The sequence below is a fragment of the Hemiscyllium ocellatum genome, chromosome 6, assembly GCF_020745735.1.
Source record: "Hemiscyllium ocellatum isolate sHemOce1 chromosome 6, sHemOce1.pat.X.cur, whole genome shotgun sequence".
NCBI classification, from domain to species: Eukaryota; Metazoa; Chordata; class Chondrichthyes; order Orectolobiformes; family Hemiscylliidae; genus Hemiscyllium; species Hemiscyllium ocellatum.
This window is the reverse complement of record NC_083406.1, coordinates 70,049,896-70,194,074: the sequence shown is the minus strand read 5'-3', so window position 1 is coordinate 70,194,074 and position 144,179 is coordinate 70,049,896. Positions and strand designations below refer to the sequence as shown.

At 41.3% G+C, this 144,179-nt stretch overlaps 1 protein-coding gene across 1 annotated transcript; it reads right to left on the bottom strand.

The window, feature by feature from the left end:
- Positions 1–78,667: 78,667 nt before the first annotated feature.
- Positions 78,668–143,171, bottom strand: LOC132816437 (transmembrane protein 182-like). The gene is made up of 6 exons (XM_060826018.1): positions 142,832–143,171; positions 126,011–126,181; positions 108,518–108,614; positions 93,552–93,647; positions 85,760–85,897; positions 78,668–81,154 (listed from the first exon to the last, which is right to left on the bottom strand). The coding sequence occupies exons 1-6, from the start codon at positions 142,970–142,972 to the stop codon at positions 80,934–80,936; spliced, it is 864 nt and encodes a 287-aa protein (XP_060682001.1). The 5' UTR covers positions 142,973–143,171; the 3' UTR covers positions 78,668–80,933.
- Between the last annotated feature and the right edge of the window lie 1,008 nt (positions 143,172–144,179).

Below are 144,179 nucleotides of genomic sequence, written 5' to 3'. Positions count from 1 at the left end.
GCCATTCACCATCCTGACCTGGAAATATATCGGCACTCCTTCACTGTCACTGGGTCAGAATCGTGGCATTCCCTCCCTAAGGATATTGTGGGTCAACCCACAGCAAGTGGATTACAGCTGTTCAAGAAGGCGGCTCACCACCCCCCACCCCCCCCCCACCCCACCCCGCCTTCTCACGGGCAACTAGGGATGGGCATTAAATGCTGGCCAGCCAGCAGCACCCATATCCGATGAATGAATTTTAAAAAAAGCTCTTTTAGTTCAATGACACCTTGAACTTTGAGCAATCTCACCATTGAGAATATTCCAATACTTTTTTTTATCTCTAATGCAATAGAAAAGCTAATGTTGTCCTGATGAACAATTTAATAACCCCTTTGATACGTCTACAAATTGCAGATTGACTGATGCTTCTCATGTCTCTTGTGGCAACTTAGTAAGACTCCTGAAGTATATAAGTTCAAAATTGTGCTAACTTGGTAATGCAGCCCCTGAGGAGCACTTAAGAGAAGGTAATATTGTATCTAGAAAATGTTTAAATGAAGTGCAATCAGGTTGAATTCCTTATGCGTTATTTGTGCATCTTAAACATTCCATTCCAGGAGACAGCATTACTTTTCACTGCCTCTTCACTGTAACACACCCTGTGAGGAAAGAATTAACTGCTGCTCAAGGTCATGTAGCTCTATGCGAATAGCTTTATGGGTGCAGGTAGATAGAGTATTGTCAGCTTTGACACACTTCTTGAATTTTTGTGCTTTGGCAAAACCTTCAGGCAGAATCTTCCCAGTCCCTGAGTGACATAGACCATGATGAATACATTGGTAAAATCAAACAAGACAGGACTTTCTGGTCATTGAGATTAAAGTGTCTGATTTCCAACCAAGTGGTTGCCTATGAGGTGAGTAAGCAGCAAAAGGTCTGTTTGGAAGGATGAGCACCTCATTACCACGTCACCTCACTTCAGACATGTACAATTTCCAGTTCGCCCAGCCGCAGTACAGAATCTGGATGCTGAGTGTTCCTGACTTGAAGGTAGGGCAGTTACCTGGTGACTTCAGTTCCTTGCTTCTTCTACCAGGTCTCCACATTGGACACCAGTCACTAACATTTCAGGGCACATTCTATAGCCAGTGCCTGCGTGCTAATACCTGCCCATGAATAGTGGCATCCAGCAGTTTTCAGCCTCACCGTACCATGACAGCACATTTCTGATCCACTTACAATCTACTGCTATAGTTCAATGCTGCACTTTGGACTGTACTGGCACCTTTCATTGCAATGCAGCTGCTAAGACTTGTTATATGCAGGGACAAGCACGCATCTTCCAGATTGGAGCAGGAAACATCTCAGGCCTCTATGTTCATCTTTTAGCCCTCACTCACCCACGTTGTGCCTATTTCGATGTTTGCAGCCTTTCTGGCTTGTCTTTTTTCACACTTGGCCTGCTCAGGCAGTGCTAACACATTCACAGTACTTCTGCCTGGGCTTGCCTTTTAGCACAGATACAAAGCTAGGCAAATTTTCATGGTTGCCAAAAGTGATCAGTCAAGGGGGTGGACATGTTGCTGTATTGCACTATCCACAGTTACAACGTTGAAAAGACTTTTGGATAAATACGTGAATAGGAGAAGTTTGGAGGAATATGGGCCAGGAGCAAGCAGGTGACTGTGCTGCCCATTGTATGGTTCAATGATTTACCTGAGCTAACAGTGAAGGTCACTGTCTTGTTACATTGTTAAGTGTTCTTCTGGACAGTCGAGATTGCACTGGCCCAAGTCATTCTCAAACCAGGTTGGCAGGGTCTGGTGTTGTGGTCTCCTCTGGAAACTCTAGAGAATGAGGATGGCCTTCCTCTGCACCAGCTCATCTACCAGGATATCCAGATCCTTGTCCACAATGTGATGTGCCAGTTTCCCCTTGCTGCCCTGCAGCTCCCGAGGCAAACTGCCAAGACTTGACTGGGTACACAATTGCCTTTAAAGCACGATGCCGGTGCCAAGTGTCTGGGGATATCCTGCAATGGGAAGTACATCTTCTTACGGCAAGTGGGAAAACCAAGCTAGCATGGACAAGAGGTGCATCATTTGGGCATGGTACCTAATTAATGAGGTCAGCCTGGTGTGATTGTGTAAGAAAATGTGCTATTTTCATATCCATGAAGCTCAACACAGATGACACTTTACTGTTTTCAGGTAAGATTCAGCCCTTCGGGTTCACTGCATCAAGTATTTAAATGGGTGATTTGGACACTCTGAAGCATTTCATAGGAGGCTCAAAATTGCATTAACAATATAAAAACAAAACATTTAGTTAGAGCCATAGAGTCTACAGCACAGAAAAAGGCTCTTTGGCCCATCAAATCCATTCTGATCAAAGTCAACTACCTAACTACTCCATTCCTGTTTACCAACACTTGGCCCATAGCCTTAGCATCACAAATGCACATCTAAATACTTCTCAAACATTATGAGGATACCTCTATCACCCTTATGGGCAGTGAGTTCCAGATTCCTAACCATCCTCTGAGTGAAAAAGGATTCTCCTCTCATCCCCTCCAAACCCTTTGACCCCTATCCTAAATCTAAACCCCTGGTCATTGGTTTCTCCAGCAAAGGAAAAGGTTTCTTTCTATCTACCACATTAATGCACCTCATTATTTTATACATCTCAATCATGACGTCCATTAGTCTTCTCTGCTCAGAGGATAACAACCCCAGTCTATCCAATCTCTTTTCACAGCTGAAACCCTGCAGCCCAGGCAACATCCTGGTAAATCTGTTCTGCACTCTCTCCAGTGCAATCAAATCCCTACCGATTCCAGTGGATTCCAGAAATGCACGCGATAGACTCACTGCTGCTTCCGCAAACTTCTGGCAACTTATTCTGAATTATACCTGACTTCAGGAGAAAAGTTCTATAAATGACTCATAGGCCCAGAAGTCAATTTTCTAAATCTCCATGACATCTAGGTAGCATTGTTGATCTACGAGTGGTTGTCTTATTTGGCAACCTTTTCATACCATCATCTGAGGAACATTCAATCATCCCTCATTGGAGTTGTTTCAATGACACTTTAGACACTGGGTTCCTTTCATTATTATCATTTTAGTGACAGAGTTTTTGGTCTGATGCACAATATGATTGACTGAACCTGCAGGGTAGTTTTCCATTTATATGCATTCCTACAAATAATGTAGACCTTAAGTGAGTCAATTATCATCAAGTACCACTTATTCATGGTTCTCTGGAGGAGGTCTTTTGATATCCCGAGGTTAATTGACAATAAAGGGGATATTCTTCTTAGACAAAACTGGAAAATTGGCAATCATAATTATCCATCCTAATACAATAGATGTAAGATGTGAGATGAATGCAACAGATCAGATGAGAAATGTTGATTTTAATCTAAATACATGTAATTAATTATTAGCATCCAGAACTAAATTAACCTTGGTTCAAAATAAGTGAAGGATCTTCCCATTTTTGTATTTGAATAAGTAACTTATTAATTCATTGTTACATTATCAGGTTAAGATGTGATTTGTGAGAGTATACTTTTGTTAGAAGAAGAAAAAAAGGTGAATCAGGATGGACCTGTAATAATGATCCTTCAACTTGGCCATTTCAGTGAGTTAGATAACTACAATAAATGGTGAGTCACCAAGTACAGAGTTAGTAGACATTGAGTGCAAGCAGAGAGTAATGGAGGTAGGGATTAAAGCATTAAGCATATATAGTGCGTGCCCCTCAGAAATACCATGTGGACACAGGCCCCTATGTGCCTAATTGGCCAAGGAGACTGAAGTGCTCTGGTTTATCTGGAGGACTTAAGAACCCTGGTATGTGGTGGCCTGAAACACTGCAGTCTGTCATCAAACATCCTCAGTGACCTCCCTTGTAAGCCTGAACTTCCTTCTGCATTGTTCCTCTATCATGCTGAGGAAATTAACTGTTGTCACAAACCTCTGCCTTGGAATAGTTGCACATCACCCACACTATCTACACTCAAAGGTTGCCATTGGCTTCTCTGTTGTACTTCTCTGCTGCACCCACCTGTGGCTACTATAATATAATCTTCAACAAATGCATTATTTATACTTATTTCTTGCTAATTGGAGGGAAATATTACCTTATATTTCTTTAAACTACTGTCCCAATAACAATGAAGTAAAAAAAAGTAAGTTGCAGTATATAACAGATTTTTTTTTAAATTAGGTTTGGCGGATCATGCAAAGTAATCAAAGTGGGACTGATCATAAACCCCATGCAGAAATGTCACAAATGCTTTATCTATTACAAATCACTAGTTTAGATATACATGGTGTATCTAAATCACCTTAATTAGTTTAATTTTTTGGGGAGCCATAGAATCCACTGGAATCGGTAGGGATTTGATTGCACTGGAGAGAGTGCAGAACTGATTTACCAGGATGTTGCCTGGGCTGCAGGGTTTCAGCTGTGAAAAGAGATTGGATAGACTGGGGTTGTTATCCTTCTTTTAAGGGGAGCATGTACTGTTCTGGCGATGTAGTATTATGTTTTTCTGAGCCATGTAATATAACCATACTTTTATTTGCAGGACCACATTGAATCTGAATTATGGAAAGTGAGTTTGCACAATCGAAAAGAGTCCAACAATCTCTCTTATTAAATTAATTATTCAAATTCTTCCCCTATGACTCAGGTCCAAACGCTATTGAATTCTTCCACCGTCAGCTTCTCAGTCTTTGATTTTCTGTGTAACCGGGAATAACGTTTCTGAAACATGTCTCAGTGTCAATGTCAGGGAACTTCATGAAGGGTTACCCTCCATGAGTCCTTGTGATTTTTCTCACATGATTTTGCACCATCTTCCACAGGGTTGCGTCTGTGCAACCTTGTGTTCAACAGTGTTGAAATACTTACCAGTGTCAAGGCCTTCCAATGGCACTATGTTTAAACCCCAGCTATACACAACATCAAACACTGCTAGCCTGGTGTGAAATGGCTGCCTGAGGCAGGGTAGTGTGCACAACCTGAAGGAATGTTCAGCAAAGCTATAAGAAGGTTAATAAATGTCTACAGGAGTAAGTGCCATTTTCTCTCTGCTACCTCACACACCCTCTACCTCACCCATTGATGCATCTTCCACCTAGACTCATAGTCTACCACTCCCAATCTGCATTCAGCATCTTACTTCACCGACTCATACTCACCCAATCCCCCCAAATCTCTAACACTTCCTGCCTCCTGCAATTCCTTTCAACTCACCTAGGCCACTGCACCACCTTTCCTGATTGACAATGGACCAATCTGCTGACTGACAAAAGTCTCCCTTGACTGTTCATTGTTGCCAAAGATGTCTAGAGTCATAGAGATGTACAGCATGGAAACAGATCCTTCAGTCCAACCCATCCATGCCGACCAGATATCTCAACCCAATCTAGTCCCACCTGCCAGCACCCGGCCGATCTCCCTCCAAACCCTTCCTATTATATACCCATCCAAATGCCTCCTAAATGTTGCAATTGTACCAGCCTCCACCACATCCTCTGGCAGCTCATTCCATACACGTATCATTCCTCTGCGTGAAAAAGTTGCCCCTTAGGTCTCTTTTATATCTTTCCCCTCTCACCCTAAACCTTTGCCCTCTAGTTCTGGACTCCCCAACCCCAAGGAAAGACTTTGTCTGTTTATCCTATCCATGTGTTGGCTATTTGTCTATTCAAAGCAAGGCAAGCTCTGAGAATCCAGTTAGCAGTAGAGTAAGTGGATGCCAGAAAACAAATGAAGTGTCTCGAGATGCACCCTGTTCCATAGCACAAGATAGGCACCTGCCCCAGTGCACTAAACAGCCTTATAGCAACATTGTTTTGAAAGATGCCAACAAGCTTCAAAGTGTTGAATTATATTATACGTTAGTCCCAAACCTGCCATGAAGATGGTTGGTGCTTTGCCAGTGCCAATCTCGATGAATGGAGGGTACAGGTCATCTTTCACATGGTGCATGGCCCTGAGGTCTTGGGAACTGCTGGGCCAAGAGAAGATGCTGGTGAGATGTAGCTTATAGGTACCCATTCAGACTTCCTTGTTCAGAAATGTGGCTATCTAGTTTCCGACAGCTTTCTGAGAAATGAGCAAACTGCATTGGAACAAAGTAAGATTGGGTAACAATGAGATGTTAATACATCCAAGTAAGCCTCTCACTGCACACTAGCAAGAATCTCATTTTTCTGTTATATTCTTTTTTCTCAACAGCCACATCATTAGATGTCTGGATAAATTCAGTCCGCTGTTTACCATCAATAGTGCCAATAAGTCGTTGATAGGTAATATCTTGTTTTAATGTGCACAAACATGTTTTTGCTGTCACTTGTGGAATTTAACCAATCAGTGTCGATTACTCAAATTACATAAACCCAACTTGTATGGTTTCAGCTACAAACTCAATATGAAATAACTCTACAGAAGATGGAATCCCATCACCAAGTTACCCTTAATTACTCGTGGTGAATCCTTGACATTGATCCAGCATTCTCAGAGCCAGTTCTCTGAGTAAACAGAACCTCTGACATTCCTGTTTACATCTGTCAGCCAGAGGTCCCTGACAGAACCAGATTAACAGCCCTAGTCAGGGAACTCATATTCTAAGTGGTCCACTTGGCTGACCATATCACTACATCCCTCCCCCTCTGAGTCCAAGGATAGAGACCAGATATTATTTTTGTTGCTCCTCCTGAGTTGTTTTAGCACTTGGTCAGGTTCTTTTACCTCTGCCTCTGATATGGCTAGCATGTAACTCAGAATAGTTAGTCTCTTGTGCCTGGAGAGTCTCAGAAGGAATTCATGTGCCACTTTGGGCGGCAATAGTGTTGAAGCAGTGACACCTACCATCCTGAGGTATTTTCAACACTTGATAGAGAGGGCAAACCCACAGTGTCTGGAATAGTCAGTAAAGCCGTCAAGGAGCCGGGCAAATTTTGTTCCAGTCCTGTTTATGTATTTACAGCTTTCATAATGTCCATGTGCTTGTACAAGATATCATACCAACCTGAACGTTATACATCACTGGGCATAACCTCGCGTTGACCATGATCCATACCCACGCAGGTCCATTCCTGTGGTTCCTACACCAAACTCCCCTGAAGTAAACTTAATTGAGGCTTGTGTCTGGCATTGGCACTCTTGATCCCAATTCACCCTCTCCCACCCCCAAGTCCAGGATGACCAGATTTAACCCAGTTCAGAGTCTTCATCCCAACAACAACCCCACTGGAGCTAGCCCTGTGGTTGTGTAAGGGGTGGTCCTATAATCAATCAGAACCAGGACAGTTTAGTATTTGGTGATGGTGTAGGCTGTTCCTCAAAGATTGGACTGCTCTGTCTGCCAGACCATGGGATGATGGATGGAATGGAGTTGTCCTTAAATGTTGAATACCATTCAACTTTAGCAAATTCTCCAATTCCCTGCTGGGAAATGATGGCCCATTATCTTCTGAGAATCTGTGGATTGCAAAAGCTTGTAGATTTTCTACCATCACCCATGTGTTTGACGAATGAACTCTATACAGGTCAAATCACTTTGAATGGGTGTCCACAATGATCAGAACATTGAGCCCATGAAAGGAGCCACATCGTCGACATGTAACTGAGTCCAGCGTTTACCCAGGCCATTCCCATGAATGTAGGAGAGCTGCAATGGCAATTTTTGTCATTGTTGGCACTCTGGGCACTACTGCAGCTATGTCAGCATCCAATCCTAGCTAGCAGATGCCATTTCTCACCATCATCTTTATTTTGGAAATCCTTGGAAGACTCTGGCAAACTCCAGCCAGTATCTGGCCATGACCTTTGCACAGGACAATCACTCTTGCTTCCTGTAATAAAATGCCATCCTCTGTTGTGATCTGGTCTCTGGGGTCCAAAAAGGTTTCAGTTCTGGTTGTGACAGCCCTTTGGTTTCCCCCTCTTTAGTAAGAAAGGAGGAGAACATGTCTCAATCTACATCAATGAAATTGAGGTCAAGAGGGTGGAGAGCGTCAGGTTCCTTGGAGTGACAATAATTGACAAACTACCCTGGTCTTCCCACGTAGTTGTGAAGGTCAAGACACACAACAACACCTCATCTTCTTCAGGTAGTTCAGGAAATTAGGCATGTCCAGAAGGACCCTCACCAACATCTACTGTTGCACCTTTGAAATCATACTGTCCAGGTGTATAATGGCCTGGTATGGCTACTGCTGTGCCCAGGGCTGTAAGAAACTACAGAGAGTGGGATGCACAACCCAGGCCATCATGGAGGCCAACCTCCATCCATGGACTGTATTTACATAGCTCACTTCTGTTTAATCATCAAAGACCCCTACCAGCCTGGTAATGATCTCCTACATCCTCTTCCATCAGGCAGAAGATACAGAAGCTGGAAGACATGCACCAGCAGGTTTAGGGACAGCTTCTTCCTGGCCATTATTAAACTATTGAATGGACTCTTTAGCCTCAAATAGTGTTGGTCTTGCTAATGTTGATCTTGCTAATGTTGATCTCTCTTGTACACCCTGTGCAATATTACCTATATGCCTCAGTCTAAATCTTTTGTTCAGTACATCCTTGCTTACTTGGATCTGCCCGTATTGCTTGTACACAAAGCTTTCGTTGTACTTCGCTACATGACACAACAAATCAATCAATCAGTCAATCACCACCAGCTATTTCAGTTTTGCCAGGACAGGATCTTTCTGAGTCTGAAGTCTGATATTGTCAGCTGTGACTGGAAGTGTGTCCAGAAAAGTTCCTGTGGCAGTATCTGCCAATGGGAGATGATTCAATGCATCTGCATTTGTTACTTCACCTCTTGGACTGTGTTCCTACTTGTAACTTTATGCACGTAGTATTAGACCCAATCTTGAATTCAGCCTGAAGCTATGAGCAGCACTGCCTTGCCTTCCTTAAGTAGATCTCGCAGGGGTTTGTGGTCTGTTATTACGACAGATGTACATGCATAAAGGTATTGGTAGAACTCCCTGACTCCAACAATGACCGCCGAGCCTTCCTTCTGTATTTGGGCATATCCTGAATCTTGGCACATTAGCCAAAGTCCTGGACGCAAGTGCTTTTGGGTATTTCTTAAAAATTGAGTTGCAGGTCAACAAGAAAATGAAGAAGGCGAGTGTATGCTTGCCTTTATTGGTCAGTGCATTGAGTATAGGAGTTGACAGGTCGTGTTGTGGCTGCACAGGACATTGGTTAGGCTGCTTTTAGAATATTTCATTCAATTCTGGTCTCCCTGCTGTAGGAAGGATGTTGTGAAACTTGAAAAGGTTCAGAAAAGATGTATAAGGATGTTGTCAAGGTTGGAGGATTTGAGCTATAGGGAGAGGTTGAATAGGCTGGGGTATTTTCCCTGGAGCATTGGGGGCTGAGAGTTGACCTTATAGAAGTTTAGAAAATCATGAGGGGCATAAATAGGATAAATGGACAGTTTTTTCCCTGGGGTAGAGGAGTCCAAAACTAGATAGCATAAGTTTAAGGTGAGAAGAGAAAGATTTGAAAGGGGCCGAAGGGACAAGAGGGCAAAGCCTCAAAATAAATGGGAGCAGATTTAGGACTGAACTCAGCATGAACTTCTTCACTCAGACAGGTGTGAATCTGTGGAATTCCCTGCCAAGTGAAGTAGCTGAGGTGTCCTTATTGCGTGTTTATAAAGCTCAGATACATTTTTGAACAGTAAAGGAATTAAGGGTTATGGTGAGAGGGCAGGTAAGTGGAGTTGAGTTCATGAAAAGATCAGCTATGATTTTATTGAATGGCGGAGCCGGCTCAAAGGGCCAGATGGCCTACTCCTGCTCCTCGTTCTTATGTTCTTATGTATGAACATTCCATAATAATTCATCAACCCAAGGAAAGACCTAAATTCCGGTACCAAGGTGGGAGCCAGGGCACATTTGATCGCCCTCACTTTATCTTCCAATGGGTGTAACCCAGTCACTTGGGGTGCCTGGACCACACATTCTTCCCTTCTAATGCTTACACCCATCTTGGAGAAATCACGAAGGATTATATCCAAGTTCTCTGAGTGCTTCTTATTGATCTTCCCTGTTATTCGCACGTCATCAAGTTAAATGGTGATCTGGGATAAACCTTGTAAAATGTTCTCCATTGTCTGCTGGAAGACAGCACAGGCTGATGATACCTCACATGGCAGTTTCATATATGGGTATTATGGGTATTAATTGTAGCATGCTTTCAGGAATCCTCATCTAACTGCAATTGCAGTACACATGGATCATATCAAGCTTTGTGAATGACAGCCCCCCCAACCCCCCCCCAACCCCCCCCAACCCTTCCCCCTCCCCCGCCAGCTTTGCATGTAAATCCTCTATGCAAGGGATTGAGTATTTATTCAGCGACAAAATGTGGTTCACCATTCATTTACAATCCCCACAAAGATAAACCAAAGTTGGACTTCACAATCGGTATGCCCAGTGCTGCCCGTTCAATAAAATGGACTGTTTTATTAATTCTTTCACTTCCAGCCTCCTGATTTCTGCCTCTACTTTTGCCCATAATGCAAATGGCATTTGGGGAGGGCCTTGTTAGGTTCATGAAACTACATTCTGATCAACATATAAGTTGGCTCCTTGGCTCCTTTGATAATCCCTAGGCCTCCCAGAGAAAACCTCCAGGTTTTTAATTAGAACATCATTCAGGCAGCCATTTTCTAAGCAAAAAGTGTGCAGCTAAACTAGGTGAATCTTTCTCATCCAATTTTATTCTCTCAAGCTTGGGCCTGAGCCTTTTACTACAATCAGCTAATTCGAATAAAAGACCAGAATCTAAGTTGTAAAGGTTCCCTGGTATAGGTTCCCTGGTATAGGTTCTCAGGTTAGCCAAGATCTTGCTCAAACTTAAAGGTTGGAGTCCAGAGTGAATTTTGGTAAAGAGTTATTCTGCATTTACTGATACAGTCTCACTAGCATCAATCTCCATTAGAACTGGGTGACCTTTCAACCAGATGCTAGTTTTGATTGGTTCCATTTTGGATGTTGTTGAGGAAGTTAACCGTTACAAAGCAGATGTAGGTGGACTTTCCAGAGTGAGCACTCTGCTGAATACCAACCTGTGATTCTCTTACTCAGTTTGGGCCAGTGAGACTCTTTTGCTGTCTCGAGTCTGCAAAGCGGCAGCAAGTGCAATTGCTTGCCGGCCCAGGATCCTGAAGAAAATGTTAATCATTTGACCGAGACTTGGCTTTGTTTGAGGATTTGCTGCGAGCTGACTGAGAGTCCCTCTGTTCAGGATATATCCTGAGTGAGGCCATACGATTGGATTTACCCAAGCTCAGTCAGACTGGTGAGAGTGCCCACATTCATTGGAATACCCTGTAATGCATATGCTGCGTGTTTTGCCTTTCCCAATGACAAAGCCAGTTGTAGTGCCTGTTTAAAAACAAGCTGGGCTTCAGCTGTAGGCCCTTTGCATGGTTACTTCATTAATCCCACATACCAAACAGTTTCTTAGCATCTCATTCAGGGTTATACCAAAGTCACATGCCTCTGACAATCACCTTAACCTCCTTAAAAACCCTGATTTGGATTCCCCTGGTTCTTGAATTGCTGAATATAACCATTCGTGTCTCAGAAATAGATGTGCCTTGAGGGCCAGAATATTCCTTAGCTAAATCTGTCAAATCCTGAAAGATTTTAGCACCTAGTGCCTCAGGTCAAGTTAGGCTCCTAATACCAAAAATGTTACCCCTCTCCAAGCTGTCTGGACAATTGCTCGTTGCTTTTCATCTGCCTCAATGTCATTTGCCGGGAATAAAAAATGCATTCTTTTCATACTCTGTGTCCAGCCTTTGATACTGAGATCACATGAGTCAAGCTTACCAAATAATGGCACGATGCAAGAAATGCTTACCCCAACTCAAAAACAACTGTTAGGAGCAAATTTTGTCAGGAGTATGCTTTTCGCTTGTCACCACTGAACTAACTATCCCAAGGCTCATATCCCTCTCTTTGCACATGGAGAATCTCTGACTCTGATCTAGCTCCCTCACAGCTAGCTCTCAGAGTAAATAGGATGTCTGACTGTCCTGTGCTCATCTGTCAGCCAGGATTCCCTGAGTGGACCAGATTAACAACCCCATTCAGGGAACTCATATTCTATGAAATTCACATTGGCTGACCTCATTACAAACTATATCCTGCATTAAGAGGGTTGATCCCATCTGTCACATAAACTGTATTGTCTGAAGGTGGCCAGTTGACTGGAATGTTTTGTTTTCTTTTCACATTGCCTCAGTACCAGGAGCAGTACTTATCTTGCAGATGGCTATTCCACCACACTTGCTCATTACCAGTGAAAGTGCATGACTTGAGCTGATGCATTTCAACAGGGTGGCTTGATTAACTTAGTCCTGAGGTTCCATTTTTTATACAAATGCCCTATCAGGTAGTCCTACATGAACTACTTCACAATTTACAGTATACTCTATATCAAAATACAACCAAAACACAATCACTGGATTTAGTTGGTGATGTAGTTAGTGTAAATGAAAACAAGAAAGGATAATTGGATATATAACAAATCCAATATCTATTTTTACCTTTCTCTTGATGAGGAGCTTTGTGAGAGAGACAGTTTATTCATTCCAAATAACAGCAATCTCTGCAATCACGAAACCCAATTAGCTGGCAGTGTACTTAGCTATCTAAACTATTTCCTTACTGCTCTATATCTGTACTTTCAGAGGATCTCTAATTAGCTTTTATCTAAAGAGGCTAGTCAAGGGAAAAAAAGAGGGCTTAAGTGATTGTACCACCACTCAGCATTCAGCAAAATAATCATAAGCAATTTTAATCAGATTAATTCTGTCACAGATATCACTGAAAATTACCTCCCACTTCCCTCTCTTATGATAAGGACCAATCTTCATTCCGAGAGTACCAGCACCAGAAGGAGACCAATATAGAGTTGATAATTATGAACTATCAGTTTTTTTTTAATGTTTTCAGTAGATTTCCCAGATACATCGTGCAGTACGAGGTTGCATTGTTGCTATGGAACACAGCAATAGGTACAATTTAATAAATGCTGGACATAATTGGTTTTGTCTGGCCATATTCTGGAGCAGCCAAGTACAATGGAAAAGTACAACCAGCTATAACAGTGATGTATAAAAGTGTGAAAGCTGTGATAGAGGACTGTAATGACAGCACTTTGACTCCTTCAACATTGTATTTGTTTAGGAAGGTCCCAGAAATTGTATTTCACAGGCCACATTCGCTATCAACACACAATTATCTGGCTTAATCATGTGGAACGGTGGCAAATTCACCTGGGGCTTAGGAACTAATGACATTCTCGTATGAGCTGCTTTAGTGAAATGGCCTAGCACCTGAAGCAGGAACAGCAAGATTGCTGAAGAAATTTGGTTTTCTTTCTTTCTGCTATTTCACTGCATAGAAACTCAACTCAAATCAACAAACACTCTTGATTGAACAGTGAGATAGTTGTGTTACTTTGTGTGGTTACATTGCACAGGTCACATGTTAAAACTCTCTTCCTTCTGTCAAAACTTCTTTCTTCCCAATAAATATTGAAATCTGTCAATAAATATATAAAGGATAATTGCAATGATATTAGAATTTTCAATGTGGGTCAAAAGATATTGATCTGAGTGAAAATGTCGAATGAATTGATGATAATACAAGACCAAACAATGTAAAAAATGTATGAGATAGTCAGCAAAATGAATACACATGTAACCTGAATATAGCGAAAATGATTTCTGATAACAAATATTCTAAAATCTGAATCTACTTCACATCTGGCTAAATGGAACTTTGCTCAAGCTATATTGAATGGCTGCCCCACCTTTACATCATTGAACCAAAAAAGCAATAATATTTCAAATATAATTCCAATCATCTGCCTGAAAATGTCAAATGCTATGACTGGCTCAGTTAATTACACAGTAATTCCATCATTGCAAGAGGAAAGTAGTTCCGGGACTATTTTTTATTTGTGACTATATGTCTGAATATGTAATACTTTCAGGACAGACTTGAAATAAGTTTCTGAAGCATTGGAACCAATCTGATAATTACTACTAGGGATGAAATAAGCACTTGCCTCAATGTATTAGTTTCCAAAGGTAGAGTGAGCTTCAAATTCCTGGCTGAAGAAGAACAAAAGAAACCTATTTCAAATCACTGTTCAGGGACCTTGCTGGAATGTGTAATTTGGCTCAACTATGATGCCGCCAAGAGTTGAATAGCACGGTGACACTCACTATCTCAATTCACAGATGAAGAATGACTTCTTGGTGAGACATACCCAGTGTTTGTGAAATAATTTGCCCACAGGAGCTGATAACTTCAGGAAGAAAGAAAATTGGCAAAATAAAAGAAGAATATAACAATTTCAAGTTGAGCTGAGAGTTTACTGTAATTGAATGACCTTGGTGCTCCCCCTACTTGATCACACTGTCACTCAATAATGCTCAATTGGTTAACCCTTGATACAACCCCACGTCCAGTAGACACTGTAATTTTATAGCAAAAGAAAGGATTTAAAAAGCTTCCCCTTAGCAGAAGATCATAAAAAAACTTAAGTACTCTGTCTATCATCCTGTCAATGCGTCATATGTTGCTGCCACGTTAAATAAAATTGAGATATATTCATCTGTCCTCGGCTATCAATAGAAAACTCTGGTGTAAGGTGTTGAGTAATATATTTAGCATGTTAACTCAACTGTGGATTTTATTTGCAAGGTTACCTCTAATTGTGCAAATCAGCAATTGTTAAAAATCATTAAACACACCGAAAAGTTACTATTGTGAGTTAGGTGAATATGTATACTTCGAATGTTTTCACAATTTCCTCTGAATGCAAGTCAGGTTTGTGACTGAGGAGTTAGTAAGATACAGCAGGGTAATTTAAACAAAGCACGGAAACCCATTCATTTTAGGTTATATGTGAATTCCTAGTGCCATGTTTTGTAAATAGCACCCAGAATAATTTCAGAACTGGATTTATTACTTACCTGATTGTATCTATTGTGGTGGGTATGATAGAACCTAATGTAGTTGATGCGATATCTTACAGGCTATTTTCGTTAAAGAACTGATCTGCTTGAATTCATGAAAGTGAAAACAAAGACAAAGTTTGTTAATTTACCAGTTTGTGAGTTTCAGTTTTTGTAAGACTGTTAAATATTTTATTCAATATTATATATTTAACAACTGCGTAACCTTAACTAATGAGTGAAATTTTAATTTATGAAAGTATAAAATATATGGCACAAAAAATACTTTAAGGGCCTCAATCCAAAAGTTTTGATTTCTGTTTTCAAATGCCTCCATGGTTTTGTCACGACTGTTCCGTAATCTTCCCCAGACATATAACATTCAAGATCTCAGTGCTGTTCCATTCCTGGCCTCTTGACCACCCCCAGGTTTTATTGCTCCATTGTTGATGGCCATGTCTTCAGCTGCCAAACTCTGAAGCTCTGCAACTCACTCCAGACAAAACACATGCAGCTTCTTTGCTTCTTCCTGTCTTGGAGACGTAACTTCAAACTTACTCTTTGGACAAATTTTTCAGTCAGCCATACCAATACCTCCTTATGTGACTTGGGGATTGGATTTTACCAAGTTCAAGGTGACAGATTAGGAAATTGCAGAAGGAGGAGGGAGCTGCAGTGGGGTGACTTCCCAATGTAGTCTCCTGCCAGAAGCAACTTGGTGCGTAAGTAAGTCAACTTTTCAAGGCTGAAAGAAAAACAATTAACATTGTTAAGGTTATGATTAGGATTGATTTTACTGCCTTGCCTGTATTTTTCTGGCTGCTGCATTCATGAATGGGGACTGAGGCTCCATCCTCAGAAATATTAGATCATAAGTAGTGAATCTAACACTCCTATGGCCACATGAAATTCATTCCTGATGAAGGGCTTTTGCCCAAAATGTCAATTCTCCTGCTCCTCAGATGTTGCCTGAGTGTTCTCCAGCACCACATTCTTGACTGGAAATAGGGGCAGAAATAGATCAGTCAGTCCCTCATGACTGATCTTCTTTGCATTTTCAAATACCACATTCCCATCTACCCCTAATAACCCTTGACTCCCTGCCTAATGGGAACCTATCTGCCCCTGTCTTATAGATATTCAATGACCTTCACCTCTATTGCCTTCTGAGGCACAGATTTTCAATATTGAAACAATTCACCTTCTGCCTGAATTAAAACCCAGCACTGCATATGCTGGAGCTTTGAAACAAAAGCAGAAATTGTTGGCAGAACTCAGCAGGTCTGGCAACGTCTGTGGTGGTGGTGGGGGGTGGGTGGGTGGGGGGTTGGGGGGTTGGGGGGGGGGGGGGGTTGAGCAGAATTAATGTATCAAGTTGAATGACTTCATCAGAACTGACAGGAGCCAGGAAAAGATGATATTCATGCTGAAGATGAGGGGTTGGGGAGAGGAGAGATAAGTGAATAGACAGAGACAGACCCCAGAGAGAAAGAGATACAAGAAAGGGGTAGACAAATGAGGTGTTACTGATAGTAGGCCATGGCAGAAGAGAAGCTGAATAAATCATAATGAGAGCTAAGAATAGGAAACAATGGGTAGGTTGCGCTAAAAGAACTCCACATGATGACAGTATCAGAGTGTGGGGGTGGGTAAAGATCATGGAAGGATGGAATCAGGCTCTAAAGTTACAGACCCTGATATTGCAATCTAGAAGCTGCAGGGTTCCCAAGTGGAAAATGAGCTGCCATTCTTCGGGTTAGCACTGAGGCTTGCTGGAAGACTAGAGCAGGCTTCCAACAGACATGCTGGCCAGGGAACATGCTGGTGTGTCTAAATGGCTAAGGCTGAAGTGACCAGAAGAAAGTGAGACGAGTTAAAGGAGAAGTTGCTCAGGGTGAGGACGAGCTCAGCCGGGCGAAGAAGGCTGGTGGTGGATGGGGACGGTTCTGGCCTTTTTTTCCAGGAATCGTGTAAATCTCGTTAACCTCCTTTTACATTCCCCCAATGCATTTCCATCCTTCCTTAAAAAGGGGATCAAATTAAGTACAGCTTTTAAGATGCAATTACACCATGCATTGCATGACAGAGGTACAACTTCCTCATTTATATTCGTTTCCTCTCATAATGAGGGCTAATGTCCCATTAACCATTTTGCTTACACGTTGTAACTGCACACTAACCTTATGTGACTCATCTATCTCATCCATTCTGTTCGATGCTGCTAACTACCTGCCTCTGGCTCCTTTTTTGGCCAGTTCAGTGAAGTTGCTCTTAAGCCTACTTGTCGAGTTTGAGTGAATGCTTTTTTTAAGCATTTCTCGAAGTCTGTCTCAAAGCTAATCCTTGACCGACCTCAGGCACTCACTCCCTTGATGCAGTTTGTCAAGGGAGCTGTCAGTAATTTCATTTTTTTTTCTTTTTTTCTTTTTTGGGCAATGCTGCGTGATTCTCCTGGTTATATATATTTTTTCTTTTTTTTTGCTTTCTTCTTTTTTTTAACCCCCACACTACCGCCTAACTGCAGTAGTGCTTATTTTTTTCCCCAGCACCCATGGTGTGTGTGTGTGCAGATGTGAGACACAGTGAGAGACATAAAGTGCATGAATCTTTATTCAATTTCCACCACCAGGAAGTCAGTAATTTCATTACACTGGCAGCGTTAATGGGATTGGAGAATGGTCAATGGGTGGGAGGGGAAAGCACATCTTTTTAAAAAAACTCACTGGTCTGGTTCCCATGACTGATCCCTGTGGATAAAATACTAGCAGAGAAAGACTCCTGAGCCTGGGGTTCTTCTGCTCCATCAGCCTCTTTTTCTCCTTTCTCTTTTTTTCTCGGGCGTGGCGATGGCATTGGCAGCGAGGTGAGTCCAGGGCACAGACTTGGGGCAGAGGCATCGGACTCGGGTCTGGGTGCCTGGCAATGTTTGCCACTACGATGTGAGCCTAGCGCCGACATATGGCAGCCACAACAAGAGCCGGTTTGGGTTCCCGCGACACCTGCATCTGGCGCAGATTCGCGGAGGCAACAGCGGTGACAGGTTTGGGCCCAGTACAAAACCTGACAGCATCAACCAGGTCGGTCCAGAGCAGACTGTTGGCAGGGGTGGCTGAGTGGGGTTTGGGCCGGTGCGGCACTCAGCAATATCGGTGGCAACTACATCGGTAAGGCCCAGCGAAAATTCATGGTGGAGGCAGCATTAGTGGAGGCAGGATGACACCACAGTCTGGCAACTCTTGTTCCGATAGTGTGGCGAGGGGACTTATAGCTGGCTACTCCAGACCCATGACTGAGCACTGAAGGAGGATTGTAAAGCTGAACTTTACTTCTTTATTTTTCTGCCTCTATGACTCTATGTTTCAGCTTATATTTCAGTATTTTAAGATGGTGCCATGAGTGGTGAAATTATACAACACTTTTCACTATATTTTGTAGCAAAAAGCATGTGAAAATAAATAAATGAAATCAGTGAGTTTAGACTCCATTGGTCTGACATTAGTATTCCAACACCTACCGTAAAATTCCATACTTGGCATTATTTGAAAACAATCTTATGAAGCACTTTGGAGTATTTTACTCCATTAAATGCTCTACTAATGCAAGTTGTTTTTGTTGATTGATGATTGTGTTTGCGGGCAAGAAGATCTATATTCTGGCTTGTTGATTTCCCCTTTGGAAGTTTTGAAATGAGCTGCTTCACCCCAAATTTGAAAAAAAGATACATAACTAATTCCACCCCGACATTGTAAACAGTTGCACATCATGACAATACCATGAATCATTAATGAAGAAAATCACTGTATTGCAGTTGAACCAAGAGGAAGCATGATTGTTTGAAATTTTTGGGTCGCATCCATATTTTGTAGATAGCATTGGTGTTGGCAAAGGCAAAGTCAATGCTCGTGGTGTCAGCAAAACAAAGTTATATAGGTGTACCTAATGTCTCTAATTCCCAAATAAACATTTAAAACATACCTTTAAGCTGTGTTTTTTTTATTTTGCCGTTTATATTACCACATGAAAATAAAATTGTTTTCCTTTGTGTTATGACAGTTAAGTTTTCTTCTCTGAAGAATAATGTTATTGCTTAAGGCAATTCTTATATAATTCTGACCATCTTCCTGTATTGTGAGCTCTGAGAAAAGAAAGCAAAAACAATAGTTTACTTGATAATTGTCTCATGTATTTCCATGGAGTCAACATGGTTACATAAGTACTCTCGGTAACCTTAATGGAAAACTTGCTTATAGATATACATTTAGTTCAGAATTCAGGTATATAGAGCAGTCATTTATATAGGTGACATAACAGTGCTTGTTGTGTCTGTCCTTCATGAGACATATATGATGGAACCTTTTTTTGGCCAATTGCATCTTGTTATTTTGAAGTAGTCTTGCTGGGAGACCCAGTGAAATTTCTTGTCAAGTCTTGCTGTGCAGGTGATCATGGGAGGTGGGTAGAATAGCAGAATGTAAGGTATTAGACAGAAAATGGTGGCACACATGTTTTCAGAATAGAGAAGACTATTTTCCTATTTCCGACAATGGTGGGTACTCCTCCAGATGGGGTTAGACTGTTTTAACTGAATGACAGCTTCACATTAGGCAGACATGTTCTGGTGTAATTCTTTCTAAAACTGATTATAGGAAAGAAGACATCCAGTTTCTGCCCCATCCCATCCACCAGGACCACCTACTCCCTGCAAATTTTACTGTCTGCCATATCCAACGCAAATCTCAGGAGCAGTACAGGACAGCTCAGGGCAGCCAGTGCTTATCATGGTGCACAAGGACTTTTAAAGATGACATGGGTGCAGTGGATGCCAGTGAATTCCAGGATATCCACTCAGTGACGAGTTGTTCTGGGAAAGGCACAGCTTACAATGGGGCCAGAGTGGGGACTGAGGTTTCTCATAGGGGTGAGTTTGATAAGATACAGTGAGAAATTCTGTCAGTCCCCTCAGTGAAAATCCATCTAAAATGCTCAACGCATTTCAGGCATAACCAAGAAAATGTAAGAAGCTGCCCTTAATTTCCACAGCTTTACCGATTCCAAATGGGTACAGTATTCAAACAAGAAAAACAAGATTAAGCAGGTTTAGACCAAACAATAATTAAACTGACATCATAAAGACATATATGAACTGAAGTAACTGAGAATTTTTGCAGTTATGCTATTCAATATTAACATTAAAAATGATTAATAATTCAAATGCTTCAACTGTACAGAATTGCCAATCTCATGTGGTTTATGATGTGATCTAAATCATTTCATTGAGCTGGGGTCCTATAGTAACTTCTTCCCAAGTTCTAGTCCATTCATGTTTCTCTGCTATTTTATTCTACCAGATTTATTCTGAGATATTTTGACAGCTTTACTGAAATCGAGTATATAATAACGTTCAGGCTATAGGATTGAGTGGAAGGTGACTGTGTTTATCTAAAAGGACACAATTGATAAATGACAATGACAGTTAAAAATGACCAGTTTGCTCCACTGCACAATTTGAAGCCATAACATAAAAATTACAAAATTTCATTCATTTCTGACTCATGTCTATATTGGTTTTTATGTTTTTGTGGTTATAACGGTGGCTGCACTTCAACAGCACTGCATCACCAGAAAGCACTTTGAGGCATTTGTAGTGACAAGAAATGATGTCTAAATGCAAATCTGTCCATCTAACTCGCAAGGTGTAGCTAATGTCAAATATTATAAGTACCAGAATCTGAAATGTAAACAACAAGTGCTGGAAGTTTTGCAACAATAATCTGGTTGCTGTTTTGCAGATACTACCTGACCTGCTAAGTATTTATATTTGTTGTTATTATTTCACAAGGAGAAATGCTCTGAATAGTTTACAGTGGTACATGTTTAATTGTTGAAGACAATATTTGTTTTGAATATTTAACTTTGTTTATTCACAGCCCGAAGAGAAAAGCATCAAGTAAGCCAAGAACAATTTGATGGAATAATGTGAACCATTCAAAGTGGAAACTTGTGCGTTCATAACAATTACCAAAATCTGAAAGTGATATTTTGGACTCATGTCTGTTCACTAAAATTAGCAATCCATATTGTGGAGTTCTACTGAATTTTTCATTAAACTGTCAAATGTGGACATTGTCTTGTGTATTGTGCAAAAATTACTAATGTACCTGTATCAAATACCTACCTCCACCATTTTAACTAAGGTATTAATCAATCTTTTAAAAATCTAATGCTTTCTTGACAGCATCAACATCCTTGCCATTATATAATGGCAGAGTAGGAGCCAGTTTTGTATTGTATTTCAATGAATATTTGAACATTGTTATGACCAAGATAAGATAAATGAAGAGTTGACTCATCCAGGTAAGTGGACAGTATTCCATCACACCCCTGACTTGTGCCTTGTCGATAGTGGACAGGCTTTGGGAATGAGGAGATGGGTTACTATCTGCAAGGGTTTTAACCTCTGATGTGCTCTTATAGCCATTATGTTTATATGACTAGTGCAGTTCATTTTCTGTCAGAGGTAAACCAAAGATGTTGATAGTGGGGGATCCAGAAATGGTAATGGAATTGAATATCAAGGGGTTAGATTCTATCTTGTTGGAGGTGGCCATTGCCTGGAATTGTGTGGCACGCATGTTATTTGCCATGTGTCAACCTAAGCTTGGATATTGTCCAAGTCTTGCTGTATTTGAATCCGGAGTGATTCAGGAAATGGAAAGCTGTGAATGGTGCTGAATATTGTGCAATCATGAGCAAACATCTCCAGTTCCAAACATATGAAAGAGGATAAATCATTGTTGAAGCAGCTGAAGATGTTTGGGCCTAGGTCACTACAGTGAGGACCTCCTGCAGAAATGCCCTGGAGCTGAGATAACTTATCTCCAACTACCACAACATCCATCTTCACACATGGTGTGCCTCCGACCAGAGGAGTGTTTTTGCCCTGATTCCTATTGACTCCAGTCTTGGTAGACTCTCTTGGCACCACATTGTGTTCAGCAGCTTGGTTGAAGGGAAACTGTTCCAGAATGGAGTCCATTGAACTTGGCTGGGGGACTCCAGAAACATTTGTACCTGGTCAACTAATGTATTCGAAGGATCTTCTTACTAGAGACAAGTGGACCCCCTCCAATTCAACATCCAAATGTCAGAAGAAGGCAGGCCTGCGGTGGGGGGGGGGGTGGGGGTGGGGGTGATAAATAAGGGGGAGAAAGTTGGTGGAGGGACAATGCTGTGAGTTGGCTTTGGAGGGACCTTTGTGTGTGGGTTTTCCTCTAGCTACCTCCAAGAACTGCCCCGTTATACTTCTGCTGAAGAGGCAACTGGGTGTGCATCAGGTTCCCTGTCTCCATGCTTTCAGTCCCGAGGGCCAATGACTGGGTGATAGAATGCAGATGTAATTGTCTCTCAATCACACCCTGAGGGTGTGGGCTCTCCATGGCAGCTGCCAACCTGTCCATGGAGAAAGACAGACAATCATGTGCTTGAATCAAAAAGTGTGATGCTGGAAAAGCACAGCCAGTCAGGCAGCAACCAAGGAGCAGGAAGGTCGACATTTTGAGTGTAAGTGTTTCTCCTAAGGAAGGGCTTATGCTCGAAACATCGACTGTCCTGCTCCTCTGATGCTGCCTGACTGGCTGTGCTTTTCCAGCGCCACACTTTTTGACTCTGTCTCTCGCATCTGCAGTCCTCACTTTCTCCTAATCGAATGTTTGAGGTAACTGGCTCACCACAGTGCAGCTGTATTCCTGCAGCCTCTGGGTCAGTGAGGGCCCACATTGTTCTGACGCTCCTGTACCTTTGATTGCTGACACCACAGGGTCCTCTCCAGCTTATGGCTGAGCAGATGACTGGTCCCTGGCAGTCCTCCAAGTGCCCACAGTCTGGGACATCTCTTCCTCAACCAGTTGCAGAACTGTTGCTGTGGGGCATTCGCAATCTTTCTAAGTATGACCTTCCCACTGAGGGGTCAGTATCTGGGCTGGACTGCTAGGAGCAGACTTGCTGTTGTTTTCTCTGAGAGTTCAACAATCTCGTTCTCAGGGGTTGAGGGGATACTTGAGCTGGAGCAGTCTGTTTCTCTGCTGTAGTTACAGACATCCCACAAGGGACTGAAGGTATCATAGCTGGTGGTTAGGAGCAGAATGCAATGGAAGACGCTGACAGTGGGGTTAGTGTGAGTGTTGAGTGGTACTTACTTAGTGTATGTCCCGGTATCCATGCAGCTACTGTTCCACTGTTCTCCTGCCAGGATCACAACTCTTTTCACTGTAGTGGGAGAGGAGCTTGAGGTTGGGCTTCCCTCCATTTACCCAGTCCTTTTCTGCCCTATTGCCAGCTTTCTTCAGCTGGAAAGAGAGAAAGGATTGAATTGAGTGAGAGGAAAGTCAGTGGCACAGCCGTTAGTGTTTGTGAAGTTGGGGAATAAGTTTGTGAGGTGTCTCGAATGAGTGAGTAGAAAGCACAGAGACCATGGGGGTTAGTGGTGTGGGTAACTGGGGGAAACAACACCAACTGAGAGAAGATGTTGCAAATAATCATGAGAGTGGCAGCTCATGAGCCTTTAGTGGAAGGTAGGCGCAGCTTTAGTGGAAGGTGGGCACAGATTCACCTTATCATATGTTGTACTTCAAATTACTTAAGTACTGAGTCCCAAAATAAATATCTTTGGAATGAAGTCTAGTCAATTTGAATCAATTACATCCCAACTTTCCAACTCCAGGGAATACACACCATACTTGTGTAACTATTCTTCATAAGTTAACCCTTTAAGCTCTGGTATGTAGACCACTGGTCATCACTTGAATGAAGTTGTGAATTGCACACTATGAAGTCCCTTTCTGCAATCTGAAACAATCTGCAGTGAAGAAATTCAGAGCTGTGGTAACTTTGAGAACCCACTTGCCTGGCAGCTTTCCTGGCTCAGTAGGTGCTTTTGTAGGAATGCAATGTCATTCACAAGTTCCATGGCAAACAGCAGCCTCCTCCAGCACTGTATCACAAAAAGGCCCAAAAAGGATGACTCTTGGTTGACTTTGGTTTCCTTGTGCATTACCCAATCACACACATACACAAGCCCGGACTTGATGTCTTCTGAAAGGCCCATCTCCTGCTGCATCTTCTTTCACTCTTAATGCATCCAAAAGCAATAGGCAATGCATTCTCCCCTTGTAAGTAGAGGAAGCTGATTCCTAGGTCCACTTTCCATTCCTGTAGTTGCTGATGCTGCACAATCGGATTTTCAGTTCAGTCGTTGAGACGGAAGCAGGCCATTATCCCACTAATAGTCTCCCTGAAACCAGGAAGCAATGTTCTAATGTCATGGCTGTGTTAACATTTTTGATTAGATTCCCTACAGTGTGGAAACAGCCCCTTCGGTCCAGCAAGTCCACACCGACCCCTAACAAACAACTCACCCAGACTCATTTCCCTCTGACTAATACACCTAACACTATGGGCAATTTAGCATGGCCAATTCACCTGACCTCCACATCTTTGGATTGTGGGAAGAAACCGGAGCACCCAGAGGAAACCCATGTAGACATAGGGAGAATGTGCAAACTCCACACAGACAGTCATCTGAGGCAGGAATCAAACCCATGTTCCTGGTGCTGTGAGGTAACAGTGCTAACCACTGAGCCACCATGCCACCTTACAATAAGTCTTATCAGGCCATTGGGCTGCTCTCAGATTAAACAGAGATGAAGGGTGCAGAAAAGATTTACAAGGATGTTGCTGGGGTTTCAGGAAAGCTGAATAGACTGTGGCTGTTTTCTCTGGAGCATCGGAGGCTGATGGGTGATCTTATGAAGGTTTATAAAATCATGAGGGAAATAGATAGGCTGAATAGCCAAGGTCTTTCCCCTGATGTGGGGGAGTCCAAAACTGGAGGGCATAAGTTTAAGGTAAGAGGTGAAAAACGTAAGAGAGACTGAAGGGGTAACTTTTCCACACATCGGATGGTGTATGTGTGGAATGAGCTGCCAGAGGAGGTGGTGGAAGCTGGTCCAACTACAACATTTAAAAAGCATCTGGACGGGTATATGAATAGGAAGAGGGATATTTCAGCTTCAGAGTTTTAGAAGATTTATTAAAATGTTTATTCTACAAATAACAATTGATATATATCTATAACTGCTATGATGTATTTTTTCACTTTTATGCCAAGTAATTTCTAATTACAATCTTTGGCATTTGCAAACCAAAGTAAAAAGATACTTATATGTGACAAACATGAAGTACTTGCAGCTTGTAATATATCTGAGCACCAGTAAAAGAAAGCTTTTAGCTTTTTGGTAATGTCTCTCATGTAAACTGCTGCTGGAATTTACAATCATAATCCCCTGTGCTTGAACATTTATCTTTATTAGCAATTGGATGAAAGAATCATTTATACAACAAAAAGACAGACACTGACTTTCAAGAAATGTCCACCTCACTCATCAAATACAGTGTGATGATTGTTTCCTGAAAACAGAAAATCTAAGAACTTTTTACATCATCATATACGTAATTATCAGATGGTAGTCCTTGGTACAATATTTCTAATGTAATTACCACCCAAAAATAGAGTGAATTGCACTTTGTAGATAAAAAAAACATTGAGTTTTTGTTAACAGCCCAAGAGAATATTTTTCCAGTAGTCACTATTCCTTGAAGCCAGCTAGTAGATTCTTCCTGAAAAAGATGAGAAAGATGGGAAGAAAAAAGCTAATGTGAATTTCATTCTGTGTACAGCAGGCCAGCAGTGAGTGACAATGTTAATCACATAAAATATAACATATCCAATAATCCCAATGGCAGTGTTTCATTTGCTGTGGGGACAGTGTTAATGACATATTTAACAACTTCTTCTTGGTGTCCTCACTCTACATTAACCTGCTGTAAGGCGCACTGAGAAAGAAGAGAACGTGCAATCAGAACATTATTATGCTGACAGGTTGGGCTAACTGGGTTGTGAAAATAGGACAGGGAGGGCTGGCAATTGTATCTGATCAATAACTAGGAAAGGAGTGACAGATGCTTAACTGAACATTTGATGAAAAAAGCATGATGTTAATCAGTGTGGATGTGAGACTCAAGGTGTCAAAAAAAATGTTACTCCAATGCCTTTGCAGATCCACAGAGGCCTGCAACAAGATCATTTGGCCCATTAGGTCTGTACTTGCAACTTGCTTGAACAATTCAGAATTTATCCCATCATCCCTGTTCCTTCTCCTCACCCTCTTTCATCTTTTAATGATTTAACTGAAAAGCTTTCAAAGCTGAAAAGGTTTCTGCCTCCCTTATTTGCTATATTAATGTATTCCATGTTCCAATGTCCCTCTGTGTGAATAAGTTCAGCTAAACTCTTTCTTTATTCTGCAAGTGATAATCTCAAATTCATGCCCATCGATGGCAGCTCCTACCCAACCCAAGGAAATAACTTTTTCTATCCACATGTCTGAAAGTTTTCATAATTTCATAGAGCTTAATTGAAACTCCTCCAACTTTCCTTCTCAATTAAGATAATCACATCTAAATATCTTGCTTCTCATAATAAGTGTACATTCCCATATCTGACAGCACCCTTGTTAATCCATAATGTTAGTGCACTAACTTTATAACCATTATCCTTCATAATTTCAGCATGATCTCTTCACTCTTGTACTTCATTTTGAAGACCAAATAAATTAGCTTTTTCTTGTGGTTTATCTAAGTGCATTCTTATTTTCAGGGAATAATGTATTTAACACTCCAGAATTATCAGTATCTTCCAACTGAATATGCACTCCCATTCATTTTCCCTCCTCCCCAAGTATTTACAGCTATCTAAATTGTAACTGACTCTGTCCGCCAATTCTGCTAAACTGTCTGTCTTCATGATCGTAGTCATGATTTGGAGATGCCAGTGTTGGACTTGGGTGTACCAAGTTAAAAATCACACAACACCAGGTTATAGTCCAACAGATTTAATTGGAAGCACACTAGCTTTCGGAGCAACGCTCCTTCATCAGGTGATTGTCAGGAGATGACAATTAAACCTGTTAGATTATAACCTGGTGTTGTGTGATTCTTAACTCTGTCTTCATGATGACTTTTAAAGTTCTGAGGCTTCCTAAGTTTATATTATCAACAAATGTGAGATTATGTTCTGTGCTTTTAAATTCAAATTCCCTACACTGACTGCAGAATTTAAAACTGAATTCTGTGTCCAATCATTACCATCACCAAACCAAAGACTATCCAGCTTCTTCTTACTTTGTTTTCAATCAACCACTTGTTCATCCATATTGCTACATTTCCTTTTATAATATGGCTAAATGTTTGTATCAATCCTCTTGTGAGATTCTTTTCTGAATCCTCACTGAAATCCCTTTCGACTTCATGTATTACATTATGTCTACCTTTTTAATCAGTCATCTCTTTACAAAACATAACTAATTTTATCTCTTACAAATTAGGACTGACAGTACTTGATGAACTCATTTAGCAATTTTATTATAGATAAATTTTTGTTCAGAGTGTGCCCATATCTGATATTAGAATAACTGGTTAAAGGTTACTCAAAGGCAACCATTAACAGCTTCCTGGTCCTTCCATCTGACAGCACCTATTAGACTAGCAGTGGCCAAACTGATCTGGAGCCCAGGGCAATAGTGACAATTCAAGTGCATCTACATGATGTTTCTATTTCTTGTGTCCACAGCACATGCAACTTCTCTTTTAAAGCACAGTTCAAGTGACATATAGGCGATACCACAGCGGTGGCACAGTGGTTAGCACTGCTGCCTCACAGCGCCAGGGACCTGGGTTCAATTCCCGCCTCAGGCGACTGACTGTGTGGAGTTTGCACATTCTCCCCGTGTCTGCGTGGGTTTCCTCCGGGTGCTCCGGTTTCCTCCCACAGTCCAAAGATGTGCGGGTCAGGTGAATTGGCCATGCTAAATTCCCCGTAGTGTTAAGTAAGGGGTATGGGTGGGTTGCGCTTCGGTGGGTCGGTGTGGACTTGTTGGGCCGAAGGGCCTGTTTCCACACTGTAAGTCTAATCTAATCTAAACCACAGTAATGTACAACTGATTCAATCACAATTATTGTTCCCCACTCAAAAGCAAACAACTATTGTATTTAAATCCCAAGAATCTTAAATAGCCACATCAGGAAGTAACCATGTAGAGTGATTCTGACTTTTAGGGTTCTCCCAGGAGATGCAGCAGAATGGGAGAAAGTAAAGAACACTTAGACAATAGGGGAAAGCACATGTCAAGAATGGGAAGGAGAAGGGTAAGATGTGGTGATTTTGAAAGCACTGATAAAAAGAAAACGATGCATCTACTTGTGCACAGTTATTCATAAATGTTAATGTGTTTTGAGAAGATTTGTAGCTCTGAGTTTGAGGTTCTGGATGTAAGTTTGCTCACTGAGCTGGAAAGTTTGTTTTCAGAACTCTTAACACCGTACTAGGTAACATAATCAGTGAGCCTCTGGTGAAGCACTGGTGTTAGTGAACTGCTTTTGATATATGTGTTTTGGTTTCCTTGGGTTGATTATGTCATTTCCTGTGGTGATATCACTTCTTGTTCTTTTCCTTGGCAAACAAGTTGACGTGTTTGGTGATAGAGTTCCAGTTCCAGTTGGAATGCCATGGTTCTAGCTATTTTCACGCGTGTCCTTCCTCATCTGTATGCAAGTTTACATACAGATGAGGAAGGGCACTGCTTATACTGGGACAACACATCTATCCTAGGACAAGTCAAACAGAAACGTGCACAAAAATTCCAAGAAGCATGGCATTCCAACTGGAACTCTATCAACAACACATCGTCTTAGACCACATTTACCATCCTCTGAGAAAAAGAACAGGAAATTACATCAGCATGAGAAATGACATCACCACAGGAAATGGCGTCATCAACCCAAAGAACCTGAAACACGTAAATAGAAAGCAGGTCACTAACATCTGTGCTTCACTGGAGGTGCACTGATGATATTACCTAGTATGGTGATGAAACATCTGAAAACAAACCTTCAAGCTCAGTAAGCAAACTCACCACCAGTTATTCAGAGAGATGCTGAAGGCTATCAGGCTCATTTAGGATGGTATTAGTCAGGATGTTTTGTGGTGTGTGCAGAATGGAATTAATTGGAATTTAAATAAAGGTAAAGTCTGGACCATAGGGCTTTGCTCGCATCAGAGACAGAGAGATGACTGGTAGCTGTTGAATGTGAGGGTCACCATGCCTCAGGTGAGGAGAGATGTTGAAAATAAGACAACTTCAGTCGGTGCCGGAATTGAAGCCATGCTATTGGCATTACATTGCATCGCAAACCAGCTTTCCAGCCATCTGAGCTAACCAACCTCCTTGCATGAAGGTAAGGGATTAATAGAATGTTTACAAAGAAAGCTTACAATATATTTCTCTGATAATTTGGGTTTGGATGTACCTTGTAATCATCACAGTTCTAATTCATTTGGTGAAGGAGAGAGCTGAAGCCAATCTTTTCCAACCTTTTAGTTATTTACAGCATTACACATTTCAAGCAAACACTTCCTAACTCAACAACCACTAGTTATAATCAATGACTATTTGTAGGGTGCAAGTGAATCTTCAGTTAATCTTTTGACTTTCATATAATTAAACACAAGGAATGGTACAATTAACGATCTCTGAAATGTTTTTAAAGCGATCTTTATAATCCTCCATGCTAAAATTGTTTGTCTGCATAGTAGTTCCCCTCGATCACCCTTCTGAACCTTTTGCAAAGCCAAGCAGGGTGAACCCTACTGTACATCTTCTCCAAATCTGGAAAACAGTTCAAAAATACTTGAACGTGTTAGTATAAAACATAAACATCAGAACAATATTGGCATGCCTCCTTAGTTCAAAATCATGTGGCTGCCTATCTGGCAGCATTGTGGGCACACATGCACCATATTGATTGATGAAGAACCAATCTTCATCTACTCAAAGGATTGACAAGAAATTCCAGATTTGCCAGGAACACCCATGCCCCAAGAATTAGTTAGAAATAGGGGTCAACTCATGAGATGGTTCTGTCTGTTAGTCTATCCATGCTTATATGTTGATTCAATACTATAACCATAACCCACCAACAGGGCTAAATGAAAACAGAGTTACATTTCCTTCCTTCTACCTTACTTAATGTAAATGATAAGACTAACACTGAGGTTAGAAAAATCAGAATTAGAATCCACTCTGTAAGACTTCTCTTTTCACCCACTTTGGTACTTTGCTTTGTCAATTTCATACATTATATTAAGTTAGCCAGTGGTTGTTTGAAATGTAAATGTTTCCTTTCGTTCTTTTTTAGTTCAGAGATATTCATTTTATATTTGTATTATTAATTGGGCCCCTGAGGTCTGTAAACACATGCTGTATTTTGGAATACAACTTTAATAATGAATATGCATGTATATGACTCAAATCGATAGCAGAATATGAGCAGATATAGAAGAACAGTCATTACTCAAATAGATTTCATTCCCAACCCCAGATTTATTTCATTATAAGTGTAGAAACTAACGCATGCTGTGAGCCTAAAGCAAATCACAATGTACATTTTAAAACAGAGTGTACATTTAATGACATTTTTTTTTCCACAAGGAAAAGATTAAAATGCCTTCGCTCATGCAGATTACAGGTTCAGCCAGTAATTGCAATAGACAGGAGAGTTTCAAGGACACAGAATTAGATTCCAAGACAGTCAGATACTGAGAATGTACAAGGGAAAAAATTAAAGAACTTTATATAAAATGCACTAGGTGCCTCCAAAGTAATGAATCTGCCAAAGGCTGATAACATTTTACCTGAAGAGTTGATTGAATAAACCAGATTATTCATTAACTGATACCTTAAAAATATCAATTTATTCTGATTATTTCTTAAAGGTTAAAGAGCAAGTAGGAAATCTGACACAGTAGATTAAAACAACAGTTCATTAGTGAAACAAATTTGACAAATGCCTTATAATCTATGAGGTATAAACTTATCGGGAACTGTAATCCATTTTTGTCATTCTGTCAACTGTCCATTTCAGATAATATGAAATATAGATTCTTTAAAATTTCAGGAATAATACAGTTGTATGTCACACACAATGTTGCTTCAGAATGACTCCTTATTATCCTTAATATTCCACCAAATAGACAAATCCATTTTTATTATTGTATTTTCTTCATGTTTATATTACTGTGAACCTTTTTTTATTTCTACTTTCCTTCTTAGGAAATTTATTATTTTATTTAACATGGGAGAAAAAAAATTATTACTACAACAGGATGATTTTTAATTAAAAGGAAGATAACTTCTCACGATTTGCTTTCCCTCAGTGCAGACCAGTGGACAGGAACATAAATTTGGTTATAACATGAATTCTGAGCTTATTAGCTTTGTCCATCAATAGCTCTTGAGCATCTTAATATTGGAATGTGGAGGGACTGAATTTTCTCATTTTCAGTTCAGGTGCTTTGTTGAGTGAGATTTATGGCATCCAGTCAGCCATGACTCAGAAGGACATTTCTCATGTAAGGTTCCACTTAGAAACAGAAACATAGAATATCGGAGCAAGAGTGGGCCGTTTATCCCTTCAGTCCTGCTCCGACATTCAACATGATCATGGCTGATCATCCAACTCAGTACCCATTCCCTTTTGACCAACACCCTTTGATCTCTTTAGTCCAAAAACCTATATCTAACTCCTTCTCAGAAATATTCAATAGTTTGGCCTCAGCTGCTTTCTAGGGCAGAGAATTCCGCAGACTTACCAGTTTCTGGATGAAGAAATTTCTCCTCATCTCAATATTAAATGACCTAACCCATATCCTTGAAATGTGATCTCTGATTCTGGAGACTTTAATCATCAGAAATATCCTTCCTACATTTACCTTGTCCAGTCATGTTAGAATTTTTTACATTTATATGAGCTACCCCTTCATTTTCCTAAACTGCAATGAACATAGCCCTGACGGATTCCTGCCATTAGTCCTGCCATTCCAGGAATCAGCCTGGTAAACATTCGTTGCACTCTGTCCAGAGCCAGAACATCCTTCTTCAGATAAGGAAACCAAAATTCCAGGTGTGGTCTCACCAAAGCCCTATACAATTTCAGTAAAACATCTCTGCTCCTGTACTTGAATCCTCTCCCTATGAAGGCCAACATATTATTTGTCTCCTTCACTGCCTGCTGTACTGTAAGCTTACTTCAGTGACAGGTGCACAAGGACACTCAGGTCTCATTATACTTCCCTATTCCGCAATCTACAGCCATTCAAACAATAACCTGCTTTCCTGTTCCTGGTACAAAGTGGATAACCTCACATTTATCCACATTACACTTCATCTGCCATGCTTTTGCCCACTCACTCAAATTGTGCAATTCATATTGAAGTACCTCTGCATCCTCCTCCCAGGTCAGCCTTCTAGCCAGCTTTCTATCTTTTGAAAATTTTGAGCTATCACATTTAATTCCCTCACCTAAATCATTAATATGTATTGTGAATAGCTGGGGTCCAAGCATTGATTCCTCCTGTACCTCCTACTAATCAACAACCTACTACTTGGAAAAGGACCCATTTATTCCTACTTTCTGTTTCTTAGCTGTCAGTCAGTTCTCTATCTATATCAGTACTGCAACCCCAGTTCCATGCATATCAATTGTAAATGCTAATCTCTTATGTGTTTGCATTGATTGGCTGAAAGTCGAAGAAGCCGTGTGCACTTTGATATAAATCAAAGTTAATTAGCTTCATCTAATTTAGGTTTATATAAATAACTGAGTGAATCTATTACCTTCCCTACTTTAGACATATTCAACAAGTGAGTCTCACCCGTCAGGGACTCCTGGATGACTGCTTGCATTTGGAGCACTATCTCAGTTTCTGTGGCACCGCTCCATGAACCTCAGTCCAAAGGTGAAAAGTGTCCAAGCTGGGAAAAGTCCCCAATATTAATCATATTCTGAGTGGTTAGCACTGCTGCCTCACAGCGCCTGAGACCCGGGTTCAATTCCAGACTCAGGCGACTGACTGTGTGGAGTTTGCACGTTCTCCCCGTGTCTGCGTGGGTTTCCTCTGGGTGCTCCAGTTTCCTCCCACAGTCCAAAGATGTGCGGGTCAGCTGAATTGGCCATGCTAAATTGCCCGTAGTGTTAGGTAAGGGGTAAATGTAGGGGTATGGGTGGGTTGCGCTTCGGCAGGTCGGTGTAGACTTGTTGGGCCGAAGGGCCTGTTTCCACACTGTAAGTAATCTAATCTAATCTAAAACAGGTAGAAGATCCTTTATCCAAAAACCGAAAAGCTCCGAAATCTGAAGTGTTTTGTGAAGTTATTTTTCTTATTAACAAAGTTGTTCAGTGAACAAACAGTTAACCCAGGTCAACACCCACTCGATATGTGTCACTCAGACATGACATATTGGGGGGGGAGCGGAGCGGGGACCAAGCACATTCTTAGAAGTCTGTTTCTCCAGTAAGATTTTTAAGACTTTCACCATTAAAATGTCAAATTCTGAAAACCAAAAAGTTCTAAATTCTGAAAAACAGCTGGTCCTGAGCATTTTGATAAAGGACCTCCTGCCTATATTGCCATCTCTGAGTACTTCCCCAAGCATTTCTCTGTGCTTGGTGGTCACAAGCAATTCCAGGTGTTACTACAAAACAGCGTGTTCGCAAACCAGAGCAAGGTCATTGCAAACAAAACAGGCTGTTTTCCACAAAGCCTGTTTCTCCTCTAGTTTCCTTTAATGGCTTACTGCCATGTATTAACAATTAATAATGTGACATTATCAAAAGTTCTGAAAGTTCAAGTAAACTACAACCATTGGCTCCCCCTTATCAACTCTACTGGTTACATTCTGGAAAAAGTTCAGTAAATTTATCAAAAATGATTTCTCTTTCGTAAATCCATGCTGACTCTATCCAATCCTATCACTGTTTTCCAAGTGTGTTGCTAGTCAATCTTTTACAATGGACTCTACTATTTCCCCCACTGCCGATAACAGGCTAAATGATCCATGATACGCTGTTTTCTTTCTCCGTCTCATTTTAAATAGTGTTAGCTGCCTTCCAAACCATACATACTCTTCCAGAGCCTATAGAATCTTGAAAGATGACTATCCATACATCTGTTATTGTCCACAAGCCTCTTCCTTAAATACTCTGGATTGTAGATCATTGGAACCCTGGGGATTTATTAACCTTTAATCTTATTAACTTCCTCAACACAATTTCCTACGAATATTGATTTCCTCCACAGTGGACCCTGCATCCCCCAACATTTTTGTGATATTATTTGCATCCTCCGCTTTGAAGACAAAATAAGAAAATGTAGTCAATTGGTCAGCCATCTCTTTGTTTCCTATTATAACTTCCTCTGATTCTTGACTGTAAGAGACTTACATTTGTCTCCACGATTTTCTTTTCTGTTCACATACATATATAAGCTTTTACAATCAGTTTGTACATTCACCACAAGCTTATTTTCATACGCTTATTTTCCTTTTTTTAATCAATCCCTTTGTCCTCCTTTGCTGAAATCTAAACAGCATCTAGAACATAGAACATTACCGTGCAGTACAGGACATTCAGCCCTCAATGTTGATCCGGCCTGTGGAACCAATCTGAAGTCCATCTAACCTGCACTATTCCATTCTCGTCCATTTGCTGATCCAATGACCATTTAAATGTCCTTAAAGTTGGTGAGTCTACTACAGTTGCAGGCAATGCATTCCATGCCCCTACTATGCTCTGAATAAAGGAACTACCTCTGACATCCTATATCTATCACCCATCAATTTAAAGCTATGTTCCCTCGTGCTAGCCATCGCCATACGAGGAAAAAGGATCTCATTGCCCAACTTATCTAACCCTTTGTTTATCTTCTATGTCTCAAAATTTAATTCTCAGTTCAGCACTTTAGGCTCCTCATGCCTTTGGTGAAATGGTCTATTTGTTCAGAGAAGATTAGGTCTGTTCACATAATGATGAGGACACCTCAATAGAATTTCAACCAAGGAAGCTTCATTGATGAAATGCTTGGGATTTGCAAATATAATGCACTTGTACAGATTCCAAAAATTTCTGAGTTTCAGAGGAATAATAATGATGAGCAGAGGCTTTTGTCCAGGCAGTTGGAAAGGTTATCTAAGCATGTTGGTTCCCATAAAATTTAGGATAGTATTTGCAGCCTTTGATTCTTTAATAGCCAGGAACAATTGACAGACATTTCAAAGATCTTATTTTAGAATTGAATTTGATAATAGAGTCATAGAGTTATAGAAATATACAACTTGGAAACAGACCCTTCAGCCCAACTCACTGAACAGATATTCTAACCTAATCTGGTCCCATTTGCCAGCATTTAGCACATATCCCTCTAAACCTTTCTTCTTCATATACTCATTCAGATGCTTTTTAAATGTTGTAATTGTACCAGCCTCCACCACTTCCTCTGGCAGCTCATCCCATACAGACACCACCCTCTGTGTAATAAAAGTTGCCTCTTAGATCCCTTTTAAATCTTTCCCCTCTAACCTTAAACCTATGCCATCTAGTTTGGAACTCCCTTACCCTGGGAAAAAAAATGTTGCTTATTTGCCCTATCCATGGGCCTCACAATTTGAAAAACCTTATAAGATCCCAGCCTCCAACACTCCAGGGAAAATAACCTCAGCCTACTCAATTTCTCCCTGTAGCTCAAACCATCCAATCCTGGCAACATCCTTGTAAATTTTCCTTGTAAGGTTTCACAACATCCTTCCTATAGCATGGAGACAAGAATTGTATGCAGTATTCTAATAGTGGCCCAACTAACATCCTGTACAGCTGCAATGTGACTTCCCAACTCTGACACTGACTAATAAAGGCAAGCACATCGAACACCTTTTTCACTATCTTATCTACATGTGACTCTACTTGCAAGAAACTATGAACTTGCACTCCAAGGTCTCTTTGTTCAGCAACACTCCCCTGCATCTTACCATTAACTGTTGAAGTCCTGCCCTGATTTGCCTTCCCAAAATGCAGTACGTCACATTTACCTAAATTAAACTCCACCGGCACTCTTCAGCCCATTGACCATATGTTCTAGAATCACATCTAAAGTGATAAATGCTTATCGCAATTATCTATTCTAGCTTGCAGGTTCTTGCAATGGAGACTGGACACATTATAATCAACCTGCTTCTATAATATCATTTGAGAAAACTGAAGGTGCAATCAGTCTGTATCATTCAAACCTTGCATATTAGAAAATCAATTATTTGTTCCAAATCCTACTCCTAGTGTAACATTAAATATGTGACTGGGTTTCTTACACTGCCACACACAGAATTGGCAGGGCACACATTCTCATCAATGTTTAGAATCCTGCGGCTGGAAGACCCTGTCACCTAAGAGGGCATCCTGCTTTGGAGAGCTCCTTGCCAATTCAATCCAAAGAACTAGAGCCAAATTGGAAGAAAGTGCCTTGGTGTCAGAGCAAGGACTAGAGATAAGAAGCGGAGAGAGGTTGGGGCTTTTTTACAGAGGCCAAAGAGGGGAAGAACACCAGAAAGGGGGCTTGGCAAGTTTTGGGAATGCAGAAAAGGAGCCTGCAAGGGAGGTGTAATTGTGCTTTCCTGTTCAAAGGTTGGGAAGAGTAACTTGATTGGCTTCTCCCCCAGGCACTCCACATCTTTACCTCCCTTCATTAATACATCACTTCAGGTCTTCAATTGATGCAAAGGCACATGGATCATCATGAGCATTAGTTGTCCACTATAAAATTGAAGATGTATCAGGGTAGCCAATAGGATGGATAAATGGAGAAATTTATGTGCATCCTTCCATCAACTGCAAGCCCACTGGACACTATACAATTTTGCCCCTAGTTTTATGCACAATATTGATATACACGGAGCATGAGAGAGATGCTACATAGATTTAGAACTGGAAAGACATTATTGAACTTCCTCCAAACACCTTACCTCCCTATTATCTTATGACAGTTCATAATCAAAGATTTCATTATTCTTCCTAATATCTTTCTCTTTGGCTTTGTATGTATTTTCTTCCCTTACGTCTCTGAAATGCTTCGGGGTGTTTTATCAGAATGAAGGTACTTGATAAAAGTAATGATTTGGAGACACCAGTGTTGGACTAGAGTGTACAAAGTTAAAAAAAATCACACAACACCGGGTTATAGCCCAACAGGCTTATTTGGAAGCACTAGTTTTCAGAGCGCTGTTCCTTCATTAGGTGGTCTCACCTGATGAAGGTGCAGTGCTCCGAAAGCTAGTGCTTCCAAATAAACTTGTTGGACTATAACTCAGTGTTGTGTGATTCTTAACTTGATAAAAGTAAGTCATTTTGAAAGAGTAGGAGTTTAGAAGTTTACCCTAAGTAGTGCATTATGACATGTTGTGCTGTTGCCTTGTGCACAAAATGTTGGTTTGGGGTCATTACCTTCTTTATTGGTTCTATTTCAAAAGCATCTGTATTCAATTTTGCCTTTTGGAGTTACTTACTTTCTTTCTTGTGTGAAATTCAATTTACAGCTGCCTTTATCGCTGTTCACTCCACTACAGGCTTGCAGAGGTTCTGTCAGCCAATATCCACTTCTTAAAAGCAATAATCATCAAGTATCAAGTTACATTCCTAGAAGTTAGATGTCTGAATAAGAAATATATTGATGGATATAATTTATGGCACTTCTCAGAAATCTCAGAAGACCTAAATCATTTCTATCTCTGTTATCAATGTTGGTGCATATCGAGTAACATCAGGCTTAACTGGCTTGATACAAATATTGCGAAACTATGGGAATTCCCATTCCAAAAGCAAGGTGTGCAGCAGCAGCACTAAGCCATTGCATGATGCTTTGGGATCTTTTTATGTACAAACTTCCAATAGCTTATTGGCAGCTATTATGTGTGACATTTTATTTAACAGGATCTGTCTTCTTCTAGTTTCCCTTGGCTACAAATATCTCAATGCTTTGTAATTGAAAGTGGAACTCACAATTAGGCAGTGTGCTCTTCTTTATATAGTGTGAAATACGAGAGCCCTGAAATTTACAGACTTAACAAAAGGCATGCACAGACACATAATTTATTTTAAACAACACATGTCACCTTAGTAACAATAAAATCAAAATGGAGGGTTAATTTCCTTTTCAGGTCAGCTGACAGGCTGCTATAGGAACACTTTTAAAGGATTAGAAATGCTCATATCTTTGTTCTTGTTCTTTTCTGAACCAAAATGCAATTTAATGATTTAAGTACACAAAGTCTTCCTGGAAAAATAATGGCATGTTAATGAGGCACACAGTTAGAAATGTACAAATCAAGTTCTGGAAAAGGAGAGACATGCTGTGAGTTGTGAATCTTCATAATGTGCTGATTGATTTATACCACTTCATCGTTTGCCTTCCATGAGCTGCATTTCATCCTTAGCCTCCCCATTGTTCTTCTGATTTTGCTGCATTTGCACATTAGCTGTTACAAGCAGTTTTGGGCAAAGATCCCAAATTTGTTCTGGTTCCAGATGGAATGTCCCAAACTGTCAAGCTTCCTAGTGAAGAGAAATGAACTGGTTCCCCTTCTTTATTCACTCACTTGCTCAGGTGGTTGCACAAGAGTTCATCTAAAAATGACCCCTTCGCTTGTGGATACCTTTCACACAGACACAAATGAAATTATGTTTTATAAGAAGCCAATTCAACTGGGTTTGAGTGAACAAAGTGTGAATTTATTATTAAATGTGAGATAAATTAGTAACACAATACACAAACACACAGCTTAGAAATAAGCTAAGTCCAAAAAGATATAAAAAAACAGATATGAGAACAGTTCCTGAATTATTTGGGAAGCGTAAATTTTTTAAACATTCTGGCTGATTGGAAGTTACTAGCATTGTTGACGTCATTAGCTGAACAGTTGGCTTTTGTGTTCTTTAGCTTTGTGGATTGGCTGAGATTCTGTGCTTCTAAATTCTTTCAACCAACTTTAGCACTATACCATGTTAAAACTTTATCTCTGGGAGCGCTTTTCCTGAAACTAGCATAGCATAATGTGGGAGAGAGTCACATGTTGGAAAGCATTCAAACAGTTGAGAACGTTAACTTTTATGTGGCAATAAGCACCAATGAAGAAAAAAACAACAAAATAAGTTGCAGTTGCTTCTGGAAATAAACAGTGGCTGCTTCCCTTTCAATCACCAACAAATTTATGATCAATGAATGATCACTTAAACCAACTCAGATTGATTGGGAACAGATGCCAATTAAGTCTTGTCAAGCTGTTGTGCCCAAAAGTTGCGTGCCTCTGTTGTGGTGAAGATTATCATCCACTTACTTACTGTCCTCATCTTCCTTCTCAGAAGAATGCTGCATCTCTCCATGCTCTTTATTGTCCATCACATCCCCACTTTGCTTCCTTCAGTTATGCAAGGCACAGAATGCAAGGAATGTGTGGCACATAATGTCTCGACTGCACTGCAAGGCCAAGATTGAACCAAGCATTGGAACCTCATCTCAGGAAGCCTATTGCCTACCACAATGGCTATGGTGGAAAACTAGGCTGCATATCATCTACTCATGGCCTCAGTCAGTGGGATGCATAACTGAGTCACCAGCTATTGTTATCTCTCATTAACCATCCTTGTAAGACATCCATCCATTGAAATGAGTCAGAAACCAAACAAGCTCTCATGGATATAGACATCATTGCAGCTTTCGGGTATTGGCACAGACTTCAAAGATGTGGTACCAATGATTACAGCTTAGACAAGCCAACCATCATGATGCACTGTCTCCAGGTCAAAGCCAGGATGGTGATGACTATAAATGAAACCCGTACTCCTGCAACCACAGTGGCCCACTTCCTCCAATGTGCTATGTCTCCTAGCCTTATATGTTCATTTACATTTTTGAAATTATTGTCCCCTCTGCATCCTAACATGCTGCATCCAATCCCCACACTTGGCTTCCCTAATTTCCCCACACAGAGCTGTCTCCTGATAGCCAGCCTAGACTTTCAATGAACAGGACTGACTTTAGCCCACCTTACAACTAACCTAGAATGGTAATCCAACTGATAAATGACTGCTCTCTTGACTGATTTCTGTCCAGCTCCTCAAATGTCTTAATATTAATCTCCTGACTGAAAAAGACATGAAGGCTTGGGAACTTGGGGAAGTTAGTGGTAATATCTTGGGGACAGTCCATATCACAGTAGAGGATGTATTGGATGTATTAGAATGTATGAAGGTAGATAAATCTCCTGGTACTGACCAGATATATCCAAGAACGTTGCAAGAGGCTACAGAAGAAATTGCAGGGACTCGGCTGATATATTTGCATCATCATTAGCCACAGGTAAGGTCCTGGAAGACTGGAGGGTAGTGAATGTTGAGCCTTTATTCAAGAAGTGCTGCAAAGAAAAGCCTGGGAACTATTGACCAGCAAGCCTAACATCTGTGATGGGTAAGTTATTTGAGGAGATTCTGAGAGATATGATATACATCCATTTGAAAAGACAGAGCTTGATTAGGAGTAGTCAGCATGGCTTTGTGCATGGGAGATCATGCCTCACAAAGTTGTTAAAGAGTTCTTTGATGTGACCAGGTTGATGAGGGCAAGGCAGTAGATGTAGTCTATATGGGTTTCAGTAAGGCCTTTGGTAAGGTTCCACATGGAAGGATGCTCTGGAAGATTAGATCCCATGGAATCCAGAAGGAGATGCCAATTAGATACAAAATTAGTTTGATGGTAGGAAGCAGAGGGTAATAGTGGAAAAATGCTTGTCAGACTGGAGCTCTGTGACTAGTGTAGTGCCTCAGGGGTTTGTGCTGGGTCCTATACTGTTTGTCATCAATATCAGTGGTTTGGATAAGAATGTACAAGCCATGATCAGTAAGTTTGCTGATGACACTAAAAATGTGCACAATAAAGAAGGTTATCAGAAATTGTGGCAACACTTTGATCAGCTGGGGAAGTGGGCTAAGAAATGGCAAATGGAATTTAATTAAGTGTGAGGTCTTGCATTTTGGGAAATCAAATCAAGGTAGGAGTTTTGTGGTGAATGGTAGGACCCTAAGGAGTGTATTGGAACAGAGGGATCTTGGAGTTCAAGTTCACAGTTCTCTGAAAGTGGAGTCACAGGTAGACAGGGCAGTGAAGAAAGCTTTTGGCACACTGTCCTTCATCAGTCAGGGCATTGAGTATTGAAGCTGAGAAGTTATGTTGCAGTTGTACAGGATGTTGGCGAGGCAACACTTGGTGTATTATGTTCATTTTTGGTTAACTTGTCACAAGAAGGATGTTATCAAACTGGAAAGAGTGCAGAAGAAATTTACAAGGATATTGTGTGTACTCAATGGTCTGAGTTATAGGGAGAGGGTGGACAAATGAGGGTTTTTGTCTTGAGAGCATAGGACACTGAGCGGGGATTTTATAGAGGTGTATAAAATCATCAGAGGCATGAATAATGTAAATAAACTTGGACTTTTTCCCAGTCTTGGGGAATCAAAGACTAGCGGGCATCAGTTTAGGTTAGAAAACAATGAATAAAAGGGTACCTGAGGGGCACCTTTTTTTACACAGAGGGTGGTACGCATATGCAATGAGCTGCCAACGAAAGTGGTTGAGGTGGGTACATTAACAACATTTAAAAGGCATTTGTACAAAGGCATAGATAGGAAAGGACTAGAAGGAAGTGGGCCAAATGCAAAATGGGATTAGTGTGGACGGACATTTTGGTGCAGGGAAATGAGGCGAGTGTGGATGGACATTTTGGTCGGCATGCACAAGTTTGGGCCAAAGGGCTAATCTCTGTGCTGTAGGACTCTATGAATTTATGACTAGTTGCCCTGGACCTGCAGGATGGCATACACCCTGGACAATGGCATACACCCTGATTTCTCATGATATTGATGCTCCTACCCTGATAACCTAAAGTATCTGACTGACTGTGACCAAGTCCCAGGACTGAGTGTGCATGCTACACTTTACTGACTGTGGCCTGATATGTTGGCTCCCCAGTGATTGGACACTGCACTACCCCTGTTAGGTTAGATATGAGACAATTTGATTGAAATACATGTTGTATGTTTGCTGTGCTACCTAGTAGCCAAAACAGTTGATGTGACATTGATGTTGCACAGTTCCAGAGAACAACATAGCCACCTTCTTGACTGATAACCAATGACAACCATGACAAGTTGTGTGACTAAAAGCCAAGTGAGACTTTAGTGCTGCGAGACTGAAAGTTCTGATTGAAGCTGTAAAGCAGAAAAGGGCAAGGCAAGACAAGGTGGAGGTGCTGTGACCATTCACATCAGTACAATATGAGGGGGTGCTAAGAGAGCAAGCTAACAGCTCTCAGATAGACGCTGATCCAATGCTTGAGATGAGTTCCCGTCCTTGTGTGCAAAGCAACCAGGCAACAGCATTATTTGTGGCTTACTGATGCCAAGCTCTTGTGGATGTAAGATGTTGGCAGTCACTGCCCATGAGGTCTGCCCTGAGATGTAGGAGTGGAGTCACCATGTACCCACTCTGACTTTCATATTGGAAATTGTTTCTGTCTAGCTTCTTTCTGTCATGTGGAAAGGTAGCAAACTGCACATAAATAGAGTCATAGCACTGTACAACACATAAAACAGATGTTTCCGTCCAAGTCATCCATGCCGAACAGAAATCTTAATCTGATCTAGTCCCATTTGCCAGCATTTGACTCATATCTCTCTGAACTCTTCTTGTTCATATACCCATCCAGATGCCTTTTAAATGTTGTAATTGGACCAGCGTCCACCACTGGCAGCTCATTCCATATACGCAACATCTGCTGTGTGAAAGAGCAGCCTGTTAGGTCCCTTTTAAATCTTTCCCCTCTCACCTTAAAACTATGCCATCTAGTTTTGGACTCCCCAACCCCAGGGAAAAGACCTTGTCTATTTATCCTATACATGCCTCTCATAATTTTATAAACCTCTATGATGTCACCCCACAGCCTCTGAAGGTCCTGGGAAAATAGCCCCAGCCTATTCAGCCTCTCCTTAAACTCAAACCTTCTAATCCTGGTAACATCCATGTATAGCCCTTTCAAGTTTCATAACATCCTTTCGAGTGCTGGGAGACCAGAATATTCAAATAGTGGCCTAGCCAATGTCCTGTACAGCTGCAGCATGACTTGCCAACTCCTACACTCAGTGCTTTGACCAATAAAGGCAAGCATACCAAACACCATCTTCACTATCTTATCTACCTGTGACTCCACTTTCAAGGAACTATGAACCTGCATTCGAACGTCTCTTTGTTCAGCAACACTCCCCAGGAGCTTACCTTTAAGTGTATAAGTCCTGCCCTGATTTGCTTTTCCAAAATGCATTTATCTAAAATAAACTCCATCTGCCACTCCTCAGCCCATTGGCCCATATGATCCAGGTCCCATTGCACTCTGAGGTAACCTTCTTTGCTGTCCACTACACCTCCGATTTTGGTCACATCTCCAAACTTACTATAAATAAGATAAGACTAGATAATAACGAGGTGTTAATGTTTGCAAATAGACTCTTGCCACTCACAAGTGAGGTTCGCTTCTCACTGTTCAAGTCTTGGGAGCAAAGTCAGAATCTCTTCTCAAATCCAAGAATCTCATTTTTTGATGATGCGTTCCTGTCCTATTTTCTCAACTGATGCACCATAGCCAACATTTTCAAGGGGTTGGGAAAATTCAGCCCCATAAGATTCCTGTTGGCTGAATTGATGTTATCAATTGCATTTATATTCCTGCATTTAGTCACATTCATTTATAGGTAGGTCTTGATTTGAAAAAGTAATATATACATACTATATATATGTAGGAATGCATTGTTCCAGCAACCTCCCAGTCTACATTTGATGATATTAATACTGTTTTTATTTCATAAACACTCCCAGCCCTTCAAGCCTACAGCTGTGACAAGCAGAAAGAAAAATATTTCCTTCATCCAGCTGTTGGCTATTAAGGAAACACAATTGAATATTTGAAGAATTGATCAGTGCCTGACTAAATTATCTTTCTTAATAGTGATTTTCATTAACAGTTATATATTACAAACCCAAACATGATATATTAGAGTGGTTTTAACATTTGGTCTAATCCTGGGTTATTCCTTTAAATACTCCATCGCTTTTCCTCTGGGACTGTAGGTTGTGCAACCTAACATTGTCCCCACAGGAACTGGTCTCCTTGTACTCTTTGAAAAACAGTTTAATTGCTTCAACCTCCACTGTTATTATGAATTTCAAGGAATTGTGTGAGTAGGAGGACTCCTGCTGCTGTGAAACACATACATCACCCTCTAGTGTATATGTGAAATATATTTAGAAGTTACTTTGTTAATTAAATACATTTGAAAAGTCCTAATCGTACGAAAGAAACAATAAAAGAAAATAACTGAAGTCTAATCGGCCCATCAAATTGCATTTAGTCAATGATTCTTAAATAAATATTGCAGCATAGATGGGAACAAAGTTCTGTGGATGTTGACAATATGAATAATATATGAAAACAAAAACATTCTGCTCCTGTTCTTAAAATTAGAACTTTCACAGTATTTCAGAATAATTTAAGTTAATTGTTCATTACAAATAAACTCTATGAGAGATTGCAATGCAATGAATAACTTCCATTCCTTAAAGGAAAGGGAAATTCTCTACAAAAAGGATGATAATTGCCACTTTCAGTCAGATTTTTATGCGAGATCAGAAAACTCTGAGGAGCACTCTTTTGTACCTACCAAAATAAACACGTGATCCATGGATGACTTTCTTGGGATCCTTACCTTTGCACAGTAAGGTTTTCAATTCACTTTACGAACCACAATGGAATATATGAGAACAGTAGATGTGGAGTGAGTTAGTTAAATCTTCCAACATTGCTCCCAACATGGCTTCATGGTGCCCTAAATCACATCTCTAACCCTCTTCAGACCTCACCTCAGATGGCCCATTCATTCTCCCAATCATCCATGCACCCTTCCCCCCCTCCATACTACCTCCATCTCACCGCTCTCAGATTGTCCATTCACTCCCTCAATCATCATGCACCCTGCCCTCCCCATTCCACCTTTATGTCATCCCTCTCAGATCGTCCATTCACTCCCCCAATCACCATACACCATGCTCCCTCGCCCTTCATTCCAATTACATTTCACTCCTATATATCGTCCATTGGTACTCACCCAGTATGCATCACGTGCCCTTCCTAGAAGTCACACCAAGTGACACTATTTTAAAATCGTTCAAAAATACTTCCAGCAATCTCAAAAAGAAACATCAATTTAAACACTATTCAGTATAGTTCCAGTAGAGTTGACATTGGAAAGAAAACCAAAACTACTCCAATGCAAAGTATTTATCATTTAAATGGTTATTATATTCAAAAATTCAGAAGGAACCCCATCAAAGCATATGATGTTGTATTAAGTCATATTACTTGATGCATTATAATAGCCTCTTGAAAGATTCAGTTGTTCTTGGATCAAAGGCCCCTCACTGAGCTCATTATTCAATTCTGAAACCAAGCTAAGCATTCATAATTGATGCAACTGTCAGTTTTGTTAAAAAAGGCTTCCAGACACATTGGTTGGAACTAACAGAACAGAATGGTGTCCCATTTCCATTTAAAAACAGAGTGCTGTCAATTAATGGGAAGGAGAAAGTGTAAAGATTTTTTCAAAATAAAGCTTTTTTTTAACAACCAGAGCCATTAGCCAGTTTAAATAACAGCACAAAATATGACAGTAAAGTCTGATTAGGAAGGCTATTTCACATTTTAATGCATTGCGGCACTTTCTCCAATGGAAAAAGTATTGTAGTGCTTGACCACACATTGGTGATCAATATAAGGATAAACTTACATTTTTAGTGTGGATCTCTATAATGAATCTCTATATTAAAAAGACATTTACAATGCAATGCAGCACCTAATAACAGTGACATCTTAAAGTGTCAAAATATTTTACACTTGCCTTGCTAAATGTTCCTAACTCTAGCAGGTTCTCTGTTGTGATCAAAAATACTCCAAGGAGACACTTCTGTTTAGCCTTCCGAAATGCACACCAATATACAAAATTGTACGCAGGAGGAATTTTTCTGTGCTCCTCACCACAGGGAATTAGATCTCAGGATCGGGAAGGCAGAGAAAAACAGCTTTTCCATGAAAGAGAAATAGTTCAGCATTTTGCAATTTTCTTTATATCATCATTGAGAGATGGAAATCTGGTCCCTTGTTTCAACTCTGGATAAGACTGGTATTAACATGAGGGTGCGTGCACTATATTTCTCCTGGTTTTTAAAACAACGTTGTACAATAACATCTGCTAACAATCTATACCTCCTCTAATTTTTATTTCTTCTGATGGGAGCCCAAGGTCATAAAATGGAAGTCAATGAGTCAGCTTGCTGATTGGAATGCATGGACCCTTGGAGAGGCTACATGACAGCTGGTGACAAGTGGTGTTCCGCAAGGCTCAGTGTTGGGGTCACACCTTTTCACTTTATACATTAACAATCTAGGTGAAGGATTTGAGGGCATTCTGGCTAAGTTTGCGGATGATACAAAGATAGGTAGAGGGACAGGCAGCATTGAGGAGGTAGGAGACTGCAGAAGGATTTGGACAGGTTTGGAAAGTGGGCACAGAAGTGGCAAATGGAGCACAACATGGGAAAGTGTGAGTTCATCCACTTTAGGAAGAAGAATAGAGGCATGGACTACTTTCTAAATGGGGATGAAATTCAGAAGTCTGAAATGCAAAGAGACTTGAGACTTCTAGTCAAGAATTTTCTCAAGATAAGCTTGCGGGTTGAGTCAGTAGTTAGGAAGGCAAATGCAATGATGGCATTTATTTTGAGAGGATTTGAATATAAAAGCAGGGATGTACTTCTGAGGCTCTATAAGGTTCTGGTCAGGCCACATTTGGATTATTGTGCACAGTGTTGGGCCCCATATCACAGAGGATGCACTGGCCCTGAAGCATGTTCAGAGGAGATTCATGAGAATGGTCCCACGAATGAAAAGTTTAAGATATGAAGAAAGTTTGAGGACTCTGGGTCTATATTCAATGGAGCTTAGAAGAATGAGGGGGGATCAAATTAAAACATGCGGAATACTGAATGGCCTGAACAGAGTAGGCGTTGGGAAGATATTTCCATTGGTAGGAGAGACTAGGACCTGAGGGCACACTCTTAGTGTAAAGGGAAGAGCTTTAGAATGGAGATAAGGAGAAACGTCTTCAGCCAGAATCTAGTGAGTCTGAGAAATTCATTGCCACAGATGGTCATTGAGTATATTCAAGACTGAGATAATTAGGTTCTTAAGTATCAAGGGGATTAAGGATTGCAGGGAAAACATGGGAGAATGGGGTTGAGAAACCTATCAAACAAGATTGAATGGCAGAGCAGACTCAAAAGGCTCATTTCTGATCCTATGTCTTATAGTCTTGTAGTCTTATGGCTGTACAGCTGCACATCTTAGAGGGAACATTACTGACTACAGTACTAAGGAAATTGTCTGGCAATGATTTATTGAGGTAGACAGAATGAATGAGCTGAATTAAGACCAGCACACACAGCCATGAACCCAATTGTATGTGATCATTCAGCTCTTTCATCGTCAAGGTGGCTCCAGCCAAAACTGTTATGACTCAATGCTGGACAATCTTTCAAGCATCAAAAGAAATCGATACATTTAAAAAAAATAAAACTGTAAACATCTTTTCAGTTGTTTTGTATATACTGCTAGTGATTTTGTTTTTCATTTTTACACCTTGCTTGTGCTGTTAAACTCTCCATCAGATACACAAACATATTTGTAATCTATCTAGTCATACCCTTATCCTCTGGCTACCACCAATATACCCCTGCCCCAGGTATTCCAGATAGTAATGATATGAATACAAACCCTACACTATTTTTTAAATTAAAACTGCCTAGAATTTCAACAGAACATTGAAAATGTTAGTCTGCACACTATATCTACTACAAGTCAGCTCAAGCATGGGTTACACATTCTGTACAATTCTTGCATTTAATCATACATTGGCATATTTGGTTACAGATTGTTAGGGATGCATCTTTTCTATTGTGCTAATTTTTACTGATTTATTACTCATACTTAGTGGTTATTGCCTGCATATAAATTAAATCCACAATTCTCCTGTGTTGAGTAAAATCTAGTCAAAATTTGAAAAGACCTGGAGAAATTGTTACATGTCACCATCCCCTATTGTAATCTATATTGTAGCTTGATTTATGGGGTGCTTCAGTGCATTGCATGCTTTCTGGAAAATATGTTATTGTTGAAAATATATTAGAAAGCATTTTGCTTAGGTTTTCCATTGAAAGAATAGCAATTAGGGTAATTCACACAAGTGACAGGAAGCCTCACTAAGTATTTAGAGTCATAGAGATGTACAGCATGGAAACAGACCCTTCGGTCCAACCCGTCCATGCCGACCAGATATCCCAACCCAATCTAGTCCCACCTGCCAGCACCCGGCCCATATCCCTCCAAACTCTTCCTATTCACATACCCATCCAAATGCCTCTTAAATGTTGCAATTGTACCAGCCTCCCCCACTCCTCTGGCAGCTCATTCCATACACATACCACACTCTGCCTGAAAAAGTTGCCACTTAGGTCTCTTTTATATTTTTCCCCTCTCACTCTAAATCTATGCCCTCTAGTTCTGGACTTCCCAACCCCAGGGAAAAGACTTTGTCTATTTATCCTATCCATGCCCCCCATTATTCTGTAAACCTCTATAAGGTTACCCCTCAGCTCCGACACTCCAGAGAAAACAGCCCCAGTCTGTTCAGCCTCTCCCTGTAGCTCAGATCCTCCAACCCCGACAACATCCTTGTAAATCTTTTCTGAACCCTTCCAAGTTTCACAACATCTTTCCGATAGGAAGGAGACCAGAATTGCATGCAATTTTCCAACAGTGGCCGAACCAATGCTCATACAACCGCAACATGACCTCCCAACTCCTGTACTCAATATTCTGACCAATAAAGGAAAGCATACCAAATGCCTTCTTCACTATCCTATCTACCTGCGACTTCACTTTCAAAGAGCTATGAACCTGCACTCCAAGGTCTCTTTGTTCAGCAACACTCCCTGGGACTTTACCATTAAGTGTATAAGTCCTGTTAAGATTTGCTTTCCCAAAATGCAGCGCCTCGCATTTATCTGAATTAAACTCCATCTGCCACTTCTCAGCCCATTGGCCCATCTGGTCAAGATCCTGTTGTAATCTGAGGTAACCCTCTTCGCTGCCCACTACACCTCCACTTTTGGTGTAATATGCAAATTTACTAACTGTACCTCTTATGCTTGCATCCAAATCATTTATGTAAATGACAAAAAGTAGAGGGCCCAGCACCGATTCTTGTGGCACTCCACTGGTCACAGGCCTCCAGTCTGAAAAACAACCCTCCACCACCACCCTGTCTTCTACCTTTGAGCCAGTTCTGTATCCAAATGGTTAGTTCTCCCTGTATTCCATGAGCTGTAACCTTGCTAATCAGTTTCCCATGGGGAACCTTGTCGAACGCCTTACTGAAGTCCATATAGATCACATCTACTGCTCTTACACCAGAGGAATATTTTTGAACATTTTGCCCATGGTACTTCAAAGATTAACCTTAAACAAGGCTAAACCAATGCAAGAGCTTTTAGGGTCTGTGCCGGAGCTCTGCAGAATATGGATTCACTTGATCACATGGGCATTCCTGTGAAAATTCAAGAGTTGGGCATGTGAGATACTTCTGCTCTTAATTCTTTTCCTTGTCTGAACACAGCGCAGAAATGGGATGTAAGAGATCCTAGTATGAATGATAATATAGAAATAGTTTATGACTGATCTATAATATCATTTGGAAAGAGAAATTACTCCTATGTGTTTTATATAGATTTCCCAGTCCTCAAACCCTTTCATACAAAAAGTGATGAGCTGTATCTTTCTGCAAGCCTCAGGACTTTGATATCAGGATCAAATCTGGGTCTGAGTCCACACTTACCAACATGTTCCACTGATTGGAGAGAAACCTCCAACAAAGCTATCTCCTTCTATCCTGGGGTCAGTGAAATTCAGACCAACATCTTTTTTCAGTGCATCTTACTCCAAATACAATTTGTAATCACCTTGATTTAAGGAGCTGAATGTTGTAATAGGAATAACAACATGGTTAATGACCCTTATGATCTAGGTGCCCTTCACACACTGTATTCCAGTGTCCTCATGTACACAGTTAAATGATCATATCAGGAAATTGCTGTTTGAGATTCTCTGGTCTTCCACAATGTTGTGAGAATGGTAACTCATGAGAAACATAGCAATGACATATATCTGAAGAGTATCACTTTGATTTACATCCCTGATATCTACATATTCAACTCACCAGAAACAGTTAATATTTCTTCATTTTAATGTAGGAAAACATAAAAACAGCGTGAAAGCTTTTAGCTATGGCAAACAGCCTCAAGCACTGAAAATTAACTCCTATAAATCTTGAGTTTCATTCCTCCATTCCTTGAATAGAAGTGTTACATTTATTGTTTTCCTTGGACCTTTCCAAAACCTTTGGAATTTTTGATTTTTATAACCGATGTATCTGTTATGTGTTCCGCCTCTTATTCTAAGATTGTAGGATGCAGACCATTTAGTCCTTAAGACTGGTCAGCCTTTTGCTATAGTAATATTCCATGTGTTCCCCTGCAACCGCAAGAAATGCAAAACTTGCGCCCACACCTCCTCCCTTACTTCTCTCCAAGGCCCCAAAGGATCCTTCCATATCTGCCACAAATTCACCTGCACCTCCACACACATCATCTATTGCATCCGCTGCACCCGATGTGGCCTCCTCTATATTGGGGAGACAGGCCGCCTACTTGCGGAACGTTTCAGAGAACACCTCTGGGACACCCGGACCAACCAACCCAACCACCCCGTGACTCAACACTTTAACTCCCCCTCCCACTCCACCAAGGACATGCAGGTACTTGGACTCCTCCATCACCAGACCATAACAACACGGTTGGAGGAAGAGCGCGTCATCTTCCGCCTAGGAACCCTCCAGCCACAAGGGATGAACTCAGATTTCTCCAGTTTCCTCATTTCCCCTCCCCCCACCTTGTCTCAGTCAAATCCTTCGAACTCAGCACCGCCTTCCTAACCTGCAATCTTCTTCCTGACCTCTCCGCCCCCACCCCACTCCGGCCTATCACCCTCACCTTGACCTCCTTCCACCTATCGCATCTCCATCGCTCCTCCCCCAAGTCCCTCCTCCCTACCTTTTATCTTAGCCTGCCTGGACACACTTTCCTCATTCCTGAAGAAGGGCTTATGCCGAAACGTCAAATCTCCTTTTCCTTGGATGCTGCCTGACCTGCTGCACTTTTCCAGCAACACACTTTCAGCTAATATTCCATGTACCTTCTTCCTGGTGATGGTGATTGTTTTCAGTTCATTTTTACTTTGTGATCTTCAATTATCAAAAGTTTTTTGAGTCCTTGGCAGCAAAGACAGATATCAAATTGCTGTTCAAAGCTTCTTCCATTTATTTGTTTTCCAGTATTAATTCTCCAGACTCACTTGCCAGAGCCATCACTAACAGTATCTGGATCAGTGGTGCTGGAAGAGCACACCAGTTCAGGCAGCATCCAACGAGCAGCGAAATTGATGTTTCGGGCAAAAGCCCTTCATCAGGAATAAAGGCAGTGAGCCTGAAGAGTGGAGAGATAAGCTAGGGGAGGGTGGGGTGGGGAGAGAGTAGCATAGAGTACAATGGGTAAGTGGGGGAGGGGATGAAGGTGATAGGTCAGGGAGGAGAGGGTGGTGTGGATAGGTGGAAAAGGAGCTAGGCAGGTCGGACAAGTCCGGACAAGTCTTGGGGACAGTGCTGAGCTGGAAGTTTGGAACTCGGGTGAGGTGGGGGAAGGGGAAATGAGGAAGCTGTTGAAGTCCACATTGATGCCCTGGGGTTGAAGTGTTCCGAGGCGGAAGATGAGGTGTTCTTCCTCCAGGCATCTGGTAGTGAGGGAGTGGCGGTGAAGGAGGCCCAGGACCTCCATGTCCTTGGCAGAGTGGGAGGGGGAGTTGAAATGTTGGGCCACGGGGCAGTGTGGTTGATTGGTGCGGGTGTCTTGGAGATGTTCCCTAAAGCGCTCTGCTGGGAGGCGTCCAGTCTCCCCAATGTAGAGGAGACCACATCAGGAGCAACGGATGCAATAAACGATATTAGTGGATGTGCAGATAAAACTTTGATGGATGTGGAAGGCTCCTTTAGGGCCTTGGATAGAGGTGAAGGAGGAAGTGTGGGCACAGGTTTTACAGTTCCTGCGGTGGCAGGGGAAAGTGCCAGGATGGGAGGGTGGGTTGTAGGGGGGCATGGACCTGACCAGGTAGTCACGGAGGGAATGGTCTTTGCGGAAGGCGGAAAGGGGTGTGGAGTGAAATATATCCCTGGTGGTGGAGTCTTTTTGTTCCAAACTTCCAGCTCATCACTGTCAGCATGACTTGTCCGGACTTGTCCAACCTGCCTAGCTCCTTTTCCACCTATCCACTCCACCCTTTCCTCCCTGACCTATCACCTTCATCCCCTCCCCCACTCACCCATTGTACTCTATGCTACTTTCTCCCCACCCCCACCCTCCTCTAGCTTATCTATCCACGCTTCAGGCTTACTGCCTTTATTCCTGATGAAGGGCTTTTGCCCAAAACGTCGATTTCACTGCTTGTTGGATGCTGCCTGAACTGCTGTGCTCTTCCAGCACCACTGATCCAGAATCTGGTTTCCAGCATCTGCAGTCACTGTTTTTACCCCATCACTGTTTTTACCCCATCACCTTCTTTCCCACTGGATAAACCTTTGCCGTGAGTAATTTAAAATCTCCGCAAATGTCTGCAGCTACAATCCACTGACCCATCTTTTAACTTCACTTCCTAGTTCACGTTCGCCAGCTCTGCTTCCATAACCTTCAATTATGCATATAACACTAGTCATAGACCCAAACTTTTCCCATTTAAACTGAACGTGATGTTCTATCGCATTGTGAGCAGCATATCCTGGAGGCCCCTTTATCACGGGTTCGTTGAGTAATCATGTGACTGTGGAAGTGTTCCAGACTCAGTGACTCTTGTGTCCTGTGCAAGTGAGACATATTTGTTATTGTAACTTGAGCCTCTTATTGAAGTATTATTTTCAAGACATTGAAGATGTATAGATGTCCAATCAGTGAGCCATGGAAGGTGATCCAAAGGCCTAAGTAATGTTCTGGGGACTTGAGTTTGAATCCTGCCATGGCAGATTGTAAAATTTAATTCAGCTATTAAAAAGTCGATTACCATTGTTGTGAAAACCCATCTAGTTCACAAACATCCTTGGGGAAGGAATCGCTGCCCTTACATGGCCTGGTCTGCATGTGACTCCAAGACCACAATGATGGAGTTGACTCTTAACTACTGTCTATAACGGCCTAATAAACCACTCAGTTGTATCAGCTACTCGATAGGAGAGAAAAGAAAACTAGACTGACCAAATAGATCAACTCAGGCTTCACCTGCCTACAGGAAAAGCAGTTATAGAGTCATAAGGTCATAGAGATGTCCAGCATGGAAACAGACCCTTCGGCCCAACTCATCCATGCCTACCAGACATCCTAAATTAATCTAGTCCCATTTGCCAGCATTTGGCCTGTATCCTTCTAAACCTTTCCTATTTATGAATAGAGTCACAGAGATGTACACACAGAATTCAAGAAGGCAGCTCACCCACCACCTTCTCAAAGGCAATTAGGAATAGGAAATAAATGTCGGCCCAGACAGTGCTACATTTAAAGAATAAAAAAATTCATAATCTGGCATTACATATCTTCATCATAGGTCTTTTGATGAAGGAAATGAAGTTTCAAAATAGGTTGAGATAAAAAAAAAATTATTTTCAATGACTTTGAAAATTCAAGTTCTTATCACCATAGACTTCTAGCTTTTTACATAGTCTGCAGATAATCTTTCCATTTACATACTTGCATATATCATATTAATAAGTGTCTAGATTAGAGCAGTGCTGGAAAAGCACTTTTGCCTATTATATTAATAAACCTGTTTAAGCTTAACTCAAACCAAAGCAACTGCATATATAATAAGTAGGATTAGCAAGGTTTAAACATTATAGCATTAACACAACTTAGTGCCAGCATTTCTCCTACCCCTTTACTTTAATTGAAATATTCATTGTGGAGTTAAGTCCACAGCCTAATTATCACTTCTTTCAGCAGCAGTAGGTGTAATTCCATTATTTAATCCTTTCTTTTTCCATACTCAAACATATTGTCTCAAAATGAGAATTTATAAGGATAAGTTGACTTATGTATGCCAACAACTCATCTGTTTTTTGGTCAAAGTGCCTTTTGGCTTTTTTTCAGAATATTATTGAGATGCTTACATATTCAGATGAAAGTCTATTATATTCCAGTTGGCTTTGGCCTCCAAACACTTTGTGATCTTTCATTTTTTTTCCTAATCTTATTCCAAATGTGCCTCATTGAGTTTTTTTCCTGAGCAACATCCATGGCTTCCTCATTATGGACTTTTGTTCTCCTTGCTCCAACTCAATTCAATAACACCATCCTTCCAATCTTCTTCAGGCTTCAAATGGACTTTTATGGACTGCTAACACTGCAACAGTTCTTCTTGGCTGCGCATCTCATCTTTCCTTTCACCAGAATACATTGCAATTCAATGCCTTCATTACTCCTTTCGCAATGAAGTTCCAATAGATTGTCAATCTTGGTTTTTATTTGTGTGTTCAACCAACTGTTCTGATTCTTCACCGATTCCTTTTCCTGTTCAAGGTGTTTCCACGATTCTGCATAGATCCTTCTGATGCTTTAACTTTTAATAGAAGATCTATTTTTGTTGATTTTGGTTCTACAAGTTCATGATGTAGATATTTCAAGCCCTCATTCAAATACTTTGCTTTCCCTGACTCTCACAATTTTCTTAGGTACTTTGAGGGGTTTTAGGAGTTTTGAGAAGAATAGCTTCTGGCACTAGTACATAAGCACTGAGGATAGCCTCTTTTGTAATCTCATCATCTTGTGAAAGTCTCCTTAGAAACTGTGGCCTAAAGACTAGGAGCAAGAGTAGGGAATTCAGCCCCTCAATACTATTGTGCCATTGAATGCAATTGTGGCTGGTCTCATCTTGGCCTCAAGACCATCTTTCCTGCCTGATAGATAAAGGAGAATTAGTGGATGTAATTTATTTGGATTTCCAGAAGGCATTTTATAAGTGTAGCGATTGTAACAAGGTCAGCTAGTGGATCTCATGGAATATGAGTTCCCTGATTGGGGCTGTTAGCTTGGTCCCATCAGGGAGCCCTGGCTGACAGATTAAAAACAAAGGAGTGTCAGACATCATGCTCATTCTAAGAGCTGGCTCTGAAGGAGCTAGATCAGTGTCAAGGATTTTCCACGTGTACATAAAGGGTGACTTAATGTCAGGATGTGAGCTCTGTGGAGTTATGTCAGCAGCAAACAAAGTAAAACACACTCTTAAAGTAATTCGCTTACAACACTAATCTTCCAGGACAAAAGTGGGTATTCAGATGCTGGAGATTAGAGTCAAGATTAGAGTATGCTGGAAAAGCACAGCAGGTCAGGCAGCATCCAAGGAACAGGAAAAGCCCTTCATCAGGAATCTTACAGTTAGGATAAGCCTTTTTGGCATCGTGCCATTATATGGAACGCGTGTCATGTTCAATCCTGCCGTCAAAGGCCAGGCCCAGTTTGTGGAAGGAATGTGTTTTTTTTTCAGGAAAATGGCATTGGGGAAGATGAAATGCAATGGATAATTCTCCTGACAGCTTGTGGAGCTGCAACTTATTTGGTGATTAAGTGCTTAAATTTCCTTGAGGCACCAGATACTAAAACCTTTCCAGTGTTGACAGATTAAGTTAAGTAATATCAAGACCCCAAGCCTCTGCTAATTCTGAGATGCTGTCAGTTTTACTTGGCAATTCAATATCCAGTGAACTCCATATTGGGATTTTTGACGAGGTTAAGATGACTGGCAGAGGCATGAGACTTTGACTTAATCCTTAGAGAGATGCTGAGAGGCTGTTTGATATGTGGGAGTAATGATGTAACTATGCAAAAACATCTACTAACTAAAGCCCAACAGGATTTCAACCAGGCGCTACATCTGACTTTACTAGGGTCATTCTTGATGAAAGGTTTATTCCCAAAACATCGATTTTCCATCTCTTTGGATGCTGCCTGATATGCTGTTCTTTCTCAGCACTACATTTTTCAACTCTGATCGTCAGCATCTACAGTCATCACTTTCTCCTCCTCATTGGAAAATGTAGTAAGTGGAACATATGAGTTGCAGTGTATTCACTCGTTAATCTGACTGAGCTTGGGGAAGACCACTTGAGTGAAAGCAATTGCACAGCCTCACTCAGGACATATCCTGAAGAGACAGAGTCTCGGTCAGCCCACAGCCAAACCCCAAAACAAAGCCAAGCCTTGGCCAAATGGTTAACATATTCTTCAGGGCCAGGCCAGCAAGCAATTGTAGTTGCTGACTGTAAGCAGACTCATCATACAAACAGTGTCCCAAGAGACCTAAATTGAGCAGGAGAACTCATAGGCCGGTATTCTGGAGAGTGTACACCCTGGAAAGTCCAACTGCATCTGTGTTGGAATAACTAAATTGCTCAACAACATCCAAGTCAAAGCAAATCAAAATAAACATCTAGTTAAATGAATGCCCGTTTCTAATGAAGGTCAATATTGGCACAGCTATTTCAGTGATCACAGAGCCAGTCTTTAACAAAATGCTCTGGACTCCTAACCTTTATGTTTGTGTAAGACCTCAGCTAGACTGAGAACCTATGCAAGGGAACATTTACAAATTAAGTGTACAACTTCAGTTCCAGTCTCTTATGAGCAGCAGTCAGTTCAGTTCCCACTGATTGTAGTAAAAGGCTCAGGTCCAGGCCTGATGGGGTGAAATTAGTCGAAAAAGATCTACCTTGAATGGCTCAACACTTCTTGATAAGAAAATGGCTGCCTTAGTGAAGCCCTAATAGACAATAGACAATAGAATAACTTGATGTTTTTCCAGAAGGTCTAGGGACTATCAAAGGAGACAAGGCCACCTTGCATGTTGACCAGGAAGCATTTCCACAGCCCAGGCCTGCCCAATGTCATGGGCCTTATAGGCAAAGGTAGAGGAGGCTGGAAAGCAAAGGAATCCTCAAAACAGTGCAGTTTGCAGAACGGACAGCACTGTTTGTGAAACCCTATGGGTCAGTTTGTGTTTTAAACAAACAGAAAATCTCTTTTTGCAGCTGGATAAATACCCAAACCCTTGCATAGAGGATTTACATGCAGAGTTGGCAGGCTACAAGACTCCACTAAGCAAGAGAGACTGTTTACCTCAGGGGACAAAATTTGGTGTAGGAACTACGGGAATAGACCTGCATGGGTAAGAGATATGGTTGATATGAAGTCAGCTCCAATGATGCATAATGTTTGAGTAGTTGCGACAGTTTTGAACAAGCATGTGGACCACATAAAAGCTGCAAACTAGTAAACAATGTAAGAGCAAAACGTGCCCAGCTCCTTGACAGACTATCCGAATATTCCACAACCCAAGGGTTCTCACTCTGTCAAACATTAAAGATAGTTCCGTACCTGAGATGGACACGTGAATATTGCCAACTCGGCACCTTTGCCAACTGAAGAAGAGAATGAATTTTGTCCGAAACACTCCGGGCAAAGGGAGCTAGCTGTTGTGTGTTTCACATTGCCCATAACTGAGGCATAGTTAGAGGAACCTGACCTAGTGCTAAAACACACTAGAAGGAGCCACAAATAAAATAACTGACCTATGTCCTTGGATTCTGAGGGGAAGGGATGTAGTGATTGTAATGTGGTCAGCCGGGTAGACCTTATAGAGTATGGCTTTCCTGATTGGGGCTGTTAATCTAGTCTAATCAGGGAGTTTTGGCTGTCAGAGATTAATAGAAGTGTCAGAGGTTCTGTTCACTCTGAGATCTGGCTCTGAGGGAGTTGAATCATTATCAAGGCCTCTCTGTGTGTAAATAAAGGGTGACTTGGTGATGGAATATCAGCCTCTGTGGAATAATTTCAATAAAGTTGATCATGATAGGTTATTTATTCAGGTAAGAGGCCATGGTGTTGGATGTTATATGCAGAAAGGATAGGCTAGCTAATATCAGACAGGAAATTGGATAGAGGGTCATTTTCAGGGATGGCAACCTGTGATTAGTGGAGTGCCACAGCTATCAGTGCTGGGTTATTTACACTATGGATTCATTATTTGGATGAGGAATATTACAATCAAATGATGCAAACACAGATTTCATCCTCAGGATCATCCTTGAGTGGCACGGTGGCTCAGTGGTTAGCACTGCTGCCTTATGGCACCAGGGACCTGGGTTCGATTCCAGCCTCAGGCAACTGTCTGTGTGGAGTTTTCACACTCTCCCTGTGTCTGTGTGGGGATGCTCCGGTTTCCTCCCACAATCCAAAGTTGTGCAGGTTAGGTGAATTGGCCAAGTTAAATTGCCCATAGTGTTCAGGGATGTGTAGGTTAAGTGCATTAATCAGGGTAAATGTAGAGTAATCGGGTAGGGGAATGGGCCTGGGTGGGGTACTCTTCAGAGGGTCATTGTGGGCTTGTTGGGCCGAAAGGCCTGTTTCCACACTGCAGGGATTCTATGAACAAATGAAAAGGCAAGTGTTCAGGATGATGCAAAGAATTCCTCCTTAACTCGGTTCTTAAAAAGTCATCCCCTCACTCTCAAACTGTGCCCTTAGTTCCTGGTCTCTACTACTAATGGAGACATCTTCTCCATCTCCACACTATCCACACCTCTCAGCATTCTGTAAGTTTCAATGAGATTCTCTCTCACCCCTCTAAACACCAACAAGTACTGACACAGAGTCCTCATCTGCTGCTCATTTAACAAGCCCTTCAGCCCCAGGATCATGCTTGGAAACCTACGGCCCCTTTCCAGTGCCAACACATTCTTCCTTAGATACAGGCCCCAAAACTGCTCACAATATTCCAGATGCTGTTTGACTAGAGCCTTATTCAGTTTTAGCAGTAAATCCTTGTTCTTGTATTCTAGCCCTCTTGAAATGAATGCTAAGAATACATTTGCCTTCCTAACTGCCAGTTGAACCTGCGTACTAACCTTAACAGAGTTCTGAACTAGGATTCCTAAGTCCCTTTGTACTTCAGATTTCCAGAGCTTTCCCCCATTTAGAAAATAGTCTATGTCCCCATTCTTCCCACCAAAGTACGTAACTTCGCAAATCCTTCTGTAGGCTTGATGCTTCCTCAACATTATCTGTCCCACCACCTATCTCTGTGTCATCTGTAAACTTAGCAACAATGCTCTCAGTTCGGTCATCCCGATCCTTAATCTAAAATGTCAATATTCGTGATCCCAAAACTGACCCCAGTGGAACTCCACTAGTCACTGACTGCCATCCTTAAAAAGATCCTTTTCGCCCCACTTTCTGTCTTCTGCCAGTCAGCCAATCCTCTATGCGTGCCATTACTTTGGCCCAAGCACCATGGGCTCTTACCCAAATTAGCTGTGTCCTGCGTAGCACCTTGCCAAAGCTCTCCTGGAAGTCCAAATAGATCATGCCCATTGGCGTTCCTTTGTCTAACTTGCTCTTTACCTCCTCCTCCAAGAATTCTAACAGATGTTTCAGGCATGACCTCCTTTTACCGTTCTGATTTAGCCCTATTTTATCATTCACTTCCAAGTGCTCTGCAATCTCATTCTTAATAATAGACTCTAAAATCTTACCAATGACCAAGGTCATTGTTCTGGCCTTTAGTTTCCAGTCTTCTGCATCCCTTCTTTCAACAGGAATTTACATTAGCTACTTTCAAGTCCGACAGGATCAATCTCTCTACAATCTCTTCAACTATCTCCTTCAGAACCCACAGGCGCAGCCCATCTGGTCCACATGATTTATCCATCTTCAGACCTTCCAGCTTCCTCAGCATCTTCTCCTTAGAGATGGCCACGACATTCCTGTCCCCAATTCTTTGAAGTTTTGGGACTCTACTGGTGTCTTCTACTGTAAAGATGGATACAAAATACTGTTAAGTTCCTCTGTCATTTTTTGCTCCCCATTGTTACCTCTCCAGTCTCATTTTCCAGTCTTCTAATGTCTCCTCTTGCTTCTCTCTTACCTTTTATATATCTAGAAATTTTTGCAATCTTCTTTTAAATGACTAACTATCTTCATATTTCATCCTCTTGCCCCTGATTGATGTTTTTTAAATATTCTCTGCTGTTTTTTAAAGACTTCCCACTAATCTTCACCATGTTGTATGCTTTCTGTTTTGTTCTTTTTTGCTATCCCTCACTTCCCTTGTCAGCCACATTTGCCTCGTTCTCTGTTTTTTTTCTTCCTTGGGATGAATTTCTGCTGTACATTCTGGATTACCCGCAGAAAATCCTGCCATTGCTTATCCACCATCTTTGCTTCTATGCTCCTCACCCAAACAACTCTGGCCATCTCCTCCTTCATGCCTTTGTCATTACCTTAACTCAATTGTAATATTGGTAAATCAGATTCCAGTTTCTCCCTCTCAAACTGCAGGCTGAATTCTATCATATAATGGTCACTGTCCCCTTGGGCTTCCTTCGCCTTAAGCTTCTTGATCAAACATGTTTCATTACACATTACCACATCCAGAATGGCCTGCTCCCTAGTGGGCTATAACACAAGCTGCTCCAAAAAAAACATTGTGTAGGCATTCCACAAATTCCTTTTCTTGGGATCCATTTTTAACCTGGTTTTCCCAGTCTACCTGCATTTGAAGTCACCCATAGCTATTGTAATAGTGCCTTTCTCACATGCCTTTTCTATCTTCTGATTTATTTTCTGCTCCACATCCTGACTACTGCTGGCGTCCAAGTGCATAACACCCAACAGGGTGTTTTTTTTCCCTTTGAGGCTCCTCAACTCTACCCACAGACACATTCTACTCCTTCCAACTTGTTATTGATTTCATTTCATTACTTAGCAACAACATAACCCTTCCCCTCTGCCCATCTGCCTGTCATCTCGATAGGATGTGTATCCTTTCATTTTTAATTCCCAGCTCTGATTCCCTTGCATCCTCTGTCATACTCACATTATACCCTTCAATTTCAATCTGTGCTACAACCTCACTTACCTTGTTTGCATATTGTGCGCATTTAAATACATCACCATCAGTCCTGCATTGACCCCACCCCTTCTTATCGCTGTCCCTTTATCTGCTATGCCTGAAGTTAGACTCCTGACCCTTTCCATACCCTCTGTCTCTTATTTGATCTGGAAACTTCAATAACCTCTGCTGAGACCTCCCCACCTTGAACCTTCCCCTCATTTTCTCATGCAGCTGACCCACCCCGCCCCCACCCCTGACCAAGACCAGCAGAGCTTTCACCCAGAGGCAGCGTCCTAGTTAAATACCTTAACATCAGTGTCCTGCAATGAACAGGAAGTGGGCTTTTAATGCCATTAGCCTAATACCATGATGGGACCCTCAGAAACCTTGACTATCTATTGGCAGAGACTGTCAGTGCAAATGCAGGTTGGTAAATGCGTACATACCTCAGCATGGAGGCGTCTTCACCCAGCATTCAATAATATGTGGGCAGCACGGTGGCACAGTGGTTAGCACTGCTCCTCACAGCACCAGAGACCAGGGTTCAATGTGGAGTTTGCACATTCTCCCTGTGTCTGCTCCGGTTTCCTCCCACAATCCAAAAATGTGCAGGTTAAGTGAATTGGCCATGCTAAATTGCCCGTAGTATTAGATGAAGGGGTAAATGTAAGAGAATGGGTCTGGGTGGGTCACGCTTCTGCGGGTCGGTGTGGACTTGTTGGGCTGAAGGGCCTGTTTCCACACTGTAAGTAATCTAATCTAATCTAATAAAAACAAAATAAGATCTAGGCAGGTGGATCAAATGGGGTGAGGGTGAAACCCTTACTTGGATTGGTATTAGCCTTACTGGGGCCTTTTATAAACACACTCTGCACCCCCTCCCGCTTTTGCAGACTGGAACCACCATTAAGCTGCAGGTACAGTTACATTTAAAAGACATTTGTACCAGGAAAGGTTTAGAGCGGTATGGGCAAAATGCAGCAAATGGAACTAATTTAGTCTGGGAAACCTGGTCAGCATGGACAAGTTAGACCAAAGGGTCTATTTCTGTACGACTCCATGCTGTAAAAAGTTCCCCTTGCACCTCTTTCCACAAGGTGGGAGACCAGTCCAGCTTCAGCAAAAAGCCAGCTTGTGTAATATCAGCCCCAACTGAGGCCTTACCTGTTGACAAACAATCTGCATCCCAGGCTATCCTCGGAAAGTTCGTTGGTGGTGGAAACTGATTGATTGAGAAGTCATCCTCTTGTGCCTTCCCCCGCCTATCTTTCCCGACCTAGATTAGAGTGGTGCTGGAAAAGCACAGCAGGTCAGGCAGTATCCGAGGAGCAGGAAAATCGACATTTCAGGCAAAAACTCTTCATCAGGAGTGAAGGCCGGGAGACTCCAGGGTGAAGAGATAAATGGGAGGCAGGTGGGGCTGGGGAGAAGCTAGCAAAGAGTACAATGGGTGGATGGGGGTGGGATGAAGGTGATAGGTCAGAAAGGAGGGTGGAGTGGATAGGTGAGAAGGAAGATTGGCCAGTAGGACAGGTCATGAGGATGGTGCTGAGCTGGAAGGTTGGAACTGGGGTAAGGTGGGGGGGAGGGGAAATGTGGAAACTGGTGAAGTCCAAATTGATGCCCTGGGGTTAAAGTGTTCTGAGGCGGAAGATGAGGCGTTCTTTCTCCAGGCATCGGGTGGTGAGGGAATGACGGTGGAGGACATCAGGACTTGGATGTCCTCGGGGGAGTTGAAATGTTGGGCCAAGGGACGGTGGGTTTGATTCGTATGGGTGTCCCGGAGATGTTCCCTAAAGTGTTCCCTTGGATGGAGGTGAGGGAGGAGGTTTGGGTGCAGGTTCTGCAATTCCGGCGGTGGCAGGAAAAGGTGCCAGAAGGAGGGTGGGTTTTTGGGGGGAGGCATGGATTTAACCAGGTAGTCATGGAGGGAACAGTCTTTGCGGAAAGTGGAAAGAGGTGGGAAGGGAAATATATCCTGGTAGTGGGGTCTGTTTGGAGGTGGCAAAAATATTGGCAGATGATGTGGTTTGGCCTTTGCTGAGGACTGATCATTCATCCTCCGTGAGGGGGAGGTCTGGGGAGATCACTCCTCAAACATTCCAGAAGATTCCCCCGGCCTCTGGAACTGCTCAGATGCCATTAGCTCTGAGGCCTGTACAGCTATCATCTCCATGGTGATCGATGACTTCATTTCTGCCCCTATCATGGCTGCATCCGCAGCCACTTTTGCCCCTCACATCATCTCTGATGTCACATGCTCAGTGACTTCTGCTCCCCCACTGCCGTTTTTGTCACCACTTCCGTCCCCACCAACGTCGCTCACCTGCATACTACCAACATGGCCCCCACAAATCCCACTGTCACCATTCTCTTGCCCAACAACCTTCAGGGAACATCACCCCTGCTCTTGACTCCATCCCATTCCCCCCACCACCACACCCACTCCAATCACTGGCTCCACACCCACTCCAAGCTCCACACAAACCCAGGTCCTAGCTCACAGCCCTGCAGAGTTTTCACCATCCCCCCACACCTCCCCCCTCACTGAGGATGAATGATCAGTCCTCAGTAAAGACCTTACCTTTATACCCCTCCATCCACGCATCAATGAACTTAATACACATCATAACGTTGAACACTTCTTCTGCCGCTTCCGCCTCTGAGCTTACTTTATCAATCAGGACTCTCGTCCACCTTCGCCCACTTCCAACACACACCATCCACCCGGACACCCCGTGCTGGACTATTACTCGCCCTCAATCTCTTCATTTCCAATTGCCACTGAGACATTAACTGCCTCAACCTGTTTTCCCCCCCTCCTCCACTCCAACCTCTCACCCTCACAACGCTCAGCCCTCCAATCCCTCTGCTCCAATCCCAACCTCACCATCAAGCCAGCGGATAAAGGGAGTGCAGTGGTAGTTTGGTGCACTGACCTCTACACCGTTGAAGCCAGGTGCCAACTCGAAGGCACCTCCTCCTACCGCCCCCTCGACCATGACTCCACACCCCTATCCCAAACCATCATCTCCCAGACCATACAGAACCTAAGGAGATCTCCCACCCATAGCTTTCAACCTCGTAGTCCAGGAACCCCACACTGCCCAATTCTACCTCCTTCCCAAGACCCACAAGCCTGACCACCCTGGCCGACCCATTGTCTCAGCATGCTCCTGCCCCACTGAACTCATCTCCACCTACCTCGATACTGTCCTATCCCCCCCAATCCAGGAACTCCCCACATATGTTCGAGACACCACCCACGCCCTCCACCTCCTCCAAGACTTCTGTTCCCCGGCTCCCAACGCTTCATCTTTACCATGGACATCCAATCCCTCTACACCTCCATCCACCACGACCCGGGCCTCCAAGCCCACCGTTTGTTCCTCTCCCGATGTGCCCAACAGCACCCTTCCACTGACACTCTCATTTGTTTGGCTGAACTGGTCCTCACCTTCGAATTTCTCCTTTGAATCCTCCCACTTCCTCCAGACCAAAGGGGTAGCCATGGACACCCATATGCGCCCCAGCTATGCCTGTCTCTTTGTCAGCTACGTAGGACAGTCCATCTTCTGTAATTACACCGGCACCACTCCCCACCTCTTCCTCCGCTACATTGATGACTGCATTGGCGCCACCTCATGCTCCCGTGAGGAGGTTGAGCTGTTCATCAACTTCACCAACACATTCCACCATCCTCATGACCTGTCCACCTGCTAATCTCCCTTCCCACCTATCCACTCCACCCTTCTCTCTGACCAATCACCTTCATCCCCACCCTCCATCTACCTACTGTACTCTTTGCTACCTTCTCTCCAGCCCAACCCCTCTCCCATTTATCTCTCCACCCTGAAGGCTCTCTGCCTTCAGTCCTGCTGAAGGGCTTTTGCCCGAAATGCTGATTTTCCTGTTCCTCATTGCTGCCTGACCTGCTGTGCTTTTCCAGCACCACTCTAATCTAGACTGTGATTTCCAGCATCTGCAGTCCTCACTTTTGCCTATCTTTCCCAACCCTCAGCCCATTGTCATGGGATGGGAAATTTCAGCCTGTGTTGTCTTACATCAACATAATCTTGTAATTTGCTTCTGTTCTATTTTGGGAACAATTGCTATGATATTAAAACCTGGAAATAATGTGATGCAATTACAAATCAGTTTGGTCTCATGCCATCATCATGTTTTCCCATGACCTTGCAAATCAGTCTTCCTCAATTCTGTGCGCCCAGTTGCCTTTAGAAAACCCATTCAGAACCTACATTGATAATGTATAGTCATTTACTCTCTAAGAGAAAAATCTTGTCATTTCCTCTCTAGTTCCTTTGCCAATTATTTTAAGTCGATGACAGTTCCTGGCTCCAGTCTGTGTGATGCTCATTAATTATTCTTCAAACTTGACTGCTCAAGGAGATGCAGTTGTTTGACCTGTTCGTTAGGTCCAATTTGCCAGAAGGAACAGTTTCTCCTTTCTCCGTATTAAATAACATCTATCATTGTTTCATCCATCTGCCTGTATCCTTTTAAAACGGTATTCAATCTTCCTCACTCCTTATTATGTTGTCAAATTTCATACCATCTGCAAACTTCAAAAATATCTCTGGATAGGGGCTCACCATTTAGGAGGGAGTGTAGGAAGGAGTTCATCACTGGGAGAGTAATGAATCTCTATACCAGAAGGCTGTGGAGGCTCAATCATTGTGTATATCCAAGACAGGAATTGTTGATTTTTACATTTTAAAGAAAAATGGTTTTGAGTCAAAAATTCAGCCATCATCAAGTTAAATAGCAGATCAGGTACAAATGGTTAAATTTGATCCTGATCCTGCTCCTATTTCCCATATTTCTATGTCCTCCCCAATTTGATGTTTTATTCATAGATAACAATAAATGCAATTAAATCAGAAAAACATTAATGATGATCTATCTTCAGTTCTGATTCTTTAGCAATTATTTACCCAAGTTACTGTTTAATCACACATGCTTCTATTTTCTGAATAAGTTTTTTATGGATTACATTTGATTTATTCATTCATGAAATGTATTACTGGCTGGGCCAGGATTTATTGCCCGTCCTTAGCTGCTTTGGGGAAGGTGGTGGTGAGCTGCTTTCTTGAATTGCTGCAGTTCATTTTCTGCAGTGTGGAAACAGGCCCTTCGGCCCAACAAGTCCACACTGACCTGCTGAATCGCAACCCAACCAGACCCATTCCCCCCTTCACCTAACACTACGGGTAATTTAGCATGGCCAATTCACCTGACTTGCACATCTTTTGGTATGTGGGAGGAAACCGGAACACCCGAAGGAAACCCACGCAGAATGTGCAAACTCCACACAGTCGCCTGAGGCGGGAATTGAACCCAGGTCTTTGGCGCTGTGAGGCAGCAGTGCTAACCACTGTGCCACTGTGCCACCCACAATAAACACTTCTGAAATGTTATGATCATTTCTGTCTCCACCACCCTTACGTGCAATGAGTTCCAGATTCCCACCAACCTGAGTAACAAAATATTTCCTCACATCCCCTCTAAACATCTTGCCCCTTCTAGCACCAGGCATTGATCCCTCCACCAAGTTTATTCCTGCCTACCCTCTTCATGCCCCTCATAATTTTATGCATCTCAACTATGCTTCTACCCCCTCAGTATCCCATACTGCAAGAGAAAGCAACTCCAGTCTATCCAATCTCTCTTCATAACTGAGACTCTCCAGCCCAGTCAACATCCTGGTAAATCTCCTCAGCACCCTCTCCAGTGCAATCACATCCTCCCTATAATGTGAATTTCAGAACTACATACAATACTCTAGCTGTGCCTGAACCAATGTTTTTATGCAGTTCCAGATTCACCTTCCTGTTTTTAAACCCTATGCCTCAGCTAAAAAGGGAAATATTATATGAGTTTTCTTTACCACTTTATCTCCTGTCCTACCTTAAAGGACAGTGGGCATGCACACAGAGGTTCCCCTGATTCTCAGTGCTTTCCATGGTCCTACCATTAATCAAGTATTCCTTTGCCTTGTTTGTCCTGTCCATGTGCCCTACCTTGCACTTACCTGGACTGAATTCAGTTTGCTACTGATCCGCCCATGAGAACAGTCCATCTAGGTCCCCCTGTAAACTAACATCAATCTCCTCATTATTTACCAATTTTTGTTCATTTACAGAATTATTGATCAACTCTCTTACATTCAAGTCTGAATTGATACAGATAGGACCCAGATACTGACCTGTGGGGACCCACCTATACATAGGCTTCTGATTATTGAAACGCCCTCTGCCATTACCCTCTGCCTCCTGCCACTCAGCTAGTTCTGGATCCCATCTGCTAAATTTCCTTGAATGCTATAGGTTCTTACCTTTGTTATTAATCTCCCATGCAGGATCTTATCAAAAACCTTGCTGAAGTCCAAGTAAGCAATAGTCTAGCCATTTTTTCTATTATTGTTGGTAGACTGACTAGCCCTTTTTGAACAGGGGCATAACATTTGCAGTCTCCTAGGCTCCGCGTACTGTTTCACTATTTAATGCGGTTTGAATGAATATTATCAAAGTTGTGCAAACAAACCAGAGTCTCTGCTTCCAAATCAGGACTGTGAATAAGTCCAGTTTCTGGCTCCACAAAGCCAATCTGGGAGAAAATGCCCTGATCTTCAGGTTTCTATTTTAAGGTTTTGGGGCTTGGTTTCTCTCAGAAATGTTGTGGGTGACCCAAGAAACAGTGCAGAGGTTATTGGCTGTGGAACAGGGCTAGCTGGATGCCTGCCTCGTTGCACCAGCAGTTTGTCAAAGATTATATTATTAAGAATATAACATTAAGCCTCCCTTCAGCCCTCAGCCCTTCCCCTCCCACATTCCCCTAGGCTTCTTCAATGCCACCTCATGTTGTTCAGCCAACCCCATAACCTTCCAGACCCTCCAAGATAACTTATTCTAACCCAATCTCTTTGATCTATTTTGCCCACCATAACAAGCTGTACCCCTATAGCCACTTCGTTAGCCCATTATAGACTCTGTTTAAACATATGCCCGTCTATCCAGGTCCTTTATCTTAGTTTATTTTATAACGTTAATCCATGATCCCATACTGGTCATATTTTGCAATGATGCACTCCATGCTAACTCATCCAGTGCCTGAAAATCTCAGGAATCACACTGAGATTAAATAACTATTATTGAAGTTTTCTATTATTGAAGAATCACCATTTCAAAAAAATCACCTCTTTTGATATAAAGAAACATTCACTGCATCTAACTTTCTTTAATCCCGTATTAAAAATCATTGGAATTCATATTTCCACTTCAAAGTTTCCATAGTCATTTGAATTGTCGATCAAACTGTGAACAAAAAGCACCCCAGCATGATAATGGAAGGCTGTGAAATCCAATGACCCAATCCAATAATAGCACCTCTCAGGTTCAACTGACAGCGAACAGTGGTGTTTGAAACACTGCATTTTTATGTTCAAATATTTAAAGTGCACAAGTTTACAATGTCTTGAGAGCTTGACAACTGCTTTTCTCAGTTCACTTTGACAGCTCCCTTGACAATTCCAATGAGTTTGACAGTTCTGCTGCATTTATACCCTTTTAGTACATATTCATGTCACTTTTAACATCACAAATGCCACTGAATCTCTCCCAAATGTATTCTGGACCATAACCAACAGGATACACTGTCAGAGGGGTATCTTACCTTTCCAAGCAAATTCACAAAGACAAGACCTGCTACTATCAAATCTGTTTCCTATAGGGGTGTTTCTCATTCTTTGCTGATGAAAATCAGACGTGATTATATTGGTTGCTGCTTCTATGAACCACAAACCTGTTATATGCAAAATCTCCAGCATCTAATAAATCTGGCACTCAGACTATCTCAAAATTACTTTGAAAAACATAATTCCTATGTACTTCTTACAGTTTTGTTTTGCTGATGTTTACTTATATGTCAATCATTTTGATTAGTTTACACGGAATTTAACGAGGAAATCTTTATCATTTTTTCATTGAATCTCCGATGGCAAAGCACATCACACATTATGTCAAGATTTAATTGTTGTAAACGTTCCTTTTGATTCACTTGGTTATGTCACAAGGCCCAGTGGAATTAGTTTTGTATGGAACCCTTTACTTTGATGAAATGAATGAGATTCAATGGATTATGGGCATGAGCCCGCTTCCTTCTAGATTAATACTTAAATTTATATTAAGAAATATTGTTGACTGATTTTGAAGGGAGGGCGTAGAATTTTTCTGCTGTCTCAACACGTTTGCAATACTCTCCTACAAGAAAGTACAAAGTCAGTGATAGCCCTGTGAATGATTTTTGAGAATGTGCTCATCCTGACCAAGTAACTTATATGTTTTAAATACAATTTGAGAAGGTGAGTGCTGTGATGAGAATAAGAAGTTCAGGTTCTGTGAGCAGGGGGAACAGGCATTGGAATGGAGTGTGCTTTAGTGCATGGACCCGCATTTCAGGAGCTAAGTTTCATAACTAATCTCTTCAGTAATTTCTTTCCACTGGTGATGGTGTTACACTGAATGTGTGTAATCCACCCTTCCCATCCCGTGCCATGGAAACAGGTTTATTTTCTGCTTTTTCGGTCTTCTCTGTGAGTAAGGGATTCTAAGTTGCACCAGAAAACTTCAGCATTTTCTCCTAGCTGCAATTGTTCTTGATATCTGTAACTGGAATGCTCTTCCACTTTAAAGTTTAAGGGGACACCTGAAGACATTTTTAATCAACCTGTTTAGGCATGTTATGGCACACCTCTGGTGGGACTTGAACCTAGGCCTACCAGACCAGATGTAGGGAGACTAATATTGCACCATAAGACCCATTATTTGCCGCTAAAGGCTAATCATGAAGCTTGATTTCCCAATTATAAAATGATGAGCAGTATAACACTATGCTATTAGAATGTGCTGACCAAATGTGATGTTGTCCTAAGTCCATAACAACAGGCAGTTGCAGAATGCATTCTAGCCACTACCATTGTTTCCCCAGGGCACTGTTTATTTTTGGCAGAATTAAAATTCCAGGATGATCACATAACACATGACCTTGCTGCAGATCACAGCACCGCACATCAGACAGCATCCATGGAGACAAGCTAACGTTTCGCAATGAAGAGGCATCTGGATTCATAGATCATTGAATCATAGAACCCCTACAGTTTGGAAACAGGCCTTTCAGTCCAACATGTCCACACCGACCCTCCAAAGAGTAACCCACCCAAACATTTACTCCTGACTAATGCACCTAACCTCCACATCCCTGAACAATATGAGCAAATTTAGCATAGCCAATTCACCTAAGCTGCATATATATCTTTGGACTGTGGGAGGAAACCAGAGCAGCCGGGGGACACCCACACAGACACGGAGAGAATGTACAAACTCCACACGGACAGTTTGTCCGAGGGTGGATCGAAACCGGGACCCTGGCGCAGTAAGGCAGCAGTACTAACCACTAAGCCATCGTGCTCCCCCAAGACTCGAAACATTAGCTTTCTTTCTCTCCATGGATACTGTCTGACCCACTGTGATCCTCAGCATTTGTCGTTTTCAGTACAGATTCCAGCATCTGCAGTAAATTGCTCCTATTTATCTGACCTTATTCTTTTCAAATACATGGCGTGGATGCCCTCTCATGGCTATAAATAAAATTGTTACAATAGGCATTTAAATCCTTTTCTATATAAATTAATTCACAAAATCTGGTTGTCATAGAATGTCCATAGTGTGGAAACAGGCCATATGGCCCAACAAGTCTACACCAACCACCAAAGAGTAACCCACCCAGACCCATTCCCCCACCCTTCCCTTAACTAATGTATCTAACCTACACATCCCAGAACATAATGGGCAATTTAGCATGGGCAATTCGCCTAATCTGTACATCTTTGGACTGTGGGAGGAAACCCACGCAGACACGGGAGGAATGTGCAATCGCTACGCAGACAGTCACCAGAGGTGGAAATCGAACCCAAACTCCTGGCCCAGTGAGGCAGCAGTGCTAACCACTTAGCCACTGTGCTGCCCCAGTGACTTTGTGAGGTGGGGGGAAGGAGAGGTAAATGTGCCAAGAGGAAAGCAAAGAGTTCCCGGTGGTGTGATTAGGGATGGCAGGTGGGGTGGGAGACAGAGTGCCATGTAACTTGTGGGTAGGAAAGGTAGTCTCTATAGCGTCATTCTTGCAGCTGCAACTGCTATGACAGTTGAGATTCTCTTTCCAAAGTATATCACCTTTGCCTTATATGTGCCCTGAGCAACATTCCTTCATTGTTTCCTCTTCTATATTCTGTGAAAGACTATTGGTGGCTGGCAACATTTGACCTGGTGCACATTTGGGCCCACATTTGGTGGCAGTGGCATGAATTCTGGCAGCTCCTGGTATTGGCAAGTATTTCCATAACTGGGAAGCACAAGATAGCTAGAAAGTGGTGCCATAGCGACATGCTGCATATTTAATGCAGTGAGTAGCAGAGAATTGCATGACATGGCTCGCAAATAAAGAGAATTCCTCCATGAATTCCAGACTTTAACACTTAACTGATTATGTTTTGATGAATCATGATTCTAATACAATAGCCAAGCAAAACAGAGTATGTAAATCATTTTCTTCAACAATTCAATTGCACTTAGCCCTGGAAATTTTCATTAAATGCAAATACAAAGACAAGATATAAAGTATTGATACTCGAAATTTGCCACTCATTATGTAACACACTGGACATGATAAGAGTTGAGTTTTAATTCAGCTATATTAGTGGAAGATGAAACATAACATTTAACTGCTTGAATTTTGAGAAATTTCTAATTGTGGCTCTGAATCAAAGTATTGATAAAAATCTTAATGTTGATCTGATGACTTGAGAATACCCCAAGCAGTACAATAGCTTTTCATCAAATCAAGTTAAAATTAAACAAAAGCATTCTTGCTTTTGCTGATAAGGCGGCAACAATGAACTCCAAGTTAATATTTATCTCGTGTGAGCAAAACAGATAAAATTGCTTTTCAACAATAACCAAACAACCAAAAGTATTTACTTCCTGATAGGCTTCATGAGTAAGTTTTATAATGGAAGCAACACTGAACTGTGATAAAGTCGAAAGACATTACATTATAATTTTTCTATTAGTCTTGCTCACCTGTAAATCACATGTTAAATTTTCCCCACAGAGGAAAACATTGCCATACATTGTCTGCCATTGCGATTTCTTGTCAGGATTTTTTGTTTAAATTATAAAAGACTTATGACATACAGGTTAATTGACAGCATGTTAAATTGTTAAATCTTGATTGGTCCAAATTAGTCTTTCTTTGTAACTTGCTACACAACAATTATCTTTGACAGACTTAATGCAACACAAATTAAGTTTGTTGTGAAGGTATTGCTGGTGTGTAGCAGTGAGTGAATGGATGAGCAAATTACGAGTGGGCTTCTTCTGGGTCAGTCACCATTTCATTGTGAAAGACATAAGTGGCTATGTCTGTTGGCAACTGGAAACTGTTTAATTGATGGATTGTGATTTTATATTACACCAACATTTGTGTCCTTGCGGACAACCTGTCATCACTTTTTGGTGTTAGGGCAACTATGTCAGAATTGTCAGCATCTATCTAAATAATGCTTCACTGGTTAGGTTGTGAATGAATCTGTATTCTGACCTGGCAGACCCAAGCTATAGATGGCAGTGTTTACCATGTTTGTTGATTCACAATGACAATTTAAATTACCAAGATTAAAAGTTAACCTCGTTAAAACCTCTTCGAACTTGTCAATAGCTTTCATCTACCAAGATTTGATTTTGTTCAACTCAAATAAATTTTCTGATCAGTCACTTAGCTGTCACCAGCATTTGAAAGAAATAAAGGCTTAAACATATCTCTTCCTTAAAGACGCAAAAGATGACTTTGCTTCAACTAGAGATAACACCTACTTAGTTATAGAATTTATATCTTTTCTCTGACCACATTTACCTTTCTCTTAGAGTACTTTCATGAGCAACCCTCAATTCCTTTCCTCTACTTGAATGCACTTAAAATCTCGTCACAATGATTGAAAATTTGATCGCGTCTGTAAGAATGGAAAATGTAAGAGTGGGTTGACTTAATTAGACAGGAGCTAAATTTTGATTCCTCATGATGGGTTCACATTTACAGAATATGTCAGTGGCATATTCGTGGTCCTTCACACGATGTCACACTCCAACCCCTCACATCAAGTTGTTCTTTTCTACACAGAATACATTTGCATGCTATGAATAATTATTTATTAAAACATTTTGAAAATATCCTGCCTTCAATGGCACTTGAGAATCTTATAACATTAATTCACCTTCATTTCAAGGTGGTATGCAACAGTTGATTTTGTGTATCTGAGGAATGAAACTCAGGATCAGAAAGGGTGAATCAGGAGTAAGGGGAAGTGCTTTGACCTGGATGATATCAAATTCTGTGAGCTTTGTTGGGAACTGCACTCATCCAGGTAAGTGAGCTATATTCCATCACACTCCTTATGAGTGCTTTATGTGGTGGATGGAATTTGGGGAGTCAGGAGGTAAGTTACTCCCTGCAGGATTCCTAGCCTCTGACATGATCTTGTTGCCACAATATCTATATAGCCCATCCAGTTCAGTGTTTGGTCACAGAATTGTGCCACGGAGGCACGCTGCTTATTGAATGTGGTGAGCAGCAGAGAATTACATGCAAAAACTTGTTAGAGCAAATGAAGACAAATCCTCTATGAAATACCCGAAAATGACACTTAACTGATTTTTATGTCTTGGTGAATCATATTCTGAAACAATTGTTAGGCAAAAAAGAGGTTTATAATCCATGTTCTTCAATGTTTCATTAGCATTTTTCCTTAGAAATTTCCATTAAATATAAATGTAGAGACATGACATAAATTATGTAAAATTTTGAAATTTGCTGCAAATGTTCATCACATGACAGAGTACACTTGAGAAAAAACTCGCAAGATGATTGGAGTGACTGATCATTAGTACAACTCATTGAGAAAATGCACAGAGCTATGGAGAATGTCTTACCCCCATCTCAACCCTGAACCTCACAAAATCTCAGCCAAACCATGCATTGGGGAAAATAGTTTTGTGGATTCAATTGATACCAACCACTCTCAGACTCACACAGAAGGTAGAAAAGAATCAGGTCAATGTCCTCCTGTATACAAACAGCAGTTGCAGCAACAATAATTTTAAAACACAATGGCTTGATTTTTAAAAAATCTTTTTAAAAATTAGGAGATTAAAACCTTTAATTTTTGTAGGCTTAGAAAATTTCAGCAGAGATAATAAGGCTCTGCAAGAAATTTTCATTCTTTTGCTCATTTTCTGTATCAGGCACCAGCTAAGGATTAAGTTGGAAAGGGCTAAGAGGCAGGGATGGAGGGTAGACAATGCAATTGTTGGCCTTAATCAATGTTTCTGTTGTGCCAGGAAAACACCATTTTACTGCCAAGCTGTCTAGCAATTGATACACAGTGCCACTTCTGCCACAGGAAGGGGCATTTTGAATAAGAATGCCATGGTGGGCAGCTTTCAGCTCCAACTTCTCCAAAACTTAGACATACACTGCCGCTCACATCAGCTTCTAACTAGGGGACACTTGAGAATCTGAAATACTTTTTATATGAGGTCAAGGAATCGAAAGTGCAATTTTGGACTTCTGACATGTTTAATTGATGACAGAAGAGGGATCTCTATTCTTTCAGAGACCACGACACTTGAAGTAACCTTTGAGTCCAGATGGAATACTCTCAAATTGCCTGGATGAATGCAGTTCCACTAAAAGTCAAGAATCTTAACACTATTGCAGGGCAAAGCAACATGTTTAATTGTTATTCATTCCTTCCATCTCAATAACAGCAAGATCTTGATCACGATTTACAAACACCATCTTCTAAATCTACGAGCACTACCATTTAGAATGACAAGGTGGCAGATACATGAGAACAACAACACCTCCAAAATCCCCATCTAGCCAGTCACCATGCTGACTTGGAAATCTATTGCTTCAGTGTTACTGGGTCAAAATCTTGGAAAAATCACTCTCCAGTGACATTGTGGGTCTACCTGTAGCGAACGGACTGCATGGTTCATTATTACCTTCAAGAATAACAAGGGCTGGTCAGATTTTCATTCAGGCTTGCGGGGAAAAGACAGGAAAGTGGAGTTGAGCATTATCAGATCATCCACAATCTCATTGGTGCTCCTATTTCTGCTCCTATGTCTTGGCCTTAGAAGGAGGATCACTGTGATTCAAATCAGGCCAATTCCTTCAACCACCACCATAACGTACGAGACCTGCCAGCATGCTGCCCTGGGGAAGCTGCCTAGATCTAGGCCCAGAGCTGACTTGGCTGAGTTGAGAGTCCTTTGACCTCAGTATCACTTAGTCAACACTGACCATGGTATCCTCAGGCACAAAAGAGTTGATATTTACCAGCAACCAGCCTTTTATCGACCTGGATGAACTGCCCAAATGAACTGAAAGACATCTCAATAATCCCTGTGGTCACTGAACATTCTCCTCTTCCAGATGCATATCTTCATTTCAATTGCTACTCAGAAAATGAAGTGAGTCAGGCAAATTACCATAGCATCCTTCCCTCTTAGAGGTCCCGACATGTCTTCATGGGGAGTAAGATAAAAACATAAGAATGCTATCGGTTTATGATGTACCTAATTTATGAGTTGAATGATGGCAGAGTGAGTGTAGTTTGACAATGTTGTCACTTTAACAAGGTTATTTTGTCCTTGGGTCTTCTTTTAGGCATGGTCATAAAGGCAGAGGTGCCAAAATGTCTACCTCGTAATGAGCCTAGTTTAATGATGGCAGGGAAGTGGCCACTTCTCCCAGTTCAGGGTTCATTCTAGTTTGGTTCAGTTGTAGCAGAGAAGCTGCTGTTAGAAGTCAGTCAGAAGCTCCATCATTAAGTTGCAGCATTGAGTCGGTTAAGTTTTCAAATAATTAAATTATTTTAAGTTCTGATTTCTTTTGTTTGTATCTCAAGTGCAGTATTTAAATAAATTCTGTTTTGTCTAAAGTCGAATGGCTTGACAAGCTGCATCAGAGCTGGAACACTCACTTCACATCTACCTTTAAAGTAAGAAAAAGTTAGGGTCTAGGCGACCTTCTTGAAATATTTTGAGGACGATTAGTGTAGGGATTAATAGCTAATATGCAAATAGCTATATGATATCAGATCACGTGAAACTAGGTCCCAATTGAAGAACATTCTAATGAGCCAGGTCTCTGTCAACATTGTAAACAGTTAATAAATGTTCTTTAATTTGTATTAGTATGGTTTCCAGTTCTCATTTGACAAAAGCATTCAGATTCTGGTCATGATATTCAAACATTTAATAAGGCAATTAGCCCCTTTTCCAATAATGCATTGAAACGTTGCCAAGAATACACAGGCCCACCACTGGCAATTCACCAGAGGCAGCCTGACTTCAAAAGATCAGTGTGCAGAGTCCAAGCGTTCAGTAATACTGTAAGCAACTAACCTTTATGCTTTTGTTCCTCTCACGCATTAATCCCTGAAATGTTTCTGGTCATTATTTAAAGGATTTTGAGGTGAGTGACTCCATCTTGTGGCACTCGTGGGACTGACTGCCTGAGAAAAGTGCTCATTTTTGCCACTGTAACAGCCAGCCAAGTCTCCCCTCTACCCTTCTTATTACCAAGTGTCATCTACGCGTTATCCACCATCCCCAGCTAATGATCAGATGTGGGGGGGGGGGGAATGGCCTTTTAAATGACCAACACCTGTAAGACCATGCTGGCAGGTGGACTACAGCTTATAGAATCATCAGGACCTGAAAATAAGACACTCCCTCTCAAAATATTGAAAGTGGAACAGATTCCAGGCTTTGTGCTTTAACTTCCAAATGGTTCTTTTCACAAGTAATTTATTTCTTTCATACTTTGGTAATTATCCAATCCTGGATTTGCATTTTTACTTTCTATGAATTAAAACAAACTGTAACATAATCACAATGGTAACAACCATTAGCTAAATGTTTGAAATTAACATGCCATCAACATTTGCAATTGGCTGCTTAAAAACACAGAAAAAACAAGGTAAATGGATGGCAGATGAGTTCAGTGTGGTACAACTCAGTTTTTACTTACTTCAGAGGTTTTTAAAAATTCCCGAATCTAATTCAGCCTTCATTTTCCCTAAACCCAATTTTACAACAATCAAAAATTGGTCAGTATGCTTGATGCAGCAATAAGTTCCATACTTCATCATTATTGTTGCTGTTCCAATACATGAGATGGTCAAATTATTTCAATGACATTTAATCATGATAATGGAATGACTGTTCAACTCGTAGCTTTTCTTATTTTTATTAAACTTACAGTATAGACTGCAGAAGTGAAAATCAAGCTCTGTATCATTCTGTTAAATTGATTTTAAGTAAACTGGTCAAACATGAGACTAGACACCAGTACTTTTCTTTGCACTAACTTTATTTGGAATTTGAAATATTACACATGCCTGTTTTATGTTGTATACTTATATGTGCCAGCAATGTCTCTCTAAGTGCTCAAGGTAATTAAAGGATACATTTTACCATATTATAAAAATATACTAACACATAACTAATACACAGTGTAACCTGTAGAAAAAAAAAGTTAAACACTTTCATTTTCTTTTAAACAAAAATTTTTACTCACAAAGAAAAGTTAAAGAAAATATTGATTAGCATTTTCCATATAAACCTTCACAGTACAAGACATAGTACTTCACAGAATTTCTTCAAACAAGCATTTTGCTTTTTGTAAAACAGCTTGATAATTGGCATCTTTCATCAACTCACTTTATCTTAGATATTGTTTCTTTACAGTTCCTTTATATCAGCAAGGTCAATCCTTAGCTATTTTTAGGGACAGCTTTTGTTTAAGGTATATTATTCCATATAGCTTGGGTATTCATCAACCAAACCTTTCTGAAGTTCCTCATCTGTATGAAATTTGCATCAAAATTAATCCCAAACATATAGCTTCTGTATTTTTTTCTGCAACTAAAAGTCTTATAACCACCTATTTTATTTTCCAAGGATATTACTTACTATTTTACCCAGCAAGAATATTATAATCATAGTTCTACTTAAATAGCAAATATTGTCCTGGAAATAGCTAACTTTATACCCATTGTGAGAAAATGCTGGAAAATCTCAGCAGGTCTGGCAGCATCTGTAAGGAGAGAAAAGAGATGATGTTTCGAGTCTAACTGACCCTTTGTCAATGCTAAAAAAAGGGAGAAATAGGGAGGTATTTTTCCAATCTAGAATTAATACCTCCCTATTTCTCCCCCCTTTTTTTAGCATTGACAAAGGGTCAGTTAGACTCGAAACTTCATCTCTTTTCTCTCCTTACAGATGCTGCCAGACCTGCTGAGATTTTCCAGCATTTTCTCTTTTGGTTTCAGATTCCAGCATCTGCAGTAATTTGCTTAATACCCAATGTGTCATTTAAAGTTCAAAAGCTATACATGCATTTCTCTAAATTTAATTTCTTTAACGTTTTGCATAAGCTCAAGAGCTCCTCAACTGCAGCTCATTTTCTCACAGTGATAAGTTCAGTTCAACATGACTGGCATTGGGTTGTCTAAATACAAAGCCAATTTAATTGTCCAATCACATTTCTTAGCAATTCTTTCTTCATTAGATGCAAAGTCTTCTTCCTTTAATGACTTAGTATCATTTATTAGGGGCTGTGCATCACTTTCTAGACACTATTGTTGATTCAAGGATATTCCTAACCTATTCTGATTAATACTCTAACCTGTATATATAAAGGCTCTTGAAGCGGCATGGTGGCTCAGTGGTTAACACTGCTACCACATAGTGCTAGGGACCCAGGTTCGATTCCTGCCTTGGGCAGTTGTCTGGGTAAAGTTTATACGTTCTTCCCACGTCTGCGTGGATTTCCTTTGGGTGTTCTGGTTTCCTCCCACAGTGCAAAGATGTGTATGTTAGGTGAATTGGATGTGCTTAAAAACTTGTTCAGGGATGTGTAGGTTACGTGCATTGGTTAGGGAATGTGTACGTGTGTGTTACTCTTCAGAGAGTTAGTGTGGACTTGTTTGGCCAAAATGACCTGTTCCCACACTGTAGAGATTCTCTGATAAGCCTGACTTCAGATCTTAAATTCTTCTTTGATGTCTTGAACAAACTGCATAACTATCATAAAACCTTCCCATCAACTTGATTAGATTAGATTAGTTACAGTGTGGAGACCGACCCTCCTAAGAGCAACCCACCCAGACCCATTCTCCTACATTTACCACTTCACCTAACACTATGGGCAATTTAGCAATTCACATAACCTGCACATTTTTTGGACAATGGGAGGAAACCAGAGCACTGGAGGAAACCCATGCAGACACGGGGAAAATGTGCAAACTCTACACAGACAGTTGCCTGAGGTGGGAATTGAACCCAGGTCTCTGGCACTGTACGGCAGCAGTGCTAACCCCTGGGCCACTGTGCCGCCCACGACTTGTTGGAGGGTTTTCCATTGTGATAGTTTTTAGTTGATGACAGCCTACTTTCAACAAGACAGACCTCTCTGGGAAACACCTTACCTTTGGTGCATCATTCAATTTCCGTATGTGACAATAAAGTTATTTCAATTCAATTCATAAATACAATTGTTTATTTTCAAAGCTTCTCTTCCATATTGTTTGCTTCAGGTGGCTTCCAAAACCATTCTTTGATTTCTTTTTTATTCTGCACAAATGTTACCTCAGTGTTGATTGACCCATATTCCCATGGCTGGCCAAAAGAAGATCACTTCTCCTTGTATGGGGATTAACTCTAACATCTTGATCTGTAAGACTCTTCAAAACCCAGCCATGAGTTTTACTTTATCCCTGTATGGCTTGTCGGATATGATAAGTTTGGCTGTCACCATCTGGTATGGAGGAGAAAGGTGACTAATTCTTTTCAGCTATCCTACTATATCACTTTGTTTTTTCTCATTAAAAGGTATTCTAATTTGGCTGCAGCTAACAAAGCTTCATGCTCATAACAGCTTTTACTTTTCTAAGAAGGTTCATAATTGTTCTGAAGTTCTTGCTCTATCATGTGGTCTAGTCATGTTACCCACCGCCTCTACTTGTCTTTCTATCACTATTAGTCCTGCTCCAGGGGTCATCTCTCTTCTGTGATCAGACTCTCCACCATAAATCTGGATCTGGGACCAGAATTGACTGTAAATAGTTTGTGACGTAAACAGCTGTAATAGAATGAAAGATTTGAGTCGAGGTATAGTGTAAAATAATGGCTGTCACTGACAATTGCAATGTTATTGCCTTGACTTGCCTTCCTATCCTAAAACTCTACAGGCTCTCTAACTCTTGATCAAAGTTTTTGCCAAAGACTATCTCCTACAGCTAAAGTCCCTTCCATGGGTACTCTCACATTTATTTTTTATTTAAACCATTTCATCTCATTTTTACCATACTAAAGCATTCAAAACGAAAGATGTTGAGATAAAATTCTAAAGCTACATAGCAAGAATTATTATTGAATACAAGCAGAGTATTTTGATATCTTGACAGGATAAAATACATTGATACATCTCAGATTTTGTTATTGCCTGTGCACTTAATTGAACTTACCAATCAAAATTTTAATTCATATTATGTCCTTTCTATTGCTCGCATTACCAGATATATTACAGAACAACAAGCTTGAAATCAAAGACAGCAGTATTCCAACAGGAGCTGCCATGAAAGACCAACCGTATGTCACTACCGTCTCATCAACATTTAGAAGCGTAACGTCTTGGTTCACCATTTGATATACAGCTGATATCCAGCAGACATACATGATAATAGACGCAATGTAAAGACCACCTAAGGAAAAGAGTGAGGATTAGAGTTAGATCAAAACATTTACTCTGATCTTAAAAGTGTGTTTTGCCTTCAAATAAATTTTAATTAATCAATTTTGGCTGATCTAGTCGACATTTTTGCTGAAAGTGATTGTTCATTAATAAAATGGATTGGTAATGTCTACAGAATCCCATTGAGTCCACACCAATCCTCCAAAAAGAATCCCTCCATTCTATTCCTGCATTTCCCATGGCTAATCCACTTTGCCTGGACACTATGGGCAATTTACCATGGCCAATGCATCCAACACACACGACTTTGGACTGTGGGAGGAAACCAGAGCAACCTGAAGAAACCCACGCAGACATGGAGAGAATGACACAGACAGTTGCCTGAGGATGAAATCAAACCCAGATCCCCTGGCGCTCTGAGGCAGCAGTGCTAACCACTGAGCCACTGTGCTCCCCCATGTACAGCAAATAAATTTTCCACATTGAGTTTATTTCGAATACTAGCACATTATTTTTTAAACTGTTTCTACAGAACAGCAACTTGCATTCCATAGGTTTTCAGAGGCTGATAGAAATCATGCACATCCAACCAAAGGTGAAAAGATGAGAATTTATGAGAACCTTGGTAGAAGAAACTGACTTTAAGCATGGACTGACAGAGAACGCAAGATGTATTTATTGAAGTCCAGACTGTACAGCCTCAATGGCTGAAGACTGGGTCACTGATGTTGGTGTAAAAAGTTTTTTTTTTGTGTGAGTGTTGCTGAGTATGAAAATTTAACTTCATTCAAGGATAGAAACTATCTTTCAAGCTTATTTCACCATTTCAGTAAACCATAAATGGTCTATACTACAGTTTCAGTAACCCACCGTTTCTGCATCCCTCAACGTGTGTACCTTCAAAAATCTAGTGATCTCAATTTTGAAAATTTCAGTAGTAGCACTGGAAGGGGGTACAGGTTAAGGAAGAGGTTTCAATACAAGCATAAGAATGTTATAATGGAGGCTTTAGAGAACTGGAGCCAAGAGTGAGGACAAAAGACATTATTCACCCACTGTGGATTAGGTTGGCAACAGTATTTTTATATAAAAAAAATACATTCATGAGATGTTGGTTTTGCTGCCAAGGCCAGTAACGATCCTTAATTAACCTTGAGAAGGTGGTAATGAGCCTGGCACTTATGGCATAAATGTTACTCATCATGGCTTAGCCTAAGCCTGAATGTTGTCATGTCTTGCTGCATGTAGACAGAGTCTGCTTCAATTGAAGGATGATTAACATGAGGTTATCATCAGCAAAGATCTTCACTTCTGACCTTATCATGGGGGTAAAGTCATTGAGGAAGGTAATTTTAAATTTTAATATGAAATTTAAATTGCCCCATTTAACAAAGAGATTGGGAGAATTTATTTTGTCACAGAAGTTCTTTGCAACTCCCAGCTTCAAAAGGTGATGAAATTTGAATACTTAAATATTCACAGTAAATAGATTTTTGATAAGGGGTGTGAAGGGTTACCAGAATAGGGCAGATTGTAAAGTGATCACATCAACAATGATCTTATTAAATGGCTGAGCAGTTTCAAGAGTCCTACACCTGCACCTAATTCATGTGTCTGTATGAAGCAACTGAAAAAATATAGTTTGGAAGACCACCCTGAGGAAATCTTGGGACAGAGATGGTTGGCCTCTAAAAACCGCAACTATTTTCCTTTGGATGAGACATATTTCCAACAAGCAGAGAGTTTGTCCGGAATCCCAATGACCTGAATCAAGAAAAGTGACTCTCCTCTCACCTATTGGATTCAAATTATTTGTGTATGTTTAAACCAAGGCATCAATGAACAAAATATCAGAGTGTAGATGTCTCTGCATCTTCTTGCTTGGCTGATGTTCAAATGTAGACTGGTAGAACAGCAATTAATCAAATGGAATTTGCCCTATACTTTGCACATTAGATATATCTGGGGCATTCTTCCAAATTGTCAGGTTGATGGCAGCATTGTAGCTGTTCTGGAACATGCTGACTCAGGCTGTGGCTTGTTAGGGTGTACAGGTCTTTACTCCCACTGGAACATTGTTAGGGCCCAAATCCTTTAATATCCAGAGCCTCCAACTGCTTCTTGATATCACATGCAGTGAGTTAAATTGGCTGAAGAAGGAAATCTGTGCTGGTAGGGCCTTTAGAAGAAGTCAGGATGTTTTCACCACTTGACATTTTTGGCAGCAGATTGTTGCAAATGCTTTAACCTTGTCTCTGAGCAGTCTTATCATTGAAAGGCCTTCCTTTCATGATCTTCTTTCTTCTGTTAGTTATTTAACTGTCCACCCTTCATGACTGGACTGCAAAGTTTTGTTTTGATCTGCTTTTTGTGGCATTGCTTAGCGTGAATACTGTTTCTGCTGTTTAAAATGAACACAACCTCACATTGTAACGTCATAAAATGCACCTCATTGACAGGTTTGCCTGGTGTTATAAGTTTTGCCTCCAACAGATAATTCTACTTGGTGCAACAATACCTATGTTATCCCATATAACATAAAGAAAACTAGAATGCAGGTTCATAGTTCCTTGAAAGTGGGGTCTCAGGTAGCTAGGATAGTGAAGGTGATGTTTGGTATGCTGTCCATTGCTGGTCAGAGCATTTGGAGTTGGGAGGTCATGTTGCGGCTGTACAAGACATTGGGTCACTTTGAATATTGTGTGCAATTCTTGTCTCCCCCCTATAGGAAGGATGTTGCGAAACTTGAAAGGATTCAGAAAGGATTTACAAAGATGATGCCAGTGTTGGAGGGTTTGAGCTATGAGAAGAAGCTGAATGGGCTGGAGCTGTTTTCCCTGGAGCATCAGAGACTGAGGTGTGACCTTATAGAGGTTTACAAAATCATGAGGGGCATGGATAGGATAAATAGACAAGATCTTTTCTCTGGGATAGGGGAATCCAAAACTAGATGGCATAGGTTTAGGATGAGAGGGGAAAGATTTAAAAGGGATCTAAGGGGCACTTTTTCATGCATAGGATGGTGCATGTGTGGAATGAGCTGCCAGAGGAAGTGGTGGAGGCTGGTACAATTATAACATTTAAAAGTAACTGGTTGGGTACATGAATAGAAAGCATTTAGAGGGATATGGGTCAAGTGCAGGCAAGTGGGACTAGATTAATTTAGGTTATCTAGTCGGCATGGACGAATTGGTCCAAAGGGTCTGTTTCTGTGTTATACATCTCTCCATGAGTCGATAACTAGCTGTTATATACAAACATTACATTGAAAGGTACATCATGTGCTGAGCTAAGACTAAACTATGAGATTACTGAAAAATATACTTTAAGCGGTGGCATGTCATGCTTTAAGTGATCCCAGCCTCAGGTTTCATGGCACAGTAGGGCTGATATCATGAGCATTTCTCTTAAAAATATACAGATATACTGTATGTTATGATGTACAAAGCATGAGATATAACTGATGCCTGATATTGCTTGTTTGCTCTCTTCACTAAACCAGAGTTAATCCCTCACTTGATGATATTATTAAAGTGGAGTATATGCCATGCCATGAGATTACCAAATAGTATTACCAATGAATGCCCAGTTTTTAGTTGAAAGGTCTGTTATGAATCTGTTTCATTTAGCACATTGCAACACAATACAGAGTTCCAGATAGAGCTTTGTAGTGATCACTCCTACTAGTACAGTCATGGACAAGTAACAGGTAGATTGGTGGAAAACAACATCAACCATGTTTCCCCCAGTTGTCAGTTCTCTCAGGCCCAGTTCAGCAGACATGCTATTCAGGACTTGGCCAACACAATTAGTAGTGGGGTTCTTGAGGCAGTGGACTGCTTCACAGAATCCCTTACAGTGTGGAAACAGGCTGTTTAGCCCAACAAGTCCACACCAACCCTCTGAAGAGTAACCCATCCAGACCCATTACCCTACCCTATTACTCTACATTTGCCCCTGACTAATGCACCTAACCTACACATCCCTGAACACTATGGGCAATTTAGCATGGTCAATTCACCGATTATCTTTGGATTATGGAAGGAAACCGGGGATAATGTGCAAACGTCACACAGTCACCTGAGGTTGGAAGCGAACCCAAGTCCCTGGTTTCAGTATCTAAGTCATTGCAAAGAGTACTGAACATTGTTCACGATGACTGCACATCCACATTACTGAGACTCCGGAGTCACATGTGGACCAGTCCAGGCAAGAACAGCAGATTTTGTTCCTAGATTTCCAGATTTAAGATTTTGTATTTAAATGGCATGGTGGGACTTGAATTTGTAGCAACAGAATGTTACCTTGGGTTTCTAAATTTCTAGACCAGTAACAGTGCCTCTCTCAATCACACCCCTAAATTTCCACTACATCTTCCACTAACCCACCCTACCTCCCTACTCACCACCACTACCACTTAATACAATTTCACAAACTACATGCAAAGTTATAAAAGATCAGATGTTGTTAATAATGATCTTTAGATGGTATTCCTGGATCTATAAACCCCATTCAGCCCAAGAAAAAAAAATACCATCAATGATAAGCAATGGGAAGAAATAAAGTGCAATAGGGAGAGTTCAAATAAAACACTAATTAAAAAATCTTCACTTACCAGACAGAAACATTAAGCCTCCCACAATTTTATTCTTCTCATGATTGTTCGTAAATATTTTAAAAATGATGGCAACAGATCCAATTGTAATAACTATCACTGCCAAGAACATGAGTGCACTCCACCATTGACGATAAACTGGAAACAGAGAATACATAATGATCACATGTAACAATTTTATTTCGTATATAAATATAGCTCTTCATTCTGAATAAACTGAAGGGATTGATCTAACAATAACACTGTTGAAAATGGCCTCTACAAATTACCTGAACATCGAATGAATAGAAAAACAGATTAATTCACCAATTCTGCAAGTCTTTTTCTTACAGTATGTGCAGCAGTTTGATTCAACATTCCTTTGCTTCCAGAACTATCCCCTATGAACAATAATACATTTGAGAGCGTAGAGAAAGTGTTATACCATAAACTTATTTTATGCGGAGAATATTAACCACAAAAACGGAAGGGTTTAGATCAGATGAGAGAATTAAATCGCTGAAATGGCTGAATTCTATCTCCAATCTGCAAGGTTCATGTAAAACTCAATGCAGGCAGCATCTTAGACATTGGGGTGGGTTTTCAAAGGATTGCCACTCTGCTTGTTTTTTCTAGGCATTTCTGCAAGAAGATTCCGATTAAAAATGTAGAACTGGATGTAATTCTGACCGGTCCTCAGTAATGCAGTATTGTCAGGAGATGGCAAACCCTGCTCCCTTTTATTAACAATAGTCAGTCACCCTCTTCTGTGACTTAAGAGGGCTGGCACCACTGTAACCTTGACAGCTGTTTTGAAATGGTAAGCATATAAAGTGAGAGTTCGGGTAGTAGTGCAGGTGCCACATGGGTAAGGCACCAGGATGTCAGGTAGGAACAGTGCCAAAATAGGTTTCCAGATGGGCAGAATACAAGGTGGTAAAGGGACCAACTAAGTGATGGAGTGTTCGTCGGGGTGGGCAAGACTAATGATAGAGGAAATCGAGTGGTTCAAGTCTCAGGAGGGCATCAAATCCAGTGGTGGGGGAGGGGGTTCAGCCCTCATGGCAAAGGAGGGATGTCAGGCCCTAGGATGTTACAGCTTAATAGGCATGGTGGCAAGGTGAGAGGGTGACGGATCTGGTCCATTGCCAGGATGAGAGTGGTCAGATCAAACAGATAGAGAATGATATTGGGTCCTGGAGGGAGAAGGTGCTGTACCAGGGGACTGGGGGAAGATATAATGGGAGGTGGTCACTTCAGGGTCAGTTTCATAGTTAGACCAGTTATTTATTTGACTGCAGCAGAACTGACCAAATTCTCCAATTTGAATGGATAGTTTTAGGAGATTCGGTACCAGTGGGATCACAATGTGGACAATTCCCTCAGTGTTTGTCATTTCGGGGAACCTGCAGGGGTCCCCGTGTGCAATTCCAGTATATGCTTTGGAAAGTCCCAGTCAGTGTGTTTGCGCCTGATCATTGGTTACTTTAGTTCTTGTGCTATTGTGGGACACTAAGATTTATTGGAAACTTGCTTTTATTGAGCACAGGTCCCCCTCATCTGTATAAGAAGTTGGAAGCTGTTCAAGTATCACTAATTAACCCCACTTATCAAGTTGGGGTGCAGCAGATGCAATTAGCGCCATTATGTCTGGATCAGCCCTCTTGACATATTAACTTAGTGTCAAAGTCTTGTCATTTCCCTGTAACCCTGCACATCATCTAATACCCTCTTGAATGTCTCAATTAGGACTTTAAAGCTCTGCCCTCTCGTTCATGATCATTTTTTGAGAGGGTGCAGGTTCTCTCTGGCAGACTGGTTATGATTTCAAAAACCTCTATCAAAACTCCCCTCAGCTGCATTCTCTCTCAGGAGGGTAGCCCAAACTTCTCCAATCTATCCCTATAACTGAAGTGTCTCATCCCTGGAACTACTCACGTAAACTTCTTCCGCACACTCTCCAATGCATTTCTATCCTTCCAAAAGTGTGATGACTCAAACAAAGCTAGAAACACGAGTAGGTATGTCAGCTGCTCTGTCATTTTATATAATCATGGCTAATCTCATCTCGGTCTCAACTCCACTTTCTTGCCGGAGCCCGATAACCTCCAACACATTACTCATTAAAAATCTGTCTGTCTCCCCCTTAAATTTAGTCAGTGACCCAGCATCCACCATACTCTGGGATAGTGAATTTCACAAATTCATGGCCCGCTGACAAAAATAACCTCTTATTCTAGATTGCCCCATGTGTGGAAACATTCTTTCTACATATACATTGTCAATCCCACTTAGTACTTTATATACCTCAATTATACACCTCGTACTTATAAACTCCAAAGAGTATAGGCCTAAGTTGCACAATCCTTTCTCATAAGACAAGTTCCTCATTTCTGGAATTAATCTACGAACCTGCTCTGAGCTGCCTCCAATTAAATTATATCATTCCTCAAGCAAAGGGACTAAAATTATACACAATACTCCAGGTGGAGTCTCACTGATGTCTTGAATTGCAATAACTTTTCCTTTAGCAACAAATGTCAAAATGCCATTTCCCTTCCTTATTACTTGTTGTAGCCACATACCAGTTTTCTGCAACTCATGCAGGAGGACATCCTGATCCTTGCACACAATACTCCAGCAGAGGTCTAAGTTGTATTACATTCCTGCTTTCATACTCTATGCCCCAATTAATGAAGTCTGGATTACAGAGTCCAATATTAGAGTATGTCCACAATCCCTACTCTGACTGGCAGATTTGTGTAAAGACGGATAAGCGTCACATTGAGGCTAACTCTCTTCAAACAAGAGTAAAGTTTGGTTGTTGTTCACTGTCATCTGTTCAATCTATTGTCTGCAACTGTGTCAAATCAAAAATGATAGAAGGAGAGTTTGTTTTGCTTAGAGTTTCATTTGCTTCCAAGTTTCTTCAGTTATGTCAAAGAGAAATGCAAGAAATAGGCTGCAGTGCCTATTTTAGGATTTTCCACATATAATTGTTCCTTGTTGAAGATGATATGTTGTTGGTGAAGTCACTTGGGTCTTTAGTAATGCTTTATCTACCATTGAGAAAAATGGGCAATCTGGTGTAATATGGTATTCGATGCTGGCAAAGCTTGCTCTATTCAAGAGGGTTTTTGAAAGTTTTAATAGAGAAGAAGTATGTGACACGAACTCAGTGTTGTCATAATATTTTGCGTCTATGATGTGGCTTGTAGGATAATGAGCCTGCTACTCGTGAGAATGTTCTAGAATCTGTTGTTCACCTAATGAAGATAAAGAGGAATCGCCCTGAGGGGATACAAGAGAACCTAAAAGAAAGTGGGAGTGACTCCAAGATGATTTACCTGTCTATGTAAGTTTGAACCAAAGTCTTAAACAAATCAGAGTCAAAACTTGTGGTGCTGGAAAAGCACAGCAGGTCAGGCAGCATCTGAGGAGCTGGAGAGTCGATGTTTTGGACAAAAGCCTTTCATTAGGAATGGGAGGAACATTCTTGATGAAGGACTCACATCCAAACCATCAACTCTCCTGCTCCTCGGATGCTACCTGACCTGCTGTGCTTTTCCAGCACTCCACGTTTTGACTCTGATTTCCCAACACCTGCAGTGCCCACTTTCACTTAAGAAATCAATCTGTTCTCAAACATCTGAGCAGTCATTTGGAGACTCAACCTTTAAAAATAGCAAACAGTAGAAGAAACTTAACAGATAAGATCTTGTTATGTTGCCACTACACTGATGTACGCAAGAGAAGTAAGGTCCATCAAAGCAAGTACAGCAAAATAGGACAGACTGTTTCTGAAACACAATTGATATCATCAGGCTGTGAAAGGGAGCATAGTGGCTCAGTGCTTAGCACTGCTGCCTCACAGCACCAAGGACCTGGGTTTGAATCCAGCCTAGGGCAACTGTCTGTGTGGGGTTTGCACATTCTCCCTGTGTCTACGTGGATTTCCTCCTTGGTGCTCATGTTTTCTCCCACAATCCATAAAGATGTGCAGCTTAGGTGAATTGGCCATGCTAAACTGTCCTTGGCATTCAGGGATATGTAGGTTAGGTGCATCAGTCAGGGGTCAATATAGGGCAGGGGAATGGGTTACTGTTCAGAGTGTCAGTGTGGACTTGTTGGGATGTAGGGATTCTCTGGTTACCAAATTACATTCTTTTAAACTGCATTGGAAGGATGTAATACTTCAGTCATGCAGGGCATTGGGGAGACCACATTCTTAAATATTGTGTGCAGTCTGGTCTGACAAGTTAGAACAAGTTCCAGGGTAACCAGTGGCCTAGTGGTATGATCATTAGACTATTAACCCAAAAAATGTTCTGGGGACCTGGGTTCAAATCCCACCCAAGCAAATATTGGAATTTGATTTCAATAAAAATCTAATGAGAACCATGAAATGATTGTTGAAAAAAAATTCTTGTTGCTGAGACCAGCATTTATTGCTCATCTCTAATTGTCTTTGAGAAGACGATGTTGAATTACCTTCTTGCACCTCAGGAGTCCACATGGTCTAGGAACATAAACTGTGCTGATAGGAAGAGAGTTTCAGGACTTTGACCCAATAACTTGGAAGGAATGATGATAGAGTTCCCAGTGTGGATTGTGACATTTGCTCATCTTGTGCTTCTGGGTGACAGAAGTCAGTGGTTTGGAAGCTGATGTCAAAGGAGCTTTGACAGGTTATATTGCATGCGGTACATATAGCTGTCACTGTGCACTGGAAGTGATGAATATAGTCTTTATGCTAGTGAATCCAAGATGTGATATGTTTAAATTTAAGCAATGGGAATCTTGTTAATTATTTCTTGAAGAAACAGCTTGTTTGTAGGCATCTCAAGACAGACTGAAGTTAAGAAATAAACTGGAGGGTTCGAAAAATTCTCATAATTTATTAGATCAAAAGGGGGTTGAAAGCAACTGGGGAAAAATTGAAGATTTTAACATATCCATACAAACAGGCAGGTTTAAAAATAAAGACCTTGCACTTTTACCTGGAAAAGGCTAAATACGTCAGATTGCCATGAGGTTGGCCTGTAAAGATTGGGAAGGTTATTTTGTTTTGATGTATTTTGGCTGTTTAGTCAGCCTGAATTTGGCAGCAGCCCAGGAATGCAGTCATGCTGGGAGTGCTCTGTGTGAAGGCATGCTAGCTTCCAAAAGCAAAGTCAAGCAGCAGGATCACTGACTTGATCCAGGGGAATTTCTGGCTTAGACTGACAGCACAGGAATTGCTTGGGAAGAAACATTTAAATTCACAAAGAATTACAGCCAGTCAGATCTTCGAGAAATACTGGTAGTGGAATGCTCACAAAAAGTGTATTGTCTGCCAGACTGGGACAAAAAGGAGAATCACAATGAATCCCTGGATCTGAAACACACATTTGCTTGACTCCAGATAATTTAAATGAACATTTGAGGAGCAAATATAATAAAGGGGATTCTCAGTTGACGTGAACAGGGAATGTTCCATATGAATTTTCTGTTTAAAGTATTACAAAATGGGAAACCATCAAAAATGAACTGAGAGTCCAGAAACTGTATGTTCCGTTTAGGGTGAAAGGCAAGGCTGGTAGGTGTAACCAATGCTGGATGACTAGAGAAATTGAGGTTTTGGTCATGTAAAAGAAGGAAGCTTATGTCAGGTATAGACATGATAGATCAAGTGAATCCTTCGAATATAAAGGCAGTAGGAGTATATTTAAGAGGGAAATCAGGCAGGCAAAAAGGGGACATGAGATAGATTTGGCATACAGATTTAAGGAGAATCCACATAACTACATAAAGGATAAAAGGGTAACTAGAGAGAGAATAAGGGCTCTATGTGTACAACCGCAGGAGATGGGGAAGACACTTAATGAGTATTTTGCATCAGTGTTTACTGTGGAAAAGGTCATGGAAGATACAGAATGTGGGAAAATAGATGGTGACATATTGAAAAACGTCCATATTATAGAGATGCTGGATGTCTTAAAACTGATAAAGGAGGATAAATCTCCAGGACTGATCAGGTGTAACCAAAAACTCTGTGGGAAGCTAGGGAAGTGATTGCTGGCCCTTGCTGAGATATTTGGATCATCGATAGTCACACGTGATTTGCCAGTAGACTGGAGTTTGGCTAACGTGGTGCCACTATTTAGGAAAGGTGATGATGAAAAGCCAGGGAACTACAGACCGGTGAGCCTGACATCAGTGGTGGACAAGTTGTTGGAGGGAATCCTAATGGATATGATTTACATGTATTTGGAAAGGCGAGCAAGTACTGATTCAGGATAGTCAGCATTGCTTTGTGCGTAGGAAATCATGCCTCACAAACTTGACTGAGTTTTTTGAAGAAGTAACTAAAAGGATTGTTGAGGGCAGGTGGACATGATCTATATGAGCTTTAGTAAGGCATTCAACAAGGTTCCTCATGATAAGACTGATTCGCAAGATTAGATAACATGGATTACAGGGAGAACTAATCTTTTGGATACAGAACTGGCTCGAAAGTAGAAGTCAGAGGGTGGTGATGGAGGGTTGCTTTTCAGACTGGAAGCCTGCAACCAGTGACATGCTACAAGGATTGGTGCTGGGCCACTGCTTTTTGTCATTTTATATAAATGATTTGGATGTGAACATAGGAGGATAGTTAGTAAGTTTGCAGATGGTACCAAAACTGGAGGTATAGGAGACAGTGAAGAAAGTCAGAGTACAACGAGATCTTGATTAGATGGGCGAAAGTGGCAGTGGAGTATAACTTAGATGAATGCAAGGTGCTGAATTTTGGAAAGACCCTGAGGAGTGCTATGAACAAAGAGACCTTGGAGTGCAGGTTCATAGTTCCTTGAAAGTGGAGTCGCAGGTAGATAGGATAGCGAAGATGATGTTTGGTATGCTTTCATTTATTGGTCAGAGCCTTGATTAAAGGGATTGGGAGGTCAGATTGCAGCTTTGGTTGGTCCAGGACTTTGGTTAGTCCATTGTTGGAATTTTGTCCACAGTTCTGGTCTCCCTACTTTGGGAAGGATGTTGTGAAACTTGAAAAGGTTCAGAAAAGATTTGCATGGATGTTGCGAGGGTTGGAGAGTTTGAACTGTAGGGCGAAGCAGAATAGGCTGCGGCTGTTTTCCATGGAGTTTCAGAGGCTGAAGGATGACCTTCACAGAGGTTTATAAAAACATGAGGGGCATGGATAGGGTCTTTTCCCCTGGGGTGGGGGCATCCAGAACTAGAGGGCATAGGTTTAGGGTGAGAGGGGTAAGATTTAAAAAAGTCTGAAGGGGCAACTTTTTCACACAGGGTGGTGTGTGTATGGAATGGTCTGCCACAGGAAGTGGTGGAGGCTGGTACAAATACAACAACTAAAAAGGTATTTGGATTGGTACATGAATAGGAAGGGTTTGGAGGGATATGGGCCAAGTATTGGCAAATGGGACTAGATTGACTTATCTATCTGGTTGGCATGGACGAGATGGACCAAAGGGTCTGTTTCCGAGCTGTACATCACTATGAGTCTACCTAAGATGTAATTTTCAGTTAGTGCTTGTTCTTTCTCATTTGTCAATAAAAATATGATACATTGATTCATATCTTTTCATGTAATAACTCGGAGATCATTCATTTGGTAGTTGACCAGTCTCCACCATTAATAGAATTAAATGAAACTTATTTTATTGAAAACAATTCGAAAACAGAAATCTACAGTATAAATTCCTTAAATGTAGTTCCAACTGCAAAAATTGAAATTAACACACTCTTATAGCAGGTAATTTTAATAAAGTATTTTTATTTTTATAATTGTTTCAATGGTACCTCAAATGCTTACCTATTGCAGATTTAAATTCGATGGAGGTTTCCCCATTGGTGCTTGGAAACGGGGAAGAATAAGCATGGACACAGCACTTTGAAGGTGGTTGGTTAACTGCACCAAAAGGGAATGACACATTAATATCAAATATAACTGAACAACAAATCAACATGAGCAGAATTTCAACTTTAAAAATAAATGAATTGGAATTTGACATGTGGGTCAGGTTTTCTTAGACATGGTCACAAGAGGGACCAAATCAGATGTTCTGGGAATTTATAAGACTAAGAAATAAGAACAAGTGTAGGCCATTCAGCATTTCGAGGCTGCTCCACCATTCAACAGGATCATGGCAAATCCCAACATTCCTCACGTCCATTTTCCTACCCTTTCTCCACAACCAAAATTGATGGTGTAGTGGACAGCCAAGAAGGTTACCAGGGAATACAACGATACCTTGATCAGATGGGTCAGTGGGCCAAGGCAGTGGCAGTATGAGTTTTATTTAGATAAATGTGAGGTGCTGCATTTTGGAAAGGTAAATCAGGGCAGAACTTATACATTTAATGGTAGGGCCCTGATGAATGTTTCTGAACAAAGAGGTCTTGGAGTGCCAGTTCGCAGTGTCTTGGAAGTGGAGTCATAGGCAGATAAGATAGTCAAGAAGGCATTTGGCATTCTTGCCTTTATTAGTCAGTGCATTGAGTATAGGAGTTGGGAGGTCATTTTGCTACACAGGAATCAGTTAGGCCATTTTTGGAATACTGCATTCAATTCTGGTCTCCCTGCTACAGGAAGAATATTGTAAAACTTGGAATGTCCAGAAAAGATTTATAAGAATGCTGTCAGGTTAGAGGGTTTGAGCTACAGGGAGAGGCTGAATAGACCAGGGTTACTTTCCCTAGAGAGTCAAAGGCTGAGCGGTCACCTTATAGTGGTTTATAAAATCATGATGAGCATAGATGGGGTGAATGGCCAAGTCTTTTTCCCAGGGTGTAGAATTCAAAACTAGAAGGCATAGGTTTAAGGTGAGAGGGGAAAGCTTTAAAAGGGACCTAAGGGGCAACTTTATTACTCAGGGTACTGCATGTTTGGAATGAGCTGCCAGAGGAAGTGGTGAGGCTAGTACAATTACAACATTTAAAAGGCATCTGAATGGGTACATGAATAGGAAGGGTTTAGAGGGAGGGATATAGGCCAAATGCTGGCAAATGGGACTAGATTCGTTTCGAATATCTGGTGGGCATGCAAGAGTGGGACCGCAGGGTCTGTTTCCATACTGTTTTCTATTACTCTCGATTCCCCTAATGATAAAGAATCTGTCTCAGCCTTAAATATTGTATACACAAGTACTCTGAGCAAGGAGATCAAAAATTCTCAACCTCGGAGAAGAAACTCTTCTTATCTCAGTCTTATAATGCTTTCCCTTTATTCTGAGACGAAGCACTCTGATCCTAGACTTCTCCATGAGGGGAAATATCCACCCTGCATTTACCCAGCCAAGCGCCTTAAGAACCCGATGTGTTTCAATGGGATCACCTCTCATTCTTCTTAATGCCAGTCAGTGGAGTGCCAACTTGTTTAACTTTGCTCAAAAGACAATCCCTCCATACTGTTGATGATCCTAGTGAACTTTCTCTGAATTGCCTCCAATGAAACAATATCTTTCCTTAATAAAGGAACCAAAACTGCTCACAGAACTTCCAGACATGGATTCACCAGCATTTTGTACAGTTCTACTAAGACTTCCCTACTCTTATACTCCATCCCCATTAAAACAAGGGCCAACATTGAATTAGTTTTTCTGATTACCTGCTGCACTTTGTGCTAACTTGGTGTTTCATGAGGGAACTACAGAAGTCCCTTGTGTTTTCTGCACTATTTTTCTATTTAAAAGATACCTTCCTTTGTTCTCCCTTCTAAAGTGAACACCTTCACTGTTTACCACTAATACACCAATTACCAATGCATTTCACACTTACTTAACCGATCAATTTTTCTGTAAACTACTTGTATCCCTCTCATAACCTGCCAATGTATTTTTCTGTTGTCTGCAAATCTGGCAACAGTACATTCCCTTCCTTCATCAAAGCCATTAATATCTATTGTAAGCAGTTGCTGTATCTGGTCTGATCCCTGTGGAACCCCCGATTACAGATCATTAGCCTGAAAAAGAATGTCCTATACCCACTTGCTGTTGCCTGCACATTAGCCAATTCTATATCCATGCTAATATACTACTTCCAATACTGTGGGCTCTTGTCTTTTAACTTAATCTTTAATGAGGCACCTTGTTGAATGTCTTCTTGAAGTCCAACTACAACATATCTACTGGTTCCCCTCGGTTCATTCTACAGGGACTTTCTCAAAGAATTCTAATAAATTAGTTGGACTTGATTTTCCTTTCATGCATGAATTGAAAAATGTGGTGCTGGAAAAACACAGCAGGCCAGGCAGCATCCGAGGAGCAGGAGAATCAACGTTTCGGGCATAAGACCTTCTTCAGGCAGCCATGCTGACCCTGTTTGATTAGATTATGATACACACGTCAAGTCCTTAGATGCACTGTCTGAACTGTGGTGATCTTGTTACAACTGGAGTTCGAGAAACATACTGTCACTTTCTAGACCCACTACTCAAATGGCCATAACTTTAAATGATTAAATCAAGTCCCAATACAACCAATCATATACTATAGACCTAGAATTAAAAGATCTATCAACCAAGTTAATCAACAAGCAAAATCATTGATTTATTATAATACAAAGCACATTCAATGAAGATGCAAAAGATGGCTCACACAATATTTATTTCATGGAAATATAAATCTTTACCTCTTTAAACACCAAAATTACATGCATACATACTTCAATATATAGCAAGAGGCAAGACAAAGTCACCACTTACCCACTCTATCTTTCAAGTCAGGAATTCCCAATATCTAGTTTGTTTGGTGTGTTCGATAAGATAGAAAGCTGAATATTAATGAGTTGGTTGATGACATTAATAAACTGTTTAACAAGTAATAAACGCCTTTAACTGACAATTTGCCACTGCCGAAGTAAAAGTGTCACTGCACTGCTTGTCAAAAACATAACAGATGGAGTGAGATGCTCCTGACCCATTATGGTCAGCCACATCATACTTTGTGTCCAATTCTATCACAAATCTTACCATAGCCCATGTGACTTAGACCCTTAAGATTCCACACAACTTCTGCTAGCAATATTTTTTGTCTGTTGAATAATCGTTTAGTTTTAACAAATGCCCTGAGAAACAACAATTATGGTGTAACTGTTACCAGTTTATCTGAGTATGACCAACATGCAGTGTAACATGAAATAATTGTACTTTTATAATGCAACTTCTTAATAATGATTTTCAGTCTAGGAATGAGACAGGAATGGCTGGTAATTTTTTCAGTTCCCTCAATACTTAGTTCCAAATTTACCAGCTACTTCCCAACTGAATAATTAATGTAGTAAAACAGTGTCTCAAGATGCACCAAAATGAGGTTACCTCAGTGAAAGGAGTTTAGCTTGAATGTTGCAGAACAGAAGTGTTTGGTTAAAATGTTGATGGGGTTAATTAAAATTGATAAAGTCTAAGCTTAATTGTATGAAGACTCAAGGAAGAGACAATCAAATTCTCAAGACCAAGAATTGATGCATTAGCTAAATTAGTTCTTGTAGATCTGATAGAGAAGGGAAATCTCTCTGGTATTTGAATACTTGTTAGAATTAAACTTGTGTTATTTATAAATAATTTTGTTTATTTTGTTTTTCATTTCTTTTGCTTAATAAACTTCTTTCTTATTGTGAAATCAAGTTTTTAGCATTGTGTGCTTGTGTTTCAGTGAAAGAATATCTCAGTAAAACAAAACAAAAAGCATGATTTATCAAGCCAGATTTCAGCTTGGGATCAGATTTGTCCAGTAATAACATCAGATGGAATCATATGAGTTGGTTGTGCTTTTGCTGAAGGTTTGAGAAACTCTTCCCAAAGTTGTCTTCACTATTTTTTTGTCTTCCTCCATCTGCCTGATGAAATTGGTCTACTCACCTTACATGTCATTTCTTTAGGGATCAGTTTGTTTTTGACCCATCCCCCATTTCCCAGAGGAACAGGTGAGAGTCAACCACATTGCTGGGGTGTGGAGTCACACATAAATCAAACCAGATAAGAAAGGATATTAGTGAACCAGACAGGTTTTCCCTGACAATCTATAAAGGTCATCATTAGATCCAGTTAAAAATCATACAAAACCAGGTTATAGTCCAACAGGTTTACCTGTTTTTAACTGTCCACCCCAGCCCAATACCAAGACCTCCACATCATTAGATCCCCAATTCCAGAGTTTTATTAAATTCAAATTCTACCATCTGCCAGAGCAGGATGTGAACCTGATTCCTCAGCACATTATCCACGTCTGAGGTATGACCCACACATGCAACGTGACATAAAGTAAATGTATCTTCACAATAAAATTTCTTAACATTGCTTTTCAATCTGAGAATGCGACAGGAATGGATTTTTTTTTTAAAGTTGTCTCACCACTTAGCTAGAGCCTTTGAAGCCAAAGCCATTGCCTGCCTTTATTTATCCTCTGTCAATCAGTTCGTTGGTTGGTAGTACAAAAATGAGCATTACTGAAAAGACACATTTGGTCATTTTTTTTTAAACTTGTATTCATCAGAGCATTTTATAAGACTACAAATTCAAGGGAAAATCTAATATTTATTCAACATGAGAGAAGTGTTGATTGGTTCACAAGTGGACTCAGATTGGTTGAGGTATTGTCGTGGAGAATGCTCACATTAATAAAAATTGGCAGTTAACAGGCTGTTTAAATTTTAAACCAAGTAAGTTGACACTGATTGGTCAGGGTGTAGACTTGAGATATGAATCAGCAAATGGCTGTTGTTGAGGTAATCCCTGATCAGACTGACAAAAATGCCTGCCATTGGCATAAATCTGACCGCAGTACGAAAATGTGCACGTTTGCTCCAGCATTTAAATGAGATAATAAATTAGCACAATGGGGTTATCTCAAGATTACAGTCTACTTTGAACAAAGAATCTTACAAATTAATATATAGGGAGTTCTGCACAACCAGCAGCTGCAGAGGTCCGTAGGAGACAGTTTGCTAAGAAATGTCTAAGAACTGACAGCCTGACATGTGTATCAAGCATTAAAAAGAAAAGTAGGATCCCACAATAACAGACACAGATGATAAGGTTAGGATTATGGCTCATCAAAATCTTTGAGATCAGACAAATTCATTGTGCTGTGAAAGTGATTGAGTTTTTAAATCAATGAGAAAGATGTTGTTTCATTAGGTAAAAAGTGTTAGTCAGAGCAAGGACAGTAAATTTCATCCCAGAAGATAGTATGTGACTAAGATGAGTTATAATTCAGTTGCAAGACAGAATGGAGAGTGTTTGACAGAGTGGAGAGTGTCTGATTGAGTCTTCAAGGTCAGATGGGACCAAGGTTGCTAACAATTCATTAGCTAAAGAATTCTAAAGTAGATGTTACATAAAACTTGGATGTATAGATTAACGAGGGAGGAACAATGACAACGTTGCATGTAATTATTGTAACACAAAATGTATAAAAATGCAGTATCCCACTGTGGAAATCACAGCATTGCTGGTTGATCTCTCATCCAAGCTGAGCCAACTGTTGGAGACTGGACCCCATGTATAGGCCAGGCTCAGAGTGGTCTCTGGCCTCTCTCACACGTGGTAAAGAACTTGAATAAAGATCAATTGTACTTCTGAACACAAACTCCAGGCTACTCTTTGACATCTTTCCCCAACAGCTGTCATCGATTTTGCAAAGTTGAAATAGATGCAGTATGTGTATCTCTTCTTTCTGTATGCAAAGAACACAGCTTTGTATATTAATATATGTAGCTTTGGGGCAGCACGGTGGCTCAATGCTGCCTCACAGCACCAGGGACGCGGGTTTGATTCCTGTCTCGGGTGACTGTCTGTGTAGACTTTGAACATTCTCCCCGTGTCTACGTGGGTTTCCTCTGGTTGGACTGGTTTCCTCCCACAGTCCAAAGATGTACAGATCAGGTGAATTGGCCATGCTAAATTGCCCATAGTGTTAGGTGAATTAGTTCAGGGTAAATGTGGCGCTTGGGTCTGGGTGGGTTACTCTTCGGAAGGTCAATGTGGACTTGTTGGGCTGAAGGGACTGTTTCCATGCTGAGGGAATCTAATCTAATCTTCCAGTACACTAAAGCATGTCAAATCGCTAGTTTAACTGATAATCCTGAACTGGTTGTTAGTATAATTCGGTTATTGAATAAATGCTGACAATTACAGAATCACATTCAATGTTGAATACTGCATTTCAAGTTTTGTAAGGGTTGAGTACAGTCATTGCTTTGCTTGTTGAGAATAGCCTAGGGACACGCTGCTTGATATGATCTGCCAGTCTTTGATTTGAAGACAGCCTGATATTAACTGTCATTCAGCACTAGTGGGTGCATTCTCCATGATGATGATTCCATTGAAATTTGTATATCAACCAATCATACAGTAGAAATGGTGCTTTTCCAGTTGAATTTATTTCCCTAAAAATGTCCTGAAGAATGCAAGATGAAAATCTTTCATAAATTGTATCTTCTTCAGCAGTACTACCTCAACTATGTTTTTGGATAGTTCTTGCTAATGATAAAATGACTGTTATCCAATGTACAACCTTCTCCTTTTCACCACTTGGTCAAAGTTAGTTCTTTAGCTCGTCTTATGCTCAGTGTCAATTGGTAATTCTTGTTAGAGACTTGTGCAAATTAGGGGGTCACAACAAGATGCTGCCCAAATCAATTAGAAATGTCAACATTGAAGCATGACATGCTAGAGAATTCCTAGAGGCCTGGCACTCCAACCACAACGCCATAAACAAACACATAGATCTAGATGCCATCTATTAACCCCTCAGAAAACGAACAGGAAATGACATCAGCACAAACCCCAGGAACCACATCCAGGAGAAAGATACAAATAGAAAGCAGGAGACAACAGCTTCGCTTCACTTGGAGATCGCCACTGATGATGTTACCTAGCCAGGTAACGAAACGTCTGGATATCAAACCTACAGCTGAGTGAGCAAATCTACACCCTATTGATGCATGAACCAGGCAACTTCAACGTACGATCCCTGAGAGCACCTTTCTCTTCAGCTATTGTGTTTGTCTATATCTGAACCTGGATGCTAAGAATATTTTATTTTCCCCTGAAGACAGAATCCTGAGAAAGGCTCCTTCTGCTAATGGTTCATAACAGTCCTAATTCTATAATATTCATGCAAACATAATTTCTTACAGCAAATAAAAGTATTTCTTTTCAGGCACGGAAGATAGATATCACAGAACACACAAGCTAAAAAATTTCAAACCCTTCTGGCACATCCTACTTAAAATATTTGTTAGTGCACCATTGCATAGGCTGTCACTTGAGTCAAATAAATCTGGACAAGTATCATTCTGGAAATTGGAGTACATCCAATTTCTTTTGACTTTTTATTGTCTCAAAGATTTGACAGCACGGCATCAAAACATCTATGATTCATTGTGATTGCACAAGATGGAATGTTTCTACCATACCAGAGTGATGGCGGGAATAGAACATTATGAGTTTTGCATGAAGTTAACTGGGGGGAAAAAATCTGATATTTACTAGATTCGTGGAAATTTATGTCACAGGAGACAGTCATCCAGCTCTTTACACATAAGCCAGTGAAAGAGAATGCAATCTGAATGCAATTAACAACATCTTAAGTGCATATCTGCACATGTTTTAAATGGGCTGTGGATTTCTACCATTCTTTGTGGCAGTGTTCCATATCCCAATCCACTCTCTAAACCTTCTACCAATTACTTCAAATTAATACCCTTTCTGCTATTAGTCTCCTTAATTCAGGGAATATTGTAAGTACTCCAATGTCCAAAATAAGATTCAGATTTTTAGACTCAAGTGACAAAGCACTATTGTATACAGTAATAAATGTTTCAAGTAAGATGTGCCAGAAACATTTAACAATTTTGGCCAAGTGTTCTGCAGTATCTCTCTTCCAAGTATGAAATAATTATTTTTGTTTGCTGTGAGGAATGATGTTTTTCTGAATGTTATCAAATTAGCACTATTGTGAACCCTTAGCAAAAGGACATATGGCTTCTCAGGTCTCTCTCTTCAGGGAAAAAATAAAATATTCTTAGTATTCAAATTCAGAAGTACTATCCTACCCAGTCTAAAGCTCCTCAATTTTTTACACCTCAATTAAATCTGCCTTAAGCTTATCTGGTCAAAAGAAAATCTCTCTCCAGTCTATCCAGTCTATCTTCATAGCTAAAACATTCCTGGTCCAATTTCCATAAATTTCCTTTACTCCAGCTCAAATGCAATCACATCCTTCATGTGATGTCATGACCAGAACTGTACACTATTCTCTACCTATGGCCAAACTAGTGTTTCATGAAGTTCTACTTTGTTATGATGCTGTTACATTATTCTGTACATTAGAATGTATTTCATATTCTGTCTCAATTATTATGTAGACTTAGCAACCTGTGACACAGACTTCGAGGTACCTCTGCTTCTCTTATAAATAAAACCATAGTAAAGCAATAAATAAGAATGATCAAAGAGTCTGGAAGGTGATATAAATAGGTTAAATGAGCGGGCAAATAGTTGTCAATGAAATATAATGTGGATAAATGTGAGATTATCCACTTCAACAGGAAGAAGAAACCAGAATATTATTTAAATGGAGAAACACGGAGATTCAAGATGGCGGCAGTCTGAACATTCTGCTGTATTGGGCTCTGTGCCATATCCCAGGCAAGCTGGGCTCCTGTGCCCTCCCCACACCCCACCACCACCCCACATTAGTCACCCCAAGGAGGGTTTATAGTATAAAATAGGTAGAGCACTTAAAGCCTTGGGCTTTTGAGCGGCCCGTAGAAAGGGTTGAACAAAGGAGTGCAGCCTCGGAGGTTGCGATGTAGAGCTCCAAGGAGTGGGTTTGAACCCTGGAAGGCCAAGTTCAGGCCCTGAAGGAACTAGTAGACAACCTCGAAAATGGAAATCGGAGAAAACAATTTACAGAACGTGGGCCTTCCGGAGCGTGACGCGGTCGAAAACCTTGCATGATTTTCTTGGGAGGTGGATTCTGGAGTTGCTGGGGTTGGAGATTGAGTCTGGCCAGGTGAGTGTGAAGCAGGCCCACATGGATCGCAACGCGGATGTCCGGGCCAGCTCAGCGCCCCCGCCTGGTCCTAGTGCGACTCCAGCATTATAAAGAAAAGCAATTAATAGTAGAAACAGCCAGAAGACTGGGAGAAGATTCACAGGTTTTGGTTTATAAAGGTTTGAGGATAATGTTGTTTCATGATATTTCTGGGGCTATATTTAAGAAAAGGAAGACCTTTGATGATGTAAAGAAAGAAATTAAAAGATTTAAACATTTAAAAGTAAAAGAATTTTTGAACTCGCTGAAGTAATAGACTTTGAGGGGGAAAGAGGAAAAGATGTGTGCGAACAATGTATAATTTTTTTTATCTTCTCTTTCTTTATTCTCTTCCCTTTTGGGGTCTCAGGCCTTATAGGCTTGGAATTGCTTTGGTGTAAAATCCGCTATGTTTTATATTATATCCATTTGGTAGTTATCTATTCTTCCAGTGTTCTGTTTTTGTTTTGGCTGAGAGGTGTGTTGAGACGGTTCTACCGCCCCCGTGTTTGTTTTCGGAGGAATGAGACACCGGGTCAGATTCTAAGAAACAGACTGCTTTATTCGAGAGAGAATCGGTTACAGCTAGACATTTGTCCGGCTGGAGAAGGCGTTCTGACCCCTTTGTTCTAAGTTGTTTATTCTTATACCCCCTTTATCCCTGCACCGTTCCCTTAGTTGGTAATGAACGGTTTTTACAGTTTGTCATTGGCCCCAGTCTCTTATCAGTGTTTGACCATGCCGTATTTGGCTATCAGCTAGCTCAACTTGTTATGTGCCAGATGGCCCCCTTTGTTCTGTTTTCTCAAGTTTTACTGCTCCTTCAGTACTTTTCCACTGGTTCAGTTACCTCCCTCAGACCTCATGTCTGTTTCCCCTTCTGGGGCCTCCTGGGCACCTCAGCCTGAGAGCTGTTTCTATCTAACATTTTAGTGTTACATTTGTCAGGGTGTTAATCCTACCTAACATTCAAGTGTTAGTGCTTTTATCTAACATTTTAGTGTTAGTGTTACTTTCATCTTACATTTGCCTGAGTGTTAATCCTACCTAAGACTACCTAACAGGTGGTTACTTCTTTGATGTAAAGATGTGTGGGGTTTAGATGTGGAGGAGAGGGGTGGGTGTCCATTGTTAATTTGCAGGAGTATAAATAACATGTTTTTTTCCTCTGCCTGGGTTTTGGGTGCGGCCTTAACTGGAAGGAGCCAGGATGGAAATGAGTGCGCCTATGGGTGAGGGGGGAGATCGCTGGAGATTTGGGCTTTTTGTATTTATTTGCTCAAGTTAGGAGTAGTGGTTAGTTTCTTAGTTTTAGTAGTTTTTGTGGTTTTAGTAGTGGTTTGTAGGAATAGTCTTTAGAATTGATAAAGTCTGTATTTTCTCCACTCGCTGCACATTGATTGGGCTTCACCTTCTCAGGGAACTGTGGGCTGTAGTGTGCAGTCATGGCTAGCGATCTGTTCAGGTGATGCACCTAGAATATAAAGGGGAGCCATTCCTCCATTAAGAGGAAAAAGGTGCTTTCAAATCTTAAGAAGGGTTGACATCACTGTGTTGCAAGACACATTTAATCTATAGGGAACACCAAAAGTTACAATGGGGGGGGTTATGATAGGGTATTCCTTTCCCCCTTTAACTCCAAAAGCAGAGGAGTGCCCACACTCGTGTAAAGGAACCACCTATTTCAGGGTGAGTACGGACGGTTCATTATTCTCAAGGTGCTGATGCAAGGAGAAGAGTATGGCATGCTGACTATTTACTGTCCCCCAGTGCACCCTCTCTAATTTTTAGTTGATGCAGTCTCTAAGTTAATGGCTTTTGGGATGCACCATACGATTATAGAAGGAGGCTTTTTTGTCTCATGGACCCTGGAGTAGACAGGAAGCCAAGAGGGTTATCAGGTACACCATGGCAGTCTAGACAGTTAGTGGACTTGTGTGAGGAGCTGGGGATGGTGGATGTGTGGAGGTGCCTCCATCCAATGGGAGGGACTTTACCTTCTACTCCAACCCACACAAGTGACACACGAGAATTGATATATTCTTTGTTCCATCAGTTTGTTTGGACTTTGTGTTAGCCTGCAGAACTGGGAGACTAACTATTTTGGACCATGCGGCAGCATGTTTAGATATTAAGGCCAAAGGTAGTGGAGAAGGCATGCGGCAGTGGCACATGGTTCCATTTCTGTTGAAGGATGACAACTTTGTTCATTGTATCACAAGGGAGTTCAAGGCTTTTTGGGACATCAATCGGGGTACAGCCAGTAATCCATCAGTGCTCTGAAAGACCACCAAAGCATTCTTAAGGGGTCTGATAATTTCATACTCGACAATGAGATGAGGGCAAAAACCTTGCTGAATTTCTCGGGAGGTGGATTCCAGAGTTACTGGAAGTACCGAAGCTGGAGCATGGAATGGAGTTTCTTTTCAGATGGTCACAGAAAGGTTTCCTCCATCTGGGAATTTTTATTATCCCTATCTTCTGACAACTGTACGGAGCTAACTTTGTACAGTTGTTTGAGAGAATAAAGCAGGACTTGCAGTGATGGGAGGGACTACTCATATCATGGTTAGGCTGTATAGCCTTGATTAAAATGAATGTTCTTCCTCGGTTGTTATATCCCATGAGGATACACCCATCGTTATTACCCACACTGGTGCTGTGGAGGTTTGCTGGGTGGTTTGGATCATTTATTTGATGCTGTAGGTGCCCCTAGGTAAATTCATCAAGCTGCAACTTCTGCAGGATGTTTGGGGGGGGTGGACCTCTCAGATCTCAAGAGAAACCAAATAGGTGCCTTGTTTTCATATGTAGGCAAATGGGTGCGCAATGATTCGAAGTCAATATGGCTTGATGTTGAGGCCTCGCGAGAAGTCATCTCATAAACTTACTGTTTATGGATAAGATGTGATCTGTGGTTGAGCACTGTGACAGTCTGATTATTATAAATATAGCGAAAGCGTGGAGGATACTGTGGCAAGGTAAGGGCAATTTGCTTAAGACTTCGCTGTTCACCCATTAGTGGGAGCCCCAGGATTTGGACAGCGGTCAATGAACTCTGGCTTCAGAGCTTGGGAAGGTAAGGGAACCTCCTGTGTGGGAGATTCATTCGAGAGAGGGGTCTTGATTCAGTCAGAAATACAAAATCCCTAATAGAGACCTTTTCCGATATTTTTCAGGTTAGGGATCATATACAGAAGGCGACCATACTCTTGGCCCAGCCCTACAAATCAGATGTAGAACAAAGAGTGCTCCGATGTGGGGGTGCTCTCTCAGTTAGTACCATATATCATCTGCAGAGAGGGAACACTTTAGGGGATATGGAGAGACTCCATGACATTTGGAATCAGGAGTTAGGGCAAAAAAGCCTCATCAGAAATATGGGAGGATATGTGGGGGAAATGTAAAGAAAATGTTGATTTGCAATAAGGCACAAGCGATGCAATTGATGATCCTCCACAGGCCCCATATGGCGCCAGAGAGGTTAGTAAAATTTAAAGGATCTTCTCTGAAACGTCCCAAATGTAAAATCAGCATAAGCACCCTTACACATTGCTTACGGTCCTTTGACAAGATCGGTGGCTATTGGGATGTCATAGTGAATGAGCTGGAGAAGATCCTGGGCATGGAAGTTAAGGAAGATCCGGTGTCCCTCCTTTTGTGACTACCAAATCTGCCCTCTTTGGGTAAGCACAGGAAGAGGTTATTCAATATTCTTACACACCGTGTGAGGAAGAACATCTCAATGAACTGGATATCAGAAAAGCCTCCAGGTCTTGCAGGATAGCACAGACTTGTGATGGAGCACCTCCCAAGATTATCTGACCAGTATGGGGCATCATGGAACAGAGCAATTTTATAAGACAGGGCGGACCTTTCTAAGTTACACAGACATGGATCTGTCGGCAGTACAGATTAGGGCCTTTGTACAGCCACGAGGGTCATATATGGTGTTCAAGGGGCCCCGGGGAGGGGGTGAGGGAGTGGCCTAGTAAATACAGGTATAATAACTGTTGCTCCCGAGGACTGGAGCTTCGATGGAGGTGCCACAAGTGGAGTAATGTAATGTAATTTAATTTTAGTGGATTATAATTTAATTTAATGCCATTTTATTCAATTTGAGTTTATTCTAATTTGGGTTAAGTAAAGTAAATATGAGACAACTGTATCTTGAAGTTAGTAGGCAGTTTATTGTTAACGTGACTGTAATATAATTGTACAATATTATTTCTACTTTTCTGTACTTTTGTTCACTTCATGACATTTTGGCTTTTTTGTAAAAGAGTGAAAGATTTTTCAATAAACATATGGAAAAAAACATGAAGAAACTCTCCGGAATGCTATTGTGGTGAAGGGCCTGTATGAATCACACAAAGTTAATGGCAAGTACTATAAATAATTCAGAATGCAAATGGAATATTGGGCTTTATTGCAAGAGATATTGAGTAAAAATCTTGACAAAAAATATTCACAACTGAGCAGGTTATTAGTTACACTGCACCCTGTGTGCTTTGTGCATTTTTGACTCCATATTTAAAGAAAGTCACATTTATATTACATAAAGAAAAACACACAGGAGGGCAATAATGTGATTATCTAGACATGTTACATTAAGGAGTGTGAGATGATGGCATTAAGGCTTGCAGGCCAAGTCACAACAAAGGCGCAAAGCACTTTGTGCACACAAATGACTAGCCAACATAACAGGGTCAGATAACAATATATGTATAAGACTCATTCAGACCTTGTGACACTCCAGATGCTAAGCACATTCAAAGTAATGAATTGTGGAAATCTACAGAGAGATATTTTTTGTTTTTGAATGACCTAATTCCAAATTCAGAACATTATCCATTATCGTCAGCCTATGACGGTCACATTGAGAAAGGGTTCCTTAGGTCCTCAATGTTCTGTGGACAGTCCCAACCAGAATGAAGATATTCAAGCTGCATATGTGAACACTCAGTGAAAGGCCCCTTATGAGTCTGCTAGTGGTCAAGAGTTGCTTAACAGAACCTATAACATCACCTCAAAACATCCTCATAATAATGCACAAACTCAGAGTGCATCCAAGCCAATCTGATGGAATATGAATTGGTTGAAGTGTCATGGAACAGAAGCAGTTTGCAATGTTCTTTTCACCACAAAAGATTGATTAAAGATAATAATTCTTTCCCTTCTGGATCAGTTGCAAGTTTGGACCCTCTTCCAAAGTTCCACAGAAACAGGTCTATTTAGGCTTCAGTGGGTACGTTGCGCAGAATTGTCAATGTAATCAATCATGTTACTTTCCAGTCTGCTAGCTTTTCAAATCAGCCTGACTTTGGTATGGAAGAAGTAACAGACAGAAGATACACCTCAGCCCCACTAGAATTTACCTGGTCACCGAAAATGGGAAGATTTTCTGAGGACACAGATTATACCCAGAACTACCATCTGGCAGGTGGACTCCATTCAAATTGCACCCTGAGCACAGCTGGACGTAACAATAACCAGGCAAATAGCCATGGGCCAATAGCAAATTATGGCAACATAACAACAACTTGTCACTTGACATACCAGCCTGCATGATACTCCCAGTACTCCATATGCTATGTGCTGGAAACAAAACTAAGATAATAATGAAAAGTCATTATCACATATAACAGGCAAGCTGAGCTAATACAAGTACAAACCTGACACGGTTCATTCACAACTGAAGGAAGAGTATTATAACATCAAAAAACGAGTTCTCACTTACTGAAGATAAATTTCAAAATTGTATCTTCTGTCCATTGGTCAGTAAACCAGCATTTCCAGAAGAACCCTTCATGATAATAAATCAGATTCGACTGTTTCTGTAAAATCATCCAGAAGAAAATAAAATATTATTTACTAGATCAAAACTCAAATCAAATTTATGAGTCAATTACATATATATCTATATATATATATATATATATATATTATTTTATTCATAATGATTGATTCATTTTTGAAAGTTACCATTATAATTGTAATGTTTAGGTCAGTACACATCCAGGATGGAATCTTCTGCTGGTGGCAGCAAGGACCTTGCCTGCTGGCTGTAGTGTTGGTAAACATTCACACTGCCCTTCCCCAGAAATTCTCACCGGATCTTCCTCCAAGCAGGTAGGTGTGAGGCCACCAGTGAGCCTTCCTCAGAAAGCAAGCCCCTAATGGCAAAGTTCCTGTCTACCACAGGCAATCTGAGACTAGCAACACCGTCACTGACATAACACAGCGTCAATGAAGGCTACGGCTACTTTGGGAACAGCAATACCTGGAGTCCAGAAATGTTGAGAAAGATAATCAGTGTTTCTAGGCAGGTAGGATTTCTTGTGGTCGGAGTTATGGAAAGATGTGGCCAGGGGCTAGGGAGCAAGAGTTGAGGGGTACCTTGCGTGACACATTAGTGCAATGGGTTTAGAGCAGGAAGCTGAATAAAAGAAAAAAAAATCCTCAGAAGAGATGTCTCTTCAATTTTAGAACATCACTCTTTGAAAATAACATTCTATGAATTTAGCTATCAGACAGCAGTGCGTAATCATATGAAGCAATAGGTCTCTTCAGTTTCATAGCAAAAGCTATCCTTTTTTCTACTAAAGGAAAACATTCCCAATTCTTGAAAGAAAAAACAAACTGGAGTACTCAGATTAAACAGCAGGTGTGCAGGGTGAAATGTGGTGGCTTTGAATTTTTCTGAGTCAGGCTGACTTGAAAAGCTAGCAGACGAGACAACATTCTGGGAATCCTACTCTCATTCCATAGAATCCCTACAGCGCAAAAAGACTATTCAGCCCATCAAGACCACACCAACCCTCCGAACAGCATCCCAGACAGACCTGGCCACCCCCACCTTATCTCTGTTATCCCACATTTACCATGGCTAACCCACCTAGCCTACACATCCCAGGCCAATTTTACCATGGCCAATCCACCAAAACTGCACATGTTTGGACTGTAGGAGGAAACCTGGGCACCCAGAGAAAACCCACACAGACACAGGTAGAATATGCAAACTCTACTCAGACAATCACGCAAGGAATTGTCTGAGGCGCTGTGAGGAAGCAGTGCTAACCATCGGGCCACTCTGCCACCCCTATTCTAATCTCCCGCAATTTGCCACAGCTCTGGATAAGAGCGTTTCTGGCCTTGCTGGCTCTATTGCAGACTTGGGAGGGCCAAGCCTTCCTTCCAGATTTCTGAGGATCAGTTCCATTCCATTGTTGTTAAGTCATTAATGGATTCTTGGAAGTCATAAATTGCAGGGAAATCCAGTCTCAAGTCATCAATACAAAAACACAACAATTCCTCTTTAAATAAACTGGTGCTCCTGCCTTTTTTAAATGTTGTCAATTAATTACATAGATACATATTATCAATTTTAGAACATCACGTAATAAGAAGTCAGAGCAGGAGTAGGCAATTTCGCCACTTGAGCCGGCTCAGCTGTTTAATATGATCACAGCTGATCTCAACTTGGCTTCAAGCAGCCAAACCACTCATAATTAAAGTCTGGTTACCTCCTCCTTAAATTTACTCAATATCCTAACATTCACCACTTTCTGGGTTAGTGAATTCCACAGATTCTCTGAGAGAAGTAATTTTTCCTCATCTCAATTTTAAATATGCTACCCCTTATTCTGAAGCTATGACTTCTCCTTCGAGATTCTAGAAGCTTGTATCCACTTCACACCTATTAACCTTACATAGATAAAAGCAAAAAATTGTGCAATTTTTAAACATCTTTCAATAAAATGTAGGTTGTTGCAAGATAGCAGAGTTGTAAATTAAACAATGCTTTTGGTTCTTTCTACAGCTGTATTAGCACTGCTTGCTGAGTGATAAATACATGATTCATTCTTGGAGCTTTGCCAGACATTCATAATGAAACTCAGGGAAGAGACTATCACATACGCAAAAATCATCGAGTTGAAATATCTATTAAGCAAAGCCTCGTAAATATGAGGGAGAAGGGAATTCTCTCTGGTGTTTAAGTCCTCATAGAGTCATAGAGGTGTACAGCATGGAAACAAACCCTTCTGTCCAACCTGTCCATGCCGACCAGATATCCCAACCCAATCTAGTCCCACCTGCCAGCACCCGGCCCATATCCCTCCAAACCTTTTCTATTCATATAACCATCCAAAGGCCTCTTAAATGTTGCAATTGTACCAGCCTCCACCACTTCCTCTGGCAGCTCAATCCATACATGTACCACCTTCTGCATGAAAAAGTTGCCCCTTAGGTCTCTTCTATATCTTTCCCTTCTCACCCTGAATCTATACCCTCGAGTTCTGGACTCCCTGATCCCAGGGAAAAGACTTTGTCTATTTATCCTATCCATGTCCCTCATAATTTTGTAAACCTCTATAAAGGAAAACAGCCCCAGCCTGTCCAGCCTCTCCCTATAGCTCAAATCTTCCAACCCTGGCAACATCCTTGTAAATCTTTTCTGAACCCTTTCAAGTTTCACAACATCATTCCGATAGGAAAGAGAGCAGAATTGCACACAATATTCCAACAGTGGCCGAACCAATGTCCTGTACAGCCGCAACATGACCCCCCCCAACTCCTGTACTCAATACTCTGACCAATAAATTTCTGAAGGCTTCCCATTTTCCAGCCGTCCCTTTACCTGCGAACATCTGCCTCCAATCAGCTTTCGAAAGTTCTTGCCTAATACCTTCAAAATTGGCCTTACTCCAATATAGAACTTCAACTTTTAGATCTGGTCTATCCTTCTCCATCACGATTTTAAAACTAATAGAATTATGGTCGCTGGCCCCAAAGTGCTCCCCCACTGACACCTCAGTCACCTGACCTGCCTTATTTCCCAAGAGTCCTGTAAAGGTATGATGTTCACATTAATATTATTGTATTTGAAAACCTTTAAACTCACATTACATGTAAATAGTTTGGTTTATTCTATTTTATTCTCTTCATTTATTTTATGTAATAAAGTTATGTTTACTGTTAAACCAAATGTGCAGGGTAAAAGATCACTTTGTTAAAATAAAGAATAAACAGAAAATACGTTCTCCCAAGCCATTTATCAGTCTGGGATCTGACTTGTTCAGTAATAACATCAGCCTGGATCACAACAATTCTCATGGATCTGGTGATAATGTGGGGGAAAAGCATTGAGGTGGATGACCATCCATTATTGTACGAAATGGCAAAAAAGATTCACCGAGAAAAATGGCCTACCCTTGCTTTCATATTCCGACATGATTGCTTTTGGCCTTTAGCAGGGGTTGTTATAGTTGTAGAGAGGAGCATAAGTTTTGTTTGATATCTTCTAATTACCTGCTTTGTCTTTGAAGGGTTTTTGACTGCCTGTGCATTTAGTTACAAAAAGAATAAAAGGGCTTAAGTAAATAAAGGTTTCTGAGAATGACATTTGTTGGTTGACATTTTCAGGGTTTTATGAAATCTCTTGGTCATAGAATCATCATAAAATGCAAAAGAGGACTTTAATCCTATCAAATCTGTACAACCAAAAATAACCTATTATTTACATTAGCTCAATTTTCCTGCAGGAGGTCCACAGCCTTGAATAGTATGATACTTGCAAGTGCTCATTCAAGCACTTTTAAAAAGTTATGAGGTTTTCCGCCTCAACTCCCCTCCCAGGCAGTGCATTCCTGAACACCGCCTGCCTCTCGGTGAAAAGGATTTTCCTTAAATCCCCCTTGAAACCTCCTGCTTTTCACTTTAGAATTATGCTACTTTGTTAGTGACCCCTCGATTAAGGAGAACAGCTTCTTTCTATTCACCCTGTCCATATCCCTCATTATTTTGTACACATCTATCAGGTCTCCCCCACAACCCTCTCTGCTCCAAAGAAAACAGTCTGAGCTTATCCAGCCTCAATTCATAACTGGAATGTTCCTTCCAGGCAACATCCTAGTAAATCTCCTCTGTACCACATCCTTCGGATAGTATTGTGACCAGAAATGCACACAGTACTCCAACTGTGGCCTAACCAAATTCTGGATTAGAGTGGTGCTGGAAAAGCAGAGCCATTCAGGCAGCATCAAAGGAGCAGGAAAATCGATGTTTCAGGATGAAAGGCTTTTGCCCGAAACATTGATTTTCCTGCTCTTCGGATGCTGCCTGAACTGCTGTGCTTTTCCAGCACCACTCTAATCCAGAATCTGGTTTCTAGCATCTGCAGCTTTTACCTAGTGGCCTAATCAAAGTCCTGTACAGCTCCAACATGATCTGCCTACTGTTATAATCTGATAAAGGTAAGCATACTGTATGCCTTCTTAATTGTCCAATTAACCTGTCCTGCCATAATCAGGGACTTGTCCACAAGCACTCTAAGATCCCTCTGTTCCACTGAGCTTTCTAGGGTGCTGCCACTAATTGAGTACTCCCTTGCCTTATTCCTTCTTCCAAAGTGCAATACCTCACATATCAGGTTTTAATTCCATCTGCCAATCTGTTTTATATTTTCCTGTAACCTTGCATCTTCCTTCTCATTGTCAACCATTCAGCAAATCTTTGTGTCATCCAAACACTTACTGATCATCCCTCGTACATTCTCATCCTCATAATTTATGATTATCACAAACAATAAGGAATCCAGCCCTGATCACTGTGATACACTACTGCACACCAGGGTCCAGTCACCCAACAGTCTTCTACCAACACCCACTGTCTCCTGTCATTAAGCTTATTTTGGATCCATCTTGTCGAGTTATCCTGGATCTAATGAGCTTTACCTTTTTTAACAGTTTCTCATGTGGGACCTTGTCAATGGCTCATTGATTTAGTACATTGTAACTACTGGAAAAGGTAGAATGTAAGATTCATGAAGGGCATAACAGAGGCATGGAGATTATGAAGGTGCATGGAGAGGTGAGTGAGGGAATGAGGAGGTGTGAGTTTGAAGGGCTGATATTCATCAATGCAACGGGGTCAAGATCTAGTAAATGGAGGCAAATTCTCCAAACTCCTCCTGTCTCGATTGTTGCCTTGAACCAGTCCACTTGGCAGCAAGTCCATCCTGCCCCTGCCTATCCAGAACAAAAATCTCGAAGTCTTATTAACTAAAAATAAATTTGCGATGTTGGATGCATTCCAGACTTCTGAGTGCAGACTGCATTTCTCTCAAAAATCTGGTACAACAGTTAAGACTTTTTATCAGAACTGACAAATGTTTTAGCTTTGCAATAAATTGTCATGGGGTTTAAGTGAGTGAAAAAAAATGGGGAAAAAGGAAAAATGGTCTGCTGTGAGAAAAAAGTAGAGAGATTAAATGGCAAAGCATTGATAGAACAAAGCAAATAAGCAAAGATATTGCTGGAAGAGATGCAAATGGCAGAACAATAAAAAACTGTTTTTTAAAAGTAAATAAAGATAATAAAATGATAGTAAATTCAAAGCCAAAGAAGTAAAAGGAAGCAAAAAAAGGGCAAAAGGTCACAATCTGTTTTCTTGAGTCGAGATGCTATAAATTACTTTGCAGCAACTGAAATATTGTTCCTCAAATTTGTACTGCAGTTCACTGGATCATTGTGACGAACATAAAGGACAAGTTGGGAGCATGATGAAGAAGTCAAATGGCATGCCTTTGAAATCTTAGGGTCACATTTGCAGACGGAATGCACAACAATATTCCACAAAGCAATTATCTAATATCTGTTCAGTCTTCTCAATGTACAGCAGAGCGAACCAAATATTCAGTTTAGCAATTTGACATGATAAGATCCAATCCAGATTATACTTTGAAGGACGAATTGGGGCCAGGGACAATAAAAAGATAGATAATGTACAAGAGTTTGCCCTGGGAAAGAAAAGACATGTTATGGGTGGTTGAGGAGGTTACTGGGGAACTAGGAATGGAATGCTCCTTCCTCTTCCTGTTGTGTTTTTCTCGTTTTCACTCACTCAGTCACATGAAACATTCCAGAGGTTAGATACTGCAAACTATTCAGTCCTTCAAGCGTGTTCCAATATTCAGTTCAATCAAGATTTGTTCGTGCCTCAACATGCAGACTCATTCTAGCTCTTACCTATTGATCTCTCTCTTCAATTTAATATGAGATAGCATCTACAGCATGTTGGAAGAACAGGAGCTGGCAGATCGGAGTTCCAGAATGTTGCTGCCTTTTGAGACCAAAGTACTTCTGAAGTTACTTTTGAACAATTTGACTGTACTGTTTAAGATTATGTCCTCCTGATTTAAGTTTATGGAAATCAACTCTGTTTAACATTTTAAATGCCTCAAAAAGAACATTTGTCCATTTTATTTGCACATTACAAGTTTATGTAAGCTGTCCTATGCTTTAAATCTGTGACACCCAACCACATTCTTCTTATTTTTCACTGCACCCTACAAGGGGCATGTTTCTGAGCTGCAATAGCTAGACCTGAATGCAATGGTACAGCATGAGTCTAACCAGGATATAATTATTTTGTATTTCTTCTCTTTCCCATATTCTCTGGAGATGGCAAGAATGAAGAGTGACTTTGAGTGTTTTGATGGCTTGGCAGGACCGATTCTGAACATCTGTTTTCCCCAGCTTATGGAGTCCAGAACTAAATGCCACATTCAATAAAGGACTGAGCGGAGAATAAATTTGTTTAATTGAGGGAATGTGAATCTTTACAATTATCTGCTCAGTCAATAGCATATTTGAAGCTGAGGTCATCAGATTTGTAGACGGTAAGAACATTTGTACAATGTGGGGATATGTCAGAAAAGTGCAGTTCTTGTTTCAGTTTCAGCTGTGACTTTACTGAATGCTGCAGCCAAGATCATGGGACTGTGAGACTATTTCAATATCTTACATCTTCTGCAACATACAAGTTACCTGATTTCTTTAATGTAATAAAACATTCCAAGTGGGGAAAACGCTGCCCTGGAAAGCAGGGAATCTCACCGAACAGAACGGCAGTGATGTTGAGGGGCAAAAAGCAAAATAAAATACTGCCAAAGGTTAGGCTAGAGGAAACTTTGGCTTTGAATAATGGGCATGGAATAAACTGGTACTTTCACCAAGGATATGCAATTAATGTGTTATTATCTGTGATTGATTTTTAGTTACATTCTGCAGTGATTAGATTAAGATGGGAGGAGCTCTGGTCGTCAATCAACATTACTATTACTCAACATCTTCTCTTCACGTATCTATAACTTCTCAGTAGAAAGCTTACTCCAAACTTCCAAGTAGAAATGTTATCGAGCATATTTGGAAATCATGTGCTAGTTAATCATAACAGTTCCCTAAATTACAGTCATTCAAAACCATATAATGTTTCAGTTAACATCACGCTACATAATATGTACAATGCAACAGTCACAATTCATTTCCATTGGCCTCTCAACATTGTCTGTGCATAGTTTGTTTTGGACTCCAATGTTGACATCACAGTTGGAAGCCTTTTGGCCCATCGTGTCTGTCAGCCAACAAAGATCAGACTACATTGATCCAATTTCCAGCTCTTGGTCGCTAACCCTATGGGATATGACAACACAAGCGAATATCTAAATACAACTTCAAGTGTTACAAAAGTTTGAGACTTGATCATAAGACAGAGGAACAGAAGCCCACTGAGTCTGCTCCACTGTTCAATGAGATCATAGATGATCTGATAATACTCAAACACTCTTTCCCTGTTCAGTTCCAGATCCTCACAACCCTCTGCATAAAAACGTCCATATTTAACTCTGTTCTTACCCTAAATCTTTGCCTGGTGATTGACTACTCTCCTCCCAAAATAGGTGCCCTCCTATCCACTCAGTTATGTCCCGCATAATCTTACACACATTATCAGGTCCTTTCTCAAGCTTCACTGCTCCAAGGCACCAACCACAGCACATCTCCACACAAGGCGGACCCTTCACCCCAGACAGCATTATGGTAAGGCTTCTCTGGACTCTCTCTCGTAAAACTACATCCCTCCTATTAGGTTAGGGACCAGAACTACATGAAGTACTCCACTTGAGGCCTAACCAGTACTTTATATAGTTTCAGCTGAACATTCCTACTCTTGTATTCTATTCATCTGCTAATGAAGGCAAGGATTCCAAATGCCTTAACCAGCTTCAGGAATCTGAGGATAGACACAAAAGATTCCTCTGTACTTTCTAAGAGCCTACCATTATAGTGAAATCTCTTTTCTTGCCAATCTACTCCAAATGCATCAATGCTTTGCCTACCTTACCAGTTCATTGCTATCCTCCTGCAGTTTATGTTCATCTTCCTCACCATTTACCTTACAAATTTTTGTCATCAGCAAACTAGATCATACTGCTACATTAATGATCTGAACTTAAATATAAAGTGACAAAAATGGCTCCAGCACTGAACCCTGTGAAACCCCACTTGCAACAAATGTCCAATTGCAACAACATCCATTTACCATCACTGTGTTTCAGACTTCTAAGTAGAAAGTTTACCATAGACTTCCAAATAGAAATGTCATCGAGCAATTCTGGAAATCATGCGATCATCCATCAAAATAGCTCCCTAAATTACAGTCAATGGGCCAGCACTCAAAACCATATAGTGTTTCAGTTAATATGTACAGAACATCGCACCAAAACTGCACACAAATACTCCCGGTGCAGTGTCACTTCTGCCTTGTACAATCGCAACAACACTTTTATACTCTATTCCTTTAGAAATAAATGCCAAAATTCCATTTGCCTTCCTTATTATCTGCTGTACCTGCATACTAGGATGGCACATAGTCATATGGCCACAGAAACAGACCCTTTGGTCCAACTCATCCATGCTGACCAGGTATCCCAATCTAAACTAGCCTGCATTTGGCCCATAATCACCCAAACCTTTCCTATTCATTAGATTACTTACAGTGTGGAAACAGGCCCTTCGGCCCAACAAGTCCACACCGACCCACTGAAGTGCAACCCACCCATTCCCCTACATTAACCTCTTCACCTAACACTACGGGCAATTTAGCATGGCCAATTCACCTGACCCGCACATCTTTGGACTGTGGGAGGAAACCGGAGCACCCGGAGGAAACCCACGCAGACACGGGGAGAACATGCAAACTCCACACAGTCTGTCGCCTGAGTCGGGAATTGAACCCGGGTCACAGGCGCTGTGAGGCAGCAGTGCTAACCACTGTGCCACCGTGCCGCCCACTGTATCATGTATCTGTCCAAATGTCTTTTAAGTGCGTAACTGTACCAGCTTCCACACGTCCTCTGCCTTTCAGTCCAATTTGAATCCAATATGCCACATGGGCTTTATATTTAATCATTCTACCATGAGGGACATTATAAAAAGCCTTCCTAAAGTCTCTGTAGACCACATAAAATACATTAGCCTCATCACCACTCCTCAAAACAGTTGATAATTTTTTTTCAAATGTGACCACACCTTACCCATCCATGATTAACCAGTGTCTCTCTAATCCAGATATATTCTGACCCTCGCAATGATTTCTAATAATGTCTCCATCACTGAGGTTAGACCGAATGATTTCCTGGTCTATCCCATCCTCCATATTTTACTAATAGGAAAATGTTAGCTTCTTCCAGTACTCCGGCACTCCCTCTGCCGCCAGCAAGGATTTGAAAATGAATGCAAGAACCTCTGATGTCTTTCCACCCTTTCCATGACAAATGTTAACCTAACCGCTCTAGTTTCTTGTTTTCTGTCTCCCTCACTGCTGTTCTAAGTATCCTGAAAACATTTTATAATGTCATCTAAAATCCCCCATGATTATCACTAAGCCTTTCTGACAAATCTCTTACTAAAACAAAAACAAGGTGTAGTGGATACTGGAGCTCTGAAGTAAAAAGACAAAGTGCTGCAGAAACTCAGCAGGTACGGCAAATATATTGAACTTGAAATATTGACTTTGTTTCTCTCACCACAGAACAGCTGAGTTTCTTCAGCATTTAGACTATAAGACCATAAGAACTTAAGACATTGGAGTGGAAGTCAGGCCATTTGGCCCATCGAGTCCACTTCGCCATTCAACCATGGCTGATGGGCATTTCAACTCCACTTACCCGCATTCTCCCCATAGCCCTTAATTACCCGAGACATCAAGAATCTATCAATCTCTGCCTTGAAGACATTTAGGATCCCGGCCTCCACTGCACTCTGTGGCAATGAATTCCACAGGCCCACCACTCTCTGGCTGAAGAAATGTCTCCGCATTTCTGTTCTGAATTTACCCTCTCTAATTTTAAGGCTGTGTCCACGGGTCCTAGTCTCCTCGCCTAACGGAAACAATTTCCTAGCATCCACCCTTTCCAAGCCATGCATTATCTTGTAAGTTTCTATTAAGTCTCCCCTTAATCTTCTAAATTCCAATGAATACAATCCCAGGATCCTCAGCCGTTCCTCGTATGTTAGAACAACCATCCCAGGGATCATCCGTGTGAATCTCCATTGGACATGTTCCAGTGCCAGTATGTCCTTCCTGAGGTGTGGGGACCAAAACTGGACAAAGTACTCCAAATGGGGCCTAACCAGAGCTTTATAAAGTCTCAGTAGCACAACGGTGCTTTTATATTCCAACCCTCTTGAGATAAGTGAGAACATTACATTCGCTTTCTTAATCACGGACTCAACCTGCATGTTTACCTTTAGAGAATCCTCGACTAGCACTCCCAGATCCCTTTGTACTTTGGCTTTACGAATTTTCTCACCATTTAGAATGTCATCTTTGCTTTTATTCTTTTTTCCAAAGTGCAAGACCTCGCATTTGCTCATGTTGAATTCCATCAGCCATTTCCTGGACCACTCTCCCAAACTGTCTAGATCCTTCTGCAGCCTCCCCACTTCCTCAGTACTACCTGCCTGTCCACCTAACTTCGTATCACCGGCAAACTTCGCTAGAAAGCCCCCAGTCCCTTCATCCAGATCATTAATATATAACATGAACAGCTATGGCCCCAACACTGAACCCTGCGGGACACCGCTTGTCACCGGCTGCCATTCAGAAAAAGAACCTTTTATCCCAACTCTCTGCCTTCTGTCAGACAGCCAATCCTCAATCCATACCAGTAGCTCACCTCGAACACCATGGGCCCTCACCTTGCTCAGCAGCCTCCCGTGTGGCACCTTATCAAAGACTTTTTTGGAAATCTAGATAGACCACATCCACTGGGTTTCCCTGGTCTAACCTATTTGTCACCTCTTCAAAGAATTTCAACAGGTTTGTCAGGCACAACCTCCCCTTGCTAAATCCATGTTGACTTGTTCTAATCAGACTCTGCTCTTCCAAGAATTTAGAAACCTCATCCTTAATGATGGATTCTAGAATTTTACCAACAACCGCGGTTAGGCTAATTGGCCTATAATTTTCCATTTTTGTCTTGATCCTTTCTTGAACAAGGGGGTTACAACAGCGATCTTCCAATCATCTGGGACTTTCCCTGACTCCAGTGACTTTTGAAAGATCTCAACCAATGCCTCCACTATTTCCTCTGCCACCTCTCTCAGAACTCTAGGATGTATCCCAATCGGGGCCAGAAGATTTATCAATTTTAAGACCATTTAGCTTTTCTAGCACTTTCTCTTTTGTAATGACAACCATACTCAACTCAGCCCCCTGACTCCCTTTAATTGTTGGGATATTACTCATGTCTTCCACTGTGAAAACTGATGCAAAGTACTTGTTAAGTTCTCCTGCTATTTCCTTATCTCCCATCACTAGGCTTCCAGCATCAGTTTGAAGTGGCCCAATGTCTACTTTTGCCTGTAGTTTGTTTCTTATGTATTGAAAGAAACTATTACTATCATTTCTAATATTACTGGCTAGCCCATCTTCATATTTGATTCTCTCCTTCCTTATTACTCTCTTTGTTATCCTCTGTTTGTTTTTGTAGCCTTCCCAATCTTCTGATTTCCCACTGCTCTTGGCCACTTTATAGAATCTCTCTTTTTCTTTAATACATTTCTTGACTTCCTTTGTCAGCCATGGCTATCTAATCCCTCCCTGGATAATCTTTCTTTTCTTGGGGATGAACCTCTGTACAGTGTCCTCAATTATACCAACAAACTCCTGCCATTTTTGCTCTACTGTCTTCCCCGCTAGGCTCTGCTTCCAGTCTATTTTTGTCAGTTCCTCTCTCATACCCTCATAATTACCTTTATTTAACTGTAACACCATTATATCCAATTTTGCCTCCTCTCTTTCAAACTGCAGACTGAACTCTACCATATTATGATCGCTGCTTCCTAAGGGTTCCCTTACTTTAAGATCTTTTATAAAGTCTGGTTCATTACAAAGCACTAGGTCCAGAATAGCCTGCTCCCTTGTGGGCTCCATGACAAGCTGTTCCAAAAAGCCATCCTGTAAGCATTCCATGAATTCCCTTTCTTTGGATCCACTGGCTACATTATTTACCCAGTAAAAAATGAGGTCTGCAGATGCTGGAGATCACAGCTGCAAATGTGTTGCTGGTCAAAGCACAGCAGGCCAGGCAGCATCTCAGGAATAGAGAATTCGACGTTTCGAGCATAAGCCCTTCATCAGGAATAAGAGGAATGCAACATGTACCGGGAAATAGAGAAGACATGTCAGAAAGGCAAGGTCACAGTGATCATGGGAGACTTCAAGATGCAAGAATTATTTACCCAGTCCACCTGCATCTTGAAGTCTCCCATGATCACTGTGACCTTGCCTTTCTGACATGTCTTCTCTATTTCCCGGTACATGTTGCATCCCTGGTCCTGACCACTGTTAGGAGGTCTGTACACAACTCCAATTATGGTTTCTTTGCCTATGGTTCCTCAATTCCACCCACACAGACTCCACATCATCTGACGTAAGGTCATTCAGTGCCATAGATTTAATTTTGTTCTTAACTAATTGGGCAACCCTACCCCCTCTGCCCACCTCCATGTCTTTTCGATAAGTTGAAAATCCTTGGAGGTTTAACTGCCAGTCCTGACCCCCCTGTAACCACGTCTCTGTGATGCCTACCACATCATAATCATTCACTATGATCTGTGCCATTAGTTCATCTGCTTTGTTATGAATGCTCAAGCATTCAGGTAAAGTGCCTTAATGCTAACTTTCTTATCATTAGAGATATTGGAAGTCATAAGATGTCCTAAGTTATCCTTCCTTTTTGCTGCATTCCCAGTCTGCCTCAAGTTTAAATCCGCCTGCACATATGCTATCCTGTTGCTTATCTTTCCATTTAACTCCATACTCCCTGTCGCTTTCACTTTCCCTTCCCCCCAACTCAGAAGTTTAAAGTCCTACTGACCACCCTATTTATCCTCTTCGCTAGAACATTGGTACCTGATCGGTTCAGGTGGAGACCGTCCCAATGTTACAGATCCCTCCTGTTCCAAAACTGATGCCAATGCCCCATGAAGTGGAATTTTGTTTTTCTTATCTAATGCCCCATTAAAGTAAATGCCCCATTTAGTTTTTCTTGTCTAATAATTTCCTCCTTTATAGTTTATTCTAGCACATGCTTACAGTTGAGGGATCCATGAACCACTCCCACAAGGGAATTCTTGCCTTTACCATTTTTCATTGCTTCCTGGTTTCCTAAAGTTGTGATCTCTCTCTATTCTGCTGATACCATCATTAATTAACACGAACCTCTCCACCCTTTCATAGCTTCTGATCTTTCCTAAATGTAACATAACCTTCACTAGTTAGGTCCCATGCTACGCCTAGTGCCACTATGTCTTTATAATTATTATCAGACTCTTTTTATTTGCTTCTATTTTCTCTTATCAGTTCATATTTTGTATTGAAAATCACATGTTTAAATACAGAGCCTTTTTAAACCCTTTTAATATTTTTGTTATTTAATTTACTAATTATTATTTTAGCATTATCTGCTTACCTCTATATTTGTTAATGGAGATCTCTTGGCACAGTGGTAATGTCACTATACAAATGGTCTGGGACATGGGCTAATTCAATAGAAATATGGGATTGGAAGCTAGTCTAATGGCAATCACGTAAGCACTGTCAATTGTCATAAAAATAAATCCGTCACGTTCACTACTGTCTTCTAGGAAAGGGAATCTGCTTTCCATACCTGGTCTGGTCTACGTGGAGTCATGCAAATCGGAAACAGACCCTTCAGTCCAACTAGTCCATGCCAAACATAATCCCAAACGAAACTAATCCCATCTGGCTGCTCCTGCCCCAAACTTTTCCTATTCATGTACTTCTCCAAAAGTCTTTCAAATGTTGTAACTGTGCCCCCATCCCTCAACCAGTTCATTCCAAACACGAACCACCCTCTGTGTAAAACATTTTCACCTCATGTCTTTTTTTAAAATCTCTCTCCTCTCACCTTAAGAATCTGCCCCTTACTGATGAAATTTCCCATCCTAGGAAAAGAAATCTACCATTAACCCTATCTAAACCCCTCATGATTTTATAAACCTCTAGAAGGTCACCTTACAACCTTCAATGCTCCAGTGAAAAAAGTCCCTCCTTTCTTTATAATTCAGACCTTCTTTACCTGGCAACAATCTTGTAAATCTCTTCTGAACCCTCTCCAACGTAATAGCATCTTTCCCATGACTTGTAACACTAGATCCACAGATATGAGGTTGACTCATAACTACCCCCTGAAATGGTAGTGAGTCACTTGACTCCAGAAGCAATTAGAGATTGGAAATAACTGCTAGCCCAGCCAATGACTACCACATGCCATGAACAAAAGAGACTTAGATGTGTGCTCAATATCCCTTCCTTACAAAGTCGGTTTATCATTTCCTATATTAATACCTTTCTCTCTTGCCTCACCTCTGCCCTTTGGTTTTGATTGACTGAGATAATGGATGCCATTAGAACATAAGAAATAGGACCAAGAGAAGGCTGTTCGGCCCCTCAAGCCTTTTCCACTATTCAATAGAATCATAATTGACCCAATGCTCCTCAGGTCCACTTTCCTGCTCATTTCCCATATATCTTGATTCCGATACTGATCAAAAATTCCTCAAAGCCTTAAATATACCTATTATAATTTTCTAACACTATCTACACATCCAGATGAGCCCAACAGATTGGAAGTTAGCAAATGTGACTCTGCTATTCAAGACAGGAGAGGGAGGGAGAAAAAAACAGCGATCTATTGGCAAGTTAGCTTCAAACCATAATGTGATCAGACAAAGTCAACTAACTAAAGATAGATCATGCTTGACAAATTTATTAGAGGTTTTTCTAAAGTTTAACTGCTTGGGTAAATACAGGGGTGTGAACAGTGGGTATATTACATCTGTATTTCTAAAACACTGTTGAAAAGGTATTTTTAATTAGACAAAAGCTCTAGGAACAGTTATTCCCTGTATTTTTCATTGCAATGTCTTACCAAAGTTTACTTTCCAAACAAGCTTCAATGTTTCATCATACAATGTAAATTGGTGTTCCCTTTAGATTTAGATTTTATGTCAGTCCGAATGAGTGCAAGATGAAAAGGTTTAATGGCATGTCTCTTTTTTGCCTTCAGCAATTCTCAGGTTCTGTATTAACTAGCAAAAGCTTACGAATGCTAATGATCAGATGGACTTGAGTGTACTCATAGATATGGTGAAGTTGATTTCCCAAGCTGTGAAATGTAGAACAAAGACTGTTCAGAGTCTGAGAACAAGAACTGGTTATTGAGGACCAAGATGAAGAGAAATTTCTTCACTCAGGTGTACCTTTTGTTTGCGGAACTCAAAGTTTACATGCGGCTACAGTAAGCAACTTGGAAGGTAATGGCATTTTGATTTTATTGCAAGAGGACTGGAGTATAAGAATAAGGAAGTTTTTTCCTTAAACTGTACAGAATTGTGACAAAGCCATACCTGGAAAATTATGCAGTTTTGGTCTCCACACTTAAGGAATGATAAACCTGTATCAGAGATAATGCAGTGAAGGTTCACTCGTTTGTTCATGGTGTTGGAAGGAATGTCCCAGGATGAGAACCTATGTAAATCAAGCCTTACTCTGTAGAATTTGGAAGATTTTGATAGGACACAAACTAGCATAAATACAAGAGGTTGTTTACTCTGTCTGCAGGATCTAAACAAGATCTCAGGATAAAGGGTACATCATTTAGGAGTAAGATTAGGAAATTACATTCAATCAAAGGGTTATGAGTCTTTTCTGATTCAAAGGATTGTGTATTAATTATTTTAAAGAGTATATTAAATGATGAGACAGATATTTGGATTCTCAGGTAATGAACAGGTATGGAGGGCAGTCAGGAAAGTGAAGTTAAGGCCAATGATGGGCAATGATCATATTGAATGGTGAAGCTGACTCTGGGCCATATAATCTACTCTTGCTCTTATTTATGTTCTTAACCACTTTCAAGGTGGTGTAGGACAAAATTGCACAGGTGAAGCAACTGCAAATCATTGGTCAGTTCATTGAGTACAGGGGTTAGGAGGTCACGTTATGGCTGTAAATGACATCTGTTAGGCCACTTTTACAATATTGTGTTCAATTCTGCCACAGAAAAGATGTTGCAAAACTTGAGAATGTTCAGAAAAGTCTTACAAGGATGTTGCCAGGTTTAGGAGGGCTTGGGCTATAAGGAGAGGCTGAATAAGCTGGGGCTATTTTCCCTCGAGCATTGAAGGCTCTGCGGTGACCTTCTGGAAGTTTATAATCCACGAGGAGCATGGATAGGGTGAATAGTGAAGATGAATATTTCTCCAGGGTAGGGGAATCCAAAACTAGAGCACATAGCTTTAAGATGAGAGGGGAAAGATTTAAAATAGACCTAAGGGGTAACTTTTTCACACAGAGGGTGACATGCGTATGGCTCGAGCTAGTGGTGAATGCTGGTATAATAACAACATTTAAAAGACACCTGAATGGTATATGAATAGGATGGGTTTAGAGGGATTTGGGCCAACTGCTGGCAAATTCGACTAGATTAATTTAGAATATTCTGTTGGCATGACAGGATGAACCGTTTGGTCTGTTTCCATGCTGTTCAACTCAATGACTCTAAAACAAGGTGCAAGTAGTCAGAGGAAGTGGTCTTAAGGTCTCTTGCTACTAGATTGTTAATTATGCTGATGCTTTTGGGCAACTTGGAGCCAGGGAACATGATCACAAGTAGGAAGCCAATGAGGAAACGGAGCCTTTACCTGGCACATTCATGCTACATACCAACAATCTCAACTCATTGTAACTTATGGAAATTTTAGATGTTCAGTACTAACACACAGTCTGGGAGAGCAAATGTGCGTACACTAAACTGTCAGTAATATAAGGAAATTTTAAGTTGTCTGAATGTAGAACTCACCACAGCTAAGATTCTGTTTCTATTGAATCGTCTTCGGCCTTTAAGAGGCTGTTTATGGGCAAGTGGTTGATTTGTTCTGGCTGAATTCTCAGTGAAAGTGTTTTCATTCGATCCAACTGAATACCCTTTTCCTCTGACATATTGCTGGTTAGTTCCAGTTGAATTGGGAAGCTGCAAGAAATTACAGAAGGCTATTAATAAATGCAGGAGGGCAAAACATTGTTATGACAATGGGTTAGAAAAACAGGATGGCATTTTTAGCTGTAAATTTAAAATGTGCTTTTTAAAAGACAGCTAATACAGCCAGAAATGGCTACAGATGTAAATTAAGTGATAGTCTATAGAGAGACACTGAAGAACTGTAACACCTAAAAGGTCAAACAAACTGGACTGTGATCTCTGGTGACTACAAAGATAAAGGGGAGTTGACCATTCCCTGCTCAACAGCAAATCATTGATTTACTGTTGAGGTGGATTATGCTCTGAAATACAGATACATTATGTATCCTTCCAAGGGAAAACAGAAGGCGGCAAAGATTAAAATGTTAGTTTCAACTCTACTGAAGTGGATTAGTGGAACTGAAGGCTGTTGTGTGTACCATACCCAGTTTGAGTGCTGGCCTGCTGAAAAGTTCACATAACTCTCTCTTAGTTATCAATGTGCTTCAGGTAAAGCCCCTATCTCATATGAAATACTGCAAACCAGTTAAAAAGGGAGTCAGAACTAAAAAACTTTCTTAAGCCTATAAAGCCAAGAATCTCAAAAAATTGTTCAACTGCCTGATGCTGTGAAACTTGAAAGGGTTCAGAAATGATTTACAAGGATGTTGCAAGGGTTGGAAGGTTTGAACTGCAGGGAGAGGTTGAATAGGCTGGGGCTATTTTCCCTGGAGCATCAGAGGCTGAGGGGTGACCTTACAGAGGTTTATAAAACCATGAGGGACATGGATAGGGTGAATAGCCAGGGTCCTTTTCCAGGGTAGGGGAGTACAAACCTAGAGGGGAATATTTTAAAGAGGAGAGGGGAAAGATATAAAAGGGACAACTTTTTCACAGACAGGGTGATGTGTGTATGGAATGAGGTGTCAGAAGTAGTAGTGGAGGCTGCTACAGTTATACCATTCAGAAGGCATATAGATGGATAGATGAATAGGAAGGGTTAAGACAGATCTGAGCCAAGTGCCAGCAAATGGGACCAGTTTAATTTACGATATCTGGTCAGCATGGACAAGTTGGACCTGTTGCCACTGGCAAAGGTACTGGGACAACTCCATAATAACCATAATATCATCTTATCTGCTCTTCAGAAATTGATCTGTGTAACTATTTGGAAATGTTTTCATTTTTTAGTCACTTATTATCAGTATACATCTTGTCATGTTTGGTCACAAAGAAAATAATAAAATAAGTTTTCTCATGATTTGTAATGAATAAACTCATATTTTGTGAACTCATTAAATTCTGTGTCCGAGTTCAGCAAGGTCAAATAAAAACTAGCACTGAGCTTTATTTCTAAAGTGCTAGAATTGGAAAGAAAGAAAGTTAAATTAAACCTGTATGGAACCCAGATTAATCCACAATTAAAAGATATGCATGTATTTCTTTTTGCTATCATTTAAAAGAATAAAGTAGCACCGGAGTAATGCAGAGAAGATTTATCAGGATGGTATCAGAAATATATTTATAGGGTAAGATTGACAGAATAAATAATTTTTCCCTTCAAAGAAACAAACTGAGCAGTAATTTAGTGGAGGTCTTCAAAATTATGGAAGACTTTGATACAGTGGATCGAGAGAGAATGTTTTCACTTGTAAGGAAGAACATAGGTAGCAGCCATTAATATAGGACAGTCACCAAGGAACCAAATCAGGAATTCTGAAAAAACTTCGTTCCAAAGAAAAGTAAAAATATAACTAGTTACCAGAGAGAGTGATTGAGTCTAATAATATGGATAAACTCTATAGTATAGCTGCATTTAAGAGGGTTTTAGACAACCATTTCTTTGAAACTCAGGAAAATATATTATGGACACAGGAAATTCGATGGGTGCATAAATGAAACATAGAAACAAATAGTTTGTTTCTGTGTTGTATATCCAATATAATCCAATTGGTTTTGTATCTTATTTAAGCATTCCTAAAAAAGAAACCTGGATTTAATTTATTTGAAATTTACACATACACTTACAATTATTATTGAATGTAATTTGAAAACTCATACCTGAGATTATTAAATGTTCCATTCCTTATTCTGGTCTTGACATGGAAAATAGACGGTTTTGACAGACAAGTTACAGTAATTTAGAAAAATGTGTAAATGTTCACAAGACTAAGAAATAGCTTCTTCAAACAAGACTTAGAAGTTGAAGTCCAGCCAGGCATTGCCAATTGTTAGAGTGCATCCTTTGTGAATATGAAGCAAGTATGGTATAATGAGATTCATGTAAATCATGATAATGGGCTGAATCTTGCTAATTGTTCTGCTAAGTGCAAGTTGCACCACGTTTTCTGCAGGATTTTAAATCATGGGTTTGTGCAAGCCCTCTTGCCATGTCTTACCAAACACACCTATCCACTGTTTTGGCATCCCCTGTCTAATTTTAGCTCCATTTTACCATGCACTGGTCCTTTAATAACTTGCCAGTTACCAGGTATCCCATAATTGGCCGATATCTCTGGCACGAAGACCACTTTAGAAACCCATTATGTATCTGGTCTAGCCCCATCAGTGTTCTGTCCTGCACTGTTCCTGACAAATGCATTGAACATGCAAACAAGGAGAAATTAGCACCCTTCTTTGTGGGCAGGCACTTGGAAGTCCCATTGGACGGGTGATGCACAAATGGGATGTCTTTGTCCTCCAGGAGCACTTGTGGAAGCTATGACACTAGGCAATGCCAGGTCAGACCAAGCTTTGTCAACTGCGTCAGTGCAGTCTCAGCCATCTGGAAGAATGCACACCAGTATAGGAAAAAGATCAAGGACCTTCTCCACCCTGCAAGCATATATACCACTGCCTTCTCTCCAACAACTCACACTTACTGCAAATTCTTCCCCATCTTGTTGCAATGTCCTCCCTCTGTCACCCATCCACCCAAGTCCTTGACATTACTAACTTTGTGTTACTCGGTGCTGCCAACATATTCCCTCAGGACATCTCACTGCCTGTACCAAAGTTAGAAGTTTATGCTACCTACATTTGTCTTTCTAATAACTGTCTCTCTCTCTCGTTCCATGGGAGAAATTGCCCCTCTGCAGGACAGAAATAGTTAAGACAAGCAATGGGCTGCCCAACATTCCAGCTCATCTCCATGGAGAGCATCCTGACCCTCACTGTGTCCAGGATCTTAGGCTGATATCAGAGTCTGCCCTTGATTTACTGGGCCAGGGGCCTTGACCAAAGGGACTCTCTCAACTTGAATGCGGAACACAGACAACCATGACATGCTCCCTGGCTTTGTCTCTGCTTGAAATGGCAATGCAAGACAGAAACAATGTGACCCTTGTGAGTCTAACTGAGGGGGCAAAGTGCAAAAGGGTAGGACACGCCAGGGATCCTCACAGTGAGTGAACACTATGCCAGCAAGCAAACAGACTGGAGATGTAGCCTGCCCACTCCATGAACTGAATGTGTGTCTCTCAGAAATTCTGGAAGTTGTTGTCACACACAAACCTCAGAGGGTGTCAGAGCCAGTAGGAAAACTGGAGGGAAAGCTGCCTAATGGCAGTGAAATTCCAGGTTGAAAAGATCTGCATGCTGTTGGTAGTATTACTGGAAATTTAAAAAATAAGTCTATTCTTACGTAGATTTATTTTCTGCTCATGAAACAGACCATGAGACATAGGAGCAGAAGTGATGTGGCCCATCAAGTCTGCTCCGCCATTCAATGTGATTGTAGCTGGTCTGATCATTCTCAACTTCACTTTCCTGCCTCATCCACAAAACTCTCAATTCCTTTATTGACTAAATATTTGCTTATATGAGCCTTGATTACACTTAATGACACAATCTCTACAGCTCTCTGCAGTATATAATTCCACAGATTCACAATCCTTAAGAAGAAATTCCTCTTCTTTTATCGTAACTGTATAACTACTTACTCCGACATTATGTCCTCTGATGCTAGATTTACCCTCAAAGGGTAACAACACCTCAGCATCTATTTGCCATGCACACTAGGAACTTTGTGAGTTTCACAGCAGTTTGGGCAGCACGGTGGCACAGTGGTTAGCACTACTACCTCACACCGCAAGAGACCCAGGTTCAATTCCTACCTCAGGCGACTGACTTTGTGGAGTTTGCACATTCTCCCCATGTCTGTGCAGGTTTGCTCTTGTTTCCTCCCACAGTCCAAAAATGTGCAGGTTAGGTGAATTGGCCATGCTAAATTGCCCATAGTGTTAAGTGAAGGGATAAATGTAGGGCAATGGGTGTGGGCCGGTGTGACTTGTTGGGCTGAAGGGCCTGTTTCCACACTGTAAATAATCTAATCTAATTTCCTTTCATTCTTCTCAACTCTTCTAAAATGCAAGCCCAATCTACTCAACCTCTTCTCAGAACAAAATCCTTCCATACCCACAACCAACCTAATGAACCCTCTGAGAACTGCCTGCAGTGCCACTATATCTTTCCTTGGGAGGAAAAATGTTCACAGGGTTCTAGCTGTGGTCTAACATGTTCTTTGTGTAATTTTAGAAAAATGTCCATATTTTCATATTTCATCCCCAATGAAACAAATGCCAACATTCTATTCGCCTTCCTTAACATATGCTAACTTTGTGTGAATTATACAGGACTCCTCCCAAGTCCCTCTATGCTGCAGCTTTCTGCAGTCCTTTCTGAGTTAAACAGCATTCAACTCATCTATTCTTCCTATGTGCATAACTCCAACTCCCCACATTATATTCCAGCTGCCAAGTTTTGCCTACTCACTTAACCTGCCTAGTTAGCTCTACATATCTTGCCTTGTTACCTTTTTCTGTGTAATCTGCAAACCTGGCTTTACTACATTTAGCTCACCCAAGCCATCAATAGACTGTATATTATAAATTATTGTGGCATCAGCACTGATCCCAGGCACTCCAATGGTTTCAGGATGCCATTCAGAGAATACCTCCCTTAATCCAACCATTTGTCTTGCATTAGTTAGCCAATCATCTATCCATGCTCATATGCCACCCCAACACCATAATTCCTTATGTCATTAAGTCGCCAGACGTTTGTTCCTTTCTCAAGGTCATAGAGACATACAGTACGGAAACAGACCCTTTGGTCCAACTCAACCACGCTGACCAGACACCCCAATCTGACCGAGTCCTATTTGCCAGGATTTGGCCCATATTCCTCTAAACCCTTCCTATTCGTTTACCCATCCAGGTGTCTTTTAAATGTATTAACCTTTAGAAGTTGTATTAGTTTTAACACCAAACACTAGGCTCAAAAACTAAAGTTGTCCTCTTCACTTGGCATTTCAAGCAATGATTTTTTTTACCATATCTCTGCAGATGCACATGAAGCTGGACATTAAACCTCCCACTCCAGTGACAAACTGTACTGCTTGTTTGTTATTTTAGTGAAACCTAATCTCCAGAGCCATTGTGCAATTTCTTAGTCTGACTGCTGTGAAACTATATTTGTCATCTGCTCCATAAAAAACTGATCTCTGAGCATTTTGGAATTCCAGTTTTCTTTTACATCCATACTCCTTGTCACCTTCTCAATGAATTTTATTAAGATTTTCAGGCATGATTTCCCCTTCATGAAGCTGATTATGTTTTTCTAAATGCTCTGTTCTTACGTGGATGCCTTACTCACTAAGTGGTTAGCACTGCTGCATCACAGTGCCAGGGACCGGTGTTTGGTTCTACCCTCAAGTGACTGTGTGGAGTTTGCACATTTTCACCACGTCTGCGTGGGTTTCCTCTCTCAGTCCAACGATGTGCAGGTTAGGTGAATTGGTCATGGTTAATTGCCCATAGTGTCCAGGGTTGTGCAGGATACGTGGATTAGCCATGGGAAATGCAGGGTTACAGGGTCAGGGTAGGGGGTGGGTTTGGTTGGGATGCTTTTCAGAGTTGCTCTGGACTCGATGGGCCGAATAACCTAATTCCACACTAGAGGGATTCTATGTGCTTTATCATAAATGTTAATATTTCCTAATGGAAGATATTAAACTAACTGGCCTATAGTTATCTGGTTTTTGTTTCTTTCCTTTTTTTTGAATAAATGTGTAACATTGGCAGTTTGTCAATTATTTTCCAGAAGCCTGTGTTTCCCCTCGTCCATCCTCCACCTCTCCACTCATCTAAAGCCCTTGCTACAGCCGTAGTTATTCAATCCACCAGAAAACAGTACAATTGAAGTCATCACACTGCAACCTCTCTTTTAAACAAAAGCCTCTTGATCTGGAAACTATTCTATCCACAATCTTTGAGTCGTGCATTTATTTCCTGACTCTATTTCCCCATGCCACGTTGCCTATTGCTCAGGTAATAATCGTAAGATTATCACCTTGGAGATTCTGCTTTTTAAATTAGCTCCTCATTGTTTGAATATTTTCAGCAGTTCTAGTCCTTGCAATATCATTGATATCAACATGAGTGATGACACAATGAAGCAGTCTGGGAAGAGTGCAGTTAGCATTACAGTAAAGCTCCAGCAACACTCAAGAAGCTTGACACCATCAAGTGCAAAGCATCCTGCTTGGTTGGCACCATATCCAAACCATTCATTCTCGCCATCGACGCTCAATTGCAGCAGCGTGTAGCGTCATAATTTTCTGTTCTGCTATTGCAGCTTGACCTGGTCTCAGTAAAACTGCCTGGTTTGGGTTCATGAACCGTGCCCTGTTACCTTACAGACTTGCCACTGGTAAACGTTCTGAGTGTTTGTTTCTTGTAAAATATAGAAATGCAAAATTATTTTATTAACTGTGGCTGATAATTTTTTTTAGCATTTTGTTACTTCATTTTGCCAGTTTCTCTGTTGTGAGGCATCTTTCAGATTTTGCAAGGACCTTTCTTCCCTGTGCTTTAGTGCCTAGATCGATCTTGAAGCCTGTTGCTTACTGGTCACTTTTGCTGCAGATCTTCTCATCATTTTCTCCACTCTTGGAGTTGAATCGCTGAACCATCCTTAAAATGTTCATCTACGTCGCTATAGAACCTTAAACCACTTTCCTCCAATTACGTGGATCTAATCATCCTTGCCACCACTTTGAAAGATGCATCTTACAGTCCTGTGATTAATATAACTATTTACAAGGGATGGTGAGAGGGAACATGCTCTTGCAGCCTCACGGTCCAGATCCAAGAGCTCTGACATCACAATGATGTCAGCCTTCTATTAAACAATTGGCAAAGGTTTCAAGCTTTTTGCAAGCTGCGTGGCTGAGAATGGGGACTGTACAGCAGATGAGCAAACTGATCATGGCACCTTTTTACAAGGAGACACTGAAATGGAGATTGGGGAGGAGAGGAATTAGGAATAAAGTGTTGGTGGGAAACAATACAATTAAGGAGATAGATACTCTTCTCTGCAGTCATGTGCAAGAGTCCCAAAGGCTACATTGCCTGCCCAGTGCCACAGTTAAGAACATGTCCTTAGAGCTGAAGGAGAACTTGGAGATGGAGATGAGGGATCCACTTGTCACTGTCCACATCAGTACCAACGACATTGGTCGGACTGGATAAAAGCTTTCACTGGAAGATTTGGAGAGGTTTGGAACTAAATTATGAATCGAAACCTCCAATATTGTAATCTCTGGGTTGCTTCCTGAGCCACAGGCAAATAGGTAAATAAAGTCAAGGAGTGGCTGGAAGATTTGTGTGGGAGGAATGGCTTTCATTGTGTGGGGTACTGGCATCAGTACTGGGAGAGAAGGATGGGTTGGACTTTATTTGAACAATGCTGGGACCAATGTTCTGGTCAAATACTAGGGCTGTAGAGAGGGCTTCAAACTAAATTAGAGGGGAGAGCTTTTGGGAGAGGTGAAATGTAGGCTTATAAAGCAAGAGAATATGGCAGCACGACAGAACAGCTATTTGCACAATAATAGTCAAGCAGGGAAAAGAATTCACAAGAGTATACAACATTGAAAAACAGCAGTAAATACAGTTTGAAACAGCAAAGATGAGAAAAAGTCAAAATTAATGGCTCTTTATTTGAATGAGTATAGTATTTGGAATAAGAGAAATAAATCAATAGCACAAAAACAGTTAACAAGTAGGATTTTGCATCATAATGAAGATACGGTTAGATGTTCCAAAACATGGAAGGTCAGTCAGGAATGAAAAGGTGATGAGATGCATTATCAATGGGAAACAGACTAATTACTACAGCAAGAAATTATTTTGTTTGGAAGATGTCTATATGGGTGGAGGTGGGTTTAAAAAAAAAGAGATCATGGACACTAGGAGGAATGTTTCATAGGTCCCGCAAAAGTAACTACACAGTGGGACAGAGAATGGCATGTAACATTTGGCATGACATTAATCATAGTGGCTCTAGCTTCATGTAGATGGAATTGAACTGAATTAGCTTTATTGTCACGGGCACTGGAGTGAGTGCAGTGAAAGGTTTGCAATGCTGCCACTCATACCTAGACACAGATACTTAAGCATTTGGTACAAAATTAAAAGAATAACAAATAGACGTCCAGCGTAAGAATATAAAGGAAAAAAGAAGTACTCAAATTTGAGTCCTTTTCACCCAAATCTGTGTCAGCGTCGAGCTTCAAGTCTGCAAGGGCCATGCCTCCCAGTGACGGCCTCTAGTCCAGGACTCGCCTCCCTCATTAGTCTCCAGTCTAGGACTCACAACCAGGATGGGCCTCCCCTAGCTGGCCTGTGGTCCACGACTCACCTCCTGCAGCAGTCTCTGGTCTAGGATTCACAACCAGCACTTGCCTCCCCGCACTGACATCTGGTCCGGGACTCGCCACCAAAGTTCTTCTCCTGCACCGGCTTTGTCTGGGACTCGCTTGCGACGGCCTCTGCTCCGGGACTCACCTCCTGCCCCAGTCTCTGGTCAGGAATTTGTCTCTGGCACTGGCATGGTCCAGGATTCGCCTGTGACGCCCTCTGGTCTGGGACCCGCCTCCTCCATTCCCCTCTGAGTAATTTTAAAGTTAAAAGTTTGGCAAAAACACTCCAGAAAAAGGAGAAAATAAAAGAAAAAGGAATGGGCGGAGCAGAAAAGCTCTGTTTGGAGTCTATTTGGAGTCTATTTGACTGATTGCTTCCTGTGCCAATCTATCCCAATGAGAAAGAATTCACAGAATGTATTCGGAACAGATTAGGGTTAGGGTTCAGGCTCTTTGGATCGGTTAGATGATGGATTAAAATATCTCCGAGTAAAAAAATGAGGTCTGCAGATGCTGGAGATCACAGCTGAAAATGTGTTGCTGGTCAAAGCACAGCAGGCCAGGCAGCATCTCAGGAATAGAGAATTCGACGTTTCGAGCATAAGTCCTACATCAGGAATGAGAGAGAGTAGCCAAGCAGGCTAAGATAAAAAGGTAGGGAGGAGGGACTTGGGGGAGGGGCGATGGAGGTGGGATAGGTGGAAGGAGGTCAAGGTGAGGGTGATAGGCCGGAGTGGGGTGGGGGCGGAGAGGTCAGGAAGAAGATTGCAGGTTAGGAGGGCGGTGCTGAGTTGAGGGAACCGTCTGAGACAAGGTGGGGGGAGGGGAAATGAGGAAACTGGAGAAATCTGAATTCATACCTTGTGGTTGGAGGGTTCCCAGGCGGAAGATGAGGCGCTCCTCCTCCAGCCGTCGTGTTGTTATGTTCTGCCGGTGGAGGAGTCCAAGGACCTGCATGTCCTCGGTGGAGTGGGAGGGAGAGTTAAAGTGTTGAGCCACGGGGTGATTGGGTTGGTTGGTCCGGGCGGCCCGGAGGTGTTCTCTGAAGCGTTCCGCAAGTAAGCGGCCTGTCTCACCAATATAGAGGAGGCCACATCGGGTGCAGCGGATGCAATAGATGATGTGTGTGAAGGTACAGGTGAACTTGTGGCAGATATGGAAGGATCCCTTGGGGCCTTGGAGGGAAGTGAGTGTGGAGGTGTGGGCGCAAGTTTTACATTTCCTGCGGTTGCAGGGGAAGGTGCCAGGGGTGGAGGTTGGGTTGGTGGGGGGTGTGGATCTGACGAGGGAGTCACGAAGGGAGTGGTCCTTGCGGAACGCTGATAGGGGAGGGGAGGGAAATATATCCTTGGTGGTGGGGTCCGTTTGGAGGTGGCGGAAATGGCGGCGGATGATACGTTGTATGCGGAGGTTGGTGGGGTGGTAGGTGAGAACCAGTGGGGTTCTGTCTTGGTGGCGGTTGGAGGAGCGGGGCTCAAGGGCGGAGGAGCAGGAAGTGGAGGAGATGCGGTGGAAGGCATCGTCGATCATGTCTGGGGGGAATCTGCGGTCCTTGAAGAAGGAGGCCATATCTCCTCAATAAACAGTGAACATAACATGGTAGAATTTAGCTTTCAGTTTGTGAAGGAGGAACTTGGATCAGAAACAGCTGCGCTAACCTTAGTTTTTTAATTCATTCACAGGATATGGACATGGTTGCCAGGCCAGTTTTTATTGTCCATCTCTAATTACCCACAAGGCAGCCGAGAGTCAACCACATTGTTCGTGGGTCTGCAGTCACATGTATGCCAGAGTAGTTGAGGAGAGCAGAACCCTTCTCTAAAGGACATTAGTGAACAAGATGAGATTTTCTGAGAAAGAAATGAAGACAGAGCTCGCTGGAGTGGACTGGGAAAGCAGTTAGGCAACAAAGATGGTTTAGGGAAAATAGCAGACTTTTAAGAAAATAGTTGATTGATCATAGCAAAGATATGTTCAAGGGATAACCCAAACAGGGTTAAATAGAGAAATTAAATAAAGCAACACATTGGAAGAAAACAAATAGAAAACATAACAAAGATGAGGGATACGCCAGAGAATTGAGAAAATTTTATAAACCAACAAAAGATTATCCAAAAAAATTAAAGAGGGAGAAAATAAACATTAATAACAAAAATAAGCTTGTAAATAACATCAAAATGCACAGCAGCAAAGTCATTAAATACACAAAAAGGAAGAGAAATGTCAAAATGAACATATGCCATTTAGAGAATGAGGCTGGAGAAATGATAATGGGGAATCTGGAAACAGCGGGAAGAAATATTTTGCATCATCTTCACAGTAGAAAATACTAATAACATTTCAAATTTTGTGAATGGTCAAGGAACAATAGGGGAAGAGTAAATATCTGCAATAACTGTCACTAGAGAAAAAGTGTGAGGAAAACTACTAAGGGTAACGACTAATAAATCCCCTGGACCGGAAAGGTTGCGTCATACAATATCAAAGAAAGTAGCCAGAAAGATAGCGGCCACACTGGTGGTAATCTTGCAGGAACATAGAACATAAAACAGTACAGCTCAGGAACAGACTAATCAGACCTTCAAGTCTACAATTCTAAACTAGTTCCATCTGTCTGCACATGGTCCATATTCCTCTGTTCCCTGCCTGCTCATGGATCTGTCTGAATGCGTCTTAAACATTAACTTTAGTATCTACTTCTACCATCTCACGTGGCAGTCCCCAACCATCTCCTTTCCCCCTCTAACCTTAAACCTACGCCCATTAGGATTTGACGTTTCCACCCTGGGAAGAAGACTCCAACTATCCTCCCTATCCGTGCTTCTCATTATTTTATATATTTCCATATAACAAGTATAGCCTCCAACACTCTATCGAAAACAGTCCAAGTTTGTCTAATCTCTTCTTATAGTTAATACACTTCAATCCAGGCAACAACATGACAAACCTCTTTTGCACTCTCTCCAAAGCCTCCACATCCTTTCTGCAGTGTGGGGACCACAAGTGCACACAACACTCTAAATGTGGCCAAACTAATGTTTCAGAAAGCTGCAACGTGACTTCCCAACTTTTATACTTGTTGCCCCAACTGATGAATACAAGTGTGCATACCACCTTCTTTACCACCTTATCCACTTATGTTATCACTTGCAGGGAGCTATGAACTTAGACCTCAAGATCTCTCTCTATATCAGTGCTCCTAAGGGTCCTGCTATCAACTATATAATTTCCTTTTGCTCAGGACTTCCCAAAATGGATCGCCTCACACTTTTCCAGATTAAACTATATCTGTCATTTCTTGATAAGACAGCACGTCAGGAATGACAACAGACTGATCAAATTTTGCTTGTCCTATCCCATCTTTACAATGGGAGAAGCCAAATATGGCTTTGATTCTAGTGGCAATGCAACAGTTAACTGCACTTTCAAAATATCAAGCACCACTCAAAAAAATAAAAATAGATTTGGATATGCTGATCTCTGGAGAACAACATTGCACAAGGATCTAAACCCTGGATATACCCAGAGACAACAACTGTTGATTGGAGTCGTTTCAAGTCCAAACAGCTCACGTGAGGCTTAACATGCTTACTTGAGGGTCTTATTTTAGCTGCTACGTGCAGTAAAGTTTAAATAATTATGTTAGTATTTCATTAGTTGTGAGAATTCTTTATAAGTAGCTGAATTATAGGTAGTTTGTGGTAACTTACACACAACATAACTGATCTATATCAGTTGAGTATTATTTAATTGGAGAAGGAAAGCTATAGATCAAAAGGATTTGGGAGTCCTCATTCATTAATCACAAAAGCAGTCAGTCAATTCAACAAGTTCAAGTTCAACAAGAAAGCTGATAAAAATTTGGCTTCATTTCAAAGGGAAATAAGTACGAAAGTGGGGAGGTTTTGCTAAAATTATACAAGGCACTTGAATGGTCAGCGAAGATATACTGGCATTGGAGGCAGTCCAAAAAAGGCTCAGTAGGCTAACACCAGGGAGAGAAGCATTTTCTTAAGAAAAGTAGTTTGCTTGTACTCATTGGAATTGAACAGAATGAGAGGCAACCTTATTGAAATTTTTGGGGACTTAGATATGGAAAGCTAGTTTCCCCTTGTGGGAGTTAAGGACAGAGGATATTTAAGACAGAAATGAGGAGGAATTTCTGCTCCCATGGAGGTAGAAAATCTGTGTAACCAATCTGTGATTCACCCTGTAGTAAAAAATGAGGTCTGCAGATGCTGTGATTCACCCTGACCAAACCTGTGCAGTACCAGGCAGGATAATCTCTGAGAGCCTCACCCTCCTCAGGGATATGGTTGCCTCTGTACAGAACAGGGGGGTGGACATGTGTCTCTTCACCTTGGACCAGGAGAAGATCTTTGATGGGATATTACACACCTACATGTGGGATGTACTGTCCAGAATGGGCTTTGAGGAGGGAATCCATAATTGGATCCAACTGCTTTACTTCATTAGCACAGTCTCATTCAATGGGAGGGTATCAGAAAGCTTCTTGATCAGATCTGGACTCAAGCAGAGCTGCTCACGCTCACCTGCCTTGTTTGTGTGTTGGACAGAAGCATTTGTTGAGTCCATCAGGAAGAAGATGAGCCTGAGAGGGGTGATTATTTCCAGGCAGCGGTGGCCTGTAGGTCAAATCCTCCCATACATAAATGAGATTAGTGTTTTCTGGTCTGATCCACTGTCACTGATCAGTCTCATGAGCATCTGCGACCAATTCAAACTGGCCTTAGCAGCCAGGAAAAATCAAGATGAGAGTGAGGCCATGTCCTTTGGGAACTGGCTGACTGATCCTTTATCCCTTTCACCAACACAGCAGATTACCTGAAGGTGCTGGGAATATGGTTCAAAGGAGTTAGACTGTGTACCAGGATTTGAGAGGAGCATATCACCAAGGAGAGGCAGAACCTGGGCCTCTCCGCTGCAGGGAAAACTCTGGTCATCAGGTGTGAGGTACTCTTGGAGTTGTTGTACATGGTGCATTCTGGCCCATTCCCAGAACCATGTAACACTGCAGTCACCCAAGCAAGTGGTTAGCACTGCTGCCTCACAGTGGCAGAGGCCAGGGTTCAATTCCCGCCTCAGGTGACCCTCTGTGTGGAGTTTGCACATTCTCCCCGTGTCTGCGTGGGTTTCCTCCAGGTGCTACGGTTTCCTCCCACAATCCAAAAATGTGTAGGTTAGGTGAATTGGACATGCTAAATTGCCCATAGTGTTGGGTGAAGGGGTAAATGTAGGGGAATGGGTCTGTGTGGGTTGCGCTTCGGCGGGTTGGTGTGGACTTGTTGGGCCGAAGGGCCTGTTTCCACACTGTAAGTAATCTAATCTTCCTCTTCATCTGGAAGAAAAATATGTTTTGTGTCTGCAGGGCACCATGTGCAAAGCCCTGGATAAGGGGAGGGGAAGAGTGTACCCAACACCGCCCTCAACCTGATCACCTCCTTTGTGTGTGGCTGCATCAAGCTATGTGTAGGTCCTCAGTGTGTAAATACCAAGTGTCATTATTTACTGATCTTCTACCTGTCCCCAGCGTTGTGAAGGATGGACTGGCCTCTTTGCCACAGGACGCTCCAAGCAGTTGGACCATTCAGTATTACCTGTACTTCATGGAGAAATTTATAAAGAAAAATACCTTTGAACACAAGTCCATCAGCAAGTGATCAGCACATAACCTCCTCAAGACCCTGTGGGGAAAGGAGAGCGTGGATCCTGTCAGGTGGTTCCCTGAGCAGAATGTCAAAGTTATTTGGCAGAATGCCTCTTTGCCAGACTTTCCAACAAGCACCAAGATGTCGTTTGGTGAGAAGGGCATTGACCCATCAGAAAGTATATGAGGATCTGTTCAGTTGTCAGATCCTCCCAGTGCCTCCAAATGCACATAGTTTACAGCATAAGATAAAAATGTCTTTGTTTTTTTGCAATGATAGAGGAGATCTGAGAAATGAGTTGAAAAATGTGGTGCTGGAAAAACACAGCAGGCCAGGCAGCAACCGAGGAGCAGGAGAATCGGTGTTTTGGGCATAAGCCCTTCTTCAGGAATCGGAGATCTGAGAAATGGCAACATTTCAATGTTTTCACAAACAGTACAAAACAGATTTTGAACGTTTTGTGTACTTGTAGATTTTTTCATGAATAGAGTATATTTTCGAAATAAAAATAAATGAGTAAGAAACATTATAATGGATAAAAGTAAGCATACAGTCAGACACTTGTGTGCTGATCTGATGGGTGTGGACAATGGGGATGAGGGGAGGGGAAGTTGACCATCTTTCCTGCAGGTTTTCCTACAACCCTGCTGGTGGAGTCTACTGATTTTAGGGTTTCTGAGAGCACTTGATGAAGAAGCAGCACTTTTAGACTAGAGCTGAAAATGTGTTGCTGGAAAAGCGCAGCAGGTCAGGCAGCATCCAAGGAACAGGAGATTCGACGTTTAGGCATAAGCCCTTCATCAGGAATGGGGAGTCCTGATGAAGGGCTTATGCCCGAAACGTCGAATCTCCTGTTCCTTGGATGCTGCCTGACCTGCTGCGCTTTTCCAGCAACACATTTTCAGCTCTGATCTCCAGCATCTGCAGACCTCACTTTCTCCTCGCACTTTTAGATTAGATTAGATTACTTACAGTGTGGAAACAGGCCCTTCGGCCCAACAAGTCCACACCGACCCACTGAAGCGCAACCCACCCATTCCCCTACATTAACCTCTTCACCTAACACTCAGGGCAATTTAGCATGGCCAATTCACCTGACCTGCACATCTTTGGGCTGTGGAGGAAATCGGAGCACCCGGAGGAAACCCACACAGACACGGGGAGAACGTGCAAACTCCACACAGAGTCACCTGAGGCGGGAATTGAACCCTGTGGCGCTGAGGCAGCAGTGCTTCAAAAGCTAGTGCCTCCAAATTAACCTTTTGGACTCCATCCTGGTGTTGTGTGATTTTTAGCTGAGAGCTAAAGTTAAAAACTTCTAACGCATGCACAATGGTCGAACCCAAGGTCACAGATAACCACGGAAACTTTCGTTTTATACAATTACCCACTGTCGAACGAAACTTCGACTGTCCTTCATAAATTGCTTTTATGTAAAAATAAAAGAGGTTTTAACAAATCGCCCCATTGTACTATTTCCGAGAACACTCTGCTGTCTGAAAGAACTCTTGGTTACTGACACGTTCTGTGGCGTCGAATCGCGATCTCTTTGGCAATGATCCTGTGGGTGTGGATGGGAGAACAGTTTCCTGGAGAAACAATGTACACATCGGGGCTGTATACACACACACACAGATCCGCTAATGGTGAGATAGCGTGAAGCTAAATGGAGGTCCATTCACTTATCAGATCAGCCTAGTGCCTAAAATGCGTACAAATAGAGTCTGGTTCAAATAGGAGGTGACTATGGTTGGTTTGGATAGAGTTAAACTCCAATGTTTGTTTGTTTCCCTGATATGCTACTGCCCTGAACCGAACTGCGTTTGTGACAATGTACGGGACAAACCTTTCTTTTGGTTTTTAAAAAAAGGCGAGCGGGGACGGTGAGTTTGTCCTACACCTTCCAGAATACAAATCACCTCAGTCTCCAGGGCGACGCCATGTAAATCAGGAAAAAAACGCCACGGGCGAACGGTTCTGAAACTCCAAACAAACCTCCCCCGAAAACTCACAAAATGACTCGTTCGTTAAATCCACGCCGTCCACTCCCATGTTCGAAAGTTTTATTTGTGAAGAAACACAGAGGGGGGGAACAGGAGGCAAAGCGGGGCAGGGGAAAAGCGAAACGACGGGTAAATTGAGGAGAGGAGGCAGAAAGGGATGGGGGAAGAAGGGGCAGAAAGAGGCAGCAACCATACCAGCCCACCCTCAGGCAGAGGGAGCCCACCCCCTGCGGGCAATAGGGAATCGGGCAGCGTGCTGGGCTCCCTGAGGTGCGCTGACACTAACCTGCTCCAGCTCAGTGGTGTTCAGGCTCGGGTAGGTCACAGCATGCAGCCAATAGTTGGTGCACGAAGTTACAAAGAAGAAAAACAAGCCGCCGGCAGCGAAGAGCCTTGCGCAGTTCACTTTCACTCGAAGGTTGTTCATAGTGTAAGAGACGCTGCTGCTGTATCTGTGGGTATGTCTGAGGCCCCCTCTCTCTCTCTCAAAAACTCTGGACCTCGCTGACGTGCTCCGCCCAAACCAATCTGCTTGGGAAATTCCTGAAAAGCTTTCGCTTCCTCATTCAGTTCGGAACATGTTTCATTTGAAATGCTATAAACCACACACGCTTATTTTTGCCTCAGAGGAAATATCTACATTATCTCTAAGATTCCCAAAATAAACCATCTTACTACAAGTATGAGAATCTAAGACCAGAACGTTGTATAGTTAAAAATTATTCAAGAGAAAATTTGGGTGGAATTATAGGGCTCCTTCAAGCCACCTCATTTGTGCACTGTTTCCACTTCACTCCTCCCCTCAGAGACTGGACACGTGTCATTTCCAACATGAGAAAGTGAGGTCTGCAGATGCTGGAGATCAGAGCTGAACATGTGTTGCTGGAAAAGCGCAGCAGGTCAGGCAGCAGCAAAGGAGCAGGAGAATCAACGTTTTGGGCACGAGCCCTTCTTCAGGAATGCTATTGACCGAAACGTCGATTCTCCTGCTCCTTGGATGTTGCCTGGCCTGCTGCGCTTTTCCAGCAACACATTTCCAACATGAGAGTCAGGCAAGTTACCTGGCAGCAGCAACCCCTACATGTACTGATCTGGGCCTTCATCCAACTCCCACCTTCACCACATTCTCTTCCCCTCATCCCCCAACCCCAACATCCCCACTGCATACCCATAGACACCATCCTCTCAAAACTGAAAGAGAAGTGAAGCTAAATGGGAGTACATTCAGTTATCAGATCATCCTCGTGCCTCAAATGCATGTAAATAGAGTTTGGTTCAAATAAGATGTGCCTTTGGTTTGTTTGGATTGAGACAAACTCCAATGTTTGTTTCCCTGATATGCTACTGCACAGAACCAAACTGCATTTGTGATTATGTACATATACAAAGATTTATTTTTGGAAAAAAATAAAAGGTGGTCAGGGAAGGTGAGCATGCCCTGCTGCACCTTCCAGAACACAAACCATCTCTGTTTCCAGGCAAAGTTAAAAATCACACAACACCATGTTATAATCCAACAAGTTTATTTGGAACCACTAGCTTTCGGACCTCTCCATCCTTCTTTAGCTGGTTGAGAATCAGGACCATAAGACACAGAATTTATAGCCAAAGATTATAGTGTCATGCAAGTAAAA

What these genes read in the sequence shown, in the direction of transcription:
- LOC132816437 (XM_060826018.1), bottom strand. Translation starts at nt 142,972, where the DNA reads ATGAACAACCTTCGAGTGAAAGTGAACTGCGCAAGGCTCTTCGCTGCC. An exon ending in GAAACAGAATCTTAGCTGTG is followed by an intron (nt 108,615 to 126,010) that starts GTGAGTTCTACA and finishes ATGATTTTACAG; the next exon opens with AAACAGTCGAATCTGATTTA. An exon ending in AGGCTTAATGTTTCTGTCTG is followed by an intron (nt 81,155 to 85,759) that starts GTAAGTGAAGAT and finishes TCTTTTCCTTAG; the next exon opens with GTGGTCTTTACATTGCGTCT.